The sequence below is a fragment of the Glycine soja genome, chromosome 16, assembly GCF_004193775.1.
Source record: "Glycine soja cultivar W05 chromosome 16, ASM419377v2, whole genome shotgun sequence".
NCBI classification, from domain to species: Eukaryota; Viridiplantae; Streptophyta; class Magnoliopsida; order Fabales; family Fabaceae; genus Glycine; species Glycine soja.
Window position 1 is genome coordinate 17,585,061 of NC_041017.1, and position 144,179 is coordinate 17,729,239.

General features: G+C 40.9%; 1 protein-coding gene, 1 non-coding gene and 1 pseudogene across 2 annotated transcripts; 1 reads left to right on the forward strand and 2 right to left on the reverse strand.

Annotated features, from left to right (window-relative positions):
- The first annotated feature begins 9,088 nt into the window (after nucleotides 1–9,088).
- On the forward strand, nucleotides 9,089–32,406 carry LOC114390054 (membrane-bound transcription factor site-2 protease homolog). Its single transcript, XM_028350732.1, has 10 exons — nucleotides 9,089–9,359; nucleotides 9,454–9,519; nucleotides 9,606–9,672; nucleotides 10,132–10,230; nucleotides 10,403–10,506; nucleotides 15,407–15,554; nucleotides 29,412–29,492; nucleotides 29,588–30,052; nucleotides 30,177–30,497; nucleotides 32,079–32,406. Exons 1-10 carry the CDS (start codon nucleotides 9,241–9,243, stop codon nucleotides 32,226–32,228), a joined length of 1,620 nt encoding a protein of 539 aa, XP_028206533.1. The 5' UTR covers nucleotides 9,089–9,240; the 3' UTR covers nucleotides 32,229–32,406.
- A 21,248-nt stretch (nucleotides 32,407–53,654) lies between these two features.
- LOC114389810 lies at nucleotides 53,655–117,609 on the reverse strand (annotated as a pseudogene).
- LOC114391300 lies at nucleotides 83,136–83,242 on the reverse strand. Its single transcript, XR_003662101.1, has one exon. It is a non-coding gene; the product is annotated as a small nucleolar RNA R71 (small nucleolar RNA).
- Nucleotides 117,610–144,179: the final 26,570 nt, after the last annotated feature.

Genomic DNA, 144,179 nt, shown 5'->3' on the forward strand with positions numbered 1-144,179 from the left:
GAAAATGTGCAGCCTATAAATAGGAATGACATCAAGTTGGTTACACAAGTGAGAAGATGAAATGATCACCAATAAGAACAATTGATGGTGTCATTAAACCTAACTAAAACTAGAATTAATAACAACAATTGGTGGTGTCATTATACCTAATTAAAACTAGAATTTAGACACAAAAACATATGGAAAATTGTGCAACTCCTTGGTCAGCCAAGAGGCAGCCACAATCCTAGAGTTTTCACCTTATTAAACCTTAATTTCTTTGAATTAAAACAAGCCCATAGGTGGTGCAAATCCAAAGAGAATTGATAGTCACTTTAACACAAGTTTGGGCCTTTATTTCAACTAACAAAATGATAATAAAACCACTCAACAAAAGTGGCACCCTCTACTCTTCTTGGAATATGGTGCAATTGACAATTCGAAGTTTCTCCACTTGTAACGTGGGCCTAAATTCAAATAGCATGGTTAACACTTGTTGAAGAGCTTCCTTGGCCTTCTTTGTTCTAGCCCTTGCCATAGGTCCTCTAAGTCCTTCTAAAGGTTCCTTGCCCTTATTCCTTGCCTTGTCCTCATCACTCTCTCCCTCTTCAAAAGGATTTGTCCTTAAATCGGCTTCTCCATCTACATCAAAAAGAGTTAAGTCAGACACATTAAATGTAGTACTCACATTATACTCACCGGGCAATTCAATTTTGTACGAATTGTCATTTATCCTTTCAAGTACTTGCAATGGACCATCCCCTCTTGGTTGAAGCTTGGATTTCCTTTGCTCCGGAAACCTGTCCTTTCTCATGTGAACCCAAACCCAATCTCTGGGTTGGAAAACAACCTTTTTGCGCCCCTTGTTTGCTTGTTTAGCATAGCTCTCATTCCTCTTTTCAATTTGGGCCTTGACTCTTTCATGGAGCTTTTTCATATAGTCCGCTTTGGCTTGTCCTTCCTTATGCTTAAAAACTGAAATATTAGGCATTGGCAACAAATCAAGAGGAGTTAGTGGATTGAAACCATAAACAACCTCAAAAGGAGAACAACTAGTGGTGCTACACACAACCCTATTATAAGCAAATTCAATGTGAGGTAAGCAAACTTCCCAATTTTTAAGATTCTTTTTCAAAATGGTCCTTAGCAAGGTACCCGAAGTCCTATTCACGACCTCCATTTGTCCCTCCATTTGAGGGTAACAAGTAGTAGAAAATAGTAGCTTAGTACCCAACTTCCCCCATAAGGTCCTCCAAAAATGGCTTAGGAACTTGGAGTCCCTATCACTAACAATGCTTCTTGGTAATCCATGGAGTTTCACCACTTCTTTGAAGAATAAATCCGCCACATGATTAGCATCATCAAATTTCCTACAAGGAATAAAATGAGCAATTTTAGAAAACCTATCAACAACAACAAATATGGAATCCTTACCATTACTTGTTCTAGGCAGCCCTAAAACAAAGTCAATTGATAAATCAATCCATGGAGAATCCAAAATTGGTAAAGGGGTATACAAACCATGAGGCATTACCTTTGACTTGGCCTTTTTGCAAACAATACAACGCTCACAAAATTTCTGCACATATTTCTTCATGTTAGGCCAATAAAAATGCTCTTTCAATGTATCTAAGGTCTTTTGGACCCCAAAATGCCCCACCAACCCACCTTCATGGGCTTCACACACAAGCAAGTTTCTAGTATAACACTTGGGCCCACATAATTTATTTTCTTTGAAAAGGTAGCCATCATATCTATAAAGACCATCTTTAGAAAACTTTTCACAACTTTTGAAGATTTCACCAAAGGTGTCATCTCCTTCATACATTTCTTTCAAGCAATCAAATCCAATCATTTTTGTTTCAAGCATAGAAAGCAAAAAGTGCCTCCTTGACAAGGCATCCGCAACAATATTTCCTTTTCCCTTTTTATGTTTAATAACATAAGGAAATTGCTCAAAAAATTCCACCCATTTGGCATGCCTTTTGTTTAGCTTACCTTGTCCCTTTAAGTATTTTAGGGACTCATGGTCACTATGGATCACAAACTCCTTGGGATAAAGATAGTGTTGTCATGTTTTCAACGCTCTCACTAAGGCATATAACTCCTTATCATAAGTAGAATAGTTAAGGGTAGGACCACTTAATTTTTCACTAAAATAAGCAATTGGATGGCCTTCTTGTAACAATACAGCCCCAATCCCAACATTTGAAGCATCACATTCAATTTCAACAAATTTTGAAAAATTTGGCAAAGCAAGTATGGGGACATTAATTAACTTTTGCTTAAGAGCATTGAAAGCTTCTTCTTGTTTCTACCCCCATTTGAAAACAACATTTTTCTTAATTACCTCATTCAAAGGTGTTGCCAAGGTACTAAAATCCTTCACAAATTGCCTATAAAAACTTACTAGGCCATGAAAACTTCTCACCTCGGTCACACTTTTAGGTGTAGGCCACTCTTGGATAGCCTTGACCTTTTCTTCATCAACTTGAACCCCTTTGGAACTCACTACAAAACCAAGAAACACAACATGGTCTTTGCAAAAAAATGAATTTTTCAAGGTTAGCATACAATTGTTCCTTCCTAAGCACACACAACACCGATTTTAAGTGTGCAACATGCAAATCAAGGGTTGTGCTATAAACAAGGATATCATCAAAGTACACCACTACAAATTTACCAATGAATTCTTTCAAAACATGGTTCATTAATCTCATAAAAGTGCTTGGTGCATTAGTCAAACCGAAAGGCATAACCAACCATTCGTATAATCCATATTTAGTTTTGAAAGCGGTTTTACATTCATCTCCTTCTTTAATCCTTATTTGATTGTAACCACTTTTCAAATCAATTTTGGAAAAGAAACAAGCACCATGCAATTCATCAAGCAAATCATTAAGTCTAGGTATTGGATACCTATATTTAATGGTAATATTGTTGAAAGGTCTACAATCGGAGCACATCCTCCAAGAACCATCTTTTTTTGCAACCAAAATTACCAGGACAGAACATGGACTCATGCTATCTCTTACCCATCCCTTACCAATGAATTCCTCCACTTGTCTTTGGATCTCCTTGGTCTCTTGAGGGTTGCTCCTATAAGTTGGCCTATTAGGCAAAGAAGCTCTCGGCACGAGATCAATTTGACGCTCAATTCCCCTCAATGGTGGCAACCTACTTGGAACACTTGATGGAAACACCTTCTCAAATTCCTGCAAAAGAGTTTTCACACTAGAAGGCAATTCAAAGTTGTCAAAAGTGTTAGTGGTCAAAACATAATTTTTGCAAATCAACAAGTATAAGGGTTGTTTTGAATGAAACAACCCTTTGACCTCTCCTCTTGTAGCTAGAAAATTCTCCCTCACTTCAAGTGTTTCACTCATCTTTTTCCTCTCTTGTGTTTTCCTCTTTTTGTCCTCACTTTTTGAACTCTCAAGTGTTTGACTCTCTTTTTCTTTTTCTCTTTTTTCTTGAAGAAATTTCTCTCTCATTTTTCTTTGATCCTCACACACTTCTTGTGGACTCAATGGTTTGAGCACTATCTTTTTGCCTTGATACGTGAAAGAGATCTTGTTGGTGAACATCATGATTAGCCCTCTTATCAAATTGCCATGGTCTCCCCAAGATTAAGTGGCTGGCCTCCATAGGAACAACATACCTTATCATTGTACTTTCCAATGGAAATATCCAACTCCACTTGCTTCATTACTTGCACCTCTCCATCCTCACTAAGCCATTGAAGCTTATACGCCCTAGGATGTGGTTTTGTGACTAAATTCAATTTAGACACAAGTCTTGCACTTGTCACATTGGTACAACTCCATCCATCAATGATCATCATGCAAACTTTTCCATTGATCAAACATCTAGTGTGGAAAATGTTTTCTCTTTGACTCCATAGACTTCAATTGATGGCCAAGTAACCGCCTAATCATCAACAATTCTCCCTCTGGTGTTTTCTCCACTTCATCCTCATCATCCTCACTCTCTTTTCCCTTTTCAACTTCGGACTCACTAATGTACTCTCCATCTCTAAGAATCATGGCTTTCTTGTTAGGGCACTCATATGCATAATGTCCCAAGCCTTGGCACCAAAAGCACTTCACATCCTGACTCTTTTTTGAGGATTGTTCTTGGAATTTTGGAGGAGTTTTTGATGGTATAGATGTTGCAATAGAGGTGGCAACCCCTTTACCCTTGTCCTTCCAACTAGAAGAACCGTAATTAGTGGAACTCCTTTTGGCCACACCTTTCCTCTTCAATTGTTGTTCTACTCGAATTGCTTTGTGAAGCAAATCCTCCATTTCAACAAATTCCTGCAGCTCAACAACATCACGGATATCACTATTTAAACCATTAAGAAATCTAGTCATAGTTACCTCTTCATCCTCTTCTATTTGAATCATGAGCACCTCCATTTCTTTATAGTATTCCTCAACGCCTTTGCTACCTTGGGACAACTTTTGAAGTTTGATTTTTAAGTCCCTAGTATAGCTTGTCGGCACATACCGCTTCCTCATGATCCTTTTCATCTTAACCCAAGTTTCCACCAAAGGCTCCTCATTTCTAGCTCTCTCCCTTTGCAATTTGTTCCACCACACAAGAGCATAATCCGAGAATTCTGCGGCTGCTAGCTTCAATTTTTGGGCCTCTTCATAGGTGTTGCATGAGAAGATATGCTCTATCTTGAGCTCTCACTCCAAATATGCCTCCGGATCACTTTTGCCTTTAAAGGGAGGAATGTTGAGCTTGACTCCTTCAATTAGGTTTGGCCTTGGACCACCACTATTTCCTCCTCTCCTTTCTTCCTCATGACATTCACGATTCTCTAATCGCTCAATTCTTTCATACAACTCTCTCTCAATAGTCTTTGCATTTGAGCATTGAGAGCATCCAACAAGAATCTTTGTGCCTCATCCAATTGATATCCACCACCACCCGACATGTTCAAAATAAAAATAATAACAGTTATAAAGAAAATAGAACCTCACCACACTCGAGTATATATCTCAAATATGGCTTTTTTTTAAAAAAAAACATTTGTATACTCTTGCCTTTTTCCACTCTAGAATTCTCCTTGAGTTCTAAAGCAATGCAAGATAATGTTTACAAAAAGTTCAACAACCAATTTGTGACAAGGAAAAGGCTTAGGGTTAGGCTAACAAAGGCTTAGAACAAGGACAAAAAATTCTAGCAACTACACAATGGGATTTTTTTTTTGAAGGAATTAAACTTCATAATTTGGTAATTCAAACCTTCTAACAACCAATTATATTACCTTCAAGAATTTTTCAAAGCTATTATAGCATGAACCATTCAGCCCAAATATTTTTTTTAAATAAGTTTATTTTTTTTCAATAAGAAATTAAAGGCCTAATTTTTGCAATGGTTCAGCCTCAATAAAAAAAGTAGCATGAACAAGGTAATATAAAAATGACAAGTAAGAAATTAAAAGGATGCTACCAAGAAATTTCAACCCAAGCAGTCTTGAAAAATCCTTAAACCGGAGCTCTGATACCAAAATGATGTAAACCCATTTGCACAAGGGTTGAGGATGGATCTTCAAAGGTTTTTCTTTCTATTTTTTTTACTTATATGAAATTTAGAAAATATAATGGATAAGGAGAATGAAAAGGTGGTTGGAAGAATCTCTCCTCCGGAATTGGTGTCACACACAAGGTGGTGTTCCTTGATAAACCAATTTCTTGAATCACTCAAGTAACTAAGGAGATCCACTCTCACACTTTAGAAGGTGATTAAAACTCAATTCAAGGTCTGTTTTTTTTATTATAAAATGTGCAGCCTATAAATAGGAATGACATCAAGTTGGTTACACAAGTGAGAAGATGAAATGATCACCAATAAGAACAATTGATGGTGTCATTAAACCTAATTAAAACTAGAATTAATAACAACAATTGATGGTGTCATTATACCTAATTAAAACTAGAATTAAGACACAAAAACATATGGAAAATTGTGCAACTCCTTGGTCAGCCAAGAGACAGCCACAATCCTAGAGTTTTCACCTTATTAAACCTTAATTTCTTTAAATTAAAACAAGCCCATAGGTGGTGCAAATCCAAAGAGAATTGGCAGCCACTTTAACACAAGTTTGGGCCTTTATTTCAACTAACAAAATGCTAATAAAACAACTCAACAAAAGTGGCACCCTCTACTCTTCTTGGAACATGGTGCAATTGACAATTCGAAGCTTCTCCACTTGTAACGTGGGCCTAAATTCAAATAGCATGGTTAACACTTGTTGAAGAGCTTCCTTGGCCTTCTTTGTTCTAGCCCTTGCCATAGGTCCTCTAAGTCCTTCTAAAGGTTCCTTGCCCTTATTCCTTGTCTTGTCCTCATCACTCTCTCCCTCTTCAAAAGGATTTGTCCTCAAATCGGCTTCTCCATCTACATTAAAAAGAGTTAAGTCAGCTAACGTCCGAGAAGAGGTGGTGGCCTCATTGTGAGACTACCAAGAAATTTTCGCTTGGTCTTATCAGGATGTGCCTAGTTTGAACTCAGAAATTGTGCAACACAGGTTATCGTTGAATCCTGGATGCTCCCCGATGAAATAGAAATTGAGGAGAATGAAGCCTGAGATGTCCCTAAAGATAAAAAGAAGAGGTGAAGAAACAATTTGATTTAGGTTTTTTAGTCATTGCCCTGTATCCGGAGTGGGTTGCTAACATTGTGCCAGTCCCAAAAAAGGATGGAAAAGTGCAAATGTGCATGAACTATCGAGATCTAAATCGAGCCAGTCCAAAGGATGATTTTCCTCGCACATTGACGTTTTGGTGGATAATACAACTCGTTTTGTCTTATTCTCTTTCATGGATGCGTTTTCAAGATATAATCAGATAAAGATGGCACTAGAGAACATGGAGAAGACGACTTTCATTACGCTGTGGGGAACCTTTTGTTATAAGGTGATGTCGTTTAGGCTAAAAAATGCTAGGGCGACATATCAACGGGCCATGGTGGCATTGCTCCATGACATGATGCATAAGGAGATCGAGGTCTACGTAGATGACATGATTGCAAGATCAAGAATGAAGGAAGAGCACTTAATCAATTTGCGGAAGTCATTTGAGCGGCTACGTAAATATAAGTTGAGATTGAATCCCACGAAGTGCACGTTTGGGGTAAAATCTGGGAAGTTGCTCAGTTTTGTTGTTAGCCAGAGAGGAATAGAGGTGGATCCAGATAAGGTGAAAGCAATCCTTGAGATGCCCAAGCCACATACGGAGAAAAAAATCTGTGGGTTCTTGGGAAGGTTGAATTACATCGCTAGATTCATATCACAGTTAATTGCCACTTGTGAGCCTCTTTTCAAGTTGTTGCGTAATAATCAGTCTGTTAAGTGGGACGATGATTATTAGGTAGCATTTGAGAGAATTAAACAGTGTTTGATGAATCCTCCTATGCTCGTGCCATTAGTGCCTGGAAGACCTTTTATTATGTACATGACAATGTTAGATGAGTCGATGGGGTGTGTACTCGGGCAACACGATGATTCGAGGAGAAAAGAATGAGCCATTTATTACTTAAGCAAGAGAAATTCACGGCGTGCGAGATGAACTACTCATTACTAGAAATGACATGTTGTGCCTTGGCATGGGAAACACACCGTTTAAGGCAGTATATGTTGAATTACACTACTTGGTTGGTGTCCAAAATGGACCCAATCAAGTACATCTTCAAAAAGCCTGCCCTAATTGGGAGAATAGCTCGGTGACAGGTTTTGTTGTCGAAGTTCGATATTGTTTATGTCACTCAGAAGGTAGTAACAAGGAGTGCTTTGACAGATTATCTGATGCAATCCTACCCCCCAAGAGCATTGGATAGAAGACTCCAAGAAGATTGAGTCAGAGATGCAAGAGAAGGCCCTAGGATTCTTATGAGTCTTAGGGTAGATTTTGGGCCCATGAGCTAAGTATGAACCCACTTATCTTTGTACATATTAGATTAAGGTTTTATTATTTTTGGGCCTTGTATTTAGGGCTCCATAATGTAGTTAGGTTACCCTATAAATGTAGGATTTTTCAGCCCTTGTATTTTAGGGCACCTAGACTAGTTTTTGTATTAGGGGTAGTTTTGTAATTTCACATGCATTAAGTGAATATTTGATGTGTGTGTTGAAAAATAAATTTAATTAAATTGGGAGAAGTCCAATCCAATTAAATTTTAGAGGGGAGATGAGTATTTGCTTGCTACACCCCATTGTCACATCATTAGTCACACTTTGTGCATGTCCTTCATGTTTTACATGCCTCTTGACACCTAAGCACACCTAGTGGAGAATCTTGGACTTGATCTTGGATTAGTGGGCTAAACCATAACTAAAATTCACTAATCATAATTACTGAAATTTTGGCTCCAATATTTGGTTTCACAAATTCAATTTCAAATTCAAGTGAATTTTGAATAGAAATTCAAATTTTCCTTTAGTTATGTGTGACAATTAGGCTTTAAATAGAAGTCATGTGTGTGCATTTTTTCAACTTTGATTATTTGAAAATTACACTTCAAAGTTCAGACCTTATTTGAGACACAAAATTTGGTGCTCCTTTTGTTCCTCTTCCTCCACTCATCTTCTCCTACCTTCAAGTTTTTATCCATGACTTCCTATGTTGGTGAGCTTCTTCTTGACTCATTTTCTTCTTAAAGTGACGTCTCTAATCATCTCTCTTCTTACTCCATTCTGTTGTCGTTCTTCAAGAATCAAAAGTCTCCATTGATGATCCAAGGTCTACAAGCTTCACATGGAGTTACATTAATATAGTGGAGCTACATCAATATAATAAAAAATAGTGTTTAGTCAATACATCTAAAAAAAGTAATGTTGTAGTGTTCAACTAATAAAAAACACCAATATATTTTTTTTATTTGTATTTTTTGTAAAAAAACATTACAACAAAATCATGATTTTGATGTTATTTTTTTTTTACTTGAATGAAATCATGATTTCATTGTGTTGTGAAAAAAAAAAAAATGTTATTCTATCGTTATGTTTTTCTCCCATCCAATGAAATCAAGATTTCCTTATGTTAAGGGAGTGTAAAAAAAAAAAATCATAAAATCATGGTTCCATTATAACTTCAAGAAAATTGTGATTCCATTATATTGTGGGGGAATAGCAACCCCCTACCTTGTGCGTGTTTGCTCCGGGGACTCACAGGTCACAACCTCCACATTCCGTGTTCGTTCTTCCATTTCGGTACAACTGAAAAGTAACACCATGATTCAGTTTCAGTGATGGAAGTCGAAGCTAGGCGAATCAGGAGGTTTGTGCCTCAGAGGCCCTCACACCGCACTATTCTCCCGCTTCACGCTTCTTCCTCCTCCCACAATGTTTCCAACACCATTTCCTGCTGGTAATGCTCTTCTTCGACGGTTACTTTCTTTTCGTGCGTGTCTTTGCAAAACTTATCCAAAGCCGAAACATTGGGTAATGCCTACTAAGTGCAGGTATTGCGACTACAAAATCTGCTCGTTTAATAGACCTCTTTTCCACTTTGGTCGCCGATACGCCAGGTCACTCTCTCTGCCTCTGCACGCGCCATTCCGCTTTTTGTTTTGGTTATTTCGTGTTTCTTACAGTTGCGTGGCTTGTGTTGCAGGTTTTTGAAAGTGTGGTTTTCGATTGGGGTTGGGTTTGCCCTCTCTGCTGTACTCGGAGTCACTTTGGTGAGAGTTTTGGTGTTTCTGAATTGAGTCTCTAGCTCTCCTAATTTTTTTGTTTAGAATAAATTTTAACCTGTAATACAGTGTGTTGGAGGGTGTGCTACTAACTTTCTTCTGAATTTCTTTCTCATATTAAAATATTTGAGTCTATAGTCAAATTAGTTCGTGAAAGATACAGTACAACGCCTCGTATTAGTTCTTAAATGATAGAAATCAAGGTTAAGGTCCTTGAATATATATATGAATAGTCAAATTAATCCTTGAATTTATATTCCATTAGTCAAATTCGTTATCGAGATTTGTATCATGAGGACTAATTTGACTGAGGAAATGCATATTCAGGAGGGACTATACGTGCAACCTTCATCTTTGCATTATTAATGTGACCAATTCTATGCAATTTACTCTAACTATTTCGCTCCTTGGATTTTAATTAACTTATATAATGCCACACATGCCCAGGTTCTCCTTTGGGAACTAGCCAGAACATTGCATCTCTGTGCCGGCAGCAATAAGCTTGGAAGCTTTGCTAGATCCTTGCTATTTGGCATCCCTCCTTCAGTTGGCAACTTCATTCCTTCTTTACAAATTTAAATTAATTTGTTATTTGTTCTTGTGAAAGGAATAGTAAATACAAGGAAAATATATTTCAATAAAAAATGACCACATGGAAAAGTTGAATAATATTTCTTCTGTCATGCTCTTAAGAACTTAATAACTGTCTCTTATGCAGGTCCCTGGTTTAAGTTTATCGCTTGCTGATACTGGGTATGCATGTGTTTCTACCATCATATCTGTCTTCATGCATGAATTGGGTCATGCAGTTGCTGCCACAAGGTCAGTTGTCTTTGCATTTATTGCCTCTTGTTGAAACTGTGACATTATCAATATCAACTAGTGTTACTGTGTTAGACAACCTTTGGGATGCTCTCATCTATTGCTTCCTCCTAAAGCATAAGAAAGAAACATCTTGATGTGTAGTTATCTTAGGTGAGTGGATGTGTGAATACTAAATGGACATGCCTTCTACTGAACTCCTGGTCAAAAGCATTCCTTTTCCACAACTTTATCTAAAGCTGAAGCAAATCCTTGATTGAGATGAACAAGTGAGAACTTAAACTATTTTGTGCTTTTTAATTACAGCATTTATTAAATTAATAATAAATCATTGAACTTAATATAGTTTTGGGAGAAAATTTAGGAGTTTGAGAATGGAATTAATTAAGTCTCTCAAATGTTGTCTTACGCTCAAATGTTGACATATTGCCAATACTCTACAACTACCAAATCCCTCTTATGATGCCTACCTATTACTTTGGGTGCACCACAAACAATATACTACTTACATAACCTACAAGGCTGTCATAATTACTGAATTCCTTCTTAACAATGGAATTTGATAATGGTTATGATCATTGTCAGATTACCTTTATAATAAATTTCAAAATTACTTGATGCGTTCATGAATCAAGTGATGAACTAATTTTCATTTCACAAAGTTTTGGATTTCATGATAAGAAAAGAGGTTTTATGCCAAAGATTGCCAAGTGATGAGACCAGAAATAAAGAAGGTAAAAAACCAAAGCATAATAAGTTGCCAAAGATTGCCAATCTCATTGTTTATGCTGCAAAGAATTCCCTCTAAAATAGCTGTTAACTGACACAAATGAAGTTAAATGAAAAGTATGCCGTGAAAAGTGTAACAAAAAAATTATCCTCTCAAGCAAGTTCGTATTTGGTTCATCAAGAGATCATATTTCCTTGGTCCACCAAATTAACAGAAGAGCCAGATGTGGACCTCCTATTGTCTGTATTAGAGAGGCCCAATCTGCATCACTATAGACGGCCAAGGAGAGAGGAGATTGAGCAGAAGTAGGCTGCAGTAGCTTCCAAGTTCAACTGAACCTTTTAGATATCTTAGAATGTGCTTAATAACTGTCCAGTGTGGATTGAGGGGGCTGAGCATGTGAGTAGAAATATCTTTGGATTCTGCCAGACCAGCTTTATGAAGCAAATCTCTAATATATTTTGCTTCAGAAAGCAGCACGGTTCCATTATATAGATATTTAAGCTCAATACCAAGATAGTAATAACCTTCCCCTTATTAATTAGGGACTGAATAAAAAATGGATAATTTCCTGTGATGATTATATCATCAACATATACGAGAAGATAGATGCAATGAGGAGCATTTCTTAAGAGAAGCAATGAAGGATTACATTTGCTGTGAATAAAACCAAAGCCAAGCAGAGTGTTGGTAAATCTGTCTTATACCAGGCCCTAGGGGCCTGATCAAACCCATAAATGGCTTTTTGCAGGGTGCACACTAACTGATTGTTAGAGAATTCACATCCTGGTGGGGGTCATGTAGATCTCTTCCTCTAGATAACCATTTAAAAAGGCACTGCTTGCATATATTTGCTGGATTAACCAGCATTTAGTTAGTGCAAGAATGACCAGATTGTTAATGGTTTGACAAGTGCTAATAGACCTGAAAAAAACCAACATTTATTTAAACATTCAAAAAACTGATACAAAGAAAGGTGCTATCTTAGATTTATAATGCTCTAAAATCTGACAGGAATATAGATAAAGCTGTATTGTTGACAGCTGTGTAACTAACTTAACAGCTTGCTGCTAACCACCTTAATAACTTCCTCAGAGTCAGTTAGATAACTGCTCTTTGTACAATACTAAACTGCCCCCATTCACCCACCCACCTGAAGTGGGTGAGACTCATAATGGACTGCAAGCACCTTGGGTTTGTCCCACAACAATATCCTGGTAGGGGAGAGGGGCTTCGTAAGAATATCAGCCAACAGATCATGGGCAGGAATATACTGAACAGTAAGTTGCTTGTCAAGAACTTACTCTCTAACAAAGAACAGATCAATCTCCATAGCTTGGTGTGAGCACGGAGAATATGATTGTGGGCAGGAGAGACTGCACTCTGATTATAACAGTATATGATTAGTGTAGAGAATGAGACCCCTAGTTTGATGAGTAGGGTGGTTTCAATCCACAAAATCTCTGCGGTAGCTTGAGCCAAGAATAAATGGAATTTCCAAGAATAAATGGAATTTCCAGAAATTAACAAGTTGTTGATAAAAAGTTGCTAATGATATTAGTGATGGAGTGACAATAGTTAAAGGTGGGAAAAGGAAATAGAAATGGATGACCTACAATGCATAAACTAGACATATTCTCTTTCCTGAATCTGATACAAACCAAATGGATTAACTACTACCTTGTATCTCGTAATATTTATTTTTGTTCCTATTAAGAATGGATTCTTAGGGCATGTTTAGTGCTTAGGATGGGATAAAATAAATTGTCGTGCTTGATTTTAAACAATTATTTGGTGCACTAATAGAATATGATTAACTTCTCCTATTTTGTATCCTGTTGGGTCAGTAATTTTTTATCTTATGGGGAGAGCTGATTTAGAAAACAATTGTATATGATAGACTTGACTTGGCACACCATAAAATTCACCAAATTTGGTTTTAATCCCCAACTTTTTTTCCCCAGTGGTAATTGTTTTTGATTTCTTGAAAATAAGTGGAATTGGATGCCACCTTGACTCCACTAACATTTTTGCTGATATGGCTAATGGCTACCATGCGATAGCCACGTGGCATCAAGGACTAGTTCTACCTAATTTCAATAGTTCAAGGATCAAAATCACCATCTATAAAAAATGTAGGGACTAAAACCAAGTTTGACCAAATCTTCAGAAACTAGAAACATATTTACTCTATTATTATTCTTATTTAAATGATTTAACTATAATAATAATAATAATAATTAACATACATTTTTACTAATAAAAAACTAGCGTACCCCAGTATTCCTCGCTATGCAAAGGTTTGGAGGAGGGTCATTATACGCAGCCTTACCCTTGCATATGTAAAGAGACTGATTCTGGATTCGAACCTATAACCAACCGATCACCAAGACACAACCTTACCGCTACATTTTTACTAAATATAAAAAGAATAAAAAGTGTGAAAGTAAGTGAGACACAATCAGAGGGGAAAATGAGAGTTAGCAAAAAGGAAGAGCACTTAAACTGTAGACAAAATAAACACAACATCAGGGAACACAAAAAAAACGTAGTAGAGACTAGATAATAGAAAGGATGAGACCCGAGAAAAGAAATTGGTTTAGATTGATTTAAGACATTATTTTATTAAAAATAATTATCATTTATGTGTTTTTGGTTCTTGAAGAATTGCTCAATAATTTATAAGTGTGTCAAGAAATCATTATTACGTTGTTAGATTTCAGCTTAAAACTAATTGGCATTAAGTGAAGTTGCCCAACAGATAGTTGAGGCATGCGATGTGAGACTTGCTAACATTGCCTCAACCTTTCCTTTTTTTCTTTCCACCTCTGGGCTGTGCTGTTTTTTGTCGGTGCAGAGTACTCGCCACCAATATCGCGATTCCGGCCTTCGCTGCTTTCTTACTTTTCTGCCTTAGAGAGCGCTTTATTCATGGGTGAACAGTATCCTTCGCCACTATTGACCTTCGTTGACTGCCGTCGAGCCATGTTTATCTGGTGAAACCACATGACTGGAACCGCCTTTCGTTTTTTTATTGGGCTTACCACATTTGTAACTAGGTTGGTTCATATCACATATATACTCTAGCTTGAGGGGGAGTGTTAGACTAAATACTCTTTATCTCTTTTTTATTATCAGGTAGTAATTAGTGATTTAGTCCTTATTATTCATTATTAGATTGATCCTATGCAATCAATACTGATTTGCTCATTATAAATAAAGGCTTAGTGTGGTCATTCTAGACACACAACATTACAATAAAACACTGTTATATACATTAAAGTGTTTTTGGCCTGAAAGACTTGGTCAAAATTGCTTTTAGTCCCTAAATTTTTAAAATGCCACATGGAAACCATTAACCATGTTAGCAAAAATGTTAATAGAGGTAGGGGTGAGGGATTAATTCCACCTATTTAAAAAAACCGAGGGCTTAAACCATTGAGAAAAGGACCAAAACTCCATATATATAGTAATTTATTTTTATATATATTATTTAGGATATATATATATTCTATAAGATATATGTTCAACGTATTATTATGTTATATATATTTAAAAAAACTTTGGCATATTATATTAAAATATATTATGAATTAAAAGTTAAATTAAATAAATACTATGCAAATATTTTTTTCTTTCAAATTAGTAAGAATAATTTGGGCCCGTTTGTTTAAACTTATTTATTTTAATAAAATAACCAGTTTTCTGCTTGTTTTAAGAAGCAAATTGTGGGCCCATTTGTTTAAAATTATTTTGTTGAAAAAATGTTTTTTTAATAAAATAAGCAGCTTTTTTGCTTTCTGCATTTTGTGGAGGTTCTTAACCCCCAGAAATCACCCACTCCCGTAGTCATCAATGGAACCAATGAAAGAGGGACACCTACAAAAACATATTTTAGCCATTTGTTTATTATGTTTTAGATGTAGGCTTTATGAATAGATTTAAGGTGCTCCATAGTGCTGTCAACCATATTTCAGCATCAGTTGCAATTGCGACACCTGTTGTTTAAAGAAATGTAAGGGTGTATTTCCAGTGATCATTTCAGCTGTAAAGTTTTGTTATTTTTTTATTTACTATGTGACCGTGCAGATATGAAGAACCTTAAATATAGTTTTGCTTGAAATGATGAAAGCTAGATTCTCATGATTTAACTTTTTCAATGAAAAGCAGTGAGGGAATACAAGTAGAGTACATTGCCGTCTTCATTGCGATTCTATTTCCTGGTGCTCTGGTTGCCTTCAATTATGAATTTTTGCAGACTTTGCCTCATTTGACTGCCCTGCGTGTGTATTCTGCTGGCATTTGGCACAATGCAGTTGTAAGTTGAATAGAATAGGATCCATTGACACTAGTATCAAGGATAGACATTTAAGCTACTCAAGAACTTCGTTTATGTATTATGGTTTTTTCATTTTCATCAAGCATATCTTTACAAGATTTTGCATGCTAGAATATATGAAAAAAATACATTAATATATACATGTTAAAGAAGGGAAAGCAATATAATTTGTCCTATTTGACCAAACTTTAGCTCATTGTAGTTGTTTTAGCCATATAATTTGATGGTTTTCAAGGCCATGGCTCAATGCTTAGGTTCTGCACTAGGCCTAGATGTTTAAGTTTTTAAGAGAGTTGATCCTTGCTTGCTGCCTCTATGGACAATTGTTTAGGGGCTCAATTCTTTACAATTTTCAGTCTTCATAATTAAATTGAAATTCAATTTCTTTTTCACCATACTGGTAGGCTGTGCTTTGTTCACAGTTCAAGCTTTAAAGTGCTTGTTCCTTAGTAGGTTGAAGTTGTAGAGTTAGTCCAATGCTGTCCAATTGGTGGTGTAAATGAAACACTTTCTTGTGTTTTGCAAGTTCACAAGTATCACAATGAAACATCCTGACATCAACTCCTTGAAATAAAATAGGGCATGAGATTTTAAGGGTACTAAAAGGTGGATGACCAAAATGTAAGTGATATAAGCCGATTTATTTTTATTGTTGGAGAGATGACTTGGCCAGTGAAGACAAGGATAATTGACTCTTAATGGTACAATCTATTTGTTTGATTAATATGTGTTTTTATATGTTTTATTATCTTTCTTATTTTTCTCTCTTCCTCTGCTGTGCAAGGGCTGCAGTCTGCACCCTATCTTTTCATATCTTGTCATGTACTTATTTCCTCTTTAAATATGCAAGTCTCAGCTGAGTGAGACAAGTTAAGCCCTCCAAAATATTAAGTTCATAGTTTTAACTCTATTAGCTTTTGTCATGTTGGTAGAGCCCATTTTCCTCCGTAGTAAGTCTGTTCATCTTCTCAGTTCCTTGAACCTGAAATTTGTAGTTTTTAGTAGAGCAGGTTACAAAACAATTGGAGTCCTCCATAAGTTTTTGAATAGAAATCAAATTAAGTGAGTTTTGGCACAATAAAATTATGGTTTGTAACAATATCCCCATTTCTAGTTGATAGAACTGGATAATAATATAGGAAAGAAATGGAAAATTTAGTTAGAGAAACCTGTTTCTTGATCTGTTTGTATTAAAGAGATACAAGAACAAGAGGAGGCAATGTGAATACAGACTCTGTTATGGCACTACCTAATAAGAGTGGGACTTAGGGAGTATATACATTCAGGAATAAGAAGTGAAGTAGTTGAGTTAGTTAGATGTTTGCAATGTGAATACAGACTCTGTTATGGCACAACCTAACAAGAGTGGGACTTGGGGAGTATATACATTCAGGAATAAGAAGTGAAGTAGCTGAGTCAGTTAGATGTTTATTACAAGTTGCCAGTTAAGCATTTAAATAGGGGATTGACTCTAATTTAGATTCATTCTGAAATCAGAATAGTCAATAGCAGAACTGAATTTCGGTTTTAAGGGAAACCCTTTTGGGAGCCAATAGTCAATAGCAGAACACCAGGCTGAACAGCCAGGGGACTATTGTTATGAATCTTAGCGTAGGATCGAGTCACGGGCCAAGACACGGAAGACTTCTTTAGACCTATAATGAAAGCAAGAATATAGTGAAGGAGGAGGGTATGAGCTGTTTCAACCTAGTGATGAATTTTCTATTTGGCTACACCATTCTGTTGTGTGTGGGTGCATGGGGTTTCATGAAGAATTCACTGTGAGGTTAGAAAAGATTGAAACTGGGAAGACATATTCGTGAGCATTATCAGTGCATAAAATTTTAATGGAAGCACCAAATTGATTTTGAATTTCATTTGAGAAACCTTTGAAATGGAGAAAACATCATAATGACTCTTCATTAAAAATATCCAGATTCGTTTGGAAAAATCATCAATAGAGTAACAAAATAGAAATATCCTAAGGTTGGACAGACTTGACTGGGACCTTGAATATTGGAGTTAACTAAAGCAAAAGGTGACACAACATGTTTATTGATGTGGGGATTGTAAGTATGATGAATATGTTTGCCTAACTTACATGACTCACATTGAAGAGATGTAACTGTAGAAAGACTAGGAACCAAAAGGCATAGATTGCCTAGACTAGGGTTGTTGAGGCGTTGATGAGCAAGTTCTAGGGAGGCAGTTGAGTGGTATGATCCTCCAGACTCATGTCCTACTCCAATCGTTGCCCGATACACTGATCTTGACCAAGAAAAAAATTATTAACAAACAAAACAGAGTAGTTAAGAGTAGGGGTGAGTTTGTTAGTCTAAATTAAATTAAAGGGCAACCAGGGACAAATAAGAGAGAATTTAGGGACAAGTTAGGCATGAACTGGGATTCGAGAATCATTTGTAAGTTTAACAGAGGATAGCTAGTCTGAAAAAGACAAACAAGAGAAAAGAAGTTCATTGTACTCAACGGGAAGAATAGTAACATTTGCAGTTGGGGAAGGGGAGGCAACTTGTTTGACTATTCTCTTGGTTTGGTGTGACATTCGACTTCAACATGGACATAATGGTTGCAATAGTTACAACGAGGACAATGTGGACCACCACGTCCTCCATTTCATCGACCATGATTAGAAGAGTGGGAGACAAGAGCAAAGTGTGAAATATACGTTTTGATATGATTGATTGTATAGCTTAATTAGGGATTTTCTCTTTTATTAGTCGTTATTAGGTGTCCCTAATTATGTATTAATTCTGATTATAAATAAAGGCATTGTGTGTGGTGAATGACACACAACATAGTAAATTCCTTCTTTTACATGGTATAAGTAGTTTAGTTTTTTTTTTCGATCCCTCTTTGTTTTCAGCCGCAGCCCTTTTTCTTTTGTCGCGTGAACAGTACTGTGGCTGCTGCGAGCTCCGTTTCACTGCCACCGCATTTCCTTTTTGCTAATGTGACCCTCCTTGCCATCCTTCCCCTACTCTGGGCACCTGTTTGACCTCTGTTTAGGCCCATTTGGCTTGGGTTTGCCCTTAATTTTTTGTGCTGTTTGGCTCCTCTTGGTGCTGTTTGGCCAGGAGTTGGTGTTGTTTGGCCCTGTTTGGCCTTGTTTGGCTTCTACATTTCTCATGGCTTCTTCTGGCCCTGCTTCTGCTCCCTATGCTGTGACTTTCACCTACATACCGCTGATCCCATGTGAATTATTAACTGGGACAACCAACTACAGCACATGGGCTATTGCTGTTCAGCTTTGGTTCCAAGGACAAGGCCGTGGCAATCACTTGGCGACTCAAGTGAAGGATATTCCCACATCAGACCAAGCCCGTTGGAAGCAAGTTGATGCTACATTGTGCAGTGTCCTTTGGTTCTCTCATGCTCCCAACCTTCAACCACAATTTCAAGCTTTTCCAACGATGTCCATCATCTCTACAATGTCATCACCGCCTTGATGAACATGAAATTAGAGAACATGGAAATGCAGACCTACCTTGGTAAGCTTGAACGTTTAATTGCTGATTATAACACTCTCATGCCCTTTACGAGTGACACAAAGACATTTAATAAGAAGCACATCCAGTTCTTTATGGTCCTTGTCCTTGCTGGTCGGAGATTCCTTTGCTCTTGTCTCGCATTCTTCTAATTGTGGTGGGCGAGGCAAAGGTCGTGGTGGTCAATGATGTTCCATTCATTGCAACTATTGCAACATTTATGGTCATATTAAAGTCGATTGTTGCAACAAGACTTGCGATCAAGCGAAGTCAATGAATGTGGCTCAAGTTGCCTTCCCTGCCCAGGCTTGCCTCTCCTGCCTTGGTTGCAGATGTTACTATTTCTTCTGCTGGGTACATTCAGCTTCGAGCAGCCCAACATCCTGCATTACCTGTTACTGCTATGGCTTAGTCTAGTAATCATGTAGCCTTTATCTCTTAGATCCCTTCTCTCGGACCTAGGATCCTTTACTTTGGTAACTGAAACCATTTCTCTCATTTGTCTGTTTTAAATTTTATGCTTTCTGTTACACTTGCAGATGGCTCTCAGATCCCAGTTTGTGGTATTGGACAAACCCACCCTCTTCCTAACTTATCCCTAAATTTTGTCTTATTTGTTCTTGGTTGTTCCTTTAATTTAATCTCAATTAGCAAACTCACTTGGACTCTTGACTATTCTGTTTTGTTTGTTAACAATTCTATTCTTGTACAGGATTGGCACACTAGACGGACAATTGGAGTAGGACATGAGGTCTGGAGGATTGTACCAGCTTTCACCACCGGTGGCCCGTGCTCCATTATCTCTCCTAAATTTGCTCATCAACGTCTTAGCCATCCTAGTCTTGACAAACTACGCCTTTTAGTTTCCAGTCTTTCGATCGTTAAGTCCCTTCAGTGTGAGTCGTGTCAATTAGGCAAACATGTCTCTCGTACTTGTAGTCTTTGTGCCAATAAACGTGTTGTGTCACCATTTGCTTTAGTTCACTCTGGTATTTGGGGTCCTAGTCGTGTCTGTTCAACCTTGGGGTATTTTTATTTTGTTACTTTTATTGATGATTTTTTCAGATGTACTTGAGTTTTCTTAATGAAAAGATGTTCTGATGTGCTTTCCATTTTTCAAGATTTTGAAAATGAAATTTAAAATCAATTTGGTGTTTCCATTAAGATTTTACACATTGATAATGCCCATGAATATTTGTCTTCCCAATTTCGTTCTTTTCTAACCTCACTGGAAATTCTTCATGAGACCTCATGTGCCCACACACCACTACAAAATGGTGTTGCCAAAAGGAAAAATCATCATTTAGTTGAAACATCTCATACTCTTATCCTTCACTATAATGTCCCACATCGTTTATGGGGTGATGCACTTCTTACAGCCTATTACCTGATCAATTGCATGCCTTCATTTGTTCTTGAATATTAGATCCCTTACTCCATCTGTACCCTGGACAACCTCTATACAGTGTCCCTCTAGGTCCCTAAAGTGTCTTTTCCTTGGTTACTCTTGTCTTCAAAAAGGTTATTGTTGTTTTGTCCTCAACTTCAACGGTATATTGTCTCTACTGATGTTACCTTCTTTGAGAATACCCAATTTCCCCTTAATTACACCACTGCAGATATTCCACTTGAGGATCACCCTGGTGTTCCACCTATTGTGCCATCCCCAATTATTGCACCTGCTAGACCTTTGTTAGTTGTCTACCATAGACACCCACAACCTCTGCTAGTGGTGCCATCTCCTGATCCCCCAGTATCATCTCCTGCTTCAACTGCCCCTCCACCAGTGTTGCCTATACTTGACCTTCCAATTGCTCTTAGAAAAGGTATTCAGTCTTCTCGCTACCCTAACCATTTATCTACCATTTCTCTTAATTATAGCTATTTATCTCCCACCTATTTCTCTTTTGTCTCTTCTTTGGATTCTGTGTCTATCCCTAAGTCTACAGCTGAAGCTATGACTGATCCACACTAGCAAAATGGCTGCTTTAGACATCAGCGACACTTGGGAACTTGTCCCTTTACCTACTAGCAAGACCACTGTGAGTTTCCGTGGGGTTTATACAATGAAGATCAAACCAGATGACAATATTGATTGCTATAAGGTTCGCTTGGTGGCTAAAGGATACACACAGATTTTTGGCCTTAACTACGGGGGCACCTTTTCCCTTCTGGCCAAAATTGCTTCTGTTCGTCTCTTTCTTGCTATGGCTGCCATTCAACATTGGCCTCTTTACCAGCTGGACATCAAAAATGCCATCTTGCATGGTGAGTTGCACAAAGTTTATATGGATTGGCCTCCAGGTTTTATAGTTTTAGGTGAATCTCGTTGGTTTGTTGGCTTCGTCGTTCTCTCTATGGTTGAAGTAGTCTCCTCATGCATGGTTTGACCGTTTTAGCTCTGCTTTGCTCCAGTTTGACATGACCCATTGTGAGACTAATCACTCGGTGTTTTTCATCCATTCTCCATCTAGTCGTTGCATCTAGCTTGTTGTCTATGTTTATGACATTGTCATTATTGACAATGATTTTGAGGGTATTCTTTGACTTAAATCTCGTCTCCATAGTCAGTTTCAGACAAAAGACATGGGTCCACTCAAATACTTCTTAGGGAGTGAAGTTGCCCAATCCTCCTCTGGCATTGTCATTTCCCAATGGAAGTATGTTTTGGATATCTTAACCGAGACCGGCATGCTTGATTGTCGTCCTAGTGATACTCCTATGGATCCTAATGTGAAGCTTCTCCCGGGTCAGGGGGAAACCATTGGAAGACCCAGGAAGATATCGTCGTTTGGTGGACAGACTTAATTACCTCATTGTCACTAGAGCAGACGTCACTTTTGCAATTGGTGTGCTTAGTCAGTTTCTGAAAGACTCGACTGATAGTCATTGGAAGCTGCAATGCGCATACTTCGATATGTCATGAATGCAACAGGTCGTGGATTGCTATATGAAGACAAAGGCAATGCCAAAATTGTTTGCTACTTTGATGCTAATTGGGTAGGATCACCATTAGGAAGTAGGTCCACTTCGGGATATTGTGTTCTTATTGGAGGGAACTTGATCTCATGGAGGAGCAAGAAGCAGAAAACTATTCCTAGATCCAATGCTGAAGCTGAGTATCATGCCATGGCAGCAGCTGCATGTGAGATCACATGGCTTAGGCAACTTCTCCAACAAATAAAATTTGGAGACATTTAGAATACCAAATTATCATGTGACAATGAAGCTTCTCTCCACATTACTTCAAACTCGGTCTTTCATGAGCGGACTAAACACATAAAGATTCCCATGGAGAGAACATGAGAGAGAGTGAGCTGAGAGAGAGTGAGAGAGGAGAGAGAGAGTGGATCACTGTGAGAAACAGAAGGAGAGGGAGAGTGAGAGTAGAGCAACCAACAGATAGAGCGGATCCCAGACAAAACTACAAAGGAAATAGGTTTGGACAGCAGGGCAATTGGAGGAACAGAATGGACATCACCTCATACTATTTTACTAGGTTCTCTGATGAAACAATGGAGAAGGAGCTTTGGATGGAATTCAAAAAATGGGGGGATGTAAGGGAGATATTCGTCTCTAGACAGAGGAATAAAAGAGGGCGTAGGTACGGGTTCGTGAGATTCAAGGGAGTGACGGACGATAAAAGACTTGAAAGGCAACTTGATAATATCATCATTGGAGGTCTGAAGATGTATGTGAATTTACCAAAATATGGGAGAGATAACAGAACACAAAGAAGCTTTACAGCCAACCACGGCAGGCAGGGCCAAGCAGAAAATGTGAATGACGAAATAGCAGCAGCTAGAGATGTAGCAGCACATGGTATTGCACCCAAAAGGACGTACGCGAAAATACTGAATACAAGCACAGTGAAGATAGGACAGAGGAGGTTTTTAACCAGGAATCAACACAGTCAGGGGGGGTCTCATTCTTCGGTCCAACTACAGGTGGGGGAGAAAGGATGGTACACAGACGCTTGGGTGGGAAGGCTGAAGAAAATAGAGCTATGTGAAAGGGCTGAAGACGAAATCTTCTGGACCTTAGGGTCAGATGTCACGCCCAAATATTTAGGTGACGATATGATTATCCTAATGGGCCTATCGGACATGAAAGCTGAAGCGCTGATCAAGGAAGAAGTAGACAAGGGCTCGTCCTTATTTTACTCCTTGGAAAGGTGGAAGCCGGAGATGAGACCGGGAAATAAGCTAGTTTGGATTCAGTGTTGGGGCATACCTTTAGCTGCATGGGACATCGAACACATTCGAAAGATTGTGGCAGCCACGGGGGACTTGGTGGACGTCGATGATGATGTAGAAGAAAAAAGGAGGCTCGATAGGGCTAGGGTTCTTATCAGAACACCATGGCAACCAGTTATTCAACATTCAGTAACAGTGCACATCGGTGCCGAGACCCACACAGTGTTCATGGTGGAAGAGACCAACAACGGAGAAGGACTGCTTGCGCGCCATGGACGGAGCACAGCTGGGTCATCGGAGGAAATTTTTTCGGAGGACACCGACCCAGACTCACCGTTCTCGAGACTAAGTGTGTTCTTGTCGGGGACAATCGCCGATAACCACGTCAGCGGCCCCTTGGCTCGCAGAATCCAGAAGACTAGCAGCGACGGCCATGGCAGTCAACACGGCGGAGGTCAGTTGGTCCGCTGGGCAGAAAAGTTACCCAGTGGGGAAGAAGGAATTGAAGATCCATTGGACAAAGACCGGTGCAGCAGGGTACACTGCCCGAACCTTGAGACGTACTTGTCAGACACAGATAGGCGCATCCATTTTGAGGGAGGTGCAGTCGAGCCTAGCTTGGAAGCAGACGCAGCTTGCGGCAAAATGGAAACGCACAACGTTCAAATTTCAGACAACTGGGAAGCAAAGAATGATCTGCATGTCAGAAAGTCAAAGGGGAGAATGGAAAGTATTTTGGAGATAAAAACAAATGACCTAACCCATGGTGAACAGGAGGTAGAAACAGATTGTTTTAAAGGGGCACAGCAACATTCGTATAAATTCAAAATGCCTTTGGACCCAAGTGCAGAACCTGATGGGCCAAATAGCAATTTGGGCCTTGGTAAAAATATACCCGATGAAGCTCTACAAGGCCTAAGTATAGACTATACAGGCCTGAATAGCAACACACATGGAGATAAGTCACCAGAACAGGTCACTAATAATTATCAGCAGCTGAGGGAATTGGGAAGCAAGTGGAAAGTGTACTCAAGGGGCACGGGGTGCAGAAAGAACAAGGCCCATGTTAATAACTCAAACACCCCATGTAAAGAAAACTCACATCCACAACATAAGTTGACTCAGGCTATAAAGGAAATGGAAGCAGCAAAACAGGGGAATGATGGACAACACGCTCCACCAGACTCAGGCCCAAGGGAGCCCGAAACTGAATCAGAAAAGTCAAGGGCATCTCAAACCAAGATTCCATGTAATAATTACATTAGAGAAGAGGCCAGCGCTCAATGGGAAATGGCTAAAATCCTGGGGATGACATCAGGGGAAGAGCAATCAACAATCATCGACAAAATCACAACAATGGAGATCAGAGATAGAAAGGAAGCTGAAGCATTGGGAAAGAGAAACATCTCATCATGAATATTATCTCATATAACATCAGAGGGCTGGGGAGAGGAGTGAAGTGGTCAGCAGTTAGAAGATTGGTATTAAAACATCAAGTTGACATGTTGTGTATTCAAGAGACCAAGAGAGAGCAGATAGACAAGACTATTTGTCAAGCTTTGTGGGGGGATTCAGACTTGAGTTGGGAATCTTAGCCGGCAGTAAATACAGCTGGTGGGTTGTTATGTATATGGAACAAGAAGGTATTTAAGGTGGAAAGGAGGGTCATGGGTAGGGGCTTCATCCTGCTGGAGGGTATGTGGACGCAAGACTTACAGAAAATCTCCATTGTGAATGTTTATGCACCATGTGAAGCTGATGGAAAGAGAGCTCTTTGGGAATCCATTAGGCAACTCAAGGATCTTAAACCTGGTGGTTTGTGGTGTATATTGGGAGACTTTAACAGCATCAGGCACCCCTCAGAGAGAGTCAGTACTCGTCAAAGGGAGGGGGACCACAATAGCATCACTGAGTTTAATGATTGGTTGTCTGACTTAGCTGTAGAAGAAGTGGCATGGGTAGGCAGAAAATTTACATGGATTAGACCGAACGGGAATGCAAAGAGTAAGCTGGATAGATTCTTCGTCTCAGATGACTGGGCATCTAAATGGCCTGACAGCACACAGTACGTGTTGGACAGAGATTTTTCAGACCACTGTCCAATACTACTCAGAGCCAAAACTGTTGATTGGGGACCTAAACCCTTTAGGGTTCTTGACTGCTGGTTGAAGGACAAGACATTCCAGAATGTAGTCAAGGAAACCTGGAAAAACACACATCCAAGGGGATGGGGGGGTATTTCGCTGAAAGCAAAGATCAAAACACTTAAGCAGAGGCTGAAGCAGTGGAACAAAGATCACTATGGTGACACGCTAAAGAGGGTCCAACAGATTCAGAAGGAACTGAATAACCTGGAAGCAACCAGCAACCTTACACAAATGTCATCACAACAACTGACAGCCCGGAAAAAAATTGCAGGAGGACTTGTGGACAGCTGCCCAAGCTCACGAGTCCTTGCTAAGACAAAAATCAAGAACAAAATGGATCAAGGAGGGAGATTGTAATTCAAGATACTTCCATAAGCTCATGACCTATAACCGCATGAATAACGCACTCAAAGGTGTGTTGATTGATGGGTCATGGGTTGAGGAACCATCCAGAGTGAAGGAAGAAATCCGCAATTTCTTTCAGACCAGATTCAGCGAACATGTATACGGCAGACCAGAACTAAATGGGACCAGATTCCGAGGTATTGACCAGCACCAAAATGAAGGGCTGGTGGGCCATTTTCGGGAGGAAGAAATAAAGTCAGCGGTTTGGGAATGTGGGAGTGAGAAAAGCCCAGGACCCGATGGGCTAAATTTCAAGTTCATCAAGCATTTTTGGGAGTTGCTCAAAGCTGATATCACGCGTTTCCTTGATGAATTTTATGTCAATGGCAATTTTCCGAAGGGCTGCAATGCTTCATTCATTGCTTTAATCCCCAAGGTGAAAGACCCACAATCTCTCAACGAGTATAGGCCTATCTCACTAATAGGCTGCGTGTACAAGATTGTGGCCAAGATTTTGACAAATATACTGAAAAAAGTGTTGTCGGATATAATCGACGAGAGACAAACAGCATTTATCAAGGTTCGCCAATTGCTACATGGTGTGCTGATTGCAAATGAAGTTGTGGAGGAGGCAAATCGTTGTAAAAAACCTTGCTTGGTGTTTAAGGTAGATTATGAAAAAGCCTACGATTCTGTCTCATGGGAGTTCATAACTTATATGATGACAAGATCAGGCTTTTGCCCCCGGTGGTTAAAGTGGATCAGGGGATGCCTTCATTCAGCATCAATCTCTATCTTAGTTAATGGAAGCCCTACTACCAAATTTTCCCCTCATAGAGGCCTTCGGCAAGGCGATCCCCTTGCGCCATTGTTGTTTAACATTGCTGCTGAAGGACTAACCGGACTCATGAGAGAAGCTGTGGACAAAAACCTGTTTAAGTGCTTCCTAGTGGGGAAAAATAATGAGCCTGTTAACATTTTACAATATGCCGACGATACCATTTTCTTCGGAGAGGCCACAATGGAGAACGTGAAGGTTATAAAATCAGTTCTTAGATGTTTCGAATTAGCTTCAGGTCTCAAAATCAATTTCGCAAAGAGCCGATTCGGAGCTATTTGGAAATCAGAGCAATGGTGTAAGGAGGTTGCGGAGTTCCTCAATTGCAGTTTGCTGTCTATGCCTTTCTCTTACCTTGGTATCCCCATAGGGGCAAATCCAAGACGTAGGGAGGTTTGGGATCTGATTATTAGGAAGTGCGAGTCAAAATTATCTAGATGGAAACAAAAACATATTTCCATGGGAGGGAGAGTCACTTTGATTAATGCAGTCCTAACAGCGCTTCCCATTTACTTCTTTTCTTTTTTCAGGACACCCAGTAAAGTAATACAGCAGCTAGTTAATATCCAGCGCAAATTCCTTTGGGGCGGTGTTTCGGAGCAAAGGAGGATCGCGTGGGTCAAGTGGGAAAATGTGTGTCTCCCTAAAGAGAAAGGAGGATTGGGCGTTAAAGACTTGAGGAAGTTTAATACAGCATTGCTTGGAAAGTGGAGATGAGATTTGTTTCATCAACACGGACAGCTATGGACTAGAATACTGAATTCAAAGTATGGCGGCTGGAGAAATTTAGATGATCAAAGAAGCACACTACACTCGCATTGGTGGAAGGACCTTAGGCATCTCAATCAGCAAGAGGAGTCAGCAGCATTGAAAGATCAAATAGAATGAAAAGTGGGCTGCGGAGACAAGATCAGATTTTGGGAAGACAAGTGGACAGCCGGGGACAGACCCCTAGCGGAATGATTTCCCGCTTTATACCAAATTTCCAACCAAAAACAACATACTATCAGCCTCTTGGGAAGTCACAGAGATGAAGGATGGGAATGGCACTTCAATTGGAGGAGAAATCTATTTGACAGCGAAGTTTCATTGGCCGCAGATTTTCTAGAGGAAATTGGATCGTCATCAATCCAACAGCAAAGATCAGACTCATGGACTTGGAAAGCAGACCCAAGTGGAAGCTATTCTACAAAATCTGCATATGGGATTTTGCCGCAGGCAATAAGGGGGGATGATGAAGATGGGGTTTTCGGGAAATTGTGGAAACTAAAGTTACCATCCAAGGCATTGGTGTTCTCATGGAGGCTCATCAAAGATCGCCTACCAACGAAGGTGAATTTGAGGAGGAGACAAGTGGAAATAAGCGACTCGGCGTGTCCATTGTGTAACTGCTCGGAGGAGGATGCAGCACACCTGTTTTTCAGCTGCAACAAGACCCTACCCTTGTGGTGGGAGTCTCTGTCGTGGGTGAAGTCACTGTGTGCTCTTCCAAAAAATCCGAGGGCACACTTTCTAGAACACAGCAGTGGGAATGCAGTTGGGAACAAAGCTGTAAGGTGGACATCTTGGTGGATAGCCCTTACTCGGACCATATGGCACCATCGAAATAAGTTGGTGTTCGAAAATCAGACTTTTAATGCAACCAAAGTGATGGATGATGTACTTCTTCTACTCTGGTCATGGCTTAAAGCTACGGAGAAGGATTTTGTGTTTCATTTTAATCACTGGTCTTCTAATCTAAAAGAAGCTTTTGTGTAATTAGGAAAGTAGGGCAGTTGTTGGGGTTAAGTTTCTTTAATTATGTAAAGCAGATATTGGGTGTAGCTGGTCCATAATGTAATTTCCTCATTGCGAACCAGCTATGTCCCCAATCCCTCTATGTATCTTCAGTACCACTGGTACTGCTATTATTAATATATTTATCTATTTTTGCTGAGCAAAAAAAAAAAAAAAACACATAAAGATTGATTGTCACTTTGTGCGAGAGATGGTACTCAAGAGAAATCACCACTGATTTTGTGAACTCCAAAGATCAATTGGCAGACATGCTCACAAAATCCCTCAAGGGCCCTCGTGTTGACAATATTTGTAATAAGCTTGGTTCATATGACATATATGCTTCAGCTTGAGGGGGAGTGTGAAATATATGTTTTGATATGATTGATTTTATAGCTTAATTAGGGATTTCCTCTTTTATTAGTCATTACTAGGTTTCCCTAATTATGTATCAATTCTGATTATAAATAAAGACATTGTGTGTGGTGAATGACACAACACAGTAAATTCCTTCTTTTACACCTAGGAATCTCTAGGAGGGCCAGAGGAGAGTCCAAAGTCATGTGGAGTGGATAGGCACAACAATTATTCATTGACTGTGTCATGTAGGAACAACGAAACCTGACAAAATCTGATTGCGGAAGGCATCAAGTAACTAAGGAAACAAAATAATAAATAATGAGTGGAATCCGTATTTTTGAGCTATATAAGTTTTCCTATTTTCAGAAGATTAAATCATATATTTAACAAGTACAACTCATCAAAATCTCACATGGAAATAATCCTATATGATGATATTTTACCACGAATCCTACATAGTGCAATTGACTTTTGTGAGAAAATCTTGTAAAGTTTATTAATTGGTTAAGTTTAATTCTTTTCTGCATTGTTGTCATTAGATCCCAAGTTTCTATCTGACTATCCCTTTTTGTGTATCTATGCATTTATATGCATATGTATGTTTTTAATTTGATTTTTAAATGATCTAGATTGCTAATTGCATTTCTACACCTTCGACCATTTTCTAGTGTTGTGCAGCTTGCGGAATGGCATTATTCCTCTTGCCCATGATCTTGTTTCCCTTTTACAGCAGTGATAGTAGTCCCATGGTACTTTTCCTAAATCATTGTATGCTTGTCATTTTGTTTGGATTTTGTATATCATGCACTTTCTTATTGCATGTTGGTGGCTACATGGGAGGCAGGTTTTGAATGTACCCCCAACCTCACCTTTGTTCGGTTATTTAGCTCCTGGTGATGTTATTCTGTCAGTAGATAATGTAACCATCAGAAATGCACAGGAATGGTTGAAGCTTAATACATTGACATATAACATTAAGCTTAATAATGTAAATGTTTCTCAGCGCTCCGGAAACTTGGGGGTTATCAACAGAATGAAAGGTTACTGTGTTCCCAGTTTTATGATGGATGAAAGCAAAATTACTGAATTGCTGGAAAATCAACATGCTTGTCCCAGTGAACTTACTGCCTTTGTAAAATCTTTATGCTCTGCTAATGTTACACTGGATGATGGTCAGAGCGAAACTGATCTTTTGAACAGAGGATGGAATATGTACTGCTTAAATGCTAAAGATGTTGTCAAACGCTATAGGTGTGGTGATGACTGGGGACTAGCTATAACCAAGGGAGGTGGCTGTACGTGCTCTCAGGTAGATAATTATTTGAATGTTTATGAACTTTCTAATTTATGTGGTGTCCACTCTCTTTCACACTATACTTGGACATTCAACTAAAATAACTAGCTACTGAGTGTTCTCTTGATATTTTTCACAGGATGAATTTTGTTTAGCTCCAGTTCAGGAGCCTGGATCGGTATGGGTTGAGATTGCATATTCAAGGACTTCTCATGAATGTTTGTCACATGTACAAAACAGATTTCCATTTTCTGAAACTTCTGGTGTTAAGGAAACTAATTGTGGTGGTACTTTTATTTTTGTTGGCGATGTCATCTCTATGGCACATTCGATTCAGCTAACATCATATCAGCCTCGCTGGGGACCACAAATTGTTGCATATTTTCCAAATTTACTGGAAAGGATTTTAATATGGACATTTCATGTCTCTCTGGCTCTGGCTCTTCTCAATGGTTTGCCTGTAAGTGATGTTTTCTTGCTTATGTTAGGCATTACCAAGCATATAAATGTAGATATTGTCCATAAATAGTTATTAGCTATTTGTTTGATGCCTTATTGTAATGCTGACAACAAAAGACAGTCGATAACTTCACCTCAGATAACAAGCTTTCCAATGAAAATAAAAGAGAAGCTAATTAAATAAAGAAAAAAGGAAAACTGGTTTAGTTGCTAACACTTGTTTGACTAGGTTAATTATTTGATCACTTTAGACAGTAATTGATGTTCAATAGTTTATTAGACCTGACCTTCTGAGTATTGTGATGGATTTGAGGTTTGTAGGCTAATTATAAGTTAAGTCGGGTTCTAATTAAGGGGCATGGTGGTCCTTCAAACAAAATTTGTTACTATAAATGTTAACCATATTTTCTTTTTGTTACTTCCAATATTTTTTAAGGAGTGTTTTAGGGAGAAAGTTTGATTAGATTAATAGATCTAAAAATAACAAAAGTCTCTTTACTTCTGTTTTTAAGTCAGGTTGTATTAATATTAAGTTATTGAACTATTTGACAATTTTTAAATTGATCCCATTAATTTAGAAGATATATTGGATTCTTAAACTTATAAATAATTTTTAATTGTGTTCTTTATTAGGGTTCCATTATGATTTCACTAGGGTTCCATCAAGTAAAGGACCTAACTGAAATTTCTTAAATAGTTCAGGGATTTATTGAATAATTAAACTAGTGAATTATCCCTAAACTATTTAAGGATTTTCAATTAGATCCCTGCACTTTGATGGAATTTTGATGAAACTTTAGTAAGGGATCCAATTAAAAATAAGAGTAAATGATTATTTTAATCTCTAAATATGTAAGCTAGTGACAATTTAGTCTTTGAGAGAACAGAAATTTTGATTTAGTCCCTAAATGTGTAAAAAGTGTGACAATGTCGTCCTACGGTTAAGTTTGTGGGACCATTTTGTCATTCAGCTACAATGATCAAGGACTAATTTGACAATAAGTTGTACTTTTCGAGGATTAATTTGATATTAAGTTGTATGCATGACATAATTCTTGTACTCTTTACACATTTAGGGATTAAATTAAAATTTTCATTCTTTCAGGGATTAAATTATCACCGATTTACACACATTCAGGAACCAAAGTGGTCATTTATCCTAAAAATAAAATAAGTTCAAAGACTACTTAGTACTTACAAACTTTTAGAGACTTATTTAGAAATCCCTGAATAGAAAACGGACTTACAAATTTATTTGATCTTTATGTTAACTGTATATGAAGGCAGACATTCATGTCTGGCCAACTCGCTCTATATTGCATAGTTCTCAAATCTTCATAGAAAAAGGCGTAGTGGAAAGGAGTTTTTATCTCCTCAATTTACTCATTGGAACTCTATGAAATTTAATTTTTCTATGCTTTGCAAGTTGACTTTAAAGAAAAATGATTTGGTTTGTTTATGCCTTTGCAAACTGCTTTTGTTGATTTTTTTGCCCAGGAAGATAATTTGAAGTATTACTTCTCTGAAGATGATTTTTTTGTTTCTATTGTTGAATTTCCTTTTATAATGATGATTTTATCAGGTCTATTTTCTGGATGGTGAATCTATTTTAGATGCAACTTTATCCCACTTTACTTCGTTAAGCCCAGGGAAGAGGAAGAAGGTTCTTAGACTATGCCTTCTTGGTGGGTCAGTTATTTCTATTATTGTCTGTTTCCGGGAACTCCTTTAGTTGTCTTTTTTTATTTTTACTTCATTTTCTTATTATTATTTGTAAGGAGTATGGGAACAGCTCAATCAACTTCACACACTGAAAATCAGGAAACTTTTAACAGAACATGATATTTAGCAATCCAATCTTTGAATTATTAAGTAATTAATATACTAATTCATAAATATTTTATACTGTACTTGAAATTTTCTTATAATTAGAAGTTATATGCATTTGTGTGTGTATTAGAGAAACCTTGTGTAAACGATTTGAGTTGATTCGAGCACTTAAAGCTCAAGCATGGATTAAAAAAAAATATTGTATTTGAAGTTTGATTCACTTATTTAAATGAGTTAATTTTAACATGTAAGCTTGTTAAATATTATTATATTGGAGTATGGGATAATTATAAGAAACAAATATAGAATATTTGAACATATAATATTGTAATTATGTTTTTTTAAGAAAAAAAATATTGTTTACTAAGTATTCCTTTATAAAATTATTTTTTCCATCATTATCATTATATTATATTATATATGTAAAGCTTTTAATGTTAAACGTATCAAGCCTAATTATATGATTAAGCTTAATTTTTCTACTTACTGTAATGAAATTTAAACTTAGCACTTCATACAAATTATTGAAACCTCCGTCATTGGGCTAATCTTTGTGGCAACTTAAAGTTAAATTTAAACAAACCATTAAACTTGTTAAGGACTCAAATCAGAATAATTTAACTCATGTATCGATTATTGAAATAATATAATTTTCGTAACTATCTCAAACACACCTAACTCTGTATTTCCATTTCCCACCAAAACGTTCAATTCCCTTTCCCTCCAAAATGAAATCCGCCGTCTCTCACTTTCTCCCTTCAATTCAACCACACATTATTAGTCACCGAACTTAAGTTTCTGCACAGGAATCATTTCATCATCCCTCATCCATTCACTCGACTTGGAATTAAATACATGAAACTTGCACTTGTTTAAATAAGTATGGGTAAATAGTCACTTTTGTCTCTAAATGTGTAATTTGTTGATAAATATATTTTTCAAAGATGAAAATACAAAATTTAATTCCCGAAAGTGGAAAAAGTACGACAAATATATCTAGCTGTTAATTTTTGTCCGTCACCGTTAATAAAATAGTCAAGATTCGAATAAGTGAAATATGAGATATATTTATCTTTTATTTATAGTAGATTGGAACTAATTATTATAATTTGCAAAAATTTGTAATGATTGGTACATTGTTACAATTTTTATTTTGGATAATTTCTATTGTGATAGACAAATTATGATTGATAATCAATATTATCATTAGTATTTTGTTTGCCAATATATTTTTTAAGTGATTAATGCAATGTTATGCTTTTAATGATAAAAATGACGAAAATTTATCTTAAAATTATATTTTACCCTTAAATAAAATAAAATTTCAGGTCTAACAAATTAGTCTAATAAAAACATATTGATATTTAGGTCCAATAAAAAATAACTGAAATTTTCTTCCAATAATGATAACTTATTGACATTTTGATCAAATGGAATGTACTGACGTTTAGATCCAAAAAATATTACTAACATTTTCCTCCAATAAAAAATATTGACATTTTCGTCCAACAACAAATTATTGACATTTACGTTCAAAAATAGTATCTTATTGGCATTTTTGTCCAATCTAATCAGCATGACCACGTTAGCAATCATTTCAATAATAAATTTGTCCCTATGTGTCACCTAAGCTATTTTATTAACGATGGCAGATGGAAGTTAACGGCTGGATATATTTGTTGCATGTTTTACACTTTTAGAGACTAAATTTTATATTCTCATCTTTCAGGGACGCATTTGTCAATGAATTACACATTCAAGGGCAAAATTGGCTATTTACTAAACAGGTAAACTAACTCAGCTGCATACTCTCTTTTTTTTTTTTTTTTACATCTTGAACTGTGTAGACTTAGGAAAAACTAAATTTGTTTTTGGAAATATTTTTTGCATTATTAATGGGCTTGAACTTGTCAATTATGCCAAAATGTTACATTTTTTTGGGCTATCCACATCACTTTTCCACAAAAAGAAGAAAACGTCCATTTTAGCCTAATTTCCGAAGTTCTATTCAAACTAACAATTTTACAGTCTTTTTGGCATTAAATTCGCATCGTTTGGTAAGTGCGACTTTGGGAAAAAGAACTTGCGAAAGAACATAGACATTTCTTTATATTAAAATATTATATCTTTCTTCTAATATTTTATTCTAATACTTTTCAACTATATCTAATAAAAGCTAGTCTTCATCTTCATCTTGAGTGTTCTGATTAGTTTTCCTTCCATTTTATTTACAAATGACTTAAAGGATCATTCCTTATGATTCTTCTCAACTCTACTTTTCTCAGGTTTTCCACTTTCTGAAGTTGGTCAATCAATTTTTTTTTGAAATTTTACAACTAGCTTTCTTTAGTGAAAATATTTTGCTTTTATGTTATCTTTTAATCTTTTCATTGTGAGAATATGATCTCCTTATGATCATATTGCTATCCTTTAGATCTTCTAATCTTTTCATTGTGAGAATATGATCTCCTTATGATCATATTGCTATATCCTTTCACACAAGTGTTGGCTTTCTTGATTAACTAAAGTTGACATCCATCCGTATCTTGATTTGTATATCGAAGCTAATTAACACAAACTCACAAGACTAAGTCAGCTTCATTGTGCTATAGACAAAATGATAATACTTTCAATATAGTTTATCTATAATCAAATCATAATATAAAACCTTCAAAACCTAACGGAGGAAAGAAGGGAAAGGGTAGAAAAAACGATGAAAACAAAATGAGGTGTAGAAAAAAGCAATATAAGATGGAGAAATAGAAGAGCAAATAGGGTGAGATGATGTCACAAATGATACAATATTGACAAAAATAGAATATGAAATAAAAGGAAGTATCACCAATTCTTTGGAAATCTTTATTTTTGGAAAGAGTGTTGGTGAAAGAGATTGTAAAAATGGTAAAGGGATGGGATAATTTAAAAGACTTTAAAAAAATAAAGTATATGAAAAAAGAATGATAAGACTTTTGGAAATCTTGTGGAAAAAAGAAGGGATGGGATAATAACAAAATTTGCCTCTAACTACTTTGATATACTTCTAGATTTACTCTAAACTGGACAATTCTTCATGCATTTTGGCTTGGTGGTTCATGGATTCTTGGTCATAGACACTTCAACTTAACCTACTTTATTGCCCTAGAGAGTTTTTACAAACTACAAGAAACTCAATCAAGCAACAAGGTAGGATTGTTTTTCATTGTTCATTGATTAAATTCTTGAAAGGCATACTAGAAAGTCTCAATACTGTTTCTTGTACAATTTCTTTGATTAGTATTCTCCTAGCCTCTGTAGGCCTCCCTGAGTATTCTTTCGAAAAGCCTCACCAAGCTCTATTCAAGTATTCTTTCTAAAAGCCTCTTGAAGCTTCTTCACCAATATTTTCTAAGCCTTTGCAGGTTGTATCCAAGTATTCTTTCAAAAAGCCTCTCCATGCTTCCAAACCAAAAAGTAGCATTTGCTATTTGACTCACACAACACCCTATTGTACTCATTCACACAAACTTCAAAAGTAGCAATCCCTTGTCTGCTCTCCTGAGGTTTCTTATCCTAAATGGATTCTTTTTAGGACAAGTACCTAATAGACCTTTTAGGGGAAACTCATTGTGGTTATGTAATGTTGTAGGTTTTGATGATTCCAAAAAGAAAATGACAGAAAGTCAAAAGCAAAATAACATGAAGAATCTTGAACACGAACAAGCCAAACAACTAGAAGATTCAAGGTTAAATTGTTAAAAGGTTTTTCTGATAAGTAGCATATTTGGCCATTTGATTAATTTAAATCAAGTCTTCAAGTTTCTTTTAAAAGTGTTAAAATTATTTTTCAAGTTCTAGAATCAATGTAATCGATTATCACATCATGTAATCGATTACTAGAAGCAATGATATAAAAGTTTTTTTTTTTTGAAATTTGAAATTCCACCAGATAGTGTCTTTTGAAGAGTTACATCTTTTGGGAATGATCCCTAATGGTTTACACGAATTTTGCCTATAAATATTTATCATTTTAAGACGTTTATATATATGAGAAACTTTTGAAAATATCTTGCAATTTTGTGTTGATTTCTTTTATAATAAACTCACCCTTGTAATTTTTGTACCATGTGGTTAGTACCTATGATGATCGCGAACCTTCGTTCATGGGAGCAAATGGACAATAGTTGAGCACATGAAGTGAGATTCTTTTGTGTACCAAGCCGACATGATGATGTTGAGATTTGTAGAAGCAAGCTTCATGATGATGAATCAAGTAGTTTTGATGATGACAAAAAGCCCAAAAGAATGATGTCAAGATTGAGTCAACAAGTTCAAGATCAAGATTAATTTCAAGATTCATTAGAAGAAATCAAGAAGATTCAAGATTCAAGAGAAGTTGATTTCAAGATTCAAGAAAAGACATCAAGAAGAATCAAGATTCAGGAGAAGATGAATTCACAAGGGAAGTATTGAAAAGGATTTTTCAAAAACCAAACATAGCACAATTTTGTTTTACAAAAAGAGTTTTCTCAAATTTTTCTAAGTTACCAGAGTATTTACTCTCTGGTAATCGATTACCAGTTTTCTGTAATCGATTACCAGTGATAAAATTTGTTTTCAAAAAGTTTTTAACTGAATTTGCAATGTTCCAAATGATTTTTAAATGGTGTAATCAATTACAATATATTGGTAATCGATTACCAGTGTATCTGAACGTTGAAATTCATATTCAATTGTGAAGAGTCACATTTTTTCATAAAATGCATTGTGTAATCGATTACATGATTATGGTAATCGATTACCAGTGACAAGTTTTGAATAAAAGGTCAAGAGATGTAACTCTTGACATGATTTTCTCAAGGTTATAACTCTTCCAATGATTTTCTTGACCAGACATGAAGAGTCTATAAAAGCAAGACCTTGATTTGCACTAAAACAACTTCTTGAACAACTTATGAGAAACCTTGAAACCTTTACAACCTTTACAATTCTTTAAGAATTCTTTGCTGCTCATCTTTCTTCTTCTTCCTTTTCCAAAAAGCTTTCTAAGTTTTTCTGTTTTCCAAACCTTGTTCTTCTGCAAGTGAAAATCTTGCAGAAAACAAAAGTGTGCTATATCTTTTCATTCTCTTCTCCCTTTGCCAAAAAGAATTCAACAAGGACTAATCGCCTGAATTCTTTTTGTATCTCTCTTCTCCCTTTTCCAAAAGAATAGAGGGACTAACCGCCTGAATTCTTTTGTGTCTCCCTTCTCCCTTTCCAAGAGAATTCAAAGGACTAACCGCCTGAGAATTCTTTTGATTCTTCCCTTTCCCTTAAACAAAAGATTTCAAAGGACTAACCGCCTGAGATATCTTTTGTTTCCCCTTACAAAGATTCAAAGGACTAACCGCCTGAGAATTCTTTGTCTTAACACATTGAAGGGTACATCCTTTGTGGTACAAGTAGAGGGTACATCTACTTGGGTTGTTGTAACTGAGAACAAGAGAGGGTACATCTCTTGTGGATCAGTTCAAGTGGAGGGTACATCCACTTGGTTGTTCAAAGAGAACAAGGGAGGGTACATCCCTTGTGGATCTTTGCTTGTAAAGTGTCACAACATGCCCTTTTGCGGGCGAGGCTCACGGGTGCGCTTTCCAAAGGAGGAAAATGCGCGGAGTCGCCACCAACGTTTATTTGTGGAAAACATCGGAAAAAACCGAAGGAAACCGATCATAAAGAATATTCCAAGTTCGGGAGTTGTATTTACGTTTGAGGAAGATATTAGCACCTCTCACGTTTGTCTCAAAGGACAACAACCTTATTTTTAGAATTGTGGAAATTGTGTTACCTTAATTTTTATTTCTTTTTATTTTTGAGGTCGACAAAAGCGGGGCTCTTGCTCCTACGTACCCTCTATCGAAGAGGAAATCAGACCTACGTAGTTCTTCTTAAGGGTGAATCAAGCGATTCTTTTTACTTGGAAAGTGATCATTTTAAGGCGCTGGACCTTAAAAATGATCCATTTACTTGGTAAGAAAAACTGAGATATTGAACTTTTCAAATCCTTTTTTAGTGATTTTTTGTGGACGAGCTTGACTTTGCGGGTTGATTTTAGCCCTAGTTTCACTTTGGTTATTTAGTCAATTCAATTAAGAAAGAGAAATCCCAAAGAGAAACGTCCGATTGATTTTTTCGCTTTATTTTATTAAAAGGTACTTTTTGATTATTATATTATTATTTTACCTCTTTTTTGATTTCCAACGTGGTTACGGCACGACCGAACGGTCGGATTTCATTTTAACAGAAATTAACGGATATTACAAATCAAATGATCGGTGGAAATTTATTTTATTTTTTGATTAAGCGAGAAATGACTTAAACAAATGACTGAAACACGTCAAAAGGGGGTATGGAAAGTAAATGAAACGAGAATAAAAGTACACAAAACAAATGGGGACCACCACGGGTACGTAGAATGAATTGAAAAGCTCGATTTGAGGTACTTACCGGTTGAAGATCGAAGAACAATGAAGAACGAACGATGAATGAAGAAGAACGATTGAAAATCTTCGCGTAATTACCCACGGAAACGTTACGGAAGCGCCTCGGTTTGGATTTTCTTCAAGGAAACAATTTTCCTCAGCAATTTCAAGTGAATACGAAGTGCCAAGAAGGCTGAACCCTTTTCTTCTTCACTCCTCCCAATATTTATAGCAAAATAGGGGAGGAGCTTGCTACCCAGAGGTTGCTTCCTCTAGAAGCAACCATCTTCTGGAGGAAGAATCTGGAAGGCCCAAGTGGGTCTGATTGCTATTTGCACCCCTTTTTTACTAAATACACCCCTTTACTTTTTTTGGTGATTCTTTTTCCGTAACGTTACGAAACTTTACGAATTTCGTAACAATACTTATTTTCTTTCCGTAAGGTTACGGAACCTTACGGATCATGTATTTACTCCTTTTTTAGCTTTTGAAAAAGTTATGGAAACTCACGGATTGCGTAACAATACTTCCTTTTGATTTCCGTCACGTTACGGAATTTCACGGATTGCATAACAATGCTTCCTTTTGATTTCCGGTACGTCTCGGGACTTCACATATTGTGCAACAAAGGGTGCCAAGTACTTTGAAGTGGTCAATTAAAAGTTGCATGCCATCAAGCAATAGTCCTCGGATGAAATTAGGGTATGACATAAAGGATTTTACAAGGTTGAAAGAAATCTTAAGAACTAGTGGTTGCTTGGGGACTGGATGTAGGCACGGGTTGTTGCTGAACCAGTATAAAATTCTTGTGTTTGTCTTCTTCTTCCCTACACTTTTTAATTTCCGCTGTGTACTTTACTTTTACGCTTTTACTTTTGTTTAAGTTACATAACTTAGTAGTAAAGCCTAATTGAATCTAGTAACATTAAGAAAGATAAGTTTTAATTAGTCAAGGTGCATTAATAATTAATTCAACCCCCCCTTCTTAATTATTCCAAGGTCACTTGATCCAACAAGATTATTTTGGGAAAGAGTTGTGGTTTGTTAATCAACTCCTCTGTAGTTGGTTCTATAATTCTTTTTGAATTGAGGATGTAAATCATAGATTTAATTATATGTATGAACTAATTTACTTTCCGCTATGTGAATGATGTGCACTAAGTTAATATGTGTGTGTGTGTGTGTGTGTCTATATATATATATATATATATATATATATATATATATATATATATATATTCCTTGAAGTAATTGTGTGTTGTTTGGTGAATGTATATCGCGAAAAATTTACTTTCATTTTTCATAAGCAAATTAACGGAGTTTTCATTTAAAAATTGGAAGATACAATCATAGGGTGTTGTGTGATGTGGTTCCAATGGAGGAAAGCCGTATCCACTTAGGAAGGCCATAGCAGTATGACACCAAAGCAATACATGATGGATTCACAAAGAAAATTTCTTTCAAGCACTATGAACAAAAAATTGTTATCAAACCATTATCTCTTAGAGAGGTGTGTGAGGACTAAATAAAATTAAGAGAAAAGAGAGTGCAAGAGAAACAAGAGAAGAGTGAAACACAAAAAAAAAAGAAAGAAGAAGAGTTATACACTTGTGGGAAGAAGTGAAACACTTGAGGGAAAAATGAGTTGTTTAACAAAAGAGAGTGAGGTGACAAGGATGTTGCTTGCTGAGAAACTAAAAAAGGCAATGGGACTAACTAAACCAAGAGGGGGGGGGGGGGTGAATTGGTTTAGAATCAAATTGTCAAAAAAGTTATTGAATCAATTGCCCAAACATAGTATCCTTTTGTTAAAGTACATCAATTTGAAATATCTTTGAAATTTAGCAAATTGTTAAAGAATGCAATAGAGATATGATGCAATCCTACCCCGCAAGGGCATTGGATAGAAAAACTCCAAGTAGATTGGGCCAGAGATGCAAGAGAAGGCCCTAGGGTTCTTATGAGCCTTAGGGTAGATTTCGGGCCCATGGGCTAAGTACGAGCCCACTTATCTTTGTAAATATTAGATTAAGGTTTCATTATTTTTGGGCCTTGTATTTAGGGCTCCATAATGTAGGTAGGGTACCCTAGAAATATAGGATTTTTTTTCAGCCCTTGTATTTTAGGGCACCTAGACTAGTTTTTGTATTAGGGGTAGTTTTGTAATTTCACACGCACTAAGTGGATATTTGATGTGTGTGGTTGGAAATAAATTTAATTGAATTGGTAGAAGCCCAATCCAATTAAATTTTAGAGGGGAGAATCTTGGAATTGATCTTGGATTAGTGGGCTGAACCATAACTAAAATTCACTAATCATAATTAGTTAAATTTTGGCTCCACAAATTCAATTTCAAATTCAAGTGAAATTTGAATTTCCCTCCAATTTTGTGTGACACTTAGGCTATAAATAGAGGTCATGTGTGTGCATTTTTTTTCAACTTTGATCATTTGAATATTAAACTTCAGATCTCAAAGCTCATTTAGAGCACAAAATTTCGTGCTCTTCTCTCCCTCTCCCTTCATTCATCTCCTTCTTCCTCCAAGCTCTTATCCATGGCCTCCTATGGTGGTGAGCTTCTTCTAGACTCATTTTCTCCTTGAAGTGGCGTCTCCTCTCTCTCTTCCTTTCTCCATTCCGCTGCCATTCATCTTCCAAGAAGCAAAGGAATCCATTGATGAAGAAGATCCTAGGCCTACAAGCTCCAATGGAGCTTGCATCATGTGGTATCAAGAGCATCTTCATCTAGGTGATGTTCTTTTGCTTCCTCTATCTTTTTGTTTGATGAATTCTATTTAATTCCTTGTTCTTCATATTATTCTCCATGTATATCCTCCATTGTCTTGTGGTTTGGTGCTGTTTAGAGTAGATTCAAAAAAAATAAACCGATTAAATCTTAGATCTACACTTGTTCTTGCATTTCTATGGTTCAAATTTTGTAGATCTACTCTTGAATCTTGTTTTTGTGTTGATTTTAGGTTCTATCATTTTTTATTCATAATATTATTGTGCTGAACCTTAGATCTAAATGTTCTTCCAAAATATAGATTAAAAAAAACACAAAAATCTAAGTGTAAATCACTTAATCCATTTTGTCTTAGAGTCATGTTTAGTCATAGTAATTGTCACATTATGTTCTAAGTTTGTGTTGAATTTTATTTTGTTGATTGAATTATAGATACATTTGTTCATGTATTCTTGTCATTCTTAGCCTATCTTTTGAATTTTGAGTCTAATTCATGCATGTTATTTAGTTCATAACATGTTCTAATTCTATTCCTAGAAGTAGTCTTGTTCTTGAACTTTTTTTTTGTTTTCTAAGTTTCCTACATGATGCCTATGATGAAGTTGAGTTGTGGTGCTGAGTTGTGGCTGGATTTGGAATCAAAATAAGTCTTAAGATCTCTTTAATTGTGTTATTCAAGATAATTGAGCATAAGCAAACACAAATTGTAACTATCCAAGCCTTAAGCAACATAAACACTACTCTTGATTTCTAGGTTGAAATCGCTGGTGCTGGCAGCTTGAACATACGAACTTGTATAAATTACTGGGAATTGGTCACTACGTTTTTTGAGCTGAAACTTTTACTGAATTTTATAGACATCTGGAACAAAATTATAAAAAAAGAACCAAGCGATTTGGATTAAAGGAAAAAATAAGAAAAATCTCACAAGTTGGCAGAAAAATCAGTGTCCAGGAAAAAAAAGGAAAAGTGAAAGGAAAGTGTGCTTGTTGTTTTGGCTCAAAATTTGTTCTATAATTGGTGCCTATTTTATACCAATCCTAGTTCTGAAATTTCAATTGAAAATTATTGTGAAAACAAGTGCCAAAACTAGAGGTTTCTTGAGTCTTTTTTTTTAGAGTTTTTCTACTCTACTCTAGAGCCATTCTAGGTTTCTCTTTGAGTCCTAGCTTGCTTTTTTGTGCTTTTCATTGCTTTAATTGTTGAATAATCCTTAGAAATTTGTCTTGTTAAAACTCTATTGGTTTAGCTGTCATTTCATTTTTTTTTGGTCTTTGGTTATTGCTTGTCTCTTTGTTTCCTTGCTTGTGAGTGGCCATATAGGGAATTGGAAAGGAGGATTGGTGTCATATCTTGAAGAATTTGAGTCAAGAAGCAAGGGGCCAACCACCTTAAGAGCTATTGGACTAAGAAACACTCCAAATTGAGTGAAATACTAAAGAGAGAATAGCCACCACAATTGAGGACTTTTTTTTTTGTAATTTTGTAATTGGCAATTTGTTTTGCTTTCAAATTTTGTAACAAGAAGACCTTTCATTGGAAGTAAGTTGGGAGCCTCCAATAGGTCACCCTACTTCCATTTGTGTGTAATAATTTTAGGCAATTTTCCCTTAGGATAGTGAGTGTTTTGTTGGGAACCTTAAATGAGGTCATCCAAACACTCTTAGGATCCGCCTAGTTTGCATTTCTTGCCCTTTAATTTCTTGCTTACTTTCATAGCTTATTTCCTTTACCCTCCATTTTCAAACCGCCTAGATAGCTTGCCTTTTACCAATGAGTTTTTACCTTATCTTTCACACCTCTTTTAGTGTTTATTTTGGCTAGTTTCAACCATAGTTTCTTTTACCTTTTTTTCAAACCCCCAACAAGAAAGAACCATAACTTAGGAACCAACATGAGTCTTCATTCTTCATCCAGTGTTAATGGTGAGGGTTCTACTCCTAAGGACCCCTTGTATAAGATATTAGATGAGTTGAGATCCCTTAAGTTGTGGAAAGAAAAACAAGAGAGAAAAGAAAAATGTAAAAAAAGAGTGGAAGAAATAAGTCAAGATGAAAGAGAGAAAATAAGAGAGGAAGAAAGAAGAAAAATAAGGAAAGAAATGAAAAGAGAAAAACATGTCTCCTATAGTAGTCATAACTCTTGCAAGAGCCTAAGTGAAGAACTTTGTGACTATTATGAAGGAAGGCATAGGTCACATCTTAGACCTCACTCCCATAGGAGAGAAAATGAAAGAAAGCCTCAAGAGGTTAACATTAAACTCCCATACTTCCATGGGAAGGACAATGTAGAGGCTAATTTAGATTGGGAAATAAGGGTAGAGCAACAACTTAAAAGGAAGTCTACTTCAAAATCTTATGGCTCTCACTCTTATCCAAAGAAAGACCAAGGTCAAGGAATATTAGGGGTGAGACCTTCTAAGCCCAAAGATGATAAGGGGAAGACAATAGAAAAGCAACCCCTTAAGGCTAGTATGCAAGAGAAGACTAGCTCCATGAAGTGCTTTAAATGTCTTGGAAGAGGACACATTACTTCTCAATGCCCCACCAAGAAAACCATGATTATGAGGGGCCAAGACATTTATAGTAGCCAAGATGAGGCTACTACTTCACCTTCCTCTAGTAAAAGTGAAGAAGCAAAAGGGGAAGAATCTAGTGAAGAGATCTACCCCCAAGAAGAGGACAACCTTTAATGGTTAAGGAGGAGTGTAAGGAGGTAAGTGTCTCCTCCAAGAGGTTAGCTAAGAAGGAAAGACATTTTGAAATAAAGACAAATATTAAAGAAATTTCCCTTCTTAGACAACCTCCACATTTTCTCCTTTGTAAAAAGACACTTGTTAGCATTGCCACATCTCTTAGGCTTGAGTTTATTCCTCAAGTAAAGGAGTTGTTGGATGAGGGTTTGGTTCGCAAGAGATTAAATCCTTGTGCTTTGTTGGTGCCCAAAATAGGTATTATTAGGCACCAAATCCCTAAAATAGGTGGTGTGATGAATGCTTTGGGTGGTGCAACACTCTTTTGTAAAATCACTCGTGCACCCAACATCTTCATGATTTGTGTACATAGGGGGACTCATTAGGTAGGTTTGTTCTTATTTTTAGTTTCAATACAAACTTAGGCACTCATATGGGACACCTTAGGTTTGTCATACTTTTTGGTAGGAATAATCAACATGAAAATACAGAAAAAGGTATGTTCCAATGCTTTACTTTTCTTAATTTTTTAAATTGTGATCAAGGGGTTCCCATGAACCCTAAGAGAATAAAGGTCATTCCTGAGTGGCCCGCTCCACCAAGTGTAAGAAAAATTTGGGGCTTCCAAGACTTAACAAACTTTTACAAAAGGTTTGCCCCATATTTTTCTATACTTGTAGCACCACTCATTGAGTTGGTGAGGAACCATGTTCCTTCATGGGAAGATGCCCAGGAAATGAGTTTTCATACCTTACCTTACTTCAACATACTAAACACCACTAATACATATGTTTTTGTTCTTTTTACAGGTGTTGAGGAAAAAAGCCCAGAGTTTCAAGAACCTCGGGATTTGAGGTCAAATCCTTTTCAAGGGGGAGGGAATGATGCAATCCTACCCTGCAAGGGCATTGGATAGAAAAACTCCAAGTAGATTGGGCCAGAGATGCAAGAGAAGGCCCTAGGGTTCTTATGAGCCTTAGGGTAGATTTCGGGCCCATGGGCTAAGTACGAGCCCACTTATCTTTGTAAATATTAGATTAAGGTTTCATTATTTTTGGGCCTTGTATTTAGGGCTCCATAATGTAGGTAGGGTACCCTAGAAATATAGGATTTTTTTCAGCCCTTGTATTTTAGGGCACCTAGACTAGTTTTTGTATTAGGGGTAGTTTTGTAATTTCACACGCACTAAGTGGATATTTGATGTGTGTGGTTGGAAATAAGTTTAATTGAATTGGTAGAAGCCCAATCCAATTAAATTTTAGAGGGGAGAATCTTGGAATTGATCTTGGATTAGTGGGCTGAACCATAACTAAAATTCACTAATCATAATTAGTGAAATTTTGGCTCCAAAGTTTGGCTCCACAAATTCAATTTCAAATTCAAGTGAAATTTGAATTTCCCTCCAATTTTGTGTGACACTTAGGCTATAAATAGAGGTCATGTGTGTGCATTTTTTTTCAACTTTGATCATTTGAATATTAAACTTCAGATCTCAAAGCTCATTTAGAGCACAAAATTTCGTGCTCTTCTCTCCCTCTCCCTTCATTCATCTCCTTCTTCCTCCAAGCTCTTATCCATGGCCTCCTATGGTGGTGAGCTTCTTCTAGACTCATTTTCTCCTTGAAGTGGCGTCTCCTCTCTCTCTTCCTTTCTCCATTCCGCTGCCATTCATCTTCCAAGAAGCAAAGGAATCCATTGATGAAGAAGATCCTAGGCCTACAAGCTCCAATGGAGCTTGCATCAAGATAGATGAGAGTTAAAGATAAGATAGAGAACAAGATCTGTACTGATTCACTCTTTATTTCTAGAGAAGCTAATCTAGTTATCTAATTTAACCCAAATTAGATTTTCGCTATGCAATGTGAGTTTTACAAGCAATAAAAAGCAATTTCAAATTCTACCTAGATAATGAAACTTAGGCACCCAACCCTAGGGTCCTTTATGAATCTAAGCCTAAGAGAAACCTACTCTTAGCTTTAAACTAGAAACACATATTCTAGCATACGGTAAAAACTTTTGCACATGCAGTAACAATGTGTAAAAACCCTATGAAACAGAGTCAAGGAAAGATGCAACCTTTACATTCAAATTGAAGAACAAAAGGCTTGATTGAATGGACTTCTCTTGATTTCAAGTGTGTTTAAGACTCCCTAATCACATAACCTTCAGAGAAAATTTGCTTAGAACTCTCTAAGAAATGAAAGCTGAAGTTTGTGAGTTGTAAAAGTTCGTTCAAAGCTTGTTGCAAGTGAGAAAACAAGGTGGTTATATATAGAGAAAATAGTTATAACCATATGTAATCGATGAAATTGACAATGTAATTGATTATTTCGTGAAAGTAATAAATTATATTTCCCATTTAATCGATTAAAGTGTTCTTCCGCAAATCTGGAAAACATTCAAGAACAATGTAATCGACTACAATCTTGATCTAATCGATTAAAATGTTCTTAATCACTTCTAGAAACACATTCAAGGATGATGTAATCAATTACTATATCCTCATAATAGATTAAACCAAAGACCCAAGAAAATAGACATGGTCTCAATATGAATTGTGTAATCAATTATGAATATGTGGTAATCAATTAAATGAGAGCTATGATCTCTATGCAAAGTAACCAAAGACTTACGTAATCAATTATAGATAATAGTAATCGATTAAACCAGAGAGTTGTATAAAACAAAAGATGTTTCTTACCTTATATCATGCCCTAATTTCGTCCGAGGACAATTATTTGTCGACATGTGGATTTTTGTCGGTCATGTTGAGCTGCTTAAAGTCAATTTCCGCACGATCCATAAGATTTCACAATGTTTTGGAGGTAGATGAGCAAAAAACTCAAAATGGGGGTGAAAAGATCAATTTAAGGGGGTGTTCTTTAGCCTTGGACCCATCTAGGCCCATTAGGAAGCTTCAACATAAAGCAACCAGCTCACTTGGGCGAGCTAAGCTCGCCTGGGCGAGTAGGTTGCTTCTGGAGGAAGGGGTTCAACACCCTTGGTATTCAGATTTCACTTAAAATTAGTGAGGAGAAGAAGAAAGAAGGAGAAAATCAAGGCTGAGGCGCTTCCGTAACGCTTTCGTGATGTTTCCGTGACCAATTCTGTGAACGTTCTTCATCATTCTTCAATCGGTTAGTTTTCGATTTCGAAGCTTTGAATTCATTCTATGCACCCTTAGGGGTCCATTTTTGCTTTGTATGTTTTCATCTTCATCTCGTCTACTTTCGGTATTCTTTTTATTCATTTTAAGTGAGTTTTGACTGATCGTTTAAGCCGTAATCTCACTTAATTAATGTAAAAATGAATTTCAACCAATTGTTTGTGTTGTAATCTCATTTAATCATCTTTAAAGTAAAATTCAACCGATCGTTCACGCTGTAACCTCGGTTAATCAAAACAATAAATAAGTTTCAGCCGGACATTTACTTTGAAAGTCCTCTTTTAATGAGTTGAGAGATAACCAAGTGAAACTAAAGCTAAAATCAACTCACAAATCAAGCTTTTGCCCGCAAAAATGTCATTTGAAACTGTTTCAAGGTTCAACGCCTTAATGGTCCCTTTTTTACTTTTATCGATTAAAACAAACCGTTTAAAAGTTTAAAATCAATACCTCACATAACTTTCTTGCTTTTCAAAGAACTATGTAGGTCTGAGTTCCTCATCGTAATTGAGGATACGTAGGAGCAAAAGCCCCGCTTTTGTCGACCCCAAATGATAAAAAACATAAAAAAGGGAAAATAAAATAAATTAAAAGTCATGATTTTGCACATTTGATTAAAGGTTGTGGTCCCTTGTGATGAATGCATAGGGTACTAATACCTTTCTCGTGTGTAAAAACAACTCATGAACCCTTTATTCTTAAAGTTTGTAGACCTACTTTTGGTTTTTCCCAACGTTTTCCTCAAGTAAACATTGGTGGCGACTCCGTACGTTTTCCTTTCTTGGAAGACGCACCCATGAGCCTCGCGTCGCCCTCCCGCCGAAAGGTAGGTTGCGACAGTTGGTGACTCCACAGGGAACTATTTTTAGAGAGTTAGACCATTTAATCTTATGCAATGTTTTATCATGACTTTCCTCTTTGTTGGTTTCCCTTTATTTCTCTTGTGTTCTTGTACATAACTCTTTGATGCTTTTAGTGTATTTTGTTAATATATGCATGAGATAAATATTTATTCATTTGATGCACACAAACACCTACTCTTTTTTCACACATACGTTGAGTCATTAAGGGCCCTATACCCGGGTCTGTGGGAACATAGGAAGCGGAGGTGAATCTGTGGTCATGCTATGTCTCTGACTTGCTTGATGACAGTGAAGCCTCATCTAGAGTTTTTCTCTTTGATGATATGTTGTCGCTGGTAGCCCCTACTGCCACAATATTGATATCAAAGGGAATGATATCTCTAGAAACCAGTGAATGCTAGATATAACCGCCTTGGGAATTATCACTAAATGCCTTTTAGTTCCTCCCATTTAGGTTTCTGAAATAGGGGCACGGAGCGGACACGCTGCATGTTTGTTTTCCTTAACACTGCCATGCATATCTTTTAATGTCATGCTCATGTGCGTCTTTGCTGTATGTTTCTTTGATGATATTGCCATGCTTGTGCGTTCCTCTTTTGTGCTATCAATCACGTGCTTTTACGCATTTATGTCTATATTGCATTGTCACGCATGTGTTGCATTTGGTCTCTTCATTTTGTCATGGGAAGTCGGAAGGTCCGTATCACCTTCTTAAATGCATACATGGGGCACCGTGCTGCCAAATGTTGCAAGTAAGCAAAGATGATCTTCTGGGCTTCGTATCTGTAAAATGCATTTGTGTCAGGCATAACATAAGCATCCCTTCATGCATTCATCCTATTTCCTCTATGATAGGATATCAAAGTATTGATTCAAACAGAACTTTTCATTCTGGTGAAACATAGGATAATCAAACACCTCTGATTAAGAAAAGGTTCTATCAAGTCAAAATCAAAAAAGCTTAGAGGTCGCCAGTTTGTGAGAATTGGGGCAATTGATGGGTTAGCTCCAACGTCAAGCCTTCCGCAAGGCCTATGGGAAGATTTGGGACCTAGCTACGGTAGAAGTCTCCATGGAAGCAATTGCATCCCTTACTTAGTATTATGATTAGCCCCTAAGGTGCTTCATGTTTGGGGACTTCCAGCTAGCACCAACTGTGGGAAGAATTTGAAGAGATCTTGGGATGTCTGCTGGGAGGGAGAAAGCCATATATCTCTTTTTGAGGTTTTACCCCTTCATGGCAAGAGTAGCCAAGGTAGTTAAAATATTGGTACAAGAGTTGGACCATGTGAAGCAAAATAGGAACGAGGTAGTCAGAATACCAAGGAAACATTTGGATGGAAAGGCGAAGGCATTGGCAGATCGAGGGGAATGGGCCTTTTTTATTGATGTCTTCGCACTATTGATATTTGGTGTCGTCCTCTTTCCAAATGTGGAGGGATTAGTGGAGCTAGTAGCAATTGATGCCTTCCTTTCTTATCACCATAGCAAGGAAAGCCCGGTCATTGCTATTTTGGCCGATGTGTATGACACGTTCGACCGAAGATGTTAAAAGAGCGGTGCGAGAATTGTTTGTTGTACACCGACTCTTTTTGTGTGGTTTGTCTCGCACCTTTTTCGCCAAGAAAGTAGGCCCACCTATCCACTGCAAGGTCACCGCTTATGCACCAAGAAAGGAAAGGCAAACTGGGAGTAACTCTTGGCTAACGTGGTAGGGGCATCCATTAATTGGTTCCCCTGTTGGAAGGAAGGAAGAACTGTGGTTTTGTCCTCATGCAAAGGATTTCCAAATGTTCCTTTAATGGGAACAAGAGGTTGTATCAATTATAATCATGTCCTCGCCAAGACAACTTGGCTACTCCATGAGAGGAGCACCATCGGAGGAAAGCATCACGCCTTTCATTGCACGGGGTTTTAGTGACCCCAATGTGAGAGTACTTTAAGGAGTCCTTAAGGCATAGGGGGCAGTGCAAAGGAAAGATAAAGAGCTTAGGGGGAGCAGCAACGGGATCGTCGGCGGCTATCATAAGTGGTTGAGAATCCGAACGCGAGAGTTGGATTGGCTCCCAAAGCTGAAGGCTGGAAGAGAGGAAGAGGCTAAAACTCTGGAAGAGAGTGAGGAGGTGATGCAATCCTTCCTAGGAAGGGACCAATCACTAGAACCATGAGCAAGAGGCTCCAAGAAGATTGGGCTAGAGCTGCTGAAGAAGGCCCTAGGGTTCTCATGAACCTTAGGGTAGATTTCTGAGCCCATGGGCCAAGGTTGGGTCCAATTATCTTTGTACATATTAGACTAGGATGTCATTATATTTGGTCCTTGTATTTAGGGCTCCATATTGTAGGTAGGGTACCCTAGAAATATAGGATTTTTCAGCCCTTGTATTTTTGGGCACCTAGACTAGTTTTTGTATTAGGGGTAGTTTTGTAATTTCACATGCACTAAGTGGATATTTGATGTGTGTGGTTGGAAATAAATTTAATTGAATTGGTAGAAGTCCAATCCAATTAAATTTTAGAGGGGGAGGTGAGCATTTGCTTACTACACCCCATTGCCACATCATATAGTCACACTTTGTGCATGTCCTTCATGCTTTTCATGCCTCATGACACCTAAGCACACTTAGTGGAGAATCTTGGAATTGATCTTGGATTAGTGGGCTGAACCATAACTAAAATTCACTAATCATAATTAGTGAAATTTTGGCTCCAAAGTTTGGCTCCACAAATTCAATTTCAAATTCAAGTGAAATTTGAATTTCCCTCCAATTTTGTGTGACACTTAGGCTATAAATAGAGGTCATGTGTGTGCATTTTTTTGAACTTTGATCATTTGAATATTAAACTTCAGATCTCAAAGCTTATTTGGAGCACAAAATTTCGTGCTCTTCTCTCCCTCTCCCTTCATTCATCTCCTTCTTCCTCCAAGCTCTTATCCATGGCCTCCTGTGGTGGTGAGCTTCTTCTAGACTCATCTTCTCCTTGAAGTGGCGTCTCCTCTCCCTCTTCCTTCTCCATTCCGCTGCCATTCATCTTCCAAGAAGCAAAGGAATCCATTGATGAAGAAGATCCTAGGCCTACAAGCTCCAATGGAGCTTGCATCAGGAGGTGAAAGCCCTAAAGGAGGAACTTGAAAGAGCACAAGCAGTTAAAGAGAAGTTCAAGACAACGGCCATCAAGGTCAGGAAAAAGTGCGACAAACTAAGGGACGCATTATGGCCACCACCGAAGCCTGGGAACGAGAAACCAAGAGGGCCCGAAAGGAAGCAAAAGGCCGAAACAAGTTCCAAGGAGCTTTATGGGGCAGCAACAATGAGCTTAAGCTACAAAGAGCTAAAAGAGATCAGTCGCGGGTCAAAGGCATGATCTTGAAAGATGAGTTAAAGGATTGCCAAAGGTCAAAGAGAAGCTTGTCCGGGCAGTTAAGCAAGACCGAAGATAATATTTGGGCCATCATCGACCAGTACAAGGAAAAGCTAAGCCTAGTAGTGACTCATGAGCAAAGGCTAGAGGATGAGTACACCAAGGTATCAGTCTTGCAAGCGGAAAAGGAAGCAAGGGAAAGGGTGATCAATTCATTGCACAGAGAAGCAATGATGTGGATGGACAGGTTCGCCTTTACTTTGAATGGGAGTCAAGAGCTTCCCCAACTGCTAGCCAAAGCCAAGGCAATGGTAGATGTGTACTCGGCTCCCGAGGAGGTTCACGGGCTCCTTAATTATTGCCAACACATGATTGATTTGATGGCCCACATAATTAGGAACCGCTAAGGCAATTGTATGGTTGCTTTGATTTTGATTAGATAAACCCTTTTTGTTCCCTAATAAAATGAGGTTGATTTAATCCTATGTGTTTAAAACTCTGTGTGAATCCAATACTTCGACAACTTATCTTTAGCATGCATTCATGTTTTGTTTTTGTCGCATTACTCACCGCATTTTGTTCCTCTAGGAAGTAACACCATAACTAAACGCGCTCTAAGGCACCCCTATCGAACCCGGTCTAAGACTAGAGTCATGGGTGACGTTGACGAGGTGCAAGAACAGATGAAGGCCGATATGATGGCCTTGAAAGACCAAATGGCTTCCATGATGGAAGCCATGCTAAGCAAGAAAATACTGATAGAAAGCAACACCGCTAGGACTGCCATCGCCAGTGCGCCGTCGAGACAGACCCTACTCATCTATCTGCCACAAATCAAGCGCATCAACCCACCCTGGACATGGGGGAACGAGGAGGAGAGATATTGGGGAGCACCGGTAACCCGCGTTTGAGGTATAACAAAAATGCCTATCCCTACGGCTTACCCCTTAATTTCACACTGCCCACCATGCACGAGAACGTGGATCATGCCATTCCCATAACCTTTGAAGGTTAGCTTCCCCAGTCCATAGGGGGCGCCCGCGAAGAGCCACAAGAGCGTGCCTAAGTTGACATCGACTCATTCCCCCCGTTCACCACCAAGGGATCGACATTGCATGCCACGCCTCAGCCTAATATTGTGGGAGCCTCTCAACCCCTCCTGATACAACCACTACATTTCTCCGTAGGTGGACCACCTCCGACAGTAGAGGGAAAAGGAAAACTTGATCTCATCGAGGAGAAATTAAGAGCGGTCGAAGGGTCCGGTGATTACCCTTTTGTTGATATGACCGATTTATGTTTGGTACCGGATGTTGTCATCCCTCCCAAATTCAAGGTACCAGATTTTGATAGGTACAAGGGGACCACTTGCCCCAAAAATCTTCTAAAAATGTATTGCTGAAAGATAGGAGCGTATTCAAGGGATGAGAAGTTGCTCATTCACTTTTTCCAAGACAGCTTAGCCGGGGCGGCGAACACTTGGTACACTAGCTTGGAACCCTCTCGGATCCATTCTTGGAAGGATCTAATGGTTTCCTTCATTTGGCAGTATCAGTACAATGTTGATATGGCTCCGGATAGAATGCAGCTACAAAACATGTGCAAAAAGGAACACGAATCTTTTAAAGAGTACGCCCAAAGATGGAGGGATTTGGCGGCACAGGTAGCATCACCCATGATGGAAAGGGAAATGATCACCATGATAGTGGACACACTCCCAGTGTTCTACTATGAGAAGTTAGTAGGCTACATGCCCTCTAGCTTTGTGGATATAGTATTCGCGGGCGAGAAGATCAAGGTAGGCCTAAAAAGGGGGAAGTTCGACTATGTTGCCCCTACCAGCACAAGCAACAGAAGATCCGGGCCGATTGGGGCAAAGAGGAAAGAAGGGGATGCTCATGTTGTAACCTCGGCTCCTGCTTGGCCAAAACCCCAATCAACCCCTCACAATACTCATTAGTATGCCCAACACCATCCGAGCTTTACGGCTTGTGCTGGAAACCTTTCCAACTCGGCACCCGTCCGGCAAGGGACATCTGCCCCACCATAAAGAGCCCCCGCTCAAGCCCCGGCTCCTGCAAGGCCTTGTCCCACCGGTGATTTCAATTCTGGCACAAGTTCTAATCTGGGGAGGAACCCTTCAGTAAAGAAGCTTCCAGAGTTTTCCTTGATTCCGATGTCATACAGGGACTTGTTTCCATCCTTAATCGCCAACCTGTTGGCAGTGGTGACCCCCGGAAGAATCTACTAGTCTCCTTTCCCGAGGTGGTACAACCCCGACGTGACCTGCGCGTATCACGGAGGCACTCTGGGGCATTCATTCGAGCAGTGCGTGGCCCTCAAGCATAAAGTGCAAAGCTTGATTGACGTGGGGTGGCTAACATTCCAAGAAGATGGCTCGAATGTGAAGACAAATTTGTTCACCAATCATGGGAGACCAGCGGTAAATGCGATAGGGGCGTGCGGACTATAGAGGCCTAAGCAAATGAAAGACATAGTAACCTCAAGAAGGTTTATCTTTGAAGCTTTGCAAGAGGCGGGCATGGTTTCCTTTGATGGGCCTAAAGGGGACTTCTGTTTGATGCATTTGGGTGCATCGCATGACATGGAGACATGTTCGACGGCGGAGGAGCTATTACAACAACTGATGGACCAAGGCTGGTTTGAGATCGGTGAAGGGAACAAGGGAGAACAACATGTGTGCATGTAGTTAGCGGACAAAGAAAGCCCCGCTAAACCCAAGCCTTTGGTGATACACTTCACCAGGGATGTGGCCTCTAGAAACCCCGAGATTCTCGACCTATCCCGGGTAGCAAACCTATCCCCTTCCCTTACCAAAGCGACAAGGTGGTCTCGTGGAGATACGCCCCTAAGAAGCCAAGCGAAAAGAAAGAGGAGGCCACTAGCATTGACTTACTTTCTGCCAAAGTTACCAACATCACCGGCCTAAGTGGTGTGACCCGTAGCGGTCGAGTCTTCGGAGTGCCTAACCCGTCAGTGTGACCCACGGATGCCAAGGGGAAGGCGAAGGTGGTCGCGAAAGAGACCAACGAAGTGGGCCCCAATCTGGATGAGGACGTTCTGGCTAGGAGATTCGCTGAGAAAGGAGGAGACTCCCGCAGAAGGAAGGTATCAATGGAAGAGGCCAATGAGTTCCTCCGGATAATTCATTAGAGCGAGTTCAAAGTGATTGAGCAGCTCAACAAAACCCCAGCTAGGGTCTCCCTTTTGGAACTGCTCATGAGTTCCAAACCTCACCGGGCGTTACTGGTTAAAGTTTTGAATGAGGCCTACATGGCCCATGATATCTCTGTGGAAGGCTTCAAGGGCATTGTCAGCAATATCATTGCTAGTAACTACCTCACCTTTGCCGAGGAAGAGATCCCTGTCAAAGGACAAGGACATAATAGGGCCCTACACGTGTCTGTCAAGTGTATGGATCACATTATGGCCAAGGTGCTCGGTGACAATGGCTCATCACTCAACGTGATTCCCAAAAGCACATTGGGAAAACTACCATTCAACTCCTCTCACCTGAGGCCGAGCTCCATGATAGTGCGGGCTTTTGACGGAACTCGCTGAAAAGGGTGTTTGGTCATTGTCTCGGGGGAAGAGGACATTTTAGTAAGCTGTCCTTCTTATATGTCGTACGTTGAAGTTGCGGAAGAATCCTTGGAGACGGCTTTTCAATCCTTGGAGACGGCCCGATGCGACCAAACTCTGACCTCCCTCTACCGAAGTGTTAGTTGGTTTATGCCATTTTGATGTAGGTGAGTGTGCATGTGGCTCAGCTGATTTCTGACACCATTTATCAGTTTGTAGGGACGGCACCTACGAGACACCCTGTGGACCTGGAGAAGTCCAACAGGGCCCTGGGGTTTCCTGCTCTGATTACGGGCCTCTGTCAATTCTACGGAGTGCCCGTCACCCCCAGCAAGGTCACCCAACCTCCTATTAATAGGGCCTTCATCGAGAAATACTGCACCCCAGGCATGCGCAGGCGCAGGGCTAGGTGCCCTAGTAGCCAGAGGAGGACCAACAACCAGCTGCAGATGCGCCACCGCCGCCTCAAGAGGAGGTATCGTCTTTGAGGTCCATCTCCGATCGCTTGCATAGGATAGAACTGCAGATGCACAGGTATATGCGTCACATGACTAGCCAGTAGGCGGTTAATCACTGAGGGTAGAGGCAGCTGAACGAGACGTTCTACCGTTACAACCTGCACCAACAAAGTCAGGACCCCAGTCCTTTCCCTTGGCCCACTCCTGAGTAGTTTGAGGCCACGGTGGCCTGGCCTAGGGACAAGAGCGAGTTTGAGATGTAGGAGGGGTCTACAGGGGCCTCTGGAGGTGTAGACGAAGCCCAAGAGGATGAGGACATGGCCGATATGTTGGACTTTCTCCTGCGAGGAGTCAGAGATGTATGGCCGGTTCGCCAAATTTATGATTTGTTTTCATTTGACATTACGGCTTTCGATTATTTTGTTATTTCCGTTGTGATTTGACATTATTGCTTTCAATTATTTTGTTATTTTGTTGTGATTTGACATTATGGCTTTCGGTTATTTTGTTATTTCTGTTGTGATTTGACGTGCTTCCAGTTATTACGTCCATTGTGATTAAACTAAACATGCCGTTATTGCTTTCAATTATCTGTTGCTCGTTGTGAGAAATTTTACCGCATCTAGCATATTGTCGTATGTACTTTGCGATGGTTTTTCTGAAACGCCAAAAATAGAGGTCTTGTGTACTTTCATTCGCACGCCTTTTTTCGATAAAGTGTAATCTCGGATACCAACCGTGCCCGGATTGCGAATTGTTTTTAATCTTTTCTTTGCTTTAGGAAAATTGATTGAAAGAAATAGCTAAAAAGAAAAAACAAAAATAATAATAAAAAAAATAATTAATCAATTAACCAAAAAAAGGGGGAAAAGGCCAACACGCTTTTGAAAAGAAATAACTGCCAGTTTTTTTTTCTTTGGAAAAATTCACCGGTCAGAACACGAGTGGATTTTGAAAAAAATGTGTGTACACCAGGAGCGTGAATGCTGTGAAAGTTTCCCCGAATGCCTAAATGGACTCAGATGTGTGCATAAATTGATAAAAAAACATCTTTTGGAAACACTGGGTTGATTTTAAATAGGGAAAATGAACCCTAAGCCTTAGTGTTACATGGCCACAAAACTTGATGTTTGAGTGTCCACATAGGTGCATGCATGATCAGTTTTGCATAAATTTCCAAGTCATCATTGTTATATGTGTGTCGTGGAAATAAAGTGGGGCATTCCCTTATCTCTGAACCGCTTGCCAAGCAAATACCCTGACATACGCCATGTCCTACCTTCCGCAAGCCTTTTTAGCCAAAACCTCAACCCTTCAGCCATAAACCTTGACCCAGGATAGGAATTTCTACCTTTACCCTCGGAAGAAAGAACAGAAGGATCTCCCCAAAAAAAAAAGAGAAAATCCCCGATCAACGATTGGATGAAAGAAAAAGGAAAAGAAAAATATTCCAATCAAAGATCGGAAGAAAGCAAAAGAGAAATATATAGAAAGGTCGTTGGACCAGACAATGTCTGAATAATGTACAGATTTGTCACAAGTAAGAAAGAAAAGAAAAGAAACCATGATTTGAAACACATGAAGCTCCCCTTCTTGGTTACCAACCAAATCTTTGTGCCCGCATATCTTTCGTGTCGCGCTAAATTTCCCACCAAACACACCATTCCCAAAAAAGTCCTATTGATCCATGATTGTGCATGTGTCATACCCTAATTTCGTCCGGGGACCATCTGTTTGGTGGGATGCGACCTTCGCTTGACCGCTTCGAGGTGTTTGACACCCATCGTTAGGCGATCCATGAAGTTCCGCGACATGTCGGGAGTCGAAAGGAAGCATTATTGCGCAATCCATAAAGTTTCGTAACATTCCAAAAGTCAAAGGGGGGATGGTTGCATAATCCGTAAAGTTTTGTGACATTACGGAATGAAAACAAGTATCGTTACGTAATTCGTAAAGTTCCGTAACGTTATGGAAAAAGAATCAGCAAAAAAAGAGTAGAGGGGGGGGGGTGCATTTAGTGAACAAGGGTGTGCAAATAGAAATCAGGCCCACTTGGGCCTTCCAGGATGTTCCAACAGAACGCGGTGCCTTCTGGTGGAAGCAACCCAGCTCGCCTGGGCGAGTTGGGTGGCAACCACCTCCCTCTTTTCCCCTATAAATAGGGGAAAGAGGGCATAGCAAATTCGTTCAACCCTCCTGGTATATGGGATTCACTTAGCGCTTCCGAGACATTTCCGTGGGCAATTTCGTGAAGATTTTCCACCATTCTTCATCGTTCTTCGTTCGTTCTTTGTCGTTCTTCGGTCTTCAACCGGTAAGTTCCCAAAATTGAACCTTTCAATTCATTCTATGTGCCCTTAGTGGTCCCTACTTGTTTCGCGTGCTTTTATTTTTATTTCGTTTGCTCTCTGTACCCCCTTTTGACGTGCTTTAATCACTTATTTAAGTCATTTTCTCACCTAATCAAAAATAAAATAAATTTCCATCGATCATTTGAGTTGTAATATCTTTTAATCTTTGTTAGAATAAAATCCAACCGATATTTCACGCCGTAACCACGTTTAAAATCCAAAAGAGGCAAAATAATAATAAAATAATCAAAAATATCTTTGAATAAAATAATAAAAAAAAATCAATCGGACGTTTGTTTTGCGATTTTTCTTAATTGAAATGACTAATAACCAAAGTGAAACTTAGGCAAAAATTAACTCACAAATCAAGCTTTGTCATTAAAAATCACCTAAAAACCATTTTAAGGTCCAACGCCTTGAATGGTCCTCTTTGCTTTTATTTGGTTAAAAGTGGACTTTTGAAAGCCTAAAGCCAACACATAACTTTGTCACTACTTTCAACAAACCACGAGATCATTAATGGTCCAATGCCTTAATGTTTTCTCTCCTTTCAAAAAAGAATCAAAAGATAGTTTAAATGGTCCAACGCCTTAAAACGACTTTTTTGTTTGGTCATAATATATCTTGCAAAAAAGATAAAAACTACTTAACCAACGTTTAGTTCTCAAAGAACTACGTAGGTCTGATTTCCTTATCACAATTGAGGAATACGTAGGAGCAAGGGAAACACCCTTGTCGACCACAAAAAGATAAAAAAAATACAAAAAAAGGCATAAAAAGACAAACATAAAAAAGGGGAAAATAAAAAAAATTTGAAGTCATCTTTGCACACTTGATTAAAGGCTGCCGTCCCTTATGACGGACGCATGGAGTGCTAATACCTTCCCCGTGCGTAAATACAACTCTCGAACCTTTCACACTTAAAGTTTGTAGACCACACCTTTCCGGTTTTTCCGACGTTTTCCTCGAATAAACGTTGGTGGTGACTCCGCGCATTTTCCTCCCATGGAATACGCACCCGTGAGTCTCACCTCGCCCTCCCGTCGAATGGTAGGTTGCGACAGTTGGCGACTCCACTGGGGACTTTTGTTAGAGAGTTAGGCCAATCAATCAGTGTGCTTTCCTTACCATGACTTCCCTTTTGTTCTTTTTCTTTGTCTTTTTCCTTATGTTCTTGTATATATAAACTCTTTTGATGCTTTTAGTGTATTTTTTTTTAAATGTGTGCATGAGGTAAATATTTATTCATTTGATGCACACAAACACCAACACTATTTGCACACACGGTGAGTTGAAAAAGGGCCCTATACCCGGGTCCGTGGGAACATAAGGAGTGGAGGTGAATCTGTGGTCATGCTAGGTCTCCGACTTGCTTGATAACAGTGAACCCTCATCTAGAGTTTTTCTCTTTGATAAACATATTGTTGCTAGTAGTCCCTACTACCGCAATATGTTCTTCGAAGGGGATGATACCTCTAGAGACCATGAAGAGAGATATGACAACCTTGGGAATTATCACTAAAAGCCCTTTTAGTTTCCTCCCATGTAGGTCCCTAAAATAGGGGCACAAAGCAAACAAGCTACGTGCCATTTTTAACACTGCCATGCATGTAGTCCTAAATGTCATGTACGCCTTTGCTTATATTTGTTTGTGGATATTGTCGTACTATGTACATCCCCGTGTTGTGCCTTTCGCATATGCATCATGCACAGATTCCGTCTTGATCCCCTCACTTTGTCAAACCGATGGAGGGTCCATGTCGCCTTCTTAAATACATACGTTGGGCACCATGCTGCCCAAATGTTGTATCTAAGAAGGGGACAATTTCCCGGGCTCCCGTATTCATAAAATTGCATCTATGTCATATGAATTTCTTCATGCATTCATCCATTCCACCCATGATAGATGTCGGAGTTTTGATTCGCACTGTGTGGCGTCCCCAAAATAATGACTGGTTTAATAGTAATGATTTAAATAACAAAAACCATGGTGAATTTTTTTTTCTTCTTTTTCTTTTTCATTTCTTTCTCTTTTCACCATAACTAGGTTTAGAAGGAAAATCCTCACTATAGAGTCCTGAATGGCCAGTTCACAACTCTATTCGGAGTCATTTCTTTCTTACCGCTCATAACCTCTAAACTATTTTGCTGTTTCAAAAGGAATAATATACCAGCCATTACTTTAGGTCGTCACGTGAAAATAAAAGGATAAAATACGGTCGATAAACTCTTTTACAAATAAAGTTTGCTAATGCTTTCTTTTCAAATAACAAGATTGAACATAAATACATTCATCATTTAAAGCTGTCCAAAATATGGGAGTTTTACAAAATACATAGTGTCATCCAGAGCAAAGGTGTCCACAGTGGTGGCTTTAGCCACATGTATAAAATCATCAAATTCCTATACAACAGGTCTACCCATACAAAAGCAAAAGAGTAAACCTAACAGTCAATCCTAGATACACCCACCCTCAAAATATATAAACTTGTCCGAAGAGCTGTCCGCTATGATGAAGAGTCTCCGCTGATCGCCATCTCTCTAGGGCCGCTATCCTCCGTAGAGTCTTCCTCAGATGCCGACATGACGTTCTCGGGAGAATCCACCTCAGGAAGTGGGTCCTCATCACCCTCTAGAAAGTCAAGCGCATCCACAGTAGGCTCAGGAGGTAGCTCCTCGAGATCCTCCTCTGGGTCTTCCTCGGATGACGTTACCTCGATCACTTGGACGGGCTCCACTAGACGATATGGTGTAGGCGTGGGTAGTATCCACTCCACCGTGCGCTGAAGCGTCCGTGCAGGCTCATCTGGATGCACCAAAGAAGTAGCCGTGAATCGAATAGTGCCCCGAAATCGGCACCTCGTGTTGCCTTCGAGGGTCTCCCAAGCTCCCTCTAGGAACTCCATCTCCACTCGATCAGGGATTAGCTGCGCCGCCATCACGATCTACAAGAAAGAAAAGAAAGGGGTAGACTCTTTCACAAGAATCTAACTATGCCGCAACACAATGCGTCTCATAACCACTACATGCAAGTAAAAGGGGTATCTCAAGGCTTTTCATCCCTAGTAATCGATTACACAGCCTTGGTAATCGATTACCAGAGGCCAAACTCGAATCACACAGCTTCAGGACATGAAAACCTGAAAAAGACACTATGTAATCAATTACACATACCTGGTAATCGATTACCAGTGACCCATTCCTCTGTGTAATCGATTACACAGACTGGTAATCGATTACCAGAGGCCTCCACAACCTGTTGCCTTCATTTCTAAGCCTGGTAATCGATTACACCCCGTGGTAATCGATTACCAGAGACCATCTTAGCCTCCTGTCTTCATTTTTAAGCCTTGTAATCGATTACCCATCCTTGGTAATCGATTACCAGAGGCCATATCCCATATATCAATCAAGTTTCACAGCTGGCCAGCCACCACACAAGCCTCCTTGCTTTGTGGTCTTTGTTCCTTTTATCTGTTGACTGCCAGGAGCTCGCCTGTTTAGGTACATCACAGGTTCTCACTGACTGACTATGCCCGGGTTGGGTCGGGATTGGTCAAGCTTGGTTTTGGGCAATAGCACCCCACCTGACGTCCCCAAGGTCTCTTGACCCCCGCGACATATCTCCAGGTACCACTCTGTGGTCAACAAATAAAAGCAGGAAGTTTCACCCTTCTACACTTCCTCATCTCAAGCTTGTAGGATTATGGGGTACCCATCACATGTGGTACTAGGTGGCAGTCGGGCGATGGTGCACAACAAGTTTTCCACATCCACAAATCGCGCATAAACCCACCATCCCCTGTTGCCCACCTCCAACTGAGCTCACGTACTCCCACGTAGCCCATATCCTCGTTTCTCTCAACACCGGGTCCCCATCAATCCTCCCAAGCTTCCCCAACATCCAAGTAATACAACATTCAAACAGCACAAACTATCACAGCCAAGAAAACAGGGCAAAGGCAGAAAACTCTGCCCAAAACACCAACCAAAATCACAGCTTTTCTCACTTAAAGACCCCAGTAACAATTCCTTCGTTCCAGTTCGTTAACCGTTGGATCGACTCGAAAATTTTACTGGAAGTCTCTAGTACATAAGCCTACATTTTGACCGTTGGGATCTACTAGCAAACATCCAGAACTCATTCTGCACTACTCTTTCCACAGCCAACCACACACAAGCATTTTTCTGCACTTATGCAAAATTCTGCTGCATAATTTCATAGCCAAATTCTGCATAAAGTACAGATTTTTAAAGTCACACTTTCCCTCATCCAATCTTGCCCAAATCAAATCCTACAAGTCCCAAATCATGTATCAATCATGTCTAAACCAAAGTCAAGCTTCAAAACACAGCAACACAAAATCTAGGTGTCCAATACCCCTCAATTTAATGGATTTTCTAGGTTTGAGAAGTGAAATTGAGAATGGGACAAATTTGAAGCCAACTCTCACCTCACACAAGTCTATAACATCAATTTAAACTTGTTCAAACTGGATTTACGCCTAAAATTTCACCGAATCAAAATTTGACTCCTCAACACCCAAATTTACCCTAGAAATGGCTCTTTGTTCACTTTGGTGATTTGTTTTTCTCTCTAGCTCAGCCTAACCTTTCTCACATGTTCTAAATGGCATTTCAAGCTAGGATTAACTCATTTTAACCTCCATTTACCACAGAGTCCAGATTTAACCTTCCAACTCTCAAAGCCTCACTCTTTTTCCACTCATAACACCACATTCTCACTTTCTAACCCTAGGTTAACTCTACCCTTCATCTCTAACAGTTTTCCATAAGCAATTTCAGCACATAAACATCACAAGCATCATTATAAAAACCCTAAAACTGAATGGGTAAGCTTAACTCATCCAAACATGGCAAGTTCAACATGCTTTCAACAAATTTCTTCACAAATAACTATCATGAAGCAGAAAACTAGCAAAACTACCCATCATATCTCCCAAAACCCAATACCCACGAAAATCAAGTGAGAAAGAAGTCTACCCAAACCTGAAATTTCGAAGTCCTACACGTAGAGACGCGCTTCACGACTCCGAAAATGCCCTCCTTTCGCGATTTGGAGCAGAAATGATGGCCAAAGGTTGGAGCTTTGTTTGGAGCTTCAATGGAGAATGAAGGAGAAGAGAATGGCAACGTGAGAGAGAGGAAAAGGCTTCTGAAATTTTTGGGGCTGAGTGAGGAGAGAGAGAGTTGCTTTTTGGTTTTAAAAAAAAAGGTTTTCTCTTTTTCTATTATTTTATTTAAGCTATGCCACATGTCTCCATTTGAGTGGAGCAAAAAGGGCCCACTTTCCCTTTTGATTGTGACCCATACTCAGCCACAAAAAGTGAGAAAAATCTGACCTTTGAAACGCTAAAATTCTGCCTCGATTTGCGTGCTGTTTCTCTGGTTCCAGTTCCTCGCGTTTCTCTGCGTCCGTCGGGGCCAGTTTTTGAAAGTAATAAATATATATATCAAAACGCTCAGAATAAGACCCCGAGCGTGGTTCAGAGGTTGGTTTCGTTAAATTTTAAGTCGCACGCAAAACGATGATTTTTAGACTAATTAATTAAGAATTAACCCATAACCTCCCAGGTATGGCTTTCTCTTCCTTAATTAGCCTAACCCGCGTATCTTGCCCCCACTATTCCTACTTCTACCAAGAACATATATGCCTATACACTGAATAATACTTATATATATATAATCATTCAAAATACATCGTTTTCAAAAATTCCGGGTAGAAATTTCCAGGATGTCACACACTGGGTTTTATTTCACTTTAGTAAAACATGGGATCGAGTCAAGCGCCTTCGCTTAAAAAAAGGTTCTATCAAGTCAAGGTCAAGAGCCTAGGAATCACCAGTCTAAAAGAGTTAGGGTAGTTGATGGGTCAGCTCTAACGACAAGCTTTTCACAAAGCTTACGGTAAAATCTAGGACCTAGCCATGGCAGAAGTCTCCATAGAGGCCATTACCTCCCTCGCCTAGTATTATGACCAGCCGTTGAGGTGCTTCACCTTTGGGGACTTCCAGCTATCACCCATGGTGGAAGAATTTGAAGCGATCCTAGGATGCCCTCTAGGGGGAAGGAAACCATACCTCTTCTCAGGATTCTATCCCTCTTTAGCTAGAATTTCTAAGATAGTCCAAATCTCGGCGCAGGAATTAGACCATAGAAAGCAAGTCGAAAATGGGGTGGTTGGAGTACTGAGAAAATGTTTGGAGGCAAAAGCAAGAATCTTGGCAGGTAGAGGCGAATGGGCCTCGTTCATAGACATCCTCGCACTTTTGATCTTCGGAGGAGTCCTCTTTCCAAATGTGGATGGGTTGGTGGACCTAGCAGTGATCGACGCTTTTCTCGCCTTTCATGACCGCCAGGAAAGCCCGGTTGTCGCTATCCTAGCCGATCTATATGACACCTTCGACCGAAGATGTGAAAATAGCAGTACAAGGATTGTTTGCTGTACTCCGACCTTCTACGTATGGTTGGTTTCGCACCTCTTCCGCCAAGAGGTGAGACATGCTTGCCCGCTAGAAAGCCACCATTCATGCACAGAGAAAAAAGAGGCAAGTTGGGACCAACTCTTAGCAAGCAAAGAAGGAGCGTCTGTCAACTGGTTCCCCCGATGGAAAGAAGGAAGAACTAGGGTTCTTATTTTGTGCGGAGGATTTCCAAATGTTCCCTTGATGGGGACAAGGGGTTGCATTAGTTACAATCCCGTTCTTGCTATAAGACAACTTGGCTACCCTATGAGAGGGGCACCACTAGAGGGAGAGCTCACACCTATTATTGCACGAGGTTTCAATAACACCAACGTGGAGGCGCTTCAGAAGGTCTGCAAGGCATGGGAGATGGTGCAAAAGAAGGACAAGGAACTCAGAGGTAGTAACAACGGGCCCATTGGCGGCTACCATAGGTGGTTGAAAGCCCACATGCAAGGTTTGGATTGGCTCCCGAGTTTGAGAACCACTAAAGGGGTGGAAGTTAGAGCACCGGAGGAAGACGAAGAGGTGCAGGCCCTTAGGGCAGAACTCAAGCAAGCCCAAACAGTCAAAGAAAGGTTCAAATCAGCAGCTCTTAAGATCCAAAAGGAGAATGCCGAACTGAGAGACATAAATATAGCTACCACCAAGGCCTTGGAACAAGAGACCAAAGGGGCTCGTAGGGAAGAACACGACCGGAACAAATTTCGAGGGTCTCTGTGGGGCAGTAACAGCGAGCTTAAGCTCCGGAGAGAGGAAAGGGACCAATCACGAGAAGACAGTTTGATCTTGAAGGATGAGCTGAAGGTTTGCCTAAGGTCCAAGAGAAGCTTGTCACAGTGTTTATGCGAGACAGAGACCAACATGTTAGCCATCATCAGCAAGTACCAAGAAGAATTAAATCTAGCCACGGCCCACGAGCACAAAGTGGTGGACGAGTATGCCCGAGTGTACGTGGAAAAGGAGGTTAGGGGAAGGGTGATCAACTCGTTACATCAAGAGGCAACAATGTGGATGGACCAATTTGCTGTTACTTTGAACGGGAATCAAGAACTTCCCCGATTGCTGGCCAAGGCTAAAGCAGTGGCAGACACCTACTCCGCCCCAGAGGAGATCCACAGACTTCTCAGCTATTGTCAGCATATGATAGACTTAATGGCCCATATAATTAGGAACCGCTAGGAAGTTTGTATTGTCACTCAGATCTTGGCTAGTTATAACTTTCTGAATAAAATGAGTTTATCCCGCGTTTTTACTCCAAAAAATCAGTGCGAATCAAATCACTCCCACATTTTATCTCTAGCATGCATTCATTTTTTTTACGTACTCCTCACGTTTGGTTTTTTAGGAAAAAATGCCATAACTAAATGCGCCCCAAGGCATCCTTATCGCACCAGATCCAAATCTAGGACGATGGGTGACCAAGAGGAGATACAGGAATAGATGAAAGCCGACATGTCGGCTTTGAAAGAGCAAATGGCTTCCATGATGGATGCTATGCTAGGAATGAGATAACTTATGGAGAATAACGTGGCCACCGCTGCCGCTGTTAGTTCGGCTGTTGAAGCAGACCCAACTCTCCCATCTACCGCGCACCATCCTCTCCTAAACGTGGTAGGACGAGAAAGAAGCACACTGGGGCACATCAACAACCCCTATCTGGGATACAACCGAGTGGCTTACCCTTATGGATTACCGCCTAATTACACGCCACCAGTCATGCGTGACGACGCGGGACATGTCCCTTCCCCCATCCTTGAAGGGGAGTTTCCTCGACAATCGAACGAGGTTCACGAGGATCGTAGAGAGCATGCCCAAGGAGACATCGATTTCTACCCCCCGGTCCCCATTGAGGGGCCGACACCCAACACACTACCTCAGCCCAACCTCACGGGGGAGCCTCAAAACCTCCCAGCACAGCCCATATTCTTGTCCGCAGAAGGACCACCCTCGGCAGCGGAAGAAAAAAGGAAACTCGATCTCATCGAAGAGAGATTGAGAGCTGTTGAAGGCTTTGGCGACTATCTGTTCGCGGACATGGCAGATCTTTGCTTAGTACCAGACGTCATTATCCCCCCAAAATTCAAGGTACCTGATTTCGACAGGTACAAAGGGATGACTTGTCCTAAGAACCATCTCAAAATGTATTGTCACAAGATGGGGGCGCATTCTAGGGATGAAAAATTGTTGATGCACTTTTTCCAAGATAGCTTGGCTGGAGCTGTGGTCGTTTGGTACACTAATCTGGAAGCTTCCCGCATCTGCACTCAGAAGGATCTGGAAGCTCCCAATCGGACTCAACTGCAGAACATGGTTAAAAAGGAAAGCGAGTCCTTTAAAGAGTACGCTTAGCGTTGGAGGGACCTGGCAGCGCAAGTGGACCCTCCCATGGTCGAAAGGGAAATGATTACCATGATGGTAGACACCTTGCCGGTGTTTTACTATGAGAAATTAGTGGGCTACATGCCCTCCAGCTTCGCAGACTTGGTATTCGCCAGGGAAAGAATCGAAGTGGGCTTGAAGAGAGGGAAGTTCGATTACGTCTCCTCCACAAGTACCAATGCTAGGAGGATCGAAGCAACTGGGGCAAAGAGGAAGGAATGAGATACCCATGCCGTCACTTCAACGCCCGCATGGATCAAGCCGCCGCAGATCTCTCACGGTACCCATCAGTACGCACAACATCACCCGAGCTTCTCAGCTCGCGCCGGGGAATCTTCCAACTCAGCACCAATACAAGCTAGGGCGCCTCCGCCCATCCAGAGGGAGACTCCCCAAGCTACGGCTCCAACCCCGACTCGCCCGGCCGACAATGCCCACTTTGGCGCTGTTTCCAACGCAGTAAGGAACTTTTCCCCGAGGATAACATTCACCCCGATCCCAATGACGTACGAAGACCTCTTGCCATCCCTCATCGCCAACCAGATGGCTGTGATATCTCCCAGAAATATCTACCAGCCTCCTTTCCCTAAGTGGTATAGCCCTGACGCAACTTGCGCATACCATGGGAAAACCCTGTGCCACTCCACCGAACAGTGCCTGGCCCTTAAACACAAGGTCCACCATTTGATAGAAGCTGGATGACTGACGTTTCAAGAGGACCAGCCCAACGTGAAAACAAACCCGCTTGCCAATCATGGAGGGGGAGCGGTTAATGCCGTCGAGTTGGGTAGGCCGCGCAGGTCCAAGCCTTTAAAGGACGTGACGACCCCCAGAAGGTTTATCTACGAAGCCCTACAAAAAAGGGGGCGTAATTCCCCGTGGTGGGCACGTGGAAGATTCCTGTTTGATGCATCCCGGTGCACTACATAACATGGAAGCATGTTTAGCAGTGGAGGACCTGTTGCAACAGATGATAGGCCAAGGCCGGCTGGAAGTCGACAATGGGGGGGGGGGGGGGCAGAGCAGCACATATGCATGCAGTCTGCAGATGAGGAAGGTCTTGGAAAGCCTAAGCCTTTGGTGATATATTTCACCAGAGACGTAGCTCCCCAAATGCCCCGATACCCCTCAGTAGTTAAACCTATTCTGTTTCCATACCAAAACAGCCACGCAGTTCCGTGGAGGTATGCACCTCCAAGCGAAAGGAAGGAAGAAGCCACCGACATCAACTCATTGTCGGCCAAGGTAACCAATATCACGGGGCTGAGCGACGTGACCCGTAGCAGTCGCGTGTTCGCGCCCCCTGACCTGCCGACACAACCCGCAAACGCTAAAAGGAAAGCGAAGGTAGCGGAAGAACAAAATGACAAAGTGATCCCTGCTCCGGACGAGGATATTCCAGTGAAAGGTCTTTCAGAGAAAAAGGATGGTTGTGGCAAGAAAGAAGTATCGCTAGAGGAGGCAGGCGAGTTCCTCCGCATTATTCAACAAAGCGAGTTCAAGGTCATTGAGCAGCTCAACAAAACCCCGGCCAGAGTCTCTCTTTTGGAACTGGTCATGAACTCTGAGCCTCATCGGGCTTTGCTAGTAAAGGTCTTAAACGAAGCTCACGTAGCCCAAGACATCTCCGTAGAAGGCTTTGGGGGACTCATCAATAACATCACCGCCAACAACTATCTCGCCTTCGTCGAAGAAGAAATCCCTGCCGACGGGGGAGGGCATAACAGGGCTTTGCATGTGTTAGTCAAATGCATGGACCACGTCGTGGCCAAGGTACTCATCGATAACGGTTCCAATTTGAACGTAATGCCCAAAAGCACGTTGGAGAAATTACCGTTTAACGCTTCCCATCTAAGGCCAAGTTCCATGGTGGTCCGTGCCTTCAACGGCAGCCGCCGAGAGGTTAGGGGAGAGATCGACCTCCTTGTACAGATAGGCCCCCATACCTGTCAGGTTACCTTCCAAGTGATGGATATTAACCCAACTTATAGCTATCTTTTGGGACACCCGTGGATCCACTCGGTGGGAGTCGCTCCCTCTACACTCCACCAAAAACTGAAGTTCGTAGTGGAGGGGCATTTGGTCATTGTATTGGGGGAGGAAGACGTCTTGGTAAGTTGCACGTCTTCTATGCCATATGTGGAAGCCACGGAGGAGTCATTGGAAATGGCCTTCCAATCTTTTGAGGTAGTAAGCATTGCCTCCGTAGATTCCCTCTCTGGGCAGCCTTGCCTGTCCGATACGGCAATGATGGTGGCCCGTGTGATGTTGGGGTATGGCTACGAGCGCAGAATGGGTTTAGGCAAGAACAACTACGGCAGAACCAGACTGGTAAGCACCAGAGGAAACCGCGGGAAGTTTGGGTTAGGCTATAAACCCATGCAAGTGGACATAAGGAAAAGTATCGCGGAAAGGAAGAGCAGAGGCCAAGCTTCGGGATTGGGATGACAAGTCGAAGGGGCCCCACCCTGCCACATCAGTAGGAGCTTTATAAGTGTGGGTCTAGGACACGAAGGCCAAGTGGTCACGATATGCGAGGATGACTCTCCGAGTAGGTCGGATTAGGTACGACCATTCCCTCCTGGTTTCTGACTAGGAAATTGGTGAGTGGAGGAGCGCCTGGACATTTACGCGACAAGCATAATGTAACCCTTTGTGGCTTTTAAACTCTACGATTGGGCCTAGGCTTTAGAGTTTCCTTTTGTTAAGGCATTATCTCTTTTGTTCCCAAATTTATAATATAAAAATCTTGCTTCATCTGTTCCTGCGCCTCTACCCATTCTCATTCACTTGCATGTTTATTTCTTTACGCTTAAAATGCCAGATCTGACGACGAGTCCCTCGAAGATATTAATACTCGGGACCCGGTCATCGGTTTCGAGCAAGAAGCGGGTCAGACGTAGAGTGAGGAGGACGAGGATGTGGAACTTCCCCCATAGTTGGAGAAGATAGTCGCTGAGGAGGACCGAGAGATGGGGCCTCATCAAGAAGAGGCTAATAGACTTAGGAACTGGCAGTGGGAAAAAGGAAGTAAAGATAGGTACGAGTATGACTGCACTCATCCGTGAAGAATTGATGGCCCTGCTAAAAAACTACCAAGACATCTTTGCCTGGTCATACCAAGATATGCCCGATTTGAGTTCTGACATCGTACAACACAGATTACCTCTAAATCTTAAGTGTTCCCTGGTAAAACAAAAGCTGAGGAGGATGAAGCCCGAGACGTCCTAGAAAATAAAAGAAGAGGTAAAGAAACAATTTGACGTTGGTTTTTTGGCTGTCGCTCGGTACCTGAAATGGGTTGCAAACATTGTACCAGTCCCTAAGAAGGATGGGAAAGTACGAATGTGCGTAGATTATCGGGATCTGAATCGAGCCAGTCCCAAGGACAATTTTCCTCTGCCGCACATCGATATCCTCGTGGATAATACGACCAATTTCGCTCTATTTTCCTTCATGGATGGGTTCTTCGGTTACAATCAGATAAAAATGGCACCAGAGGATATGGAAAAGACTACCTTCGTCACCCTGTGGGGGACGTTCTGTTAGGTGATGTCCTTTGGACACAAGAACGCCGGGGCAACTTATCAACGGGCTATGGTGACTTTGTTCGACGATATGATGCACCGAGAAATCGAGGTCTATGTGGACGACATGATCGCCAAGTCTAAGACCGAGGAGGAACACCTTGTCAACTTGCGGAAGTTATTTGGAAGGCTTAGGAAGTATCGATTGAGGTTAAACCCCGCTAAGTGCACCTTCGGGGTCAAGTAAGGGAAATTACTGGGTTTCATCGTAAGCCAGAAAGGGATAGAGTTGGACCCCGAAAAGGTGAAAGCCATCCTTTAAATGCCAGAACCGCGTATCGAGAGGCAGGTTCGAGGTTTCCTGGGGCGTTTGAACTACATTGCCAGATTCATATCACAGCTCACCGCTATCTGTGAGCCGTTGTTCAAACTCTTACTCAAAAACCAATTCGCCCGCTGGAACGAGGATTGTCAAGAGACGTTTGGAAGGATCAAACAGTGTCTCATGAACCCTCCCGTGCTTATGCCGCTGGTGCCCGAAAGACCTCTCATCTTGTATATGACAATTTTGGACGAGTCGATGGGATGTATGATGCGGCAAGATGACGAGTTTGGGAAAAGAGAGCGCGTTGTCTACTACTTGAGTATGAAGTTCACGGCCTGTGAAATGAACTACTCCCTGCTGGAAAGAACGTGTTGTGCTTTAGTCTGGGCATCCCACCGTCTAAGACAATACATGTTGAGCCACACCACCTGGCTGATATCCAAGATGGACCCGATCAAGTACATTTTTGAGAAGCCTGCTCTAACGGGGTGGATCGCCCGGTGGCAAGTCTTGCTATCTAAGTTCGATATAGTCTATGTCACCCAAAAGGCGACAAAGGGAAGCGCCTTGGCAGATTATTTGATTCAGCAGCCTCTCAACGACTATCAACCCATGCATCCTGAGTTCCCGGATGAGGACATCATGGCCTTATTTGAGGAAAAGCTAGACGAGGACTGGGACAAGTGGATCGTGTGGTTTGATGGAGCGTCAAACATCTTAGGCCATGGCGTTGGGGCAGCATTGGTCTCTCTGGACAATCAATGTATACCTTTCACAGCCAGGCTGGGGTTCGACTGCACCAACAACATGGTTGAATATGAAGCATGCGCCCTGGCCGTCCAGGTAGCAATTGACTTCAATGTCAAGCTACTCAAGGTGTACGAAGACTCAGCGTTGATGATTCACCAGCTGAGAGGGGAATACGAAACTAGAGACCATAAGCTGATACCCTACCAGGCCTATATCAAGGAATTGGCTGGTTTCTTTGATGAGATCTCTTTCCATCACGTTCCCCGTGAGGAAAATCAAATGGCAGATGCGCTTGCCACTTTAGCATCCATGTTCCAGCTAACACCGCACGGGGACCTACCTTACATTGAGTTCAGGTGTCGTGGCAGACTCGCACATTGTTGTCTGGTGGAAGAAGAGCGGGACGGTAAGCCTTGGTATTTCGATATCAAGCGATACGTTGAAAGCAAAGAGTACCCACCGGAGGCTTTCGACAATGACAAAAGGATGTTGAGGAGATTGGCGGCTGGCTTCTTCGTGAGCGAAAGCATACTATACAAGAGAAACCATGACATGGTTCTACTACGCTGCATGAACGCTAAGGAAGCTGAAAACATGCTGGGGGAGGTCCATGAGGGCTTTTTTGGTACGCACGCTAATGGGCACGCCATGGCTAGGAAGATCTTAAATGCGGGTTACTATTGGCTCACCATGGAGAGTGATTGTTGTCTCCATGTGAGGAAGTGTCACAAATGCCAGACGTTTGCAGACAATGTCAATGCTCCGCCCTTGCCTCTGAATGTCTTGGCCGCACCATGGCCATTCTCCATGTGGGGAATAGATGTGATTGGGGCCATAGAGCCCAAAGCTATAAATGGACATCGTTTCATCCTGGTGGCGATCGATTACTTCACTAAGTGGGTTGAAGCCATGTCGTACGCTAGTGTCACCAGGAGTGTGGTGGTCAGGTTCATTAAGAGGGAAATCATCTGCCGATATGGTTTGCCGAGGAATATTATCACGGACAATGGCACTAACTTGAATAACAAGATGATGGGGGAAATGTGCGAGGAGTTTAAGATCCAACATCACAATTCCACACCCTACAGACCAAAGATGAACGGAGCCGTGGAGGCAGCCAATAAGAATATCAAGAAGATTATCCAGAAGATGACCGTGTCATACAAAGATTGGCACGAGATGCTCCCGTTCGCGTTACATGGTTACCGGACCTCAGTGCGCACGTCAACTGGGGCTACACCGTTCTCGTTGGTATATGGAATGGAGGTTGTGCTACCATTTGAGGTGGAAGTCCCGTCATTAAGAATCTTGGTGGAGTCCGAATTAAAGGAATCAGAGTGGGCCCAAGCATGTGTCGATTAGCTTAATCTCATAGAAGGCAAGCGTTTGGCCGCCATGAGCCACGTGCGTTTATATCAGAAACGAGTGAAGAACGCTTTTGACAAGAAGGTACGCCCGTGCCGGTTCAGCGAAGGGGACTTGGTGCTGAAGAAAGTCTCCCAAGCTCTGAAAGACAACAGAGGAAAATGGGCCCCGAACTACGAAGGGCCTTTCGTTGTAAAAAAGGCTTTCTCCAGAGGGGCCCTGGTGCTCACCAACATGGATGGCGAGGAGCTACCTTCACCCGTGAACTCCGATGTTGTCAAGCGATACTACGCTTAAGATCTGGGGCAATTTAGGAAGTTGCTACATGTTTTTTATTTTTATTTTTGTTTTTGTGTGTTCTTCTTGGTTTCCCCCAAGGATTCTTGTCCTCTGTAATTTTCTCATCATAGTCTTTTAAAAGTAAAGAACGTAGGATTGAGGTTTCGGTCCTCGCGTTGTGCTTTAAAATATGTGTAGTATTTGATAACTTGAGCCTTTTCGCTCAGTCCATGGGATGCCCCAAGCGCTTAATTGAAACTGAACCCGACCAGCTGTCACTAAAAAAGATTAGTGCATTTGAAAACGCTCATGCATACGCATACACATGCATATTTGTTATCTTATGACAAGAGCAGAATCGTCTTAGGCGATGGTCAAATACCAGGTCAAATCCAAAGACAGAGGCAAATCGAGGTAAACGGTAACGCGACCACGGTTTGCTGCGCAATGTCATTTCCTACTTTCAGGTACTTAGGAATGGACGCAAGTAGAGGCTAGGCCCATGATCGACGGATCGTCGTCCCATGTCCAGCTCCGGACAAGCAGGAAGCGCTACTGGGAGGCAGCCTAGTATCCTTTAAATCCCCAGTTATTATTACTGTTGCGTCTTTAAGCTAATGGTCAGATGCCTAATCTACCCTAAGGGGGTTCGTGATGAGGACATGACCAAGAGCAAGGGCAAGGATCCACTTGAAGGACTTGGAGGACCTATTGATGAGGACATGACCAAGAGCAAGGGCAAGGATCCACTTGAAGGACTTGGAGGACCTATGACAAGGGCTAGAGCAAGGAAAGCCAAGGACGCTCTTCAACAAGTGCTGTCCATACTATTTGAATACAAGCCCAAGTTTCAAGGAGAAAAGTCCAAGGTTGTGAGTTGTATCATGGCCCAAATGGAGGACTAAATGACACCACTTTATTTCAATTTTAGAGTGTTTAGTTTGTCTAAATAATGGCCCAATCCTTGTAAAGTTGGCTGACCAAAAATATGTTTTGGGTTAATCAACTAAAAGGGCTTTAGTTCAAGTTGTAATAAGGGCCCAATTGGCAACCTAGGCATCAGCCTTTTGGGAGACCAAATGGTGGCTGACTTGTTGGCTGTTGGGGGTGACTTTTGGTTGCCAACAATTTCAGTTACACTCAGCCATTTAGTTTGTTTTAATTCCCTAGGTTAATGGCATTAAGTTATTTTAATTCTAGGTTAGTGGGTCATTACTAAAATCTGCTGTAAAGCTTCTATATAAGCTGAACCATTTTATCAATAAACACAAGTTGAGTTTTATTCAGAAAATTAGAGTTTATCTCTTTTATCTTAGTGAGAGTGATTCTCCTAAATTCTTGAGTGATTCAAGAACACCCTGGCTGTATCAAAGGACTTTCACAACCTTTGTGTGTTGCCCTCGCTGGAAAGAGTGATTCTTTCCTTCCTATCATCTCCACCCTTGTTCTTTCAAACCACAATTCCAGAAAATCCACCTCTGCCCAAAATTATCTCGTGACCATAACTCCCATTTCACACACTCAAATTAAGTGATTCTTGATCCTAAATTGAATTTCAAAACGAGATCTTTCACCTCGTTTTGGAATCACCTCATTTGGAGCCCTGTAGCTTCCGTTATTGCCATTTCTATATTTCTGTCCAGCCACCACTTAACCTACGTTTTACCATCCCATTCATCCATTTTATGCCAGAAACCACCTTATTAAGACCCACGAGATTAACCACCTTATTTTCCATCCTTTCCTTAATCAATTTCCGCATTTTTCATCAAGGTTTAATCCTAGACGATCCTAAGTCAGCCCTTGTGCCATGAGGGTTCATATCATTTGGTACCAGAGCTCCGGTTCTAGGATCAACACTTCCTTTGCTGGAAATATTGGGTAACATCCTTCTTTATTCTCTTTGCCATTTATATTACCTTCTTATTCATATATATTTTTTTTAGGCTGAACCATTGCAAAAGTTAAGCCTTTTGATCTCTTTGTTATAAAAAAAAAAAAAAAAGAAGCAGAATTTCGTATAAGCAAAATTAAAAAAAAAAAAAAAAATTGGGCTGAATGGTTCATGCTTGAAGAACTTAAAAAAAAAACTCTTTAAGGTAATATATTGGTTGCATGAAGGATTGTTACTTGAATTCCTAAATTCTGAATTTTATTTCCTTCATTTGTGCCTAAAAACATTGTTAGCCTTTTTCTTGGTTAACCTTTTCCTTGTCTAGCCTTACCTTACACATATTGGTGAATTGTTCTTTGTTGTGGCCATAATCTCTTGAATTGCCTAAGAACTCAAGGGGAATTAGAGTGGTAAAAGGCAAGAGTGTTTCATTAGAGAAAAGCCATAATTGTGTGATACACTTGAGTGGGTGAGGTATTCAAACAGCAACTATAATTGTCTTGTTACGTTTGATTTGTTTGTTTGAGATGTCAGGTACTAATCCTAATGATGGAGTGGGGCTTTCGCAATTCCAAATGCAAGCTTTGATGCAACATATGGAGAGGTTAATGAAACAACGAGATGATGCGCTCCATGAGAGGTTGGATCAAATGGAGAATAGAGATCATAATGAAGAAGAAAGGAGGAGAAGAGGGAATGATGGTGTTCCTAGACAAAACCGAATTGATGGTATTAAACTCAACATTCCTCCATTTAAAGGAAAGAATGATCCGGAGGCCTACTTGGAGTGGGAGATGAAAATAGAGCATGTTTTCTCATGCCACAACTATGAGGAGGACCAGAAGGTGAAGCTTGCCGCCACGGAGTTTTCCGACTATGCTCTTGTGTGGTGGAACAAGCTACAAAAGGAGAGAGCAAGAAATGAAGAGCCAATGGTTGATACATGGACGGAGATGAAAAAGATCATGAGGAAGCGGTATGTGCCGGCTAGTTACTCAAGGGACTTGAAATTCAAGCTCCAAAAACTAACCCAAGGCAACAAGGGGGTTGAGGAGTATTTCAAGGAAATGGATGTGCTCATGATTCAAGCAAATATTGAAGAAGATGAGGAGGTAACTATGGCTCGATTTCTTAATGGTTTGACTAATGATATCCGTGATATTGTTGAGCTGCAGGAGTTTGTTGAAATGGATGATTTGCTTCACAAAGCAATCCAAGTGGAGCAACAATTAAAAAGGAAGGGAGTGGCTAAGAGGAGTTTTACCAACTTTGGTTCTTCTAGTTGGAAAGACAAAGGTAAGAAAGATGGGGCTGCTACTTCTAGTAGTTCCACACCTATCCCATCAAAAACTCGCTCAAAGTCCCAAGAGGAACCCTCTAAAAGGAGTAGAGATGTGAAGTGTTTCAAGTGCCAAGGCCTAGGACACTATGCTTATGAGTGCCCTAACAAAAGGTCCATGGTTCTTAGAGATGGAGAATATATAAGTGAATCTGATGTTGAAGAGGAAGAGGAGAGTGAGTACGTAGAGGAAGAGGAGACTCCGGAGGGAGATTTGTTGATGATTAGGCGGTTACTTGGTGGTCAATTGAAGCATGAGGAGGAGAGCCAAAGAGAAAACATCTTTCACACTAGATGTTTAATCAATGGCAAGGTGTGCATGGTGATCATTGATGGAGGTAGTTGCACCAATGTGGCTAGTGCTAGATTAGTGTCAAAGCTAAATTTAGCTACTAAACCACATCCTAGGCCATACAAACTTCAATGGCTTAGTAAGGATGGGGAGGTGCAAGTGAGGCAGCAAGTGGAAGTGGACGTTTCCATTGGGAAATACAATGATAAGGTACTTTGTGATGTTGTTCCTATGGAGGCCAGTCACTTACTTTTGGGGAGACCATGGCAATTTGATAAAAGAGCCAATCATGACGGTTACACCAACAAGATCTCTTTCATGCACCAAGACAAAAAGATTGTGCTCAAGCCATTGAGTCCACAAGAAGTGTGTGAGGATCAAAAGAAAATGAGAGAAAAACTTCTTCAAGAGAAAAAATAAAAGCTATGCTAAACAAGCCAACAAAGGGAGAAAGAAGGTTGTCTTCGAACCCGGAGATTGGGTTTGGGTGCACATGAGAAAAGAAAGGTTTCCGGAACAAAGGAAATCAAAGCTTCAACCAAGGGGAGATGGACCATTTCAAGTGCTTGAAAGAATCAATGACAATGCTTACAAAGTTGAGCTGCCCGGTGAGTATAATGTTAGTTCCACCTTCAATGTCTCTGATTTATCTCTTTTTGATGCAGATGGAGAATCCGATTTGAGGACAAATCCTTCTCAAGAGGGAGAGAATGATGAGGACATGACCAAGAGCAAGGGCAAGGATCCACTTGAAGGACTTGGAGGACCTATTGATGAGGACATGACCAAGAGCAAGGGCAAGGATCCACTTGAAGGACTTGGAGGACCTATGACAAGGGCTAGAGCAAGGAAAGCCAAGGACGCTCTTCAACAAGTGCTGTCCATACTATTTGAATACAAGCCCAAGTTTCAAGGAGAAAAGTCCAAGGTTGTGAGTTGTATCATGGCCCAAATGGAGGACTAAATGACACCACTTTATTTCAATTTTAGAGTGTTTAGTTTGTCTAAATAATGGCCCAATCCTTGTAAAGTTGGCTGACCAAAAATATGTTTTGGGTTAATCAACTAAAAGGGCTTTAGTTCAAGTTGTAATAAGGGCCCAATTGGCAACCTAGGCATCAGCCTTTTGGGAGACCAAATGGTGGCTGACTTGTTGGCTGTTGGGGGTGACTTTTGGTTGCCAACAATTTCAGTTACACTCAGCCATTTAGTTTGTTTTAATTCCCTAGGTTAATGGCATTAAGTTATTTTAATTCTAGGTTAGTGGGTCATTACTAAAATCTGCTGTAAAGCTTCTATATAAGCTGAACCATTTTATCAATAAACACAAGTTGAGTTTTATTCAGAAAATTAGAGTTTATCTCTTTTATCTTAGTGAGAGTGATTCTCCTAAATTCTTGAGTGATTCAAGAACACCCTGGCTGTATCAAAGGACTTTCACAACCTTTGTGTGTTGCCCTCGCTGGAAAGAGTGATTCTTTCCTTCCTATCATCTCCACCCTTGTTCTTTCAAACCACAATTCCAGAAAATCCACCTCTGCCCAAAATTATCTCGTGACCATAACTCCCATTTCACACACTCAAATTAAGTGATTCTTGATCCTAAATTGAATTTCAAAACGAGATCTTTCACCTCGTTTTGGAATCACCTCATTTGGAGCCCTGTAGCTTCCGTTATTGCCATTTCTATATTTCTGTCCAGCCACCACTTAACCTACGTTTTACCATCCCATTCATCCATTTTATGCCAGAAACCACCTTATTAAGACCCACGAGATTAACCACCTTATTTTCCATCCTTTCCTTAATCAATTTCCGCATTTTTCATCAAGGTTTAATCCTAGACGATCCTAAGTCAGCCCTTGTGCCATGAGGGTTCATATCAGTTCGAGTAAGTGAACGTTGACCCATAGAGAGCGCGTACTTGTGTTTTACAAAAAAAAATGAAGGGTTAGCTCGCTTGGGCGAGCAGAGCTCGCCTAGGCGAGCACCCCTACACCTGAAAACATAAAAACAAGGGGAGGGTGAGTTTCTCTCCACCCAAAACTCCCCTCCCTCATTCAAAAACGCAGCACCCACGGGTTGTGCAGGTTTTTGCCCCTAGGCCACTATGTTTGCGCTTTTGCTTCCATTTTTAGTGTCTTTGGTCACTCCATACAAGTAAGTGCACTATCCTTTGGTTTCTAGCTTTCCATTGATGTCTTTTATGCTTTAAATTGTACATAATTTGACCAATTCCGTGAGGCAATTTGGGGCAAATTTATGCTTTGATTCATTGAATTGGGGGGTTGTAAGGGATGGCCTTAGGCCTAGGTTGTGTTCTAAAATGATGGGGCAAGCCACATTGCCCCCATTCCCTTGTTGTTGGTACCCAAAAGTGCGCCCACCAAGTGCTCGGTGAAATGCCTCAATGGTGTTTTCACCTAAGTTTGTGAATATGGCTTTTAGATTGGGTTTGTGTATGTCTGATTACCATTTTTGGGATGCAGATAGCTTGCGAAAGTTAGGATAAATTCCGAAACATGACTTAGGCCTAGGGGGCCCAAGCCTTTGTTTGTTGAAATACAAGAAGGCATGAAAGTGAGAGCATGTTGGTGAGGTTTCCCCTTAAGGCCAGCACTTGGTTTGGGTTGCACCATGTTTTCCTTGTACCTAGATAGTGTGAAAATGTTGTTCACCATGTACATGTGTATGTTGGATAGGTAGCTAAATGCTTTGCAAATGTGCATATATGTTGAAAATGGCACAAAAATGCTTCTCAAAATAGGAACATATGATATGAAATTGCCTTTCAAGAATGTGAATGAGTAGTACAAAGATTGCTTTTCCAATGAAGGTGTGACATGAAATTGTTTTCAAATGAGTGTAAACATGTGCGAATATATAACATGGAGTTGCCTCTCAAATGCATGAACATGTATGTGAATGTGAACATATAGCAAAAAGAATGGGGTAGGTAGGTAGCAAAACGCCTTGCAAAATATGTATGGATAATTTGACATATAGCGTAAGGAATTTCTTTGCAAAATGAAAGTAGGTGCCTCTCATAGGATGTCGTTCATCGAGGGAAAGATAGGTATAAATGTATGAATATCCTAGGAGAACCCGCGCATTAACGCATAAGCATTCCTTTCAAAATTCGTGTGGATATTCGTGTTTTGTTGGAAAAAGGGTATGCTGTTTCGCTTGATCTGGCTTTCGTTTTGATTAAGTTTCTTGAACTAACTTCCCAAATGTTTTTGCAGGAAATGGCTCCGAAGAAACTCTCCACGAAGAGGTCTAGAAGAGACGCCACAGGAGAAGGGTCCAGTGCCGACCCCGAGTTTGATAGTCATCATTTCCGGAGCGCCGAGCACCAGCAGCGCTTCGAGGCCATCAGAGGATGGTTGTTCCATAGGGAGAGGCGTGTCCAGCTCAGGGAGGATGAGTATACGGACTTTCAGGAGGAGATAGCTCACAGACGTTGGACGTCGCTGGTGACTCCCATGGCCAAGTTTGACCCTGAGATAGTCCTAGAGTTCTATGCTAATGCTTGGCCCACAGAGGAGGGAGTGCGAGACATGCGTTCGTGGGTGAGGGGTCAGTGGATTCCCTTTGACGCAGATGCCCTCAGCCAGTTCCTGGGTGACCCGCTAGTTTTAGAGGAAGGTCAGCAGTGTGAGTTCATCTAGAGGAGGAACAGGGCCGATGGGTTCGATGAGGAAGCCATTGCCCAGCTGTTGTGCACACCTTGGCAGGATTTCGCCTAAACCGCTACAGGGAGGCGGGTGCGGATCATACACACCAGCATGACCACTTTGACCTAGACATGGATGACACTGTTGCTCAACAATGTCTTACCTAGCGATCACAACTCTGATCTCCCTCTGCCTAAGTGCCAGTTGGTGTATGCCATCCTGACACGAATGAGCATCCACGTGGCCCAGGTGATTGTTGACGCCATTTATTTGTTTGCAGGTATGGCGCCTACCAGGCACCCTCTGGACCCAGAAAAGTCCAACAGGGCCCTGGGGTTTCCGGTGCTGATCACGGGCCTCTGCCAGTTCTTCGGAGTTCCCATCACTCCCAGTAAAGTAATCCGACCGCCGATCACCCGGGCCTTCATCGAGAAGTACTGCACGGCTAGGCAGGCGCAGGGTGATGCACATAACGCCGCAGACGCACCGCCACCACCTCGGCAGGCCGATTGATGTGCCATCATTTTCTTCTATTTTCTAAACCCTTTTTGCACCATTTTAATTACTGATTGGTCTTAATTGTCAATTAATCAGGCAGTTTTATTATTTGGGCTCATTTAGCTAATTTGATGTTTTTAATCTAATTTCAGGAATTAATGAAACATTGGGCTTAATCCGGATTTTGGTTATGGACTTGAAGAGGGCAAATTAAGCAGCGCTTACCTTGGTTAATTAGGAAATTTCGCAATTTTATGTTGTTCAGTGTTTATTTCGTTTTGGGCCAGAGTATTATAATAGGGCCCAGTGACTTTGAGTGACTCTTTTTAAATAGCAGCATTGGGATTCGTGCAGGGCTATTCTGTTATGCTATTCATTATTCAGAGCTTTTGTTTTAGGGTTTTACGTTTTCTGCTTTAATGCTACTGTTCACGTAATGCAATTTTACGTTTTCTGTTTCTAATTACAATTTCATTCTTGCTTCTTCTTCTACTCTCATTTACGTTTCTGTTTCATCTACATTTATGTTCATTTACGTTTCTGTTCATTTATGTTTCTGCTTCATGTTTCATTTGCGTTTTCTGTTTGAATCCATGGAAGGCTAGATATTCTGGTGTTGTTTCCTTTTGAGGACGAAGCCCAACTCTCTTTGAGGTTTCGCTTGTAATGTGGTTTCCTGGCAGTTTTCCCTTCACCAGTTATCCCAAATTCGTGAATATTAATCAGTGCACGCTTCGTGTTCGATTAATTGCCTCTGAGCCTAACTTGCGTTCATGCTTAATGGACGAAGGGCTAACTGGTGTATGTGGTGCCTAATCACGTATTGAAAACCCTAAGTTGATTTTTGCTTAGTAAATTGAAATAGGGTTGGATTAAGTGGTTGACTATTAGGGACAAATTCTCCATAACCCAGGATAAGAGAATGGCTTCTGAATCAGAGGAAACAACCCGTTTTTAATATTAGTAGTTTCGTATTTCAGTTTACTTGTTCTGCTCTTTAATCACAAAACAAACAAACCCCCCCCCCCCAATCGTTACTGTTACTGCAAGTATATTATGAACATTTGGTTTGTCATTGCTCGTTGGGAAACGACCACTTTTGCTTGCGGCAAAACAGAGTAGTAGTAGAAATCCCTTAGCGACGGATTTTAGCGACCACCCATGCTGAATTATTTGTGATTTTTTGTTTTAGTAGCTAGGGTTGTTAATTTTGGCTGAATTTTTTTGTGGTAACTTCTTTTAATCCATATTTTGTGGGAAAAATAGCTAGAGCCTTTATTTTGGTCAGATTTGAAAGTTCCAAAAAACTAGCAAATTTTGTGTTTGTCAAAACTTCAAACGGCCATAACTTTTGCTCCGGTTATCAGAATCGCAATTATTATATATGCATTTGGGGTAGAGAAAAAATTTCCTACGCCGTGGCAGCCCGCCGTAGGCCGGCTGAGGTCTCCATCGTCCAAAAACAGCGATTCTGTCAAAAGTTTTTTATTTTTCAAGTTTTATTCACTTATTTTTCTTAACCTACCAATTTTAGCTTTCATAGTTAGACCTTGAATTTTTGTCTGAAATTTTTTGTGCTATCTTCTCATCATTTTATAAGGTTGCTCACAAAATTTCAAGTCATTTGGATATCATTTGAGGGTAGCTGTAGTTCAAACCTACACCTTTATTTACATGACAAGGCAACTAGTTGTGTGCATGCTGAATGTAGTGTATGACTAGAGGCAATCCATCTGACTTACAACCCTTTGATCCTAAGATAGATAGGACATTTCATAGATTAGTTAGGCATTATTTTATACCTTTTGATCATTCTGAGCATTCCATTACTAGTGAATCTGTGCATTCTGTTATTGGTGATTTTGAACATCCTGATCTTGAGCATTATAATTTTGAGCATTCTGATTCTGAGCATTCTGATTTTGCACATTCTGAGAACATGACACAACCTCCACCCTGTGAGAGGACTCTAAGGGAAATGGCTGCAACTGATTTCACCTACGAAAGCTTGTGCATCCAATACCCTGATGAGGATGTCCCATATGTTCTTAAAACTGGACTGATTCATTTGCTTCCAAAGTTTCATGGCCTTGCAGGTGAAGACCCGCACAAACATTTGAAAGAATTTCACATTGTCTGCTCCACCATGAAACCCCCAGATGTCCAAGAGGATCACATATTTCTGAAGGCTTTTCCTCATTCATTAGAGGGAGTGGCAAAGGACTGGCTGTATTACCTTGCTCCAAGGTCCATCACAAGCTGGGATGACCTTAAGAGAGTATTCTTAGAAAAAATTTTCCCTGCTTCCAGGACCACAACCATCAGGAAGGATATCTCAGGTATTAGACAACTCAGTGGAGAGAGCCTGTATGAGTACTGGGAGCGATTTAAAAAACTATGTGCCAGTTGCCCTCACCATCTGATTTCGGAGCAGCTTCTTCTCCAATATTTTTATGAAGGACTCAGTAATATGGAGAGAAGTATGATAGATGCTGCCAGTGGTGGAGCCCTTGGAGACATGACTCCTGTTGAAGCCAGGAATTTAATTGAGAAGATGGCTTCTAACTCCCAGCAGTTTAGCGCCAGAAATGATGCTATAGTCATTAGAGGAGTGCATGAGGTAGCTACAAACTTAGCTGCATCATCTGAGACTAAGAAGCTTGAAGGCAAACTGGATGCATTGGTTAACTTGGTAACCCAGCTGGCCTTGAATCAGAAATCTGTACCTGTCGCAAGGGTTTGTGGTTTGTGCTCCTCTGCTGACCACCATACAGACCTTTGCCCTTCCATGCAGCAACCTGGAGCAATTGAGCAGCCTGAAGCTTATGCTGCAAATATTTACAATAGACCTACTCAACCTCAGCAGCAAAATCAACCACAGCAGAACAATTATGACCTCTCCAGCAACAGATACAACCCTGGATGGAGGAATCACGCTAATCTCAGATGGTCCAGCCCTCAACAACAACAACAGCAGCCTGCTCCTTCCTTCCAAAATGCTGCTGGCCCAAGCAGACCATACATTCCTCCACCAATCCAACAACAACAACAACCCCAGAAACAACCAACCATTGAGGCCCTTCCACAACCTTCCATCGAAGAACTTGTGAGGCAAATGACTATGCAGAACATGCAGTTTCAGCAAGAGACCAGAGCCTCCATTCAGAGCTTAACCAATCAGATGGGACAATTGGCTTCCCAATTGAATCAACAACAGTCCCAGAATTCTGACAAGTTGCCTTCTCAAGCTGTCCAAAATCCCAAAAATGTCAGTGCCATTTCATTGAGGTCGGGAAAGCAGTGTCAAGGACCTCAACCCGTAGCACCTTCCTCATCTGCAAATGAGCCTGCCAAACTTCACTCTACTCCAGAAAAAGGTGATGACAAAAATTTACCTAACAATTTCTGTGCAGGTGAATCTTCTTCCACAGGTAATTCTGATTTGCAGAAGCAGCACATTCCCCCTCTTCCATTCCCTCCAAGAGCAGTTTCCAACAAAAAAATGGAAGAGGCAGAGAAAGAGATCTTGGAAACGTTTAGAAAAGTAGAGGTAAACATACCTCTGTTGGATGCAATAAAGCAAATTCCAAGATATGCCAAATTCTTGAAGGAGCTGTGCACTAATAAGCGGAAGCTTAAAGGAAGTGAACGGATTAGCATGGGCAGAAATGTCTCTGCATTGATTGGTAAATCTGTTCCTCAAATTCCTGAAAAGTGCAAAGATCCAGGTACATTCAGCATACCTTGTATTATAGGGAATAGTAAGTTTGACAATGCCATGCTAGATCTAGGAGCTTCTGTTAGTGTTATGCCTCTGTCTATTTTTAATTCTCTATCTCTAGGTCCCTTGCAGTCAACTGATGTGGTAATTCATTTAGCTAATAGAAGTGTTGCCTACCCTGTTGGTTTCATAGAAGATGTCTTAGTTAGAGTTGGTGAACTGATTTTCCCTGTTGATTTTTATATCTTGAATATGGAAGATGGATTTTCTCAAGGATCAGTTCCCATCATTCTAGGCAGACCCTTTATGAAAACTGCTAGAACTAAGATAGATGTTTATGCAGGCACACTGTCCATGGAGTTTGGTGATATAACTGTTCATTTTAATATTCTGGATGCTATGAAATACCCATCTGAAGATCTTTCTGTATTTTGTGCTGAAATAATTGACCATGTTGTTGATGAATACATGACTGATCTTTATTCTAATCTGCATGCCTCTCACTCTTCATGCATTGAGTCTGAAATTGTACTTGATCATATGTCTGAATTTGATGCTGAGAGTGAATCTGAGAGTGATATTGATTGCATGTCTGGTGGTGGTGTTTTACCTCTCGAGTTTGATTTTATAGAGTCAGATAGGACTAACCATGTTTCAGGAAGTACACATACCTCTGACTTTCTTTATGAGGTAAAGGTTGAGAAACCATCTCCTTCTACCACTGTCCAGCCGACCACACCAGAATTGAAGCCTCTGCCATCAAATTTAAAATGTGCTTAGTTGGATGATAGCACGAGTTTTCCAGTGATTATATCTACCTCCCTTGCTGATGAGCAAGAGGAGAAGTTGTTGTCAGTTCTCAAGAATCATAAGAAGGCTATAGGCTGGACCCTGGCGGACATTCCTGGTATTAGCCCATCCACATGTATGCATCGAATAAATTTAGAGGATGGAGCTAAACCAGTAAGACAGCCACAAAGAAGACTCAACCCAGTGATTCTTGATGCAGTGAAGAAGGAAATAACCAAGCTTTTGCAAGCTGGAATCATTTATCCTATCTCCGACAGCCAATGGGTGAGTCCCGTCCAGGTAGTCCCGAAGAAGATCGGCCTCACAGTGATCAAAAATGAGAAGGAGGAGCTGATTCCTACTCGAGTGCAGAACAGTTGGAGAGTCTGCATTGACTATAGGAGGCTGAACCAGGTTACCAAAAAGGACCATTTTCCCCTGCCATTCATTGACCAGATGCTTGAACGCCTGGCAGGTAAATCCCACTACTATTTCCTTGATGGTTTTTCTGGTTATATGCAAATTACTATTGCTCCTAAGGATTAGTAAAAGACCACATTCACCTGCCCCTTTGGCACTTTTGCATATAGGAGGATGCCTTTCGGCCTGTGCAATGCCCCTGGTACCTTCCAGCGGTGCATGATTAGTATTTTTAGTGATTTTTTAGAAAATTGCATAGAGGTGTTTATGGATGATTTCACTGTATATGGATCCTCTTTTGATGGTTGTTTGAATAGTTTGGAAAAAGTTTTGAATAGATGCATTGAAACTAACCTTGTTCTAAATTTTGAAAAATGTCATTTTATGGTTGAGCAAGGTATAGTTTTAGGCCGCATTATTTCCAATAAGGGTATTGAAGTAGATCCTGCAAAAATTTCTGTTATTTCACAATTGCCTTACCCCTCTTGTGTGCGAGAGGTGCGATCTTTTCTTGGTCATGCAGGACTCTATAGGCACTTTATAAGGGATTTTAGCAAAGTAGCCCTTCCACTGTCCAACTTGTTGCAAAAGGAGGTGGAGTTTGACTTTAATGACAGATGCAAAGAGGCTTTTGATTGCCTCAAAAGAGCGCTGACTACCACCCCCATCATCCAGGCACCCGATTGGACAGCCCCTTTTGAGCTTATGTGTGATGCATCAAATTATGCATTGGGGGCTGTCCTTGCTCAGAAAATTGATAAATTGCCTAGGGTGATATATTATGCTTCTAGGACTTTAGATGCTGCCCAAGCGAATTATACTACTACTGAGAAAGAGCTTCTAGCCATAGTTTTTGCTCTTGAAAAATTTCGATCTTATTTGCTTGGTACCCGCATTATTGTTTACACTAACCATGCAGCTCTAAAGTACTTGTTGAAGAAGGCTGATTCTAAGCCTAGGTTGATCCGATGGATGCTCTGGCTCCAAGATTTTGACTTGGAGATCCGTGATAGGAGCAGAGCACAAAATCTAGTTGCTGATCATTTGAGTCGGATCGAACGTGTATCAGATGCGGATTCACCCATTCAGGATGATTTCCCGGATGATCATTTGTATATACTGTATAGTATTTCTGACTCTCTTTCTACTCCCTGGTTTGCTAACATTGTCAATTATTTAGTTGCCTCTATTTTTCCTCCCTTAGCATCTAAGGCCCAAAAAGATAAAATTAAAAGTGATGCTAAGCATTTTATTTGGGATGACCCTTACTTGTGGAAATTGTGCAGTGATCAGGTAATTAGACGATGCATTCCAGATCATGAGACTGACTCAGTCCTGCAGTTCTGTCATTCTTCCGCACCGGGAGGTCATCTGGGTGTTCAAAGGACAGCTCGCAAAGTTCTTGATTGTGGTTTTTATTGGCCCACCATGTTTAAAGATGCGTGGAAGATCTGCAGCACTTGTGAGCAGTGTCAGATGGCAGGAAATACACTTACATGGCAACAACAAATGCCTCAGCAACCTATGCTATTCTATGAGGTGTTTGATGTTTGGGGTATCGATTTCATGGGCCCTATTCCTGTCTCTTTTGGTTATGTTTACATTCTCCTTGCAGTTGACTATGTTTCAAAATGGGTGGAAGCCAAGCCCACTAGAACTAATGATGCTAAAGTTGTTGCAGACTTTGTCAGGTCTAATCTGTTTTGCAGGTTTGGAGTACCTAAAGCAATTGTTAGTGATCAAGGAACCCATTTTTGCAACAGGACAATGCATGCCCTGCTTAAAAAGTACGGGGTGGTACACAGGGATCCACACCTTACCACCCCCAGACCAATGGACAGGCATAAATTTCTAACCGGGAAATCAAGCGAATTTTAGAGAAGATTGTGTAGCCAAGCAGGAAAGATTGGAGTACCAGGCTTGATAATGCTCTCTCGGCACATCGGACTGCCTACAAAGCACCCATAGGAATGTCTCCTTATCGGGTTGTCTTTGGAAAGGCATGTCATCTTCCAGTGGAAATTGAGCACAAAGCTTACTGGGCAGTGAAGACTTGCAACTTCTCTATGGATCAAGCTGGTGAGGAAAGAAAGTTGCAACTGAGTGAGTTAGATGAAATCCGCCTAGAAGCCTACGAGAATGCCAAGTTCTACAAAGGAAAGACCAAGAAGTTCCATGATAGCATGATAGTTAAAAAGGACTTCATGGTTGGGCAAAAAGTGTTATTGTATAATTCTAGGCTTGGACTCATGAGTGGTAAGTTGAGGTCTAAGTGGATTGGTCCTTTTGTTGTTACTAATGTTTTTCCTTATGGTACAGTTGAGGTCAAAAGCGACTCCACAAACAAGAGCTTCAAGGTCAACGAACATCGACTTAAGCCATTCCTCACGAACCCTTCTTTAGTGGATGTAGTGGTGGAAGAGACTTCCTTACTCCACCCTACTCTTCCTCCACCATGACTTAGGGAGTTTTTCTTTTCCTATCTCCTTCTTTGCTTTTATTACGCTTGTCCGATTCTATTTGATGATTTAATTGTTTTTAATCTTTTAATTGTGGTACATCGAGGACAATGTGTTGTTTAAGTATGGGGGGGGGAGTGTTCTTTGGTTTTGCTAGTTTTGTTGGTTTTGTTAATTTGTTAGTTGTGTTAATTTGTTAATGTTGTTAGTTTCGTTGGATTTTTAGTTTAATATTTTGGGTCAATTTTGTGTGCATGTACGACTTTGCATGTTTTTCTTTGAATTATAGGATATGTTCAAGAAATGGGTAATTGTTTTGAAAATAAAAGTTCTTGACATTTTGTGACTTGAAATCCTTGATTCTCCTCTACATGTCATGATAGTTTTGAAAGCTCAATTTGAAAGTGATGAGTTTACCTTTGTGAGAATTTGATCCATCCATCATCATAATCATTTGGTGTGTTTTGCCCCATTGATTTCTTGCACAATAGCCTTGGCTTGATTCTTGTTGATGCTTCCTAATTCACATGCATATTTGGAAATGATTGAGGCAATTTTGTTCTTATAAGCTTCTAGCCAAATGGACTTACCTTGAATTAATTCCTTTGATAGCCCTTTTGAGCCTTGTTTCCCTTTCCTTGTTTTGAAGCTCACTACAAGCCTTAAATGAAAAACCATGATATCACCATATCCTTAAGGAATTTTGGAGCTTTGGAATTGTTTTGGGAATAAGTGTGGGGGGTTTTTGTTTCATTGGATAACTTGTTTTGTTGGCTATGCTTCATGATGTATTTTGGGCCATACTTGATGTACATTGTATATTGGTTAAATGTTGAACATGTTGAATGAAATGTTGTTTCTCAAAGGCTATAGAGTAAAAAAAAAATCGAAAAAAAAGAAAAAGAAAAGCAATAAAGTTGAGTGAATAAGATCTTAAATGGCACAAGAATGATGAAACTCTTGGTTCTACTCTACTCCTTATGTTTAAATTTTATCTTCTTTTTATTTTTTTTCTTAATATGCACTTATTCCCCATTGCTCCTCTATTCCTTTGGGATTTAGCCACTTATTCCATATTTTTCCATACCTTGTCCTTGGCCCCATTACAACCTTAAAAGACCTTTTGATCCTCATGTGCTTGTGTTTATGGGTTGATTGTCAATTTTAGAATCTTGCCAAGTTTATGTGGTGTTTGCTTTCATGGGTGCTTTGAGGGTAAATAGTAGCCTAAACACTTGAGAGATAGAGTGTATATCTTGTGAGGCTTTCTCACTTTTCATTCTGGAGCTGATTAACTATTTTTCCATGATTGGGTTGCTTGGATGATTTTCATGAATGTCTTGACTTTTTGGGTCTCCTTATGTTAGATGTTACCCATTCCTTTCATTCCTTGATGTTCATTGAGAAATATGTAAATGTTTTTGTTTGTCTCTCTTTGATATCCTTGGATTTTGTTCTTTGTTTCATTTTGCCCAGGAGTGCAAAAGGCTAAGTATGTGGGGTTTTGATGTGCCATCATTTTCTTCTATTTTCTAAACCCTTTTTGCACCATTTTAATTACTGATTGGTCTTAATTGTCAATTAATCAGGCAGTTTTATTATTTGGGCTCATTTAGCTAATTTGATGTTTTTAATCTAATTTCAGGAATTAATGAAACATTGGGCTTAATCCGGAATTTGGTTATGGACTTGAAGAGGGAAAATTAAGCAGCGCTTACCTTAGTTAATTAGGAAATTTCACAATTTTATGTTGTTCAGTGTTTATTTCGTTTTGGGCCAGAGTATTGTAATAGGGCCCAGTGACTTTGAGTGACTCTTTTTAAATAGCAACCTTGGGATTTGTGCAGGGCTATTCTGTTATGCTATTCATTATTCAGAGCTTTTGTTTTAGGGTTTTACGTTTTCTGCTTTGATGCTACTATTCACGTAATGCAATTTTACGTTTTCTGTTTCTAATTACAATTTCGTTCTTGCTTCTTCTTCTACTCTCATTTACGTTTCTGTTTCATCTACATTTCTGTTCATTTACGTTTCTGTTCATTTATGTTTCTGCTTCATGTTTCATTTGCGTTTTGTGTTTGAATCCATGGAAGGCTAGATTTTCTGGTGTTGTTTCCTTTTGAGGACGAAGCCCAACTCTCTTTGAGGTTTCGCTTGTAATGTGGTTTCCTGGCAGTTTTCCCTTCACCAGTTATCCCAAATTCGTGAATATTAATCAGTGCACGCTTCGTGTTCGATTAATTGCCTCTGAGCCTAACTTGCTTTCATGCTTAATGGACGAAGGGCTAACTGGTGTATGTGGTGCCTAATCACGTATTGAAAACCCTAAGTTGATTTTCGCTTAGTAAATTGAAATAGGGTTGGATTAAGTGGTTGACTATTAGGGACAAATTCTCCATAACCCAGGATAAGAGAATGGCTTCTGAATCAGAGGAAACAACCCGTTTTTAATATTAGTAGTTTCGTATTTCAGTTTACTTGTTCTGCTCTTTAATCACAAAACAAACAACCCCCCCCCCCCCAATCGTTACTGTTACTACAAGTATATTATGAACATTTGGTTTGTCACTGCTCGTTGGGAAACGACCTAGGATCACTTCCTAGTTACTGCATTTTCATGTTTATTTGATTCGGGTACGGCCTCGATCACCGATCCCGCTGGGTCACTAGGCATGGAGTGTTATCTACAACATTTGGTTCGCCAGCAGGCGGCCAACCACCGTGGGCAGGTGCAGATACATGAGTGTCTCTACCAGTTCAGCCTCAGTCAGCAGGGGCAGGGTTCCACCCCTTTTGCATGCCCTACTCCGAAGCAGTTTGGGGCTGAGGTCGCATGGCCTGGAGACTGGCCCGAGGCCTAGGCAGGGGAGGAGCCTGCAGGATCCCCTGGTGAGGCAGATGAATCCCATATGGATGAAGAGATGACTGACCGGCTCGGTTTCTTGGGAGGGAGCGGAGCCACGTGACCAAGGTCACTATACTGTTTACTAACATTACTGTTTTCTGTTATTGTCTATGTTGTTGCTAACATTACTGTTTTCAGTTACTGTTTTTGTTTCTGCTAGAATTTGGCGTTATGGCTCTCAGTTATTTCATCACCGTTTTTTTTACTTACCATTTCGTGCGTTTTTTCGTTTACCTTGTGGTTAGACGTAAGTAGGTAGTGTGCACCCTCGTCCGCACGACCTTTTCAGAGAGAAAAAGAAAAAAAGGGGGATATAAACAAATGATAATAACCTAATATAAAAAAGAGAGAAAAAAGAAAAAAATAAAATAAGTTGTCTAGCTGAAAAACCAACATGCTTTTGAAAAGAGATAACTTCCAGCTTTTCTTTGAAAAAAATTCACTGATCATAACCAGTTTTTGAAAGAAAATGCGTATAATATACCTGAAGGGTGAATGCTGTGAAAATTTTCCAGAACGCCCAAAATAGACTCGGATGAATGCATGAATTGATAAAAGAACATATTTTGGAAACATTGGGTTGACTTAAATAGGGAAAATGAATCCTGAGCCCTAGTGTCACATGACCATAAAAACTTGATTCTTGAGTGTCCACATAGGTGCATGCATGACCAGTTTTGCATAAAATTTCCAAATCATCATTGTTGCATGTGTATCACGGAAATAATGTGGGACATCCCCTTTATCCCCGAACGGATGACCAAACCCTAACAGAAGCCTTGAGCCAAAATCCCAACTCACCATAGACCTTGACCCAGGGAGAGAATGCCTATCCTTGCCCTCAAAAGAAAACAAAGCAAAAGGAGAAAATTCCCGATCAAAAAATTGGAAGAAAGCAAAAAAAGAAAATTCCCAATCAAAGAGTGGGAGAAAGCAAAAAAGAAAGAAAATTCCCGATCAAGGATCGGAAGAAAACAGAAGAAATATGCAGAAAGGTCTTTGGACCAGACAATATCTGAACAATACAAAATTGTCACCAAGTAAACGAAAAAAGAAAGGAAACCACGACCTAAAGTGGTCCTCTCCCTTTGATTACCAACCAAAATCCTGTGCGTCGGTGGCTTGTTCACCTCACACTAAACAAAAACAGAAAAGGAAAAGGCCAAGAACATTCAAAGCCACATTTCCCCACAAGAAAACAAACCATTCCCAAGAAAAAGTCCTATTGATCCATGATCACGCATGTAATCTTTGATTTGATAGGAAATGATTTGCAAAATCAAGTCATGACATATCTATGGTTCGAAATTAGGATAAAACACTTACCTGTGTGAGATTGATACACTTTGATTGATTTTCTTCTATTTTTGTTGGACCCAGTGTTTCCTCTAAATGGTCGTTTCGAAATGAAATTCTAACATCCAAGATCTCATTTATGGTTATGAGAAAATTTCATCAGCACACTCTCCTTCCCCAATAGACACATTGTTTTTCATCCAAAAAAGCATATGTTACTCTGATCAGTTGGAAGTTTTGTCTCTTTACTAAAGCATGTTCGCATTTTAGTGAAGAAAACACCGAGACTATTTTAGTCTCACAGTTATCAAGAACTACGTAGGTTTGAGTTTCTCATCACAAATTGAGGATACGTAGGAGCAAGAGCCTCGCTTTTGTCGGCCGCCCCACAGTCTCTGTCATATTGACCCTGAAGTCAGGTGACATGCGGAGATACACAAGTAATTTCTCCGCACTAGACTACCTCTGTCAGGCACTAACCCATGAGGTTAGGGGGCAGGCGGAAATACCCAACTTGTTATCTGTATAAACATTCTTTTGCTATATGTAATACTCAACGCCTGATAGCATGCAAAGACTAACGTTGTCATCTGCACCTTTGTCATCCAGAGATGGCGGGTTCGATGACATGCGGGGGAACCATATGGTCCCGCACCTTTTTTCACCTTTGTCATCCAAAGACGGCGAGCCCGATGACATCTGGAAGAACCATATGGTCCCACACCTTTTTTCACCTTTGTCATCCAGAGACGGCGGGTCCGATGATATGCGGGGGAACCATATGGCCCTGCACCTTTTTTCACCTTTGTCATCCAGAGACGGCGGGTCCGATGACATGCGGGGGAACCATATGGTCCCACACTTTTTTTAACCTTTGTCATCCAGAGACGGCAGGTCGGATGACATGCGGGGGAACCTTGTGGTCCCACACCTTTTTTCACCTTTGTCATCTAGAGATGGCGGGTCCGATGACATGCGGGGGAACCATATGATCCCACACCTTTTTTCACCTTTGTCATCCAGAGACGGCGGGTCCGATGACATGCGGGGGAACCATATGGTCCCGCACTTTTTTTCACCTTTGTCATCCAGAGACGGCGGATCTGATGACATGCGGGGGAACCATGTGGTCCCGCACCTTTTTCCACCTTTGTCATCCAGAGACAACGGGTCTGATGACATGCAGGGGAACCATATGGTCCCGCACCTTTTTTCACCTTTGTCATCTAGAGACGGCGGGTCCGATGACATGCGGGGGAACCATATGGTCCCGCACCTTTTTTCACCTTTGTCATCTAGGGACGGCGAGTCCGATGACATGCGGGGGAACCATATGGTCCCGCACCTTTTTTCACCTTTGTCATCCAGAGACGGTGGGTCCGATGATATGTGGGGGAACCATATGGTCTCGCACCTTTTTCACCTTTGTCATCTAGAGACGGTGGGTCCGATGACATGCAGGGGAACCATATGGTCCCGTACCTTTTTTCACCTTTGTCATGCAGAGACGGCGGGTCCGATGACATGCGGGGGAACCATGTGGTCCCGCACGTTTTTTCACCTTTGTCATCCAGAGACGGCGAGTCCGATGACATGCGGGGGAACCATATGGTCCCACACTTTTTTTCACCTTTGTCATCCAGAGACGGCGAGTCCGATGACATGCGGGGGAACCATATGGTCCCTCACCTTTTTTTCACTATCCAGAGACAATCAAGTCCGTTGACACGCAGAGACAAATTATGGTCATCTGCTCCTTTTTTTTCACTATCCAGAGACAATTTAGTCCGTTGGTACGCGGAGACAAATTATGGTCATCCACACTCTTTTGCTATCTGTAAGACTCCACGTCTGATAGCACACAGAAACTAACGTCGTCTTCTGCACCCTTTCGTCAACCAGTGGCAAACGAGCCCGTTGACGCGAAGAAACTGACATCGTCTTCTGCCCCTTTTGCCATCCAGGTACAGCGAGTCAGGTGGTAGGCGGAGATACCTTATGGTCATCCACGCCTTTCGTCAACCGAGGGGAACGAATTCAACGGTATCAGGATGATGTTGGTCGTTCGGTGCTGATCATTTTCAAAATTTTTGCAGGTTTTTACCCTCGTCATCCGGAAACATTTAAGCCCAGCGACGCGCGGGATTCTTCTCTGCTGGGCAGAGACGATTGGGTGCAATGGAAAAGGTTCCGCTGGCGGGGATATTGACCGGCCGAATGATGTTCTGCTCAAACGAAATTAGTGTCTTATCTTTACTTCCCTTTTATCTCCAATAAAAGACAAGTAAAGAGGGGCAACTATCATACCCTAATTTCGTTCGGGGACCATCGGTTCGGTGGGATGTGACCTTCGCTTGATAGCTTCGAGGTGTTTGACACCCATCGTTAGGCGATCCGTGAAGTTCCGCGACATGTCGGGAGTCGAAGGGAAGCATTACTGCGCAATCCATAAAGTTTCGTAACATTCCAGAAGTCAAAGGGGGGATGGTTGTGTAATCCATAAAGTTTCGTGACATTACGGAAAGAAAACAAGTATCGTTACATAATTTGTAAAGTTCCATAACGTTACGGAAAAAGAATCAGCAAAAAAGAGAAAAGGGGTGTATTTAGTGAACAGGGGTGTGCAAATAGCAATCAGGCCCACTTGGGCCTTCCAGGATGTTCCAACAGAATACGGTGCCTTCTGGTGGAAGCAACTCAGCTCGCCTGGGTGAGCTAGGTGGCAACCACCTCACTCTTTTCCCCTATAAATAGGGGAAAGAGCGCAGAGCAAATTTGTTCAACCCTCCTGGTATCTGAGATTCACTTAAAATTAGTGAGAAAAATTGTTTCCGTGAAGAAAATCCAAGCCGAGGCACTTCCGTAACGCTTCTGAGACATTTCCGTGGGCGATTTTGTGAAGATTTTCCACCGTTCTTCATCGTTCTTCGGTCTTCAATCGGTAAGTTCCGAAATCGAACCTTTCAATGCATTCTATGTGCCCTTAGTGGTCCCCACTTGTTTTACGTGCTTTTATTTTTATTTCGTTTGCTTTCCGTACCACCTTTTGACGTGCTTTAATCACTTATTTAAGTCGTTTTCTCGGCTAATAAAAAATAAAATAAATTTCCACCGATCATTTGAGATGTAATATCTTTTTGTCTCTGTTAGAATAAAATCCGACCGATCTTTCCACCACGTTTAAAACCAAAAAGAGGCAAAATAATAATAAAATAATCAAAAATATCTTTGAATAAAATAATAAAAAAAATCAATCGGACGTTTTTTTTGGGATTTTTCTTAATTGAAATGACCAATAACCAAAGTGAAACTAAGGCTAAAATTAACTCACAAATCAAGCTTTGTCATTAAAAATCACCTAAAAACCATTTTAAGGTCCAACGCCTTGAATGGTCCTCTTTGCTTTTATTCGGTTAAGCGTGGACTTTTGAAAGCCTAAAGCCAACGCATAACTTTGTCACTACTTTCAACAAACCACGAGATCATTAATGGTCCAATGCCTTAATGTTTTCTCTCCTTTGAAAAAAGAATCAAAAGATAGTTTAAATGGTCCAACGCCTTAAAACGACTTTTTTGTTTGGTCATAATATATCTTGCAAAAAAGATAAAAACAACTTAACCAACATTTAGTTCTCAAAGAACTACGTAGGTATGATTTTCTTATCACAATTGAGGAATACGTATGAGCAAGGGAAACACCCTTGTCGACCACAAAAAGATAAAAAAATACAAAAAAGGCATAAAAAGATGTCATACCCTAATTTCGTCCGGGGACCTTTGCTTGGTGGCATGCAACTTTCATTTGACCATTTTGAGGTACTTGGCACCCATCGTTAGGCAATTCGTGAAGTTTCGTGACATGTCGGAACTCAAAAGGAAGCATCGTTGCACAATTCGGGAGGTTACATAACATTCCATAGGTCAAACGGGGGATGATTATGTAATCCGCAAGGTTCCGTAACATTACGGAAAGAAGACAAGTATCGTTACAAAATTCGTAAGTTTCTATAACTTTACGGAAAAAGAATCACAAAAAAAAGGACAGGGGGTGTATTTAGTAAAAGTGGGGGTGCAAGTAGCAACCAGGCCCACTTGGGCCCTCCAGAAGATTCCTCCAGAAGGTGGTTGCTTCTGGAGGAAGTCACCTTGCTCGCTTGGGCGAGCTGAACTCGCCTGGGCGAGGTGGGTGGCAAGCATCTCCCCCATTTTCCTATAAATAGGGGGAGAAGTGAAAGGGAATTTTGTTCAGCCCTCCTGGTAATTCAAGAATCACTTGAAATTAGTGAAAACAATTGGTTCCGTGAAGAAAATCCGAGCCGAGGCGCGTCCATAAGATTTACGTAACGTTTCCGTGGGGATTTTCGCGAAGATTTTCAGCCGTTCTTCGACGTTCTTCGTTCGTTCTTCATCGTTCTTCGCTCTTCATTTGTTTCTACGGGCTTTTATTTTCAGTTAATTTACTTTCGTACCCCCTTTTGATGTGCTTTAGTCATTTGCTTAAGTCATTTTCTCATCTAATCAAAAAATAAAATAAATTTCCACCGATCGTTTGAATTGTAATATCCGTTAATTTCTGTTAAAATGAAATCCGACCGTTCGGTCATGCCGTAACTATGTTGGAAACCAAAAAAAGGGTAAAATAATAATATAATAATCAAAAATATCTTTTAGTAAAATAAATCAAAAAGAATCAATCGGACATTTTCCTTTGGGATTTCTCTCTTAATCGAATCGATTAATAAACAAAGTGAAACTAAGGCTAAAATCAATTCATAAACCAAACTTTTGACGTTGCCTAAAAAAGCCATTTTCAAAGGTCCAAAGCCTTGAAATGATCTTTTCCGCTTTTATCGATTAAAGTGTAAATTTCGAAAGGGCTAAAATCAACATGTAGCTTTATTACCTCTTTCAAAAATAAAGAGAACATGAATGGTCCAATGCCTTAATGTCTTCTCTCTTTTCAAAAGAATTGAAAGTTTGTTTAACGGTCCAACGCCTTAAATAACCTTTCATTAAAAAAAAAACATATCTTACAAAAAGGATAAAGACAACTTAACGAAACATTTTGTTCACAAAAAACTACGTAGGTCTGATTTCCTTATCGCAATTAAGGAATACGTAGGAGCAAGGGAAAGCCCCTCGTCGACCGCAAAAAGATAAAAAGTATAAAAAGTACAAAAAGAAATAAAGACGTAAAAGGGAACATAAAAATTGAAGTCATGTTTGCACATTTAATTAAAGGTTGTCGTCTCTTGTGACGGACGCGTGGGGTGCTAATACCTTCCCCGTGCGTAAATACAACTTCCGAACCTTTCACTTAAAGTTCGTAGATCACGTCTTTTCCGGTTTTTCCGACTTTTTCCTCAAATAAACATTGGTGGCGACTCCGCGCGTATTCCTTTCTTGGAACACGCTCCCGCGAGCCCCGCGTCGCCTTCCCGCTGAAGGGTAGGTTGCGACAATTGGCGACTCCACTGGGGACTATTTTTTTAGAGTTAGGCCATTTAATCTTGTGCAAATGTTTCATCATGACTTTCTCCTTTGTTGGTTTCCCTTTATTTTTCTTATGTTCTTTGTATATAACTCTTTGATGCTTTTAGTGTGTTTCAAAATGTATGCATGAGGTAAATATTTATTCATTTGATGCACACAAACACCAACACTATTTGTACACATTGTGAGTTGAAAAAGGGCCCTATAACCGGGTTCATGGGAACATAAGGAGTGGAGGTGAATCTGTGATCATGCTAGGTCTCCGACTTGCTTGATTACAGTGAACCCTCATCTAGAATTTTTCTCTTTGAAAACATATTGTTGCTAGTAGTCCCTACTGCCGCAATATGTTCTTCGAAGGGAATGATACCTCTAGAGACCATCAAGAGAGATATGACCACCTTGGGAATTATCACTAAAAGCCTTTTTAGCTCTCTCCCATATACGCCCCTTAAATAGGGGCACGGAGCAAACACGCTGCGTGCCATTTTTCCACTGCCATGCATAAGTTTCATGTACCCTTTTTATACTTTGTGAATATTGTCATACTATGTTGTGCCTTTCGCATATGCGTCACACACGGATTCTGTCTAGATCCCCTCTCTTTAACAAACCAACGGAGGGTTCGTATCACCTTCTTAAATACATACGTTGGGCACTTTGCTACCCCAAGATGTTGTATCTAAAAAGGAGACAATTTCCCGGGCTCCCGTATTCGTAAATTGCATTTGTGTCATATGCATTTCTTCATGCATTCATCCATTTCCACCCATGATAGATGTTGGAGTTTTGATTCGCGCCGATTTTTGTTCACTTTAGTAAAACATGGGATCAAGTCAAATGCCTTCGCTTAAAAAGAGGTTTTATCAAGTCAAGGTCAAAAGCCTAGGGATCACCAGTCTAAAAGAGTTAGGGCAGTTGATGGGTCAGCTCCAGCGGCAAGCTTTTCGCAAACTTACGGTAAAATCTGGGACCTAGCCATGGTAGAAGTCTCTACAGAGGCCATTTCCTCCCTCGTCCAGTATTATGATCAGCCGTTGAGGTGCTTCACCTTTGGGGACTTCCAGCTGTCACCCATGGTGGAAGAATTTGAAGAGATCCTAGGATGCCCTCTAGGGGGGAGGAAACCATACCTCTTCACAGGGTTCTATCCCTCATTAGCTAGAATTTCCAAGATAGTCCAAATCTCGGCGCAGGAATTAGACCACAGGAAGCAAGTCGAAAATGGGGTGGTCGGAATACCGAGAAAATATTTGGAGGTAAAAGCAAGAATCTTGGCAGGTAAAGGAGAGTGGGCCCCGTTCATAGATATTCTTGCACTGTTGATTTTCGGGGGAGTCCTCTTTCTGAATGTGGATGGGTTGGTAGACCTGGCCGCGATCGACGCTTTTCTCGCCTATCATAACCACAAGGAAAGCCCGGTTGTCACTATGCTAGCCGACCTATATGACACCTTCGACCGAAGATGTGAAAAGAGTAATGCAAGGATTGTCTGTTGTACTTCAGCTCTTTATTTATGGTTAGTTTCGCACCTTTTTCGCCAAGAGGTGAGGCATGCTTGTCCGTTAGAAAGCCACCGTTCATGCATAGAGAAAGGAAGGGCAAATTGGGATCAACTCTTAGCAAGCAAAGAAGGAGCATCTGTCAACTGGTTCCCTCGATGGAAGGAAGGAAGGACCGGAGTTCTTATTTCATGCAGAGGATTTCCAAATGTTCCCTTGATGGGGACGAGGGGTTGCATCAGCTACAATCCCGTTCTTGCTATAAGACAACTTGGCTATCCTATGAGAGGAGCACCACTAGAGGAAGAGATCGTGCCTGTCATTTCACGAGGTTTCAATAAGACCAACGTGGAGACACTTCAGAAGGTCCGCAAGGCATGGGAGGTGTTGCAAAAGAAGGACAAGGAACTCAGAGGCAGTAACAATGGGCCCATCGGTGGCTATCATAAGTGGTTAAAAGCCCACGTGCAAGGTTTAGATTGGCTCCCGAGTTTGAGAACTGCTAAGAGGGAGGAAGATGAGGCACCGAAGGAAGACGAAGAGGTGCATGCCCTTAGGACAGAACTCAAGCAAACTCAAATGGTCAAAGAAAGGTTCAAATCAGCAGCTCTTAATATCCGAAAGGAGAATGCCGAACTGAGAGATGTAAATATGGCTACCACCAAGGCTTTGGAACAAGAGACCAAGAGGGCTCATTGGGAAGAACACGGCCGGAACAAGTTCCGAGGGGCTCTGTGGGGCAGTAACAGCGAGCTTAAACTCCGAAGAGAGGAAAGGGACCAATCGCGAGTAGACAGTTTGATCTTGAAAGATGAATTGAAGGCTTGCTCGAGGTCCAAGAGAAGTTTGTCTCAGCGGTTGTGCGAGACAGAGACCAACATGTTAGCTATCATCACCAAGTATCAAGAAGAACTAAGCCTAGCCACAGCCCACTAGCATAGGGTGGCGGATGAGTATGCCCAAGTGTACACAGAAAAGGAGGCTAGAGGAAGGGTGATAGACTCGTTACACCAAGAGGCAACCATGTGGATGGACCGATTTGCTTTTACCTTGAACGGGAGTTAAGAACTTCCCCGATTGCTAGCCAAGGCCAAAGCAATGGCGGACATCTACTCCGCCCCCGAGGAGATCCACGGGCTTCTCAGCTATTGTCAGCATATGATAGACTTAATGGCCCATATAATTAGGAACCGCTAGGGAATTTGTATTGTCACTCAAATCTTGACTAGTCATAACCTTTTTGAATAAAATGAGGTTATCCCATGTTTCTACTCCAAAAAGTCGATGCGAATAAAATCACTCCTGCATTTTATATCTGAACATGCATTCATAATTTTTTGCCTACTCCTCACGTTTGGTTTTTCTAGGAAGAACACCATAACTAAACGCGCCACAAGGCATCCCTATTGCACCAGATCCAAATCTAGAACGATGGGTGATCAAGAGGAGACACAGGAACAGATGAAAGCCGACATGTTGGCTCTGAAAGAGCAAATGGCTTCCATGATGGAGGCCATGTTAGGAATGAGGCAACTCACAAGATTTACGTTGACACGTGGAGATTTATGGCCCAACAAGCCCGTTGACACGCAGAGATTTACGTCATCTTCCGCGCTCACAAGATCTATCATACTGACATTTGAGTCACGCTGACGGGTGGAAATACCCGAGTGGTTATCCGTATAAACATTCTTTTGCTATCTATAAGACAGAAAGCCTGATAGCATGTAGAGACTAACGTCGTCTTCTGCACCCTTCATCAATCGCGGCCTAACAAGCCCGTTGACATCTGGAGATTTACGTCATCTTCCGCGCTCACAAGATCTGTCATACTGACATTTGAGTCACGCTGACAGGCGGAGATACCCAAGTGGTTATCCATATAAACTTTCTTTTGCTATCTCTAAGACTCAAAGCATGATAGCAAGCTAAGTGGGTAAACGCGTAGAAATAGATTCTGCGCCCTTTATCATTCAGATTTCGCAAGTTGGGTGATAAACGCGCAAAGACAAATTCTGCACCCTTTGTCATTCTGCACACCTTTTCGCCACCCAGGCTCGATCGTGTCCAGCAAATGCAGAGACAAATTATGGTCATTCTACGTTTTGTATCAACCAAGAGGAACAAGTTCGACAGTATCAGGATAATGTGTCGGTATTGATCATTTTTTAATTTTTTGCAGGTTCCGCTGGCAGGAAGGTTCACTAGCCGAAAGGTGTTTCGCTCGAACGAAATTAGTGTCTTATCTTTACTTCCCTTTTATCTCCAATAAAAGACAAGTAAAGAGGGGCAACTGTCATACCCTAATTTCGTCCGGGGACCTTTGCTTGGTGGCATGCAACTTTCATTTGACCATTTTGATGTACTTGGCACCCATCGTTAGGCAATTCGTGAAGTTCTGTGACATGCCGGAACTCAAAAGGAAGCATCGTTGCACAATTCGTGAGGTTGCGTAACATTCCGTAGGTCAAAAGGGGGATGATTATGTAATCCGCAAGGTTCCGTAACATTACGGAAAGAAGACAAGTATCCTTACGAAATTCGTAAGTTTCCGTAACTTTACGGAAAAAGAATCACAAAAAAAAGGGCAGGGGTGTATTTAGTAAAAGTGGGGGTGCAAATAGCAACCAAGCCCACTTGGGCCCTCCAGAAGATTCCTCCAGAAGGCGGTTGCTTCTGGAGGAAGTCACCTTGCTCGCCTGGGCGAGCTGGGTGGCAAGCATCTCCCCCATTTTCCTATAAATAGGGGGAGAAATGAAACGGAATTTCGTTCAACCCTTCTGGTAATTCAAGAATCACTTGAAATTAGTGAAAAAAATTGGTTCCGTGAAGAAAATCCGAGCCGAGGCGCTTCCGTAAGATTTCCGTAACGTTTCCGTGGGGATTTTCGCGAAGATTTTCAGCCATTCTTCGACGTTCTTCGTTCGTTCTTCATTGTTCTTCGCTCTTCAATCGGTAAGTTCTCGAAACCGAACTTTTCAATTCATTCTATGTACCCTTAGTGGTCCTCATTTGTTTCTACGGGCTTTTATTTTCATTTCATTTACTTTCCGTACCCCCTTTTGACGTGCTTTAGTCATTTGCTTAAGTCATTTTCTCATCTAATCAAAAAATAAAATAAATTTCCACCAATCGTTTGAATTGAAATATCCGTTAATTTCTATTAAAATGAAATCCGACCGTTCGGTCATGTCATAACTACGTTGGAAACCAAAAAAAGGGTAAAATAATAATATAATAATCAAAAATATCTTTTAGTAAAATAAATCAAAAAGAATCAATCGGACATTTTCCTTTGGGATTTCTCTTTCTTAATCGAATCGATTAATAAACATAGTGAAACTAAGGCTAAAATCAATTCATAAACCAAACTTTTGACGTTGCCTAAAAGAGCCATTTTCAAAGGTCCAAAGCCTTGAAATGATCTTTTCCGCTTTTATCGATTAAAGTGTAAATTTCAAAAGGGCTAAAATCAACATGTAGCTTTATTACCTCTTTCAAAAATAAAGAGAACATTAATGGTCCAATGCCTTAATGTCTTCTCTCTTTTCAAAAGAATCGAAAGTTTGTTTAACGGTCCAACGCCTTAAATAACCTTTCATTCAAAAAAACATATCTTGCAAAAAGGATAAAGACAACTTAACGAAACATTTTGTTCACAAAGAACTACGTAGGTCTGATTTCCTTATCGCAATTAAGGAATACGTAGGAGCAAGGGAAACCCCCTCGTCGACCGCAAAAAGATAAAATGTATATAAAGTACAAAAAGAAATAAAGACGTAAAAGGGAACATAAAATTGAAGTCATGTTTGCACATTTAATTAAAGGCTGTCGTCTCTTGTGACGGACGCGTGGGGTGCTAATACCTTCCCCGTGCGTAAATACAACTCCCGAACCTTTCACTTAAAGTTCGTAGATCACGTCTTTTCCGGTTTTTCCAACGTTTTCCTCAAATAAATGTTGGTGGCGACTCCGCGCGTATTCCTTTCTTGGAACACGCTCCCGCGAGCCCCGCGTCGCCCTCCCGCCGAAGGGTAGGTTGCGACAAAAGACATAAACATAAAAAAGGGGAAAATAAAAAAATTTTGAAGTCATCTTTGCACACTTGATTAAAGGTTGTCGTCCCTTGTGACGGATGCGTGGGGTGCTAATACCTTCCCCGTGCGTAAATACAACTCCCGAACCTTTCACACTTAAAGTTCGTAGACCACACCTTTTTGGTTTTTCCGACGTTTTCCTCGAATAAACGTTGGTGGCGACTCTGCGCATTTTTCTCCCATGGAAGACGCACCCGTGAGTCTCGCCTCGCCCTCCCGCCGAAGGGTAGGTTGCGACAACATGTTATCTTTGATTTGATAGGAAATGATTTGCAAATTCAAGTCATGACATATCTATGGTTCGGAATTAGGATGAAACACTTGCCTGTGTGAGATTTATACACTGAGCGATTTTCCTCTATTTTTGTTGGACATACTATTTCTTCTAAATGATCGTTTAGAAACGAAATGCTAATATCCTAAATCTCATTTTGTGGTTATGAGAAAATTTTATCAGCATGCTTTCCTTCCCCAATAGACACATGGTTTTTCTTCAAAAAATATATGTTGCTCTGATCGGTTGGAGGTTTGTTTCTTTCCTAAACATGTTCGCATTTTAGTGAAAGAACACCGAGACTATTGCAGTCCCTTTTGCTATTTGGAGACAATCAAGTTCGATAGCACATAGAGACCAACAAGGTCGTCTGCACCCTTTGTCAAAGACTCAATGTCTTTCGACTGAGACTACTTTAGTCTCCCTGTTGCAATCTGGAGACAATTAAGTCCGATAGCATGCAGAGACCAACACGATCGTCTGCACCCTTTGTCGAAGACTCAATGTCTTTCGACCGAGACTACTTTTGTCTCCCTTTCGTCATCCAGAGACAATCAAGTCCAATGACATGCAGAGACCAATGTGGTCGTCTGCTCGCTTTGTCGAAGACTCAATGTCTTTCGATCAAGACTACTTTAGTCTCCCCTTCATCATCCAGAGACAATCAAGTCCTATGACATGCAGAGACCAATGTGGCCCTCTACTTATTTTGTCAAAGACTCAATGTATTTCGACCGAGACTACTTTAGTCTCCCCTTCGTCATCCAGAGACAATCAAGTTGGATGACACGCAGAGACCAATGTGGTCGTCTGCTTGTTTTGTCGAACACTCAATGTCTTTCGATTGAGACTACTTTAGTCTCCCCTTCATCATCCAGGGACAAGCAAGTCCGATGGTACGCAGAGACAGATTATGGTCATCTGCACCCTTTGCTATCTAGAGACAATTAAGTACGATAGCACGCAGAGACAAATATGGTCATCTGCCCCCTTTGGTCAAAGACTCAATGTCTTTCGACCGAGACTATTACAGTCTACCCTTTGCTATCTAGAGACAAACGAGTCCAATGGCATGCGGAGACCATATTGGTCACCCGCTTTCGTTGTTTCGAGACTATCAAAGTCCCCTTATCATCCGGAGACAAGCAAGTCCGATGGTATGCGGGGATGATGGTGGTCATCCGTTTCTAATGGTTTTTTGAGATTGTTACAGTTCCCTTTGCTATCCGGAGACAATCAAGTCTGATAGCATGCAGAGACAAACATAGTCATCTGTTTCCCTTGTTGAAAGACCCAATGTCTGTCGACCAAAGCTACTGAAGTCTCCCCTGCTATCCCGAGACAAGCAAGTTTGATAGCATGCGGAGATCATCACAGTTATCCATTTCCATCGATTTCAAGGCACCAAGGCTTTTGCTGATGCGCCTAATCTCTTATGCTCTCTCTTTTGACAGGTTTCGCTGATTGAGCTAATGGTCGGTCGGGTGGAAATTCGGCTCGAACGAAATTAGTGTCTTATATATACTTCCCTTTTATCTCCAATAAAAGATAAGTAAAGAGGGGCAACTGTCATACCCTAATTTCGTTCGGGGAAAATTATTTGTCGACATGCGGATTTTTGTCGATCACGTTAAGCTGCTTAAAGCCATTTACCGCATGATCTGTAAGATTTCGTGATGTTTCGGAGGGAGATGAGCAAAAAACTCAAAATTGGGGTGAAAAGAACAATTTAGAGGGGTGTTCTTCAGCCCTGGGCCCATCTAGGCCCATTAGAAAGCTTCAACATGAAGCAACCAACTCGCCCAGGCGAGCTGGGTGACAACCTCCCCCATTTTTTTCTATAAATGGACCTGGGGGCTGAGGGGAAGGGGTTCAACACCCTTGGTATTCAGATTTCACTTAAAATTATTGAGGAGAAGAAGAAAAAAAAAAGGAGAAAATCAAGGCCGAGGAGCTTCCGTAACGCTTCCGTGACCAATTTCGTGAACCTTCTACTCCGTTCTTCGTCGTTCTTCATCATTTGTCGATCTTCAACCAGTTAGTTTTTGATTTCGAAACTTTGAATTCATTCTATGCACCCTTAGGGGTCCATTTTTGCTTTGTATGTTTTCATCTTCATCTTGTCTACTTTCGGTATTCTTTTTATTCATTTTAAGGGAGTTTTGACCGATCGTTTAAGCCGTAAATTACAACACCTTAGAAACTATCTTCATACTCCTATATGACAATGCATGCTGTACACACAGACAGACTAAGGATAATAAGCAACAATCAATACAAATGTCACTCAATAAGTAGTTGGGCATGTAAAAGTCAAAACACATCTTAGTCTTGATCTTCATGTTGCTCCCCTTATCTCTAACAGAAACCACTTTACTTGTTGTACTGCAAAAACAATATTTTTGTTGTTGATAACCTAAATAAAATCGCTGCTCCTGCTAGTGTTGAATTTCTTTTGCAGGTGTTAGACCCTAATTTTTTCGGGGACTATCATTCACCGATGTTTTGATTCTCGCTAGCCGAACTGCGCTATTCGACACTAGTTACCACACAACACAAGGGATCGTTCAATGTTTGACCAGGAATGCAAAAGATACCAAAAAGGAGGGGCAAAAGGGTCTTTTTACCTAGTTTTTTGGACCCTGGCTCGCCTGGGCCTTCAGGAGACTTCAGCCTGAAGGAACTAGCTCGCCTGGGCGAGCCAGTTACTTCAGGTGTAAGTCTTGGCTCGCTTGGGCGAGCTGCCATGGTCCCAAATGCCTTTTTTGATATAAATAGGCATGAATGGGAGCTGGGGAAGGGGTGCCAGCATTCAATAGTGAAGGAAATTGGGAGAATAAGGAAAGAAGAAGAAAGAAAAAGAAACGAGGTCGAGGCGCTACCAAATCGCGATTGTGATCAACCTCTACATCGTTCCTTGTTTGGTGTTCTTCGTGCTACCATCGGTTAGTTTTGTTTTTGAGGATTGAATGTGATCTATGTACCCTTAGGGGTCCCCCTTGTTGTTTTGTGCACATTCATCTTCTCCATTTATCCTCGTCTATCTCTTTTTCTTTATAAAGTTCAATCTTAACTGATCACTAAGTGTTGTAAAGTTATCTTTAAAAAAGATTGAAGGTTAATAAACAAAACCAAGATAAAACCAACTTATAACTAATTTCTTTTTATCAAATATCACTTGAGATCGTTTCAAGGTCCAACGCCTTAATGACTCTCTCCTCTTTTCAAAATTCAAAAGATCGTTTCAAGGTCCAACGCCTTAACGACTCTCTCCGCTTTTCAAAGTTTAAAACATCGTTTCAAGGTCCAACGCCTTAAACGACTTTAGTTCACAATTAAAATCAATCTTTCGAAAAACATAAAATCAATTTAACACACCAACTTTTAGACTTAAAGAACTATGTATGTTTGAATTCCTCATCGCCCCTGAGGGTACGTAGGAGCAAGGGCAACACCCTTGTCGACCCTAAAAAAATAATAAACATTAAAAGGAAAAATACATATTTTTGAAGTCACGTTGAGCAAGGGCAACACCCGTGTTGAATTTTTAAAGGCTGTCGTCCCCTGTGAAAGGTGCTTGGGGTGCTAATACCTTCCCCATGCGTAAACAACTCCCAAACCCTTATTTTCAAAGTTCACAGACCTCTTTCTGGTTTTTCTAACATTTTTCTCGAATAAACGTTGGTGGCGACTCTGCTCGTTTTCTCCCTAGGAGACACTTTGGCTTATCTATTTTGCCTTCGTCGTCCCGTCGTAGAGTAGGTTGCGACAAATGGCGAGTCCACTAAGGACGTTAGAGAGTTAGGCCATTTAATCAATGTGCAATGTTTTTATCGTGACTTCTTCTTTATTTATATTCCCTTTCCGCTTTTATCTTTTATTTTGTCCATATTTGTATATAACCTTTGCTATGTTGTTGTGTTTGGTGTGTGTCTGTCTATCTATTACATTCAGTTTGAAATATTTTTCTATGCACACATGGCACCTACACCTCGAACACACATTGAGATATTAGGCCCTATACCCGGGTCTATGTGAGCTGTCGCAACGTGCCCTTCGCGGGCGAGCGAGGGCGAGGCTCACGGGTGCGCTTTCCAAAGGAGGAAAGATGCGCGGAGTCGCCACCAACGTTTATTTGTGGAAAACGTTGGAAAAACCGAAGGAAACCGGTCAAAATGAAAATTCTAAGTTCGGGAGTTATATTTACGCTTAAGGAAGGTATTAGCACCTCTCACATTTGTCTCGAAAGACAACAACCTATTTTTTAGAATTGTGGAATTGTGGAATTGTGTTATCTTAACTTTTATTTCTTTTTTATTTTTTGAGGTCGACAAAAGCGGGGCTCTTGCTCCTACGTACCCTCCATCAAAGAGGAAATCAGACCTACGTAGTTCTTCCTTATGCGTGAATCAAGTTATTCTTTTTACTTGAGGGGTGATCATTTTAAGGCGTTGGACCTTAAAAATGATCCTTTTTTACTTAGTAAGAAACTGACATGATAAACTTTCAAAAACCTATTTTTGTGGACGAGCTTGACTAGGCGAGTTGATTTTAGCCTTAGTTCCACTTTAGTTATTAGTCAATTCAATTAAGAATGAGAAGTCCCAAAGAGAAAACGTCCGATTGATCTTACGCTTTTATTTTACTAAAAGGTATTTTTTGATTATTATATTATTATTTTACCTCTTTTTTGATTTCCAACGTGGTTACGGCACGACCGAACGGTCGGAATTCGTTTTAACCAAAATTAACGGATGATAGAATTCAAACGATCGGTGGAAGTTTATTTTATTTTTAGATTAAGCAAGAAATGACTTAAATAAATGGCTTAAGCACGTCAAAAGGGGGTATAAAAAGTAAATGAAGACGAGAATAAAAATACATGAAACAAAATGTGGACCACCACGGGTACATAAAATGAATTGAAAAGGTTGGTTTGAGGTACTTACCCGTTGAAGACTGAAGAAAACGAAGAACGAACGATGAATCTTGAAGAACGGTCGAGAATCTTCGCGTAATTACTCACAGAAACGTTACGGAAGCGCCTCGGCTTGGATTTTCTTCACGGAAATAATTTTCCTTAGCAAATTCGAGAGAGAGAGAAGTGCCTAAGGGGCTGAACCCTTTTCTTCTTCACTTCTCCCCCTATTTATAGCAAAATAGGGGAGAAGCTTGCCGCCCAGCTCGCCCAGGCGAGCTCAGCTCGCCCAGGCGAGCAAGGTTGCTTCCTCCAGAAGCAACAGCCTTCTGGAGGAATCTTTTGGAGGGCCCAAGTGGGCCTGGTTGCTATTTGCACCCTCCTGTTTACTAAATGCACCCCCCTTTCTATTTTTTTGTAATTCTTTTTCCGTAACGTTACGAAACTTTACGAATTTCGTAACCATACTTTTTTTCCTTCCGCAAGGTTACAAATCCTTACGGATTATGTATTTACTCTTTTTTAGCTTTCGAAGAAGTTACGGAAACTCACGGATTGCGCAAAAACACCTCTTTTCGATTCCCGCCACATTACGGAATTTCACGAATCACGCAAGCCTGCTTCCTTTCGATTTCTGAGACGTCTCGGGACTTCATTTATTGCATGTCATTAAGTAATAATCCCCGAACGAAATTGGGTATGACAGTTGCCCCTCTTTACTTACCTCTCATCGGAGATAAGAGGAAAGCAAAGATAGGACACTGATTTCGTCCGTCCTGCCCTTTCTGTGATGACGACTCTCGTCTCCACTCCTTCTTTTTTCTTCTGCACAAAACAAAATACAAACAACAACAAAGAACAACGAACATAATATACACATATACACATACACATATTTGACGAAGGAACCAATCCGGAAAAAAACAGAATAACGTGTTTCCCAGTCACCAGAGACTACGCGCTTGATAATGGAGAACACATGAACAGCGCTAGGCAATGACATTCATGGTGCTCCGAACAAAGGGTGAGAATGGAGGATTGCCTTGAGGGTCCGCACTTAGGCATTCATGAAACTCAGCTCCAAATTCGAAAGTGGAGGACACCTGAACAACCCTAAGCAATAACATTCATGTGGCTCCGGAAAAGGGTGAGAATGGAGGATTGCCTTGAGGGTCCTCTCTTAGGAAATCATGGAACATAGCTCCAAACTCGAAAGTGGAGAACACATGAACAACCCTAAGCAATAACATTCATGTGGCTCCGACAAAGGGTGAGAATGGAGGATTGCCTTGAGGGTCCTCTCTTAGGCAATCATGGAACACAACTCCAAACTCGAAAATGGAGGACACATGAATGACAACGCAATTCATTCATGTGGCTCCGAAAAAAGGGTGAGAATGGAGGATTGCCTTGAGGGTCCTCACTTAGGCAATCATGGAACATAGCTCCAAACTCAAAAGCGGAGGACACATGAACAACCCTAAGCAATAACATTCATGTGGCTTCGAAAAAGGGTGTTGGCGGGACCGAACGGTCCACCTGGTTTTTCCACCTAAAAGGATAACATGCTTTTTGCAAAGAAAAATAAATCATTCGCGAGAGCACCACATCTTAGAGAAACAATATACTTGTGCCAAGGGTAATCTTCCTTGTAACCGAGAATGAAGGGTAGGATGTCAACTTCTAGCTTTCAAATGAACACGCAAGGGAAACATCGGGCTAAGCTGAAAATAAATCACTCATAGTGTATAAAACTCACAAGGCAAGTGTCTTATCCTATTCCCAAACCATAACTACACCAGGACTCTATTTTGCACACGACTTCCTATCGAATCATAAATCAAACGTACGATCACGGACCAATAGGATTTTCTCGAGGTCAGTGTTTTTGGAGAGGAATCTGGGTGTTTTGGTCTTTTCCTCTTTGTTCATGTGGGGTGGGATATTGCCAGTCAAGAATGATTCTGAGTGGCAATCTGGCTTTTGGAGACTTTCTATCCTCTTTTTTTCATTGATCGAAAATTGCTTCTTTTCCCTTTTTACTTCCTTTCGATCTTTGATCGGGAATCCTTCTTTCCTTTCTTTTGTTCTTTTCTCTATTTTTATTTTTCTCTTTTTCTTTCTTTCCATTTCTTCCTTCAATTTTCCTTCCCCATCCCTTTCTTTGGAAAATCGGGTTTTAACATTCCATTCGCTCTCCCTTGAGGAGATTTCACTGTCCTTTGCTTCGGGGGAAAGGAGGAGGATTCTTTTGATAGGCCAAGGTTCAAAGAAGTCTAAGGTTGTGTCTCAATGGGATCTTTTATCGTGGGAACCCCAATCTTGATATCTGGGGCGAGACAAATTTGGGTGTCAAGGTGTCGCTCTCGGCCCGAACTTCCGTACTATTCCATAAGGCACGCGTGACAATGATGATTTGAAAATAACGTGCAAAATTAGTCATGGCTACAGCCAGGGGGGCACTCAAGCATCCCGTTTATGGCATTGTGACACTACGGTTGGGAATTTACACAGACAAACCCAACGTTTCCAAATTATGTTCTTTCATCAGTTCAATGCATTCATCCATCCTTATCTCGGTTCATTCCGGAAAATAAACTCTTAGCATCAGTCCCTTGTTTCCAGAAGATGCATTTGCTCTTTACGAATGATTCATACTTCTTAACTACAACATGTCGATCTTTGTGGTCTTTCTTTCTTTTTACTTTTTGTTTTATTTTTAAATATGTTCACTAAAACTATACACTTGTGGTTCTTTATGAGGAAAAGCTTTCTTTATACATCTACGACAAACTTTTTCTGTACACGCATTAGAACTCTTCTTCTTACGTCACACGGTCTATATACAAACCCTATTTACATTCAAAGATTTTCATTTTTCCCAACACACCCTTATGGTTCACACAAAGGTTTCTTCATATACACTCGTTGCTCACACACACAAGAATTCCTTTCCACGCATCATTTACACACAAGAATCCTTCTATACACATTTCCTTTTACATACATGTATAAATAAAATCCTTTTTCTTTTCTTTATGAACATGACTTTTATTCACAGCGCTTCTTTCTTTTTATTAGGATTTTTGGTTCATTTTATTTTATTATTTTTAGGACGACGTTCCTAAATGAAAAAAACTCTACGCGGTTCCAGCATTTCAACAAACATTATTGACAACAACGAAACAAATACCGACGTAACAACTCAAGTGATATGTATGTACAAAACAAAAGTCAAAACATGAAACAAACGTCAGACCCTTAGTCAAACACAAAATAAGATGACATGTAACAGAAACAAAAAACAAATGGAAACAAAAAGAAATATGGATTAAGAGATCTCCCAATCATGTGGCACCGCTCCCTCCTAAGAAATCAAGTAAATCAGTCATCTCTTCGTCCTCGCGGGCCTCATCTACCTCGTCGGGAGCCTCTGCTGGTGCCCCTACTGGTGCCTCTCCTGCCTAGGCCTCGGGCCAATCTCCAGGCCATGCGACCTCTGCCCTGAACTGGTCCGGATTAGGGCACGGAAAAGAAGTAAAGCCCTGGCTCTGCAGGCTGAGACTCATCTGATAAAGACAATCATGAGTCTGTACATGTGCCCGGTGGTTGGCCGCCTGTTGGCGAACCAAATGCCGCAAATACTGCTCTGTATCAAACAATCCGACTGGACCAGCCTGATGAGGTGGCGGCGCGTCCGCGGCCTGTGGTGCATCACCCTGGACCTGTCTCTGCGTGCAATACTTCTCAATAAAAGTTCGGGTGATGGGCGGCCGAATCACCTTGCTAGGTGTGACGGGGACGCCGAACGACTGACAAAGTCCTGTGATCAAGGCGGGAAATCCCAGGGCCCTGTTGGACTTATCTGGGTCCAGAGGGTGCCTGGTAGGCGTCATACCTGCAAATATATAGATGGCATCAGCGATTAGCTGAGCCACATGAATGCTCATCCGCGTCAGGATGGCGTACACCAGCTGACACTTCGGCAGGGGGAGGTCGGAATTATGGTCGCTGGGCAGGATGTTACTGAGCAGCAAAGTCATCCATATCTGAGTCAGGGTGGTCATGTTGGTGCGCATGATCCGCACCCGTCTCCCGGCAGCAGTTCGGGCAAAATCTTGCCCCGGTATACATAGTAACTGGGCGATGGCCTCCTCATCGAACCCATCGGACCGGTTCCTCCTCTGGCCATACTTGCACTCCTGGCCCTCTTCCAGCACTAAAGGATATCCCAGGAGCTGGCCGATAGCATCTGCATCAAACGGGATCCACTGACCCCTCACCCAGGACCTCATATCACGCACACCCTCCTCTGTTGGCCAAGCATTGGCATAAAATTCGAGGACTATGTCTGGATCAAACTTGGCCATGGGGGTAACCAGTGATGCCCACCGCCGGCGACCTATTTCTTCCTGGAAATCGGTATACTCATCGTCCCTGAGCTGGACGCGTCGCTCCCGGAGAAATGACCATCCCTTGATGGCCTCAAAGCGCTGCTGGTGTTCAGCGCTCCTAAAACGGTGGCTGTCATACTCGGGAGTGGAACTGGTTCCTTCAGCCGCTTTATCCTTCCTAGATCTCTTTGAGGCGAGCTTTCTCGGAGCCATTTCCTGCGAGAACAAATATTTAGAAGTTAGTTTTACAAGATAACGCTTATCTTAACGCAAAAAGGTCATGCTAATCCATCTGATGGAGAATGGACTCATGTAATCCATTTATGCACACGTGTATGTGTAGAAAATGTCCTATTATTATATCAACATACAAGGATATTCAAAACATTCTAGTTACCACACATATACATTTTTTGGAAAGAATACATACATGCATGCTCAAGGTATTGTGCCAAAATTACATATGTTCATATCCTAACTATTTTGCTACCACAAACTACCCACACACATTTGAAGTATTTTATTAACATACAAATTTTTGTTGTTTCATTCATATTTATTTATACATATATGCACATTGGAGAGCCAATCTCACGTCACGCACACACTTGCATTTGAAAAGGAACTTTCATGCCATCTATCTACACTTGAGGGGCAATTCCACATCATATATTCATTTGGGAAGCATTCTTGTGCCATTTTTGGCATGGGTACATTTTTTTTTGAAAGGCTTCTTATGCTACCTATCCACAAATATACATATTTTGAAAGGCATTTTTTACTATTCATTCACTTTGCAAGGTATTTTTATGCCATATATATTTACACACATACCTACACACCATTGAAAAGCATCTCCCACGTTACTTAGGTGCAAAGTGCCAATCATGGGGCAGCCCAAATTCTTACAAACAAGTCCCTATTTTCATGCTTTTCTAATCCTAAAACCAAATTTTGGATTCCTAGCCATAAGCATGTTTCCTTGCATTGAAGCTACAAGTTTGGGTTTCTAAGCTTGGGATCGCATTTGGGCACCTATGTTGACTTTCCTATGCTGTCTCTACATACATAAAACAGCCCCACCATCCCAATTTTGCAAAATCATATTTATATATCATTGGGGCATTTCACCGAGCACTTGGTGGGCGCACGTTTAGACATAAATTGCAAGAGAATGGGAGAAATGTGGCATGCCCCATTGCTTCAGAATACAACCTAGGCCTAAGGCCTTTTCATTCAAATCCTCAATTCAAGAAAACGAGCACCAAAGCAAACCAAAACTGCCTTACAAATATAAGCATGTTCTCACACCAAAATCAATGGGAAGCAAAAACATCAAGGATGGAATACTTACTTGTTGGAGTGAATTGAAACACCAAAAATGAAAGCAAAAGGCAACCAAAAATGGCTTGAGGGGGCAAGAACCGTGAGTCCCGTAAGCCTTCTTTTTTTGAATGAGGGGGGGAAGTTTTTTGAGTGCAGAAAACGTTCCCCTCCCTCGTTTTTTATATTTTGGTGCAGGGGTTGCTCGCCCAGGCGAGCTAACCTGCCATTTTTTTTAAGGGTGCATTAACCATGCCCCCCCTCTCTCTTATGGACTAGAGTTTTGCCTATTCGAGCCTGCTTAAGTTAGAATTAGGCGTTGATTATTTAAAAACAAACATTAGTAGTAAAATACTGCGAATTCAAAGGATACTGGGCTGCCTTGCAGCAACGTTCTCTGCTCGTTTAGCGCTGGGAAGGGGCAACGATTGGTCGGTCGTGACCCCATCCCCACTTGCATCCGTCTCTATGTACCTGCAAGTAGGAAACAAAAATCCGTGGCCAATCGTGTCCAGTCATCGTCTTACCTGGTTGATTTCCGCAGTCAACTTGTCTTGACTTCTAACTATGACCTGAGATGATTCTGCTCCTTGCTATCACAAGATATGCATGTGCATGTGCATGTATGAATGTTTCTAATGCGATGATTTTATTTTAGTGAAGGCTGGTTAGGTTCAATTTTAAATAAGCGTTTGGGGCACCCCATACACTGAGAGAAGAGGGCTCATGCTTATAACAAATCTAAAACACAAAGTTTGAAACCAAAGGGAGGACTAAAACCTCGCCTATCTTTTCCTCTTTTAACAAGAACAAATACAAAGGAAGGGAATCCCTGGAGGAAAATAGGAAGAACAAAAACTCAGAATTAAAAGAAACTGCAATGGTCCCCTCGATTGCCCCAGACCTCAAGCGTAATATCGTTTAACTACATCGGAGTTCACGGGCGAAGGCAATTCCTCGCCATCCATGTGGGTGAGTAATAGAGCACCCCCAGAAAAAGCTCTTTTCACCACGAAAGGTCCTTCATAATTCGGGGCCCACTTGCCTCGATTATCTTTAACAGCGTGGGACATCTTCTTCAGCACGAGGTCCCCCTCGTTGAACTTGCGCGGGCGTACTTTCTTGTCGAATGCGTTCTTTATCCTTCGTTGATACAAACGCCCATGGCTCATGGCGGCCAAACGCTTACCTTCAATAAGGTTAAGTTGGTCGTAGCGTGCTTGAGCCCATTCTAACTCTTCTAGGCCTGACTCCGCCATTATCCTCTGAGAAGGAACCTCTACCTCAAATGGGAGTACTGCCTCCATCCCATAAACCAAGGAATACGGCGTTGCCCCAGTAGACGTTCGCACCGAGGTTCTGTATCCGTGTAGGGCGAAAGGCAACATCTCATGCCAATCTTTGTATGACACTGCCATCTTTTGAACAATTTTCTTAATATTCTTATTCGCAGCCTCTACAGCCCCATTCATCTTTGGCCGATAAGGGGTAGAGTTATGATGCTGGATCTTGAAGTCCTCGCACATCTCCTACATCATCTTATTGTTCAGATTGGTGCCATTGTCAGTGATGATCTTCCTGGGGAGTCCATATCGACAAATCAACTCCTTTTTTATGAATCTAACTACCACATTCCTTGTGACGTTAGTATAAGAGGCTGCTTCGACCCATTTGGTGAAGTAATCTATCGCCACAAGAATGAAGCGGTGACCATTCGACGCTTTGGGTTCTATGGCCCCAATGACATCTATTCCCCACATAGAAAAAGGCCAAGGGGCGGACATAACATTCAAAGGATGTGGCGGAACATTGACGTTGTCCGCGTATGCCTGACATTTATGACATTTCCTGACATGAGCGCAACAATCGCTTTCCATGGTGAGCCAATAATAGCCGGCCCTGAGGATTTTTCTGGCTATAGCATGCCCATTGGCATGTGTCCCAAAGGAACCCTCGTGGATCTCCTCAATCATGAAGTTTGCCTCTTTGGCATCTACGCATCGTAGGAGGGTCATGTCGTGGTTTCGTTTGTATAGGATAGTACCACTTACAAAGAAACCAGTAGCCAATCTCCTCAACGTCCTTTTGTCATTGTCAGAAATCCCTGGTGGGTATTCCTTGTTCTCGGCATACTGTTTGATGTCGAAATACCACGGTTTCCCATCCCACTCTTCCTCTATTGCATAACAATATGCCGGCCTGCCTTGAGATTTGAATTCGATGTATGGCAGATCCCCGTGTGGGGCAAGTTGAAACATGGATGCCAAGGTGGCTAGTGCATCAGCCATTTGATTCTCTTCCCGAGGTATGTGGTGGAAGGAAATGTCGTCAAAGTACTTGGCTAACCTCAAGATGTGAGTTTGATAGGGTATCAACTTCGAATCCCTAGTTTCCCATTCTCCTTTCAACTGGCGTATCACCATAGCTGAGTCTCCATACACCTTGAGTAGTTTTACATCAAAATCAATGGCCGCCTGAACCCCGAGGGCACATGCTTCGTACTCAGTCATATTGTTGGTACAATCAAAACCTAGCCTAGCCGTGAAAGGAATACACTGATCATCCGGGGATACAAGGACTGCCCCTACCCCGTGGCCCAAAGCATTTGATGCCCCATCGAAGCAAACAATCCATTTGTCTAGGTCCTCATGCGTTCGCTTCTCTTCAAACAGGGCCATGATATCCTCATCTGGGAACTCGGGGTGCATCGGCCGATAATCCTGGAGGGGTTGCTAGGCCAAATAATCTACTAAGGCACTTCCCTTTACCGCCTTTTGGGTGACGTAAACGATATCGAATTCAGACAAAAGTACCTGCCACCTAGCGATTCGTCCCGTGAGGGCCGGTTTCTCAAAGATGTATTTCACGGGATCCATTTTGGAAATAAGCCACGTGGTATGGCTGAGCATGTACTGCCTAAGTCGATGTGATGCCCATACCAGCGCACAACATGTCCTTTCCAGCATTGAGTAATTCATCTCACATGCGGTAAACTTCTTGCTCAGATAGTAGATGGCTTGCTCCTTTTTCCCAGAATCATCATGCTGACCCAACACGCACCCCATTGACTCGTCCAACACGGTCATGTACAGGAAAAGAGGTCTTCCTGTTACAGGTGGCATGAGCACCGGGGGATTCACGAGACTCTGTTTGATCTTCTCGAAGGCCTCTTGGCAGTCACTGTTCCATAGGACCGCTTGGTTCTTACGTAACAGCTTAAAAATGGGTTCACAGGTAGGGGTGAGTTGCGAGATAAATCTCGCGATATAATTCAACCTGCCCAAAAATCCCCGAACCTGCTTCTCCGTGCGTGGTTCCGGCATTTCAAGGATGGCCTTCACTTTCTCGGGATCTATCTCTATCCCTTTCTGACTTACGATAAATCCTAGCAGCTTCCCCGACTTTACCCCAAAGGTGCACTTGGTTGGGTTCAGTTTTAATTGGTATTTCCTCAACCTTCCAAATAGCTTACGCAGATTGACAAGGTGTTCATCCTCAGTCCGAGACTTGGCAATCATGTCATCTACGTAGACCTCTATTTCCTTATGCATCATGTCATGGAACAACGCCACCATGGCACGCTGATAGGTTGCCCCAGCGTTTTTCAACCCGAAGGCCATCACTTTATAGCATAATGTCCCCCATAGGGTAACGAAAGTGGTCTTCTCTACATCTTCGGGTGCCATCTTTATTTGATTATATCCCGAGAAACCATCCATAAATGAGAATAGGGCGAATTTGGCTGTATTATCTACCAATATGTCAATGTGTGGCAGGGGAAAGTTGTCTTTAGGACTGGCTCTGTTCAAGTCCCGGTAGTCTACACACATTCGAACCTTGCCGTCCTTTTTCGGGACTGGGACAATGTTGGCCACCCACTCCGGGTACCGTGCCACAGCTAAGAAACCTGCATCAAACTGCTTCCTTACTTCTTCTTTAATTTTTAAAGACATCTGGGTCTCATTCTTCGTAACTTTTGCTTAACCGGAGAAGACCCAGGATTCAAAGGCAACTTATGCTGCACAATGTCGGAATCTAGACCGGGCATGTCTTGATATGACCACGCGAAGACATCTTGATACTCTTCAAGAAGGGTTATCAAGCCTTGGCGGATAGGCGCGGTCATACCGGTTCCTACCTTCACTTCTTTCTTTTCCTCCGTGGTCCCCAAGTTTACCAATTTGGTTTCTTCTTGGTGAGGCTTCATTTCACGTTCTTCCTGAGCGACCAACCTCTCCAACTCTGGTGACAGGACGTCCTCTTCCTCTTCCTCGTTTATCGTTTGGCTTATATCTCGATCGAAATCGATTATTAAACCCTCGTTGTTAGGTTCCTCAAAGAATCGACCCTCATATCTATGCCAAACAAGACAAAAGAAACAAAAACATGCAAAATGATATGAGAAAAGGTGGTACTGCAAGAACAGATGAAACAAGATCTCTTTGTTTATTTAATAAGGTAGGTTTCACAAAACAAAAGAGAACGGAAATCTATAGGCTCTAATTACATTGAATCGGCGGTATAGACTTCTGACTGGCTTATCACGCGCCAGTTTCCCACTTGGGAATCGGGGTGGCATGGTTGCACAAAACTTGGTGGGTCTTGAGGGAACTCCTCTTCTATCGCGGCCACCTCCTCCTCGGACACCATTCCAGCGCTGGTGAAACACTGGCTAATACGGCCGGGCCATACCCTATCCGCCCGAAATCTTGATGGCACGTTCCTCCTCCCTGGCATCCCGGGTTCGTACCCTAATCCATATTTGTATGGATTTCCCTTGATATCGACCACGTCGGCATTCTCGAGGCAGTCTTTGCCTAGACCCATTCCAGGCTCAAATCCATTCATGAGCATAACACGCGCCACCATTATGGCCGCGTTGGAGAGAGAAGGCAGCGACGGACTTGGTTCCACAGAGGCGCAGCTTACCACCTCAAAGGATTGGAAAGCCGTTTCCAATGATTCTTCCGCCGCTTCTACGTATGGTGCGGAGGAAGGGCAGCTTACTAACATGTCCTCTTCACCCGACACTATCACTAAAAGTCCACCCACTGCGAACTTCAATTTCTGGTGAAGCGTTGATGGGACCACTCCCAGGGCATGAATCCACGGTCTTCCCAAGAGGCAGCTATAGGCGGGATTTATATCCATTACTTGAAACACCACATTGCAAGTGTGGGGGCCTATCTGAATGGGAATGTCGATTTCCCCCATTACTTCCCGCCGAGTACCATCAAAGGCTCGCACCACCATCGAGCTCGGTTTTAAACGTGATGCACTAAAAGGAAGTTTTTCCAAAGTGGTCTTCGGCATTACATTCAAACTCGATCCATTGTCGATAAGTACTTTTGCGACAACGTGGTCCATACATCTCACCGACACATGTAGAGCCTTGTTGTGTCCCCTTCCCTCTACGGGAATCTCTTCTTCCGCAAACGCGATGTAATTGTTGGTGGTTATATGATTAACGATGCCTTCGAAACCCTCCACTGAGATATCATGTGCTACATGGGCATCGTTAAGGACCTTCATCAACAGCGCACGATGAGGCTCGGAGTTTATGAGTAGTTCAAGCAAAGAGATCCTTGCTGGAGTTTTATTCAGTTGCTCGACTACTTTAAACTCGCTTTGTTGGATGAGGCGGAGGAACTCTCGGGCCTCTTCCAAGGTCACTATTTTTCCTTGAAGACCTCCTTTCTTTTCGGCCCCTCTTCCCACTGGAGGATCTATTTCTTTCGAGGGGGTGGCTATGTCTGTGGGCTCTTGGACCGAGGGCGCTTTCCCTTTAGAGGGCAATTCCGCCGGGTGAGGGGAAGCGAACACCCGACCACTGCGGGTTACGCCACTGAGGCCGGTATGTTGGTTACCTTAGCCGATAGGGAGTCAACTCCGGTTACAACTCTTTTGCTGGACGCGGGAGGGGTATACTTCCACGGAACGGCCTTATTACTTTGATATGCAAACGGCGTCGGCTTGGGTGCCGCCCATGGGTATATGGGTGTAGAGCCGGTCTCTTTCCTAGTAAAACATATTACTAGGGCCTTGGGGGTTAGAGGAACCCTCTTCTCTTCCGACTGCATGCAAACTTGTGGTTCTTCCCTCCCTCCTATGGACACTTCAAGCTGCCCGCAATCCATGAGCTGCTGAAGCAATTCTTCTACCGCGGGACAGGTTTCCATGTCATGCGACTCCCTGAGGTGAAACAAACATTCATCTCTTTTGCCTCCACCACTAGAGACCATGCATGTCGCTTGCAGTGATTGATAGATGAAGCGCCTAGAAGTAGCTACCTCTCCTAACCTCTTTGTCTGTGATGGCCCGTCCTCTTCGACGGCGTTCACGCTAGCACCTCCATGACTAGCTAGCGGGTTGGTTTTAACATTTGGGCCTTCCTCCTGAAACGATAGCCAGCCGACACTAATCAGGTGCTGCACCTTATACTTGAGCGGGATGCAGGAGTCAATATTGTGTCTGGGAACTCCACTATGGTACACACACTTGGCACCCGGGTCATACCACTTGGGGTAGGGTGGCTGGAGAACATTTCCGGGTATGGCCACCACCAAATGATTCTCCAATAATGAAGGCCATAGCTCGGAGTATGCCATGGGAATAGGAGGGAAGTTGTCTTCCGGGTGCTGTGCATATTTATAAGTCGCGCCGGGGGCTGTATTATTAACTGGCCGGGGTGCGACTGGAGCTGTGCGTTGGGCCGGCGCTCTTGCTGCTGCGGGTGGTCCTTTTACTTGAGTCGGGAGGGAATTCCCGGCTCGGATTAAAAAATTTGGGGGATTGGGCTGGTATGAGCTTTGGATATTTTGGGGTGCTTTCATCCATGTTGGGGCGGTGGTGACTGCGTGGGCTTCTCCTTCCTTTTTCCTCGCGCCCACTACTGGGGCTCTTCTGTTGTTGTTGGGGGCCATATTGGCAGCATATTCGAACTTGCCTTTTCGTAGCCCGGATTCAATCCTTTCTCCGGCGAAGACAAGATCCGCAAAGTTAGCGGGCATGTAGCCTATCAGCTTTTCATAGTAGAACATGGGTAACGTATCTACCATAATTGTGATCATCTCTCTCTCCGTCATGGGCGGTACGACTTGGGCTGCGAGATCTCTCCATCTCTGGGCATATTCCTTAATGGACTCATGCTCTCGTTTAGTCATACCCTGAAGTTGGTTCCGATCGGGAGCCATGTCTGTATTGTACTGGTACTGCCAAGTCCTTCCATGATCGGATCTGGGAAGCTTCCAGATTGGTATACCATGCTACAGCTGCCCCGGCCAAGCTGTCTTGAAAGAAATGGACCAACAACTTTTCGTCCGCAGAATACGCCCCCATCTTCCGGCAATACATCCGGAGATGCCCCTTTGGACATGTCGTCCCTTTGTACTTACCAAAGTCTGGTACTTTGAACTTGGGAGGGATGACGATGTTGGGCACAAGACATAAATCTGCCAAATCCGAGAATGGGTAATTACCGAGGCCCTCGACTGCTCTTAACCTCTCTTCAAGCGCCTCAATCTTTCCCTTATCTTCCGCAAAGGGAACAGATTCTTTTACGGGTGTGGGTGAGGCCGGGATATGGCGAACTATGTTCGGCTGGGGTAGTTCATGCGGGGATGGATCTTTGAGGTGGAGCAGGAAGCCAAGATGGGTATCTCCTTCCCCATCGTCTTGTCCGGGATAGTCTTCATAAGGTGGGAGTTGCCCCTCAAAAGTAGGGGCTTGGCTTAAATCTTCCGGAGTGGCACGGGGGGTGAAGTCCGGAGGCAGGCCATAAGGATAAGCTTGTGGACTATACCTTCGACTGAACACGGCCGTGTTTCTGTCTAGGCCCGGATTCAAGGTAGGCTGCAGCACCGGCTCCGCTTCCCTAACTGTACTGGAGGCGGTTGCGGTGGCTTTATCCTCTATGGTTTTTTGGAGTTTTAACATGACCTCCGAGATGGAAGCCATTTGATCTTTTAAGGCCGATAGATCAGCCTTCATCTGTTCCTGCACGCGCTCTTCATTATCCATTTTTCTGGATCGAGTGTTATAGGGGTGCCTTGGTGTTTTCTTAGTTATGATGAAATTCCTAAAGAAATAAACAACGGTGAGTATGCCACCAAAACATGAGTATGCAAATGGATGATCGGAGCACTTGGATCCACCCCAAGATTTTTAGATAACGTAATGAGTCCAGAACTTCTCATTTTATAAAAAGAACAAAGCTTTCATCTAGCCAAGATTATACAAAGGTGTTACAAAAGAACCTAACGATTCCTAATTATATGGGCCATCAAATCTATCATATGCTGACAGTAATTGATTAGCCCATGAATTTCCTCGAGGGCAGTACACACTTCGGCCATGGCCTTCGCTTTGGCTAACAGACGCGGGAGATCTTGACTTCCATTCAAGGTCAAGGCGAACCTATCCATCCACATAGTCGCTTCTTGATGCAGTGAATCAATCACCCTCCCCCTTGCTTCTTTTTCGGCATACACTTGTGCAAAATCCTCCACTAGCTTTTGTTCATGGGCCATGGACTGGTTCAATTCTTCCTTGTATTGCCTTATGATAGCTAGCATGCTTTGCTCCGTGGCTTCCAAGTGTTGAGCCATTCTCCTTTTGGACCTCGCGCAAGCAACTAACTCTTCTTTTAATATCATGCCATGCACCCATGACCGATCTCTCTCCTCTCTTCGGAGCTTGAGCTCATTGTTACTACCCCACAATGCTCCTCGGAATTTCTCTCGGCCATATTCCTCCTTGCGGGCCCTTTTGGTTTCTTGTTCAAGGGCTTTTGCAGTGGCCGCGTTTTCCTCTTGTAACTCGGTGCACTCCTTCCGGATGTGTGTAGCAGCTGACTTGAACTTCTCCTTGGCGAGTCTTGCCTTTCCTAACTCTAATTTTAGAGCTCGGACTTCTTCATCTTCTTCCGGAGCTTCGAAGTCCTCCTCATCGATAACTTTCAATTTGGAGAGCCAATCTAATCCCCGCGTGTGAATTCTTAGCCATCCATGATAACCTCCGATGACGCCATTACGGATGCCCCTAAGCTCCTTGTCTTTCCTCAACGGACTTCTCCATGCCTTGTGGATTCTTTGTATCGCCTTGAGACTTTGTGCGCCTAGATTCCTCACAAGTAAAGGCGAGAGACTTTCTTCGGTTGGCGCTCCCCTCATGGGGTACCCTAGTTATCTTATGGCGAGTGCGGGATTATAATTAATACAACTCCTAGTCCCTATCAGTGGAACATTAGGGTAGTCCCCACACGAGAAAAGAACTCCTTCCTTGCCTTCCTTCCAACGAGGAAACCAATTGATCGCGCTACCCCCTATCCCAGCTAAATGTTGGTCCCAATCGACTCTTCCTTTTTCGGCGCATGAACGATAGCTTTGAAGCGGACACGGGTGTCTCGTGTCTTGTCGGAATAGGTGTGAAATCAACCATACACAGAGAGCAGGTAAACAACAGACAATCCGCGCGCTGTTTTTCTCACACCTCCGGTCAAAGGTGTCAAACAAATCTGCAAGATAGCCACCACTGGACTTTCCTTGCTATGGTGATATGCGAGGAAAGCATCAATGGCGGCTAAGTCTACCAAACCGTCGACGTTTGGGAAGAGGACAACCCCAAAAATCAGCAAGGCTAAAATATCTGCAAACGGACCCCACTTCTCTTGGCTCGCCATATCCCTTGCCTTTCCTTCCAAGTATTTCCGAGGCAAGCCCACTACGCCGTTCCGAGTTTGCTTCGTGCGATCCAACTCTTTTGCTGAATCCCCAACCACAGTCGCAATCTTGCTCAAGGAAGGAAGAAAATCGGAGAAGAGATACGGTTTCCTCCCCTCTAGAGGGCATCCTAATATTTCCTCAAACTCTTCAATAGTTGGGACCATTTAGAAGTCCCCAAATGTGAAACACCTCAACGGCTGGTCATAGTATTGGGCGAGGGATACGACAGCTTCCGTAAATACCTCCGTTGCAGCCAAATCTAGAATCTTTCCGTACACTTTGCGGAAGGCTTTCCTTTGGAGGGGTCCCATCAATCGTCCCAATTCCTTGAGGCTAGTGACATCTAGACCTTTAACCTTGACTTGATAAAACCTTTTGCCGTTTTGATTTGTCCCCATCATTTTACCTAAAAAAGGGGTGGATCAAGACTCTGACATGAATGATGCAATGCTTATGCATGAAACGGAAAGAAAACCACACAAAGGGGTAATTCACACATACGAGACCGCAGAGATCCAATTTTAATGCTACGTTTTGGGCATGATGGCGCCTCAACATAGTATTAAAAAGGTTACGTATTACTCTAAAGAAACCAAACATCACTAGCAAAACTATAAACTAGTGCTATTTACCAAAAAATGCATGAGAACGAATGGCACGGAGCATGTTTGCTCTTTGCCCCTATTTGGGAACCTAAGACAATATCTAGGGGTCTCTAATAACTACTCCCCAACAATTCATAATTCACACGGCTGTTTTCTAGAGGTATCATCACTCAAGATAATAATGTTGTGGCGGTATGGAATACCAGCGACAACACATTATAAAGAGAGAAAGCTCTAGACGAGGTTTCACTATTATCAAGCAAGTCGGAGACCTAGCATGATGATAGATTCACCTCCACTCCTTAAATTTCCATGAACCCGGGTGTAGGGCCTCTTTTTTACTCAAACCCGTGGGTGCTTAGAATGCAGTGTAAAGAATGCGAAATAGACAACAATTATTTACATTTTACATAGTTCAATAAAAGCACACCCAAAGTTTCACAATTCCACAATTCCTAAAATAGGCCTAACTCACAAAAAGGTCCCCAGTGGAGTCGCCAACTGTCGCAACGTGCCCTTCGCGGGCGAGCGAGGGCGAGGCTCACGGGTGCGCTTTCCAAAGGAGGAAAGATGCGCGAAGTCGCCACCAACGTTTATTTGCGGAAAACGTCGGAAAAACCTAAGGAAACCGGTCAAAATGAAAATTCTAATTTCGGGAGTTATATTTACGCTTGAGGAAGGTATTAGCACCTCTCACGTTTGTCTCGAAAGACAACAGCCTATTTTTTAGAATTGTGGAATTGTGTTATCTTAACTTTTATTTCTTTTTTATTTTTTGAGGTTGACAAAAGCGGGGCTCTTGCTCCTACGTACCCTTCATCAAAGAGGAAATCAGACCTACGTAGTTCTTCCTTATGCGTGAATCAAGTGATTCTTTTTACTTGAGGGGTGATCATTTTAAGGCGTTGGACCTTAAAAATGATCCTTTTTTACTTAGTAAGAAACTGACATGATAAACTTTGAAAAACCTATTTTTGTGGACGAGCTTGACTAGGCGAGTTGATTTTAGCCTTAGTTTCACTTTAGTTATTAGTCAATTCAATTAAGAATGAAAAGTCCCAAAGAGAAAACGTCTGATTGATCTTACGCTTTTATTTTACTAAAAGGTATTTTTTGATTATTATATTATTATTTTACCTCTTTTTTGATTTCCAACGTGGTTACGGCACGACCGAACGGTCGGAATTCATTTTAACCAAAATTAACGGATGATAGAATTCAAACGATCGGTGGAAGTTTATTTTATTTTTAGATTAAGCAAGAAATGACTTAAATAAATGGCTTAAGCACGTCAAAAGGGGGTATAAAAAGTAAATGAAGACGAGAATAAAAATACATGAAACAAAATGTGGACCACCACGGGTACATAAAATGAATTGAAAAGGTTGGTTTGAGGTACTTACCCGTTGAAGACTGAAGAAAACGAAGAACGAACGATGAATCTTGAAGAACGGTCAAGAATCTTCGCGTAATTACTCACGGAAACGTTACGGAAGCGCCTCGGCTTGGATTTTCTTCACGGAAATAATTTTCCTCAGCAAATTCGAGAGAGAGAGAAGTGCCTAAGGGGCTGAACCCTTTTTTTCTTCACTTCTCCCCATATTTATAGCAAAATAGGGGAGAAGCTTGCCGCCCAGCTCGCCCAGGCGAGCAAGGTTGCTTCCTCCAGAAGCTACAGCCTTCTGGAGGAATCTTTTGGAGGGCCCAAGTGGGCCTGGTTGCTATTTGCACCCCTGTTTACTAAATGCACCCCCCTTTCTATTTTTTTGTAATTCTTTTTCCGTAACGTTACGAAACTTTACGAATTTCGTAACGATACTTATTTTCCTTCCGCAAGGTTACGAATCCTTACGGATTATGTATTTACTCTTTTTTAGCTTTCGAAGAAGTTACGGAAATTCACGGATTGCGCAAAAACACCTCTTTTCGATTCCCGCCACATTACGGAATTTCACGAATCACGCAAGCCTGCTTCCTTTCGATTTCTGAGACGTCTCGAGACTTCATTTATTGCATGTCATCAAGTAATAATCCCCGGACGAAATTAGGGTATGACATGAGCCATAAGGAGTAAAGGTCGATCTACGGTCATACTGGGTCTCCGACTCGCTTGATAACAGTGAAGCCTCATCTAGAGTTTTCCTCTTCTGGTGATGCATTGTCGCTGATAGTCCCTATTGCTGCAATGTATTATCTAAGAGGATGATATCTCTAGAGACCGATAAGGTTACACGAAAGTACCCTTAGGAGTTATCCTCTTTTGGTGATGCATTGTCGCTGATAGTCCCTATTGCTGCAATGTATTATCTAAGAGGATGATATCTCTAGAGACCGATAAGGTAACACGAAAGTACCCTTAGGAGTTTTCACTAGAAGTGGACTTTTGGATCCTTTCCATTAGATTCCTGAATTAGGGGGCACATAGCAAACTCACTTTGGCTTGTTCCTTGATTGCACCATGCATCTCTTCATGGCATCGTAATGGACTTATCATTTATGCATTTATCACTTATCATATTCATGTATTGCATTTGCATAAGTCATTGCATTGTCATACATTTTCATTTATCAATCTTTTGTTCTGCCAACTGCATACATTCTATTTTCATCATTCGCATGTTATATTCACTCGTGCATGATCCTTGCATTTTCCTCTGGAAAAAAAAAGAACAAAAAAAGGAACAAAAAGAAAGTCACAATGAAGAATGAAATTTTACACCACATTCTTAGTTACATGTGCTGGATACCATGATGATAGTTATAAAAAAACCATGTTGGGATTATACACTCATTTCTCTTAAAAAAATGATTGAAAATCATATGAACATGGTACCTAATGCATGGTTAACTAGGAAAGGATGGTTCTTCGGGTGTCTCATGTCGATCTCATAATTACATTTGTCATGCATAGCATAAGTATGCCCTAATCATTCATCTCTATGATATGTTGTCGAAATATTGACAATCAAAATTTCTATTCCTTGGATTATGGGGTCGAATCAAACATGTGCTTTTAAGAAAAGGTTTTCATCAAGTCAAGGTCAAATGTAGAAGTAACCAACTTGCAAAAGTTGGGGCAAAAGATGGATCAAGTTTTAGCTACTGCTAACACATGATTGAGCTAAATAATTTACAAAAATTTGAGACTGTTGATGTTTCATTTCTAGTTGCACTTTGACTCTGACAAGATGTGATGAACCATGTTGCTTTAATGAAAATTTGAATTGATTCAACCCTATGTTCTATTGAATGTCCTGTGTAAAATTTGCCATAATTCAACAATGTATCATTCACATACATCCATGATTTTTTTGCTTTTCACATTGGTTGCATTGCTCATTGCATTCTTTCCTTGAAATCAAAACTGTAATCATTGTAATCAAAAGGAAAGAATGCGCTTTACGACTTCCTTATCGAATGCGTGCCAGAGCTAGAGTGATGAATGAAATAGAGGAGGTGCAAGAGCAGATGAAGCCCAATATGGAGGCCATGAAAGAGCAGATGACCACAATGATGGAAGCCATGATGAGTATGAGAAAAATGATAGAGGTCAACATGACTACAGTCGTTTTTGCAAGTACCGCCACTGAGGTGGACCCGATTCACCCATCTGGCCTCAACCAAGTCAATTAGCCAGCCTCGGATATGGTAGGCCAGGGAGGCAAAGCAGTGGGAAGTGTGGGTGGCCCCCATTTTGTGCAGGTTCAGAACAAGCATTCCTTCCTACTATATGGCTTGCCTCCCAACTATACGCCACCCAATGTTGCACACACTCCCGATGAGAATGTCTACCACTTTGCACCCATACCCATTGAGAGCCAACAACCCGAATCTAATCATGCACATGTCTCTCAACCCATTGGGGAGACACATGAAGCACCCTGAGACCACAATCTAGCCGACTTTGAGCCTCACCTCGAATATGCCGCTGAGGGGTAGGCATTTTGCGGCGTACCCCTGCCACACACTTTGGGGGCCCTCAATATCTCCCACAACCACACCCCTTGCAATTTGTGGTGGGAAGAGTCCCTCCTACTATGGTGGAAAGGGAGAGATTTGGTCATATAGAGGAGAGGCTGAGAGCTATTGAAGGAGGCAGAGATTATGCCTTTGCTGACATGGCAGAATTGTACCTAATGCCCAATGTCGTTATCCCTCTGAAGTTCAAGGTGTCGAATTACGATAAATACAAGGGGACTACCTGCCCTAAGAATCACCTTAAGATGTACAACAGGAAAATGGGGGCATACTCGAAAAATGAAAATTTGTTGATGCATTTCTTCCAGGAAAGTCTTACTGGGGCAACTGTCACTTGGTATACTAATCAGGAACCTTCCTGAGTCCATTTTTGGAAGGACCTAATGGTTGCCTTCATTAGGCAGTATCACTACAATTCTGATATGGCTACGGATAAAATGCGACTACAGAACGTGTGTAAAAAGGAGCACGAATCTTTCAAAGAATACATCCAAAGATGGAGGGATCTGGCAGCTCAAGTAGTGCCCCCAATGATGGAGAGGGAGATGATAACAATGATAGTAGACACGTTACTGGTGTTTTACTATGAGAAGATGGTGGGTTACATGCCTTCAAGCTTTTCCGATTTTGTTTTCACTGGGAAAAAGATCGAAGTGGGTCTGAGAAGAGGCAAATTTGATTATCCTACTTTGATGAATAGGAAGCCTGGGGCAAATGGAGAGAATAAGAAGGAGGGAGAAACCCATGCTGATGTAATCCTACCCCCCAAGGGCATTGGATAAAAGACTCGAAGAAGATTGGGCCAGCAATGCAGGAGAAGGCCCTAGGGTTCTCATGAGCCTTAGGGTAGATTTCGAGCCCATGGGCTAAGTATGAGCCCACTTATCTTTGCACATATTAGACTAAAGTTTCATTATTTTTGGGCCTTGTATTTAGGGCTCCATAATGTAGGTAGGATATCCTATAAATGTAGGATTTTTCAGCCCTTGTATTTTAGGACACGTAGATTAGTTTTTGTATTTGGGGTAGTTTTGTAATTTCACATGCATTAAGTGAATATTTGATGTGTGTGTTGGAAAATAAATTTAATTGAATTGGGAGAAGTCAAATCCAATTAAATTTTGGAGGGGGAGGTGAGCATTTGCTTGCTACACCCCATTACCACATCATATAGTCACACTTTGTGCATGTCCTTCATGCTTTACATGCCGCATGACACCTAAGCACACTTTGTGGAGAATATTCAACTTGATCTTGGATTAGTGGGCTGAACCATAGCTAAAATTCACTAATCATAATTGACATACCCTAATTTCGCTCGGGTACCATTGTTTGTCGGCATGTGACCTTCGTTTGGCCACTTCAAAATGTTTAATACCCATTGTCGTGGAATCCATAAAGTTTCGGGGCATTTCAGAAAGAAAAAAACCAAAAACACAAAAAGCAGGGGGTGAACTTATCAAACATAGGGGGTGCACTCAAGAAACTTCATCTAGAACACTCTGGAAGGTGGGGGTGAACTAATCAATTGGGGGGTGTGCTCAGAAAACTTAATCAGTAAGCAACCTTGGAAGGGGGTGAACTTATCAATTAGGGGTGCGTTAAGGAAACTTAAGTAGTAAGCAACTCCGAGGGGTGCACTTATCAAACCTGAGGGGTGCGCTCAGGAAACTTCATCTAGAACACTCTGGAAGGTGGTGGTTAACTAATCAATTGGGGGTGCACTTAGGAAACTTAATCAGTAAGCAACCCTGGAGGTGGGTGAACTTATCAATTGGGGGTGCGCTCAAGAATCTTCCTCAAGAAGCCTCTGGGCGGCAACCACCTCCCCTTTCCACTATAAATAGGGGAAGGGGGCTGAGTTTAAGAGTCCAACATTTTTTTGCAATAAGCTTTCACTTGAAATTAGTGAGGAGAAGAAGAAAGAAGGAGAAAATTCAAGCCGAGGTGCTTCCGTAACGCTTTCGAGACATTTTCGTGATCGATTCCATGGATGTTCTTCACCATTCTTCTTTTGTTCTTCGTTGTTCTTTGTTCTTCAACTGGTAAGTTTTCAAATTTGAATCTTTCAATTCATTCTATGCACCTTCAGCGGTCCATTCTTGTTTTGTATGCTTTCATTTTTATTTTGCTTACTTTCGGTATTCTTTGCTTCCGCTTTTAACAAGCTTTTGACCGTTTATTTAAGCCGTTATCTCGCCAAATAATTGATAAAATGAATTTCAACCGATTATTTGTGTTGTAATATCGTTTAATCATTGTCAAAATAAAATCCAACCGATCATTCGCGTTGTAACCTTGGTTAAATCAAAAAAGGCAAAAATAATAATAAAATTATCAAAGTATCTTTGAAAAAAATATAATAAAATAATCAAAATATCTTTGAAAAAATATAGTAAAATAATCAAAATATCTTAAAAAAATAATAATAAAATAATAAAAAAATCAATCGGACGTTTTTCTTTGAAAGTTTCCTTGAATGAATTGACTAATAACCAAAGTGAAACTAAGGCTAAAATCAACTCACAAACCACGCTTTTTTCCGCAAAAAGTCACTTAAAACTGTTTTAAGGTCCAACGCCTTAAACGGTCCTCTTTGCTTTTATTGGTTAACATGGACCGTTCAAAAACATAAAATCAACACATAACTTTACTGCTTTTTGGCAAGAACTATGTAGGTTTGAGTTCCTCATCGCAATTGAGGATACATAGGAGCAAAAGCTCTGCTTTTGTCGACCACCCCTTTTCAAAATGATCCAATGCCTTAATGTTTCTCTTCTTTCACAACCAAGAGATCATTAATGGTCCAATGCCTTAACGTTTCTCTCCTTTCAAAAAACCAAGAGATCATTAATGGTCCAACGCCTTAACATTTCTCTCCTTTCAAAAACAAAAGATCGTTAATGGTCCAACGCCTTAACGTTTCCCACCTTTCAAAATCAAAAGATCATTTAATGGTCCAATGCCTTAAATGACCTTTGTTCAATTAAAATCTATCTTGCGAAAAAAGATAAAAACAACTTAACCTACGTAGGTCTGATTTCCTCATTGCAATTGAGGATACGTACGAGCGAGGGAAGCACCCTTGTTGACCACAAAAAGATAAAAAATACAAAAGGCCCAAAAAAAGCAAAAAAAAAACATAAAAAAGGGGAAAAATACATAAAAACAGAAAAAGAGGGAAATACGTAGTTTTGAAGTCATATTTGCACACTTGATTGAAGGTTTCCGTCCCTTGTAACGGACGCGTGGGGTGCTAATACCTTCCCCGTGCATAAAAACAACTCTCGAACATTTCACACTTAAAGTTCATAGACCACACATTCTGGTTTTTCCGACGTTTTCCTCGAATAAACGTTGGTGGCGACTGCGCGCGCCTTCCTTCCTTGGAAGACGCACCCGTGAGCCTCGTGTTGCCCTCTTGTCATAGGATAGATCGCAACAGTTGGCGACTCTACTGGGGGCTGTTTTAAGAGAGTTAGACTATTTTGATCTATGTGCATTCCTTACCGTGACTTCTCCTTTGTTTGTTTCCCTTTATTTCTCTTACGTTCTTGTATATAACTCTTTGATGCTTTTAGTGTGTTTTTAAATGTATGCATGAGATAGATATTTATTCATTTAATGCACACAAACACCATCACTTCTTGCACACACAGTGAGTTGAAAAAGGGCCTTATACCCGGGTCTGTGGGAACATAAGAAGTGGAGGTGAATCTGTGATCATGCTAAGTCTCCGACTTGCTTGATGACAGTGAAATCTCATCTAGAGTTTTTCTCTTCGATGATATATTGTCATTGGTAGTCCCTACTGCCACAATGTTGATATCAAAGGAATAATATCTCTAGAAACCGTTTAGGGAGATATGACCACCTTGGGAATTATCACTAAAATCCTTTTAGTTCCTCCCGTTTAGGTCCCTAAAATAGGGGCACGAAGCGAACACGCTGCGTGCCTTTTAAACACTGCCATGCATATTACCTAAATGTCATGTACGCCTTTGTTGTATGATTGTTTGTGGATATTGCCATGCTGTGTACATCCCTCTGTGGCACTTTTGCGCATCTGCATCATATCATCACGCACACGTTGTATGCTGGTCTCGTCTTTTGTCACGGGAAATCGGAAGGTCCATATCACCTTCTTAACTGCACACATGGGGCACTGCGCCCCCAAATGCACACGTAAGAAGAGATGATTTTCCGGGCTCTCGTGTCCATAAATGCATTCATATCATGCATCGCATAAGCATCTCTTCATGGCATCGTAATGGACATATCATGCATCGCATAAGCATCTCTTCATGTCACTTATCATTTCATGCATTGCATTTTGCATAAGTCATTTCATCACCATGCATCTACATCTAACATGTTTTTTTGCATACCGTTTATTTTCGTGTTTACTCATGCATGATCCTTTCATTTTTCTCTACAAAAACAAAAAAAAGGAAGCATGAAAGTTCACACTGCATTCTTAGTTGCATGTGTTAGGTACCATGAGCCAACCATGTTGGGATCATAAACCCGTTTCTCTTAAAAAACAAAATGATTGAACATGGTACCTAATGCATGGTTAACTAGGAAATGAGGTTTCATTGGGCATCTCAAACCTTATAATTACATCTGACATGCACATCATGAGTATGCCCGAGTCATTCATTGTTGTAAGATGTGGCTGAAGTATTATCAGTCAAAATTTCTTTTTCTTGGATTATGGGGTTGAACCAAGCTCATGCTTTTACGAAAAGGTTCATCAAGTCAAGTTAAAGTATGGATCGAGTTACATCGCAGCTTCGTCTACTGCCAAACACATTTAGGACTATTGATGTCCTTGTTACTTCCAGTTTTACTTTGACAAAGATGTCATGGACCATGTTGAAAATCTAAATTGATTCAACCCTATGTCCTGCGTAAAAATTCGCAATACTTCAACTGTGCATCATTTGCATACATCCACGCTTTTCATTGGTTGCATTGCTCATTGCATTCTTTCCTTGAAAACCGAACTGTAATCATTGTAATCAAATGGAAGAATGCACTTTACGACACCCTTACCGAATGCATGCTAGAGTTGGAGTAATGGCTGAAGTAGACGAGGTGTAAGAGGGGATGAAGGCCAACATAGAGGCCATGAAAAGAACAGATGGCCACAATGATGGAGGCCATGATGAGCATGAAGAAGATAATGGAGGTCAATACGGTTACAGTTGCCACTGTTAGTGTTGTTTTGGGGGTGGACCCGACTCCCCCATCTGGCCTCAACCTAATAAATCGTCCAACCTCGGATACAGGCAGCCCTCATTTTGTGCAAGTCTAGAACAAGCATGTTTTCCCGCCATATGGTTTGCCTCTGAACTATACTCCACCCAATGAGAATGTCAATAACTCCACTCCTATACTCATTGAGAGCCAACAACCTCAAACTGATCATGCACATGTCTCTCAACCCATGGGGGAGACACATGAAATATCCCATCGCAATCTAGCAGACTTCGAGCCTCACCTCGGATATGCCACTAAAGGGAAAGCAGTTGGTGGTGTACCCCTGCAAAACACTTTGGAGAGCCCTCAATTTCGCCCCCAACCACAACCCTTGCATTCTGCAACAGGAAAAATCCCCCTTGCTATGGAAAAAATGGGAAAGTTGGATCATCTAGAGGAAAGGCTTAGGGCCATTGAAGAAGGCAGATATTATGCCTTTGCTAACATAGAAGAGTTGTTCCTAGTACCCAACATGGTCATTCCTCCGAAGTTCAAAGTGCCAGAGTTTGATAAGTACATAGGGACTGCTTGCCCTAAGAATCATCTGAAAATGTACTGTCAGAAAATGGGGGTGTACGCGAAAGATGAAAAGCTGCTGATGCATTTCTTTCAAGAGAACCTTATTGGGGCAGCCATCACATGGTACACTAATCTTGAACCCTCCTGAGTCCATTGTTGGAAGGACCTAATGGTTTCCTTCATTAGGCAATATCAGTACAATTCTGATATGGCTTCGGATAGGATGCAACTACAGAACATGTGCAAAAAAGGGCACAAATATTTCAAATAATACGCCCAAAGGTGGAGAGACCTGGCAGCTCAAGTGGCACCTCCAATGAAGGAGAAAGAGATGATCACAATGATAGTAGACACATTACCGGTGTTTTACTATGAAAAATGGTGGGATACGAACCTTCAAGCTTCACGGATTTGGTCTTCGCTGGTGAAAGGATCGAAACGAGTCTGAAAAGTGGCAAATTTGATCATCTTGCTTTAATGAATGAGAAAACTGGGGCAAATGAAGAGGATGAGAATGAGGAAGGAACCCATGTTGTGGCTGCCATTCCTACATGGCCAAACTTCCCACCAGCTCAACAACATCATTACTCAGCCAATATCAACTCTTCTCATTACCCACCACCCAGTCATCCACAAAGGTCATCCCTAAATCAACCACAAAGCCCACCTAGCACACAACCAATGCTAAACACCACCTGTAGCACAAACCAAAACACCAACCAAGGAAGGAATTTTGCAGCAAAAAAGCCTGTAGAATTCACCCCAATTCCGGTGTCCTATGCTAACTTGCTCCCATCTCTACTCGATAATTCAATGGTTGCCATAACCCCAACCATGGCTCCTCAACCTCCATTTTTCCAAGGATACGACTCGAACGCAACATGTGCTTATCATGGAGGGGTTCCGGGGCATTCCATTGAGCATTGTGAGACCCTGAAGCATAATGTGCAAGGTCTAATTGATGCGGGTTGGCTGGAATTTGAGGAGAATCGCTTGTGAATTCTGATGTTGGCAAGCAACACTATACTATACATGGGGCAATTTGAAGGTTGCTGTTAGATGTCTCTAATGACTCATTAGGATTTTCAAGTTTATGCCATTATTGTAAACCACAGTTACAATGCTAATAATATGGATAAATTTGACATCCTTGTCTCTCATCCTCTCATAATTACATCTTTGTTTATTCAACTTCCACTGGAATGTGAGTGTAAGCCATTGGTTTATTTGCTCAAGCGACCTGCGCTCCTGAGTTTTGACTTCCATGACTGTTCAATTAGAAATTACTCATTTTGCACGTTTGGTCGGGGTGTCGTAAAAGAACGAGTAAAATTCGAAACAAAAAAAATATTTGATTGGTTGTGTCTAAAATAAAGTATAGACATTCATGTGACCTCATTTTATCATTCCTGAAAGTTTGTCTTTTTAAAAGAGAAAGTGAGTTATCAAAAATAGGAGTCATTTGACTTAATCTGTCAAATGAAAAATCCTTCAAATGTTTCTTGTCTTTGAGAATTCATTTTTGGGAACCTGCATAGTTTCTTTCTTCCTTGCTACAAGGTCATGACGAAAGACTGTTGTATCAAGTGGCCTCGGAATAATTAAGAAGGGGGGTTGAATTAATTATTAATGTGCCTTGACTAATTAAAAATCTATCCTTCTTAATGTTACTAGAATCTATTAGGCTTTTACTACAAAGTTAAGAAAGTAAAGAACAGAAATAGAAACTTAACCAAAAGTAAAAGCGATAATTAAAAGTGCACAGCGGAAATTAAAGAGTGTAGGGAAGAAGAAGACAAACACAAGAATTTTATACTGGTTCGGAAACAACTCGTGCTTACATCCAGTCCCCAAGCGACCTGCGGTCCTTGAGATTTCTTTTCAACCTTGTAAAAGCCTTTACAAGCAAAGACCCACAAGGGATGTACCCTCCCTTGTTCTCTTTGAACAACCAAGTGGATGTACCCTTCACTTGAACTGATCCACAAGAGATGTACCCTCTCTTGATCTCAGTTACAACAACCCAAGTAGATGTACCCTCTACTTGTACCACAAAGGATCTACCCTCCAATGTGTTAAGACAAAGTTCTCAGGCGGTTAGTCCTTTGAAACTTTGTGAAACAAAAGATATCTCAGGTGGTTAGCCCTTTGAAATCTTTTGATTAAGGGAAAGGGAAGAATCAAAAGAATTCTCAGTGTCGTTTTGAACTCTTTGAAAAGGGAGAAGGGAGACACAAAAGAATTCAGACGATTAGTCCTTTGTTCTTTTGGAAAAGGGGAAGAGAGACACAAAAAGAATTCAGGCGGTTAGTTTTTGTCGAATTCTTTTTGGCAAAGGGAGAAGAGAACAAAAAGATATAGCACACTTTTGTTTTCTGTGAAAGAACAAGGTTTGGAAACCAGAACACTCAGAAAGATTTTGTCAAAGGAAGAAGAAGAAAGATGAGTAGCAAAGGTTTCAAGATTTCTCAAAAGTTGTTCTAAAAGGTTGTAAAAGTTCTAAAAGTTGTAAGAGTTATTGAAATGCAAGTCAAGGTCTTGCTTTTATAGACTCTTCATGTCTGGTCAAGAAAACCATTGGAAGAGTTATAACCTTGAGAAAAATCTGAAAACCATTGGAAGAGTTACATCTCTTGATTTTTATTCAAAACTTGTCACTGGTAATCGATTACCAAAAACATGTAATTGATTACACAAAGCATTTTATGAAAGGATGTGACTCTTCACAAATGAATTTGAATTTCAATGTTCAGATGCACTGGTAATCGATTACCAATATATTTAATCGATTACACCATTTTAAAATCAATTGGAACGTTGCAAATTCAGTTAAAAGCTTTTGAAATCAAACTTTGCCACTAGTAATCGATTACAGGAAACTGGTAAACGATTACCAGAGAGTAAAAACTCTGGTAACTTAGAAAATTTTGAGAAAAGCTTTTCTTGTAAAACAAAACTGTGCTATGTTTGGTTTTTGAAAAATTCTTTTCAATACCTCCCTTGGGAAATCATCTTCTCTTGAATCTTGATTCTTCTTGATGTCATTTCTTGAATCTTCTTGTGAAATCATCTTCTCTTGAATCTTGATTCAATCTTGATCTTTGAACTTGTTGACTCAATCTTGAAATCATTCTCTTGGACTTTTTGTCATCATCTTTGTCATCATCAAAACTACTTGAATCAACTTGATTCATCATCATGAAGCTTGCTTCTACAAAGACAACGATTGATACCTCAAAGCCCTAAACTGGGGCAATGAGGGGCACTATGCATGAGCCTCAAGCGAACGTAGGGGCAGGTCAAAAGTTCTCACCCGTCGATGTTTTAAAACAAAAAGGGGGGGGGGGGACAAACACTGGGATTTCAATGAATTGATTAAACGGCTCCATTGTTGTCACTCCAAAATTGTCAAGTGACTAAATCAAACAGAACATACACTTTGAGGGAGTTCCCGAAGAGATTTGCAAAGATAGGATGAGGTTGCATGAATTATCACCATTTTCAAAAGGATAGTTAATCTGTGTTTTCCAAAAAAATCAAATCAAAATCAAAATCTCAAAATAGGGAAAGAATGTCATAAACATTGTACAACTTTCCATTACATTGCATTGTTGCATACGAAGTTCGCATTTACCACATTTCAAGACAAAGGTTGCATGCATCTGCATCCCTAAAAATCATATTAACTGCATAGATTTCCTACATCTAATGTCCAATCTTTTGAATTTGGGATGATCGACCCTCTTAATGAGTCAATCTCTTGCTTTCTCATAAGGGTGGACCCTTAGGTACTAGTACCTATTGCCTTTAGAGGACTACACGTCCTCGCCTTCAAAGGGCTACACGTCCTCGCCTTCAGAGGGCTTTACATCCTCGCCTTCAGAGGGCTACACGTCCTTACCTTTGGAGGGCTACACGTTCTCATCTTTAGAGGGCTACACGCCCTCACCTTCAAAGGGATGCAGGTCCTCGCCTTTAGAGGCCTACGCGCCTTCACCGTAAGAGGGTTGAACGCCCTTGCCTTCAGAGGACTGCATGTCCTCACCTTCAAAGGGCTTCACGTCCTCTCCTTCAGAGGGTTGCACGTTCTCGCCTTTGGAGGGCTACACGTCCTCGCCTTTAGAGGGCTACACCCCCCCTGATCTTGGAGGAGGGCCAACTATGCGAGCACAGCCAGAGGAGGAGGCTATCACCCAGCTACTATGCATACCGGGGCAAGATTTCGCCCAGACCACTGTAGGGAGACGAGTGTGGATCATGCGAACCAACACATGGATGATGTTGCTACTTAGCGACATTCTGCCTAGCGACCACAACTCTGATCTCCCCTTGTCGAAGTGTCAGCTGGTTTATGCCATCATGACATAGGTAAGTATGCACGTGGCTCAATCGATTTTTGATGCCATCTACTATTTGTAGGGATCGCACCCACAAGACACTTAGTGGACCCGGAGAAGTCCAACAGGGTCTTGGGGGTTTCCAGCTCTAATTATGGGCCTCAGTCAGTCCTACGGAGTGCCCATCGCCCCTAGCAAGGTCATCAGGCCCCCTATTAAACAGGGCCTTCATCGAGAAGTACTGCGCCCCTAGGCATTGGATAAAAGACTCCAAGAACATTGGGCAAGAGATGCAAGAGAAGGCCCTAGGGTTCTCATGAGCCTTAGGGTAGATTTCGGGCCCATGGGCTAAGTGTGAGCCCACTTATCTTTGTACATATTAGATTAAGGTTTCATTATTTTTGGCCTTTGTATTTAGGGCTCTATAATGCAGGTAGGGTACCCTATAAATGTAGGATTTTTCAGCCCTTGTATTTTAGGGCACCTAAACTAGTTTTTGTATTAGGGGTAGTTTTGTAATTTCACATGCATTAATTGAATATTTGATGTGTGTGTTGAAAAAAAAATTTAATTGAATTGGGAGAAGCCCAATCCAATTAAATTTTAGAGGGGGAGGTGAGCATTTGCTTGCTAGACCCCATTGCCACATCATATAGTCACACTTTGTGCATTCCTTCATGCTTTACATGCCTCATGACACCTAAGTGTGGAAGCAAAGCTACCATGATGATTCACCTAGATGTTTTGATGATGCCAAAGCTCAAAGAGTTGTCTCATGATTAAAGAATCAGGCATTCAAGATTCCACTCAAAGATTCAAGAATCAAATGAAGAAATCAAGAAGCATCAAGCCAAGTCAAAGTAGGTAGGAAAAAGTATTTTTCAAACAAACATTAAATAGCACACTTTTTGTTTTAAAAAGGATTTTCTAAAATCTTCTAAGTTACCAGAGTTTTTACTCTCTGGTAATCGATTACCATTTGGTAGTAATCGATTACTAGTGACCAGGATGGTTTTCAAACTGGTTTCAATGCTTTGCAACGTTCCAAAATGATTTTCAAATAGTGTAATCAATTACACTATATTAGTAATCGATTACAAGTGAATCTGAACGTTGGAATTCAAATCCAATTGTGAAGAGTCACAAGTTCTCATAAAATACATTGTGTAATCGATTACACCATTATGGTAATCGATTACCAGTGAATGTTTTTGAAAAAATGTTAAGAGTTATAACTCTTAACATGGTTTTCTCAAAAGGTATCAAGGTTCTATAAATATAAGACCTTGACACGCATTTTAAAAATACAATAACACAGAGAAACACACCTGATTACACAGAACTTTCCACTGCTTTTCTCTTGCAAAACCTTTGCCAAATTCATTCTAAGTTTTTGTTCAAACTTTCCTTGAAGAAAGGAAAATTCTGCAAAAACAAAAACTATGCTATCCTTCTATTTTTCTCTTCTTCTTCTTTCTTTCTCCCTCTTACCAAAAGAATTCAAAGAACTAACCATCTGAGAATTCTTTTGATTCCCTAAACAAAGAATTCAAAGAACTAACCGTCTGAGAATTCTGTGTAAGAAGCGGGTAGCTTCTTGGTTGTAATAGTGAACACAAGGGAGGGTACACATCCTTTGTGGTTCACTTTAAGTAGAGGGTACATCTACTTGGTTGTTCAAAGAGAACAAGGGAGGGTACATCCTTTGTGGCTCTTTGCTTGTAAAGGATTTTTTACAAGGAAAGGAAATCTCAAGAGGTTGCTTGAGGACTGGATGTAGGCACGGGTCGTTGCCGAACTAGTACAAAACCTATGTTTGCTTTCTTCTTCCCTACGCTTTTTTACTTTTCCGTTGTGCTCTTTTTATTTCCTCTTTACTTTTGTCTAAGTTATTATTTTTGTTCTTTACTTTCTGATAACTTAGTAGTAAAGCCTAATTGAATCTAGTAACATTAAGAATGATAAATTTTAATTAGTCAAGACACATTCATAATTAATTCAACCTTCCCTTCTTAATTATTCTGAGGCCCCTTGTTCCAACAAGTGGTATTAGAGCAGGTTTCTTGAGAAAATTTTCACAACTTCAAGATCAATGGCCTCCTCAAATTTTCTGTTTCCCGAAGGAAACTCCATCCATAGGCCACCTATCTTTAATGGTGAGAGTTACCACTACTGGAAAACCCCAATGCAAATCTTTATTGAAGCCATAGATTTAAACAATTGGGAAGCAATAGAAATAGGACCTTATGTACCCACCATAGTAGATAAAAGCACATCAACAAACACAACAACAACAAAACCTAGAGAACAATGGTCTGAAGAAGATAGAAGAAAAGTTCAATATAATCTTAAAGCCAAAAACATCATTACTTCTGCTCTAGGAATAGATGAATATTTTAGAGTTTCAAACTATTTAAATGCCAAAGAGATGTGGGATACACTACAACTCACACATGAAGGCACCACTGATGTGAAAAGATCTAGAGTCAACACCCTTACACATGAATATGAATTATTTAGGATGAACACAAATGAGAACATCCAAAGCATGCAGAAAAGATTCACACACATAGTTAATCACCAAGCCTCCTTAGGAAAAACCTTTCCTAATGATGATTTAATTAATAAAGTTTTGAGATGCTTAAGTAGGGAATGGCAACCCAAGGTAACTGCCATTTCTGAAAGTAAAGATCTTTCTTCTATGTCTCTTGCCACACTTTTTGGCAAATTACAGGAACATGAGATGGAACTCCAACGGCTAAATCAAAATGAAGAAACCGACAAGAGGAAACGAAGCATAGCACTAAAAGCCTCCTCATCAATGCAAGAGGAAAATGAAGATGAAGAATTGGAAGATGAAGAAGACTTCTCACTTTTTGTGAAGAAGTTTCACAAATTTGTCAAGAATAGAATAAGCGAGAGGCGTCAAAATTTCAACCATGGAAAAAGATCCCATGAAGGCTCTCTAACTCTTAGATGCTACAAGTGCAATCAACTTGGTCACATCAAAGCAAATTGCCCCTCAAACGAGTAATGGCCTGAGGAGAGTGATAAGAAAAGTCATGAAGAAAGAAAGACCAAGAAGGCTTACATCGTTTGGGATGACAACGATTCATTCGAAGAATCTGAAAAGGAGGATGATCGAGGCCGTACCCGAATCAAAAAAACATTAAAAATGCAGTATCTAGGAAGTGATCCTAGGTCATCTCCCAACGAGCAATGGTCAACCAAATGTTCATAACAGATAGTAATAAAACAGTAACGAATTGGGGGGGGGGGGGGTTATTTGTTTTTGTAAATTAAACAACAAGCACATTTGAATTAGAAAATAACATAATTAAAACATGTTGTTTCCCCTTGATTCACAAGCAAGTCTCTTATCATAGGTTACGAGAATTTATCCTTAATCAGTTCAACCACTTAATCCAACCCTAAATTAAATTACTAAGCAAAATTTAGCATAAGGCTGTCATTATGTGATTAAGCAACACATACACCAATTAATCATGAATGAAACTGATCATTAAGCATGAATGTAAATTAAGCACAGAGACAATTAATCAAGCACTAAGTATGCATGGATTAATAGCAACAAATACAGAATAATTGGTGAAGAGGAAAAACTGATCAGAATTCAATAGTAATAACAAAACCTCAAAGAGAGCTGTGCTTGATCCTCAAGAGAAAACAACGCTGGAGACTTAGCCTTCCATTAATCAGTAGAAAACGAAATTGCAATTGAAGCAGAAATGAAATTGCAAAAAACGAATTTTATTCTACGTGAACAGTGTGCATGAACAGTAAAAACTGGAATTCTAAAATCCTAGAATTATTCTTTCTTCCCAAAAAACCTCTAAAATTAAAACCTTGGTGCTGTTATATATAGGTTCTTAGCCCCCAAAGCTTACAAATTTGTTTTAAGTCCAAGCCCGTAAATAAAATAAAATCTGGACAAGATAAGATAAGATTGGATGAAATAAAATCTACATAACATAAGATTGGATGAAACAAAATCTAGATAAGATTTGATAAACTAAAATAGTCTGCTCTCTTCAAGTCCAAGCCCAATTGCTTATAATTCTCCTGAAATTAAATTAAAAACAAAAAATTAGTCAAATAGGCCCAAATGATAAAACTGTATAATTAATTTGACAATTAAGGTTAATCAGTAATTAAAATGGTAACAAAAAGGGTTAAGAAATAGGAGAAAATAATGACTCATCTTAGGAAATCAACCTTCTAACAAAAGACTATGAGAGTGAAGAGGACATCACTCGAAGGGACTAAAATCAAGATGGTAATCTGATTTCCATTTCATTCCAATGATGAAGATCAAACATTCCAATCACGAAAAAGGTATTATCTTATCCAATTACTCAATTTAAGTGGTTCAGTTCATTAATTTTAAATTAAATTGTTAACATGATGACTAACATTTTTTTGTTGATTGTTGTTTTGGGATTGTTTTTAAAATGATTGATTGTGTTATTTCCACTTTCCAAGTTTTAAATTACCTTTAACAAATATGAATGTTTGATGATGCCTGTGATCTATATCCTTCAATCCATGTGTGATTCTTGTTTGATATGTTTGAATTACTTGATTGATTGCTCAAAATATTTTTATGCTTTTCAAAATTATTATATTTTATTTTAAATAAAATTATTTTGATATGTTAAAACCATCTATGTTAATAAAAATTCATCTTGGTAAGTGTTGATAGTCAATTAGCACTTAGTATTAGGAAAAAGGTGTCTGGTAATTGATTACCTTCACAAGTAATCGATTACAGATAGTCAGGCTAAGTGTAATCGATTACAACATTCCTGTAATCGATTACATAGCGTCTCTGCCTATAAATTCGAATTTTCCAGAAACCATTGGAATGCGATTTCTACAGCGACACAACCCCTAAATTTCGAAACGCGATTTCTCCCTCAATTCTTGTCCAAATGAAGTCCCAGAAAGCCAAAAATTAATCATTTTTCATTCTCTTTCTTTTCCACCGATCAAAACTTCCAAAAACTCCCTAAAATGGCAGAACCATTGAAGAAGCGAAAGGGTTCTTCGAGTAGAAGCCAACGGAGCTTTGGGTCTCAGGATACTCCAATTCCACCATCCATTTCGTCCTCCACGCTATTCTCATCCGAAGAGCAACATATCCGGTACACAACTCTCTTCTCTTCTTGCTCTATAATAGATCCTAAGTTCATGGACATGGAGTTCTTTTCTGATGAAATGTTTGAGTGTGTTCAAGCATTTCAAAACTTCGGTCTTATTCCATTTATGTCTTTAAAAATTCTTGTTTATCCTGAGTTAGTGAAAGTTTTTTATTCAAACTTAG

Excerpts from the sequence above, each read along its gene's own strand:
- LOC114390054 (XM_028350732.1), top strand. The coding sequence starts at position 9,241 with ATGGAAGTCGAAGCTAGGCGAATCAGGAGGTTTGTGCCTCAGAGGCCC. Across the intron at positions 9,360-9,453 it reads TCCAACACCATTTCCTGCTG|GTATTGCGACTACAAAATCT; the intron begins GTAATGCTCTTC and ends TACTAAGTGCAG. Across the intron at positions 10,231-10,402 it reads TATTTGGCATCCCTCCTTCA|GTCCCTGGTTTAAGTTTATC; the intron begins GTTGGCAACTTC and ends TCTCTTATGCAG.